We start from the raw sequence: 121,614 nt of genomic DNA, 5'->3' as shown, positions 1-121,614 counted from the left end.
GCACACTCTCAAAAGAGGTCACTATATTTTTACAATAAAATGTTTAGGTCCTATGAAAAGGAGTTATTTATCTTAAGGAGTAATAGCTGGAGACTCTAAATGATCATGATGTTTCTCGACAGGAGGGAAGCATAAATGTCTCTTTGTTGGTTGAAGTTTTACCTTTTAGTGTACATAATACACATTTTTGTTGATCTTCAAGCTCTCATTCTCTCTCCTTTCTTGTTTTCATTTCCTTCCAATTATCTGCCATATAGTGAAAATCCTTGTGTATTATCCCAAAATGATTTTCTCCTGCCCCATTCCAATTTTCCACCTTAGCCCAAGCCATAGCTCTTCCCACCCCTGTTATTTTCTGTATTTCCTCTGTATTTTGCCTGTGCATTTTCTTTGTAGTCTCTGTGTGTCTAATTACATTTTGTATAACTGTATCTTCAGGTTTTGTTAACCTTTTGGTCTTTTGTGACAAATTCAAAAAACATTTTTGTTACATAAATGGGCTTTCTCACTTAAAATTAAAAAAAAAAATTTTATGTTTATTTTTGAGAGAGAGAGAGAGAGAGCATGAGCAGGGGAGGGGCAGAGAGAGAGAGAGACAGAGAATCTGAAGCAGGCTCCAGGTTCTGAGCTGTCAGCACAGAGCCCGATGAGGGGCTTGAACCCACGAACCATGAGATCATGACCTGAGCAGAAGTTGGGCGTTCAACCAACTGAGCCACCGAGGCACCCTGGCTTTCTCGCTTTTAAAGAGATTGTGTGAATCTGAAGATGAGTCACAAAGAAGTAGTATCTGGAGATTTGAAACCCATATTTATTTGTTTTTATTGACAAGGGATAATAGGAATTGGTAATAAAGCTGGAAGCGTTTATGTATATTCCAGTGTTTTAGATGCAGAAACTTTCCTTCTGATGCTTTCCCTAGTTTCATTTCAATTTATGCTTAAGGGGTGCTTGATAATCTGAATAGATAAGTGGGGTTGGAATTGGAACCAGAATCCACCAAGATCTACAGCACTTCCATCTTCTTTTACAGGCTCCAATCTGATCCTCTGTGATTTTGCAGATGTCTCTTCTGCAAATGCCAGACAGATTTAGACAATGGTTTTCAGCAGAAGCCATACCACTTCTTACTGCAGAAGAAGAGAGGCAGTGAAATAATTAGTTCACGAGTGGAGTGTAAGACCCCGAGCCCTGTCACGTGTGAGGGTGGACGTATTCTGGCGGGACCAGTTCTGTGTGCAGAAAAGAAGCTGGACAGAGGACCTATTCAATTGTCCCATCACCTTCACTGTCCTTTTCTACCCAACAGCCCAAAAGTTAACAACCCCCTCCTTCCTTCTCTCATAAATTCTTGGCATTGCTAATTTTTGCTTCAGTAAGAACATTGGTAAATGTCAAACTGGAACAAGGGGGTGGGCAAAAATACATGTCAACATAAAATTGTGAGGAGGCAAAAATTAAGCAAGAGAGTTTATATGGGATCAGAGAATTGCAGTTTGGGGTACACAGATTTGAGTGGCAACTCAGAGAGTGTCCTACTAGGAAGCAAAAGTTCTTAAAGCAAAAAGGTTTTTTTTTTTTAATTTTTTTAATGTTTATTTATTTTGAGAGAGAGAGCATAAGAGAGTGCACAAGTGGGGTAGGGGCAGAGAGAAAGGGAGACAGAGAATCTGAAGCAGGCTCTGCACTGTCAGCACAGAGTTCAATGTGGGGCTCAAACCCACACACTGTGAGATCATGACCTGAGCCAAAATCAAGAGTCAGACGCCCCACTGACAGAGCCACCCAGGTGCGCCTAGAGCAAAAAGGTTCTCAAAGCAAAAAGGGAATGCATTATATACGTCGTTCACAAAGAATTTTTGATTGGTGTTGGCGGCAGCAAAGCTGATCTTGACTGAATATGGCTGGTTGCTAAGGCCATCACTAAGCAAAATCGCGTTCTGTAGCCAGGTGTTCGCGCTGAGTCCGTGGAATATTTGCGATTGGCCCAGATCAAAAGTTTATGGCTCCGCAGGTGAGGGCGTGCATACAGCCCACCTCCTAAAGGGCCTCCCGGCTCCATTTTAAAACCCCTTAACATAAGTGACCCCATTTCATTTCCCTTTCACATATATGTTCTAAACACACCGATTCCTTCGTTGTTGCTCCTTTATATGGATCTTCGACAAATATTTGCTGAGCATCTTCCGGTCACCAGATATTTTTCTTTGCACTAGCAACAGAACAGTGAAAATGGAAGAAATGTTTCTTATTCTTACAGGACTTAACTTCAGTGAATAAAATCTGACCATGCAAAATTAGGTTGCTAAGCTAATTTAGGAAAGCGGTGTTTAGAACAAAATAATACAGTAACTGACCAGATATCGTCTGGAGGATGCAGTTAATGGAACGGACAGAGAGAGGCTTTCTGAGGATGTTGCATTTGAACTGAGGTCTGAATGATGGGTGTGAAGAAGCCAAGCACGTATTCGTGTGAGGGCATGTTAAGCATATAGAATAGCTAGGTCCCTTCCTTAGTGTATTGGAAAAACAGAAAGACCTGTGTAGGTGGAGCACTATGGAAAAAAAAAAAAAGGTTTGGTAAGAAATGAGATGAGATAAGACAGAATGAAGATCATGTGTGGTTCACAGGCCAGAGTAAGCTTGCAGGTTCCTGGACCTGATGCAACAGGTGCCTTAAGAATCCGTATGCCCATTCTCCTTTTAAAATGTTGTTTTTTACTTGGGGCACCTGGGTGGCTCAGTTGGTTAAGTGTCCGACTTCAGCTCAGATTATGATCTCACAGTGTGTGAGTTTAAGCCCCGCGTCGGGCTCTGTGCTGATAGCTCAGAGCCTGGAGCCTGCTCTGGATTCTGTCTCCCTTTGTCTCTGCTCCTCCCCCACTAACACTCTGTCCCTGTCTCTCTCAAAAATAAATAAACATTAAAAAGAATTTTAAATGTTTCTTTACCGTTCCCATCTCCTTCTTTCTCCTATCTGTTTAGCTCGGGGGTAAGGTGAAGTTTCAGGAAAACAGATCATGTGGATCTGTGGTGGTACTCGTCTATTCTACACACACCAGTTGACTCTAAAAAGCTGAAAATTTGTCATCATGTCCAGGCCATTCTTTTCTCCAGATGACTCACATTAGAGCCAAGTTAATTTAATAGGAAACTCTCTAATGGTAGAGCTGATGACCTGGCAGTACAATCCTCAAAATCACTGTCCAGTAGAAAAGCCACCTAAGGAAGAGGTAGGAGAAGACAGTTAATAGCTCCAATTGGTTTCACCTCTGTATTGAGAATTTGCATAGTGTCAAGGATTTCCCACCCATGATGTAACTGAAGGTCCACTCAATAATGAATAGATCCCATCAAATAAGAATTTTTCAGTTGTCACATTACTTTTACTTATATTTGCCTATTGAGGCCATTCCTAGCTAAGAATGGTAAGACAGTATTTTTAGATTAAAATTTGGTGATAATGTCCCTGTTTACTGTAGCAGAATGACATATACAATATACCCAGTGGATCGAGTAATTTAAATATGTATTTGGAAGGAGAGAATTGAAAAGAAAATCAACATTGATTTCTGATAAACATTATTTTAAAAATAGGAAGAGGAGAATATTACCTTAACCAAATTTCAATTCATCTGAACATAAAAAATATCCATATAGCACTTCATAGTAAAATACTAGCCTTAGTCCCATGAAAATCAGAAGGCAAAGAAGAATGTCCACTGTTGATAGTGTATTAATATGTGGTAGGGGAACAGCCCCTTCCTCAGGAATGTGGTGGAGGCCTTCTCAAAACAAAGGAAGGCAACGTAGCCCAATCAACTCCTATACACATATCCATAGCTCTGACACAACTCAGTAACTTTGTCTGTGTCCATCCAGACTGTATGTCTGTATGTGACATTCCTCACGACCCTGTGACGTAGGCCACCTAATCAGATAGCGTGTCTGTATGTTACCATGTGCGGGAGACAAAGAAGTAGAAATTGTATGAAAGGCTACGCCCCGCTGCATTCGGGGCTCAGCCTTTTGATTCTTAGCCCACTGAGCCTGTGCTAGCACGAATAAAGCTGCTTCCTGGAAGGAAAGGCCTTGATGTCCCATGAGAATCCTGCTACAAATAGAGTTCTGAAATTTGTGGACAACACCATCAGTGATAAGAGGTCAGTGATGACTTGAGCATACTGGTTTTGCTCTCCTTCTATTCCTCCCCAGATGCTATTGGAATTATGTGGGTAGCATTTTGAAAGAATCTGTAGGAGTGCCCCAAGGCACAGAGTACCATCAGTACATCAGAAACAGAAGTTCCTGGAAGATGCAGAACAAATATGATGAGACTGAAAGAACGATTTAGGCTTTTGGCCACAATTGCAAATTAGATACTCTCAAGTGACTGCCGTCATGAAACAAATGGATCGTAGTATCTCTGAAACACCGCTATTCTTGAAAGTGGTAGGCCAGTGTCCTAGACTACTCGCTCCTTCAGGAAAAACAAGTCTTCGAACTGAAGCTTGAGCAGTGGGGCTCTGCACTGGTCGGCTGGCTGGGGTGGGGTTTCTAGAAGGTCATTACTACTATCAGCAGTGCTGACGGCGGTCCTTACTCCTGGAATAGCAGCAGTGGCAGTTTGTTAAGCCTGCAGCTCCTGCACTGAGAAGATCATGGAGGAGGTTTCATGGTGGTAGCTTTGGATGGTAACAGAGACACATGCTCAACTTAGATCCATAGGATACTGGTGGACTAAGGACAACCAATGACTTCACCATGACATGATCAGCAAGGTAAGGTACCATGAGCAAAAGTGAATGAAATAAACAACATATTTGGGCCCTCAAGGACCAAAAGTATTGGCATGACCAATGTGACAAATAATTAAACATCTATGTATCACATTGTTTAAAGAAATAAAACCTACTATCACAGAGCTGTACGAGCAACAAGGAGGTAATATAGATGATAGAATAAGTGGGCAGTTTCAAAAAATAGAAACTTCTAGAAGTGAAAAAAAACTTTTTTGAAAAAAGAAATGAAGGTATTAATGACCAATTATTAGACACAAGTGACAAGAGAATTAATGAATGGATACATCTAATTTATTTACCCAGAACTTAGTACTGATACACAACGTCTCACATTTATTAAATTAAAAGCCGAGACAAGAGAGGAATAAGAGGAGGAAGTCTTAAAGAGATTCTCTGGAAATGATGGAAAAAATACAAATCCACAGATTCAAGATAAAAAAGCACTCCTAACTGATAATATAAAAGAGATTCACATTAAGTTATAAAACAAAACAAATGGTAGATCATAAAAACTTTGGGGAAAAAAAGGACAAAACACTTAAAATGAAATTAAGCCTCTGACTCTTAATTTTGGCACAGGTCATGATCTCACGGTTTGTGGTTCGAATCCCACATCAGGCTCTGTGCTGACTTGGCTGTGCCTGCTTGGGATTCTTTCTCTCTCTGCTCCTCCCAGGCTCACACTCACTCTGTTTCTTTCAAAGTAAATAAATAAAAACTTAAAATTAAAAATTAAAATAAAAAAATAAATGATAAGCTATGGCAGTAAAGTGAAAGTCAAAGAAGATGGACTGTGAGAAAATACCTGCTGGGATGGAATTGTGTTCTCAGACATGCTTTCTTTCCAGAATAAGGATAACATTTACAGACTCACACATAAAGACTGAAATGACTCACCACCAATATATCTACCTCTAAGGAAGTTCTAGAGGACATACACTATGAAGAAAGAATTTAACACAGACAGAAGGTGGCCTCAGAGCCAAGGTAGAATTCTAGTAAATACCATGAAATTGATGACAGTAATAATAATACTCTCCAACATAGGAGGTTTGAAAAAGGACAGGAGTGAACTTCTACTTCTGTTTAGGATGTAAAACGTTACAAAAGGAATTGCTCTTTTCCTGAAAAAGAGAGCAAGCTGGATAATTCATAGATCACAGTTTGTTAAAAGCTCAGCCCAGAGCTGAGTGCTCAGAGAAAGCTAATTAACTAAAATCCAAAGTGATAAGGCCCTACTGAAAGGGGAGGGAGTGACATCACCACGGTGGGGGTGTGGGAGAGCCCAGCTTCCGTCCCCCCATGAAGATGAACAATTAGCTATCTGTGAGCAAAAACCACCCTGGAAGAGCTCTGCCTGTGCACTCAAGAAGCCACAGAGCAAGACAGTGAAACAAAACCCTGAGAATAACGTACACGAAGGGAAAGAATGGCATCAGATTACCTGTGCAATCCCATCCCCAAGGTCAGCATGCTAAGCCCCAAGGGGGATGTCCCCATCTAGAAAGAGCCCCCCTATCAGGGAAGGGAAGAGGCAGGTGAGCCACAACTTCCCTAGCCTTTGGGGGGCCTCCTGAAGGAGCTGTTTCAGTTTTACCCCACCCAGACTGGCAAAGCCGTGATGTGTGGAGGTGGCTAGGAACAGAGGAGAAAAGCAGGGGCTACCATAACCACCACATGCAGCTGGTGACTGCTGTCCCCAGTGACTTGCTCTGCCAGGACCCCAGCAACTTTTGCTGTAGAAGAAACCAGTGGCCAGAAGAAACAGAACCCTGAAGTTTCACTGGGTTTTCACCCCACAAAGGTCCTTGGTCACTGATGCCAGCCACTGAGTCCCTTCCTACTCCTTCCCCTGCCCTGCCCTGCCCTGCCCTCACCAGAGCTGGGAACCTGCACCAGCATCCAGCCTAGGCCTCTGTGGCTTCTCTAGTGCAAGACATTAGCGTAGACCCCCACAACTGACCCTCATGCCACGTGTGCACTTTGAGGCTGTGCATTTGCACACCTCTGGTCCGATGCCTGTTTTTGGCCTCCGTTGCTGTGTCCGCTGATGGTGAGATCCTGCAGTCATGAAAATGCACGCCAACAGTCAAGGGCCCCACAGCAGCTTACGGACCTGGATTTGAAAAGTTGAAAAGGAGGGGACACTCCCAAACTCAATTGACAAGGCCAGCATTATTCTGACAACAAAGCCAGATAAGAACACTTTAAGAAAACTACAGACCAAGGGCGCCTGGGTGGCTCAGTCGGTTGGGTGTCCGACTTTGGCTCAGGTCATGATCTGATAGTTTGTGAGTTCAAGCCCTGCATCGGGCTCTGTGCTGACAGCTCAGAGCCTGGAGCCTACTTCAGATTCTGTGTCTCGCTTTCTCTCTGCCCCTTCCCTGCTCATGCTCTGTCTCTCTCTCTGTCTCTCTCTCAAAAATAAATAAACATTAAAAATTTAAAAAAAAAACCTGCAGACCAATATTCTGGATGAAGATAGATACAAACATTCTTAACAAAATACAGACACACTGAATTTAACAGCACATTAATAGGATCATATACCATGATCAAGAATGACTTTTCCTTGGGATGCAAGGATGGCTTAGTTGATGCAAATCAATCAATGTGCTATTCCCCATTAATAGAATGAAAGGTAAAAATCATCTGATTATTTCAATAAGTGAAGAAAAAGCATTTGACAAAATTCAATATCTTTTCATGTAAAAACACTCAATGAATTGGGTGTAAAAGTAACATACATAAACATAATAAAGGTCAAATATGACAAACCCACAGCTAACATCATACTCAGTGGTAGAAGTCTGAAGTCTTTCCCTCTAGATCAGAAAACAAGCAAGGGTTTCCACTGTCAATACTCCTATTCAGCATAAGTACTAGAAATCCTTGCTAGAGCAATCAGGCAAGAAAAAGAAAAAAAATGGGTCCAAATTGGAAATGAAGAAGTAAAATTGTCTCTGTTTGCAGATGACATGATATATATATGATCTATATAATTAACTCAAAATGGATTAAAGACTTCAGTGTAAGACCCAAAGTTGTAAAAGTCCTAGAAAAAAACAGGAAAAAATTTGCCTTGACTTTGGTCGTGGCAGTGGTTATTTGGATGACACCAAAAGCACAAGCCACAAAAGCAAACATAAACAAGTGGGACATTAGCAAACAGTAAAGTTCCTACACTGCTAAAGAAATATTCAACAAAATGAAAAGACAGACTACAGAATGTGAGAAAATTTTTGCGAATCATGTATTTCATAAGGGATTAATATCCAAAATATATAAGGAAGGCACATAACAACTCAAAAGCAAAAAAAGAAACCCCTCAAGTAATCCAATTAAAATATGGCAGAGGACCTGAATAGACATCTTCCCAGAGTAGACTACCAAATAGCCAGCAAGTACATGAAAATGTGCTCAACATCACTCATCATCAGAGATATGCCAATCAAAACCACAATGAGATGTCACCTCATACCTGTTAGAATAGCTATCATCAAAAAGACAAGAGATAGTAAGCACTGGTGAGGAAGTGGAGAAGACATGGCACACTGGTACATGTTGGTGGGAATGTAAATTGGTGTAACCACTCTTCAAACAATTAGAGAACTACCATACGATCCAGCAGTCTCACTTTTGAGTGAAGGACATGAAATTACTGTCTTGAAGAGATATCTGCATTCTTACGTGGATCAAAGCATTATTCAATTCACAATAGCCAAGACATGGAAACAATCTAAGAGCCCATCAATGGATGATGGATGATGGATGAGAAATCTGTTGTGTATATAAATATCGAATATAATTCAGCCAGACAAAAAAGAAATCCTGCCATTCATGACAACATGGATGGACCTTGATGGCATTATGCTGTGTAAAATTAGAGAAGGACAAATACTGTATGATCTAACTTATATATGAAATCTAATATCAATCTCATAGAAACAGACTGTGGAATTGTGGCTGAGAGGTGGGGAAACGGGAAGATCTTGGTCAAAGTGTACAAACTCTAAATTATAAGATGAATTAAGTTCTGGGGATGTAATATACAGCATGGTGACTATAGTTAACAATTCTATATTGTATACTTGAAAGTTGTTAGGAGAGTAGAGATTTAATGTTCTCATGGGAACAACAACAAAATGGTAATTATGTGAGGTAAAGGACATTACCTTACCATGTGTGGTAAACGATTCACAATATTAACGTGTATCAAATCATCACATTGTTCATCTTAAACTCACACAATGTTATATGTCATTGACATCTCAGTAAATCTGGAAAAATTAAAAATTAAAAGAAGTAAAAGGGAGGGGGCCCACATGTGTTTTTATGTGTGGATGCACGGAAAGAGGAATCAGCCCCTTCAGGAGATAAAAAGGAAACAGCTGAACTTCAAACAAATGTTTAAGGTCTGAGTGTGGGCTTTTGTAGCATTATGGTATCACTGGGTCCCAGATACATCAGACTCACTCTTTTGTCATGCCATTCCATTGAGTGTTTTTTAGAAAATCGGGTGGAGAGCAACAGGTCTGTGACCTGTTGGAGGGACAGGCACGTAGGGGCTACTGAAATTTGAACCCGAGCAGAATTGTGAAGTCTCACCCTAAGGCAGAGACTTTGTCCCTGAGACAAAGTCTTGCCCTGCCTCGTACAAGGCAGCAGCTGTGTGAAACTGTAGAGGATGTGGAGAAGGTAAGAGAATTCCCTCACGGGTACACAAGTAGAGAGTCTAATGCAGTCTGATGCATGGCAGGGATGCCAAGGGAGATTCTGGAGACACTCTGACCTTTCACTGAGTATGAAGCAGCTTCTGTCCAAGGCTAGACATAGACAGGAGCCCTGAGGGGGACCTCCTAAGGTGCACATGTGGAGGCCTACTGAGGGTGGAGGGGATGCATCAGAGCCAAGAGTAGGTCCATGGAGTGCCAGCTACGGCACCCTGTGATGGGGGAAAACTGTATGGAGGGATATCAGGAATTCAGATTTGGATATGTTACCTTTGAAATTAAACCAGAGATAGAAATTATGCCATTGGATATTTGTTACAAGTCTGGAGTTGAGAAGTCCAAGAGGAGAATTCAAAAGGATGGGACTAGCCCCAAGGAGTAGATGGGGAGAGGGAAGAGAAGAGGCCCAGGAACTGAGAGCTGGGTCTCCCCAATATGGCGAACACTGGGACAAGAGGTGGGAGTAGCTAAGGAAATGGAGGAGGCAGGTCCAGGGAGGCAGGCTGTGAATCAGGTGAATGCACTACCCGGAAGCCAACTGAAGAAAGTATATGATGAAGGAGTGAGCGACCATCTGTTTTAAATGCTGATGATTGGCCAAGTAAGGTCACAACAGTTGGTGACCGTTAGATCCAGCAATGTGGGGACCCTTGGTGACCAGCAAGCACAGCTCACATAGCAGGGAGAGGGTCGGGAGAATGTCTGCTCAGAATATACTTAGGGATTCGAGAAGAAGGACTGGAGGTGGAAAATGTGGATGACTATCTTGAGGTGCTTTACTACCAAATGGAGCAAAGAAAGAGGGTGCTAGCTGGCATTGGAAGAAGAGGGGGAAAAAAGTTTGTCGTTTTTTTTTTTTTTTAATAGGAGAAAGAACAGCATGCTTGTATGCTAACGGTAACAATCCAGCAGAAATAAAATTGATGACATGAACATGAGGGAAGAATTGCCACTAGGGATTGGTTTCTAAATGCACAAGAGGGAATGGGACCCAGTGTGCAAATTCATCCTACCCTTTCCTTTTCTCTGGCTGTCTGGGGCATCTGCTGTGATTTCAGCCTGTTCAATCCTGAGGTGGTTACTTTAAGTATGTCTCATTTTTTCTTGATCAGTGTCCCCAGATTATTAGTCTTTAAAACACCAACTTTTTGTTTTGGTGATTCTTTTACCTATTTGTGTCTCTTTCATGTGTTTCTCTAAATTCTAACTTACCTTCATGTAGCTTAATTCAGTGTAATTTCCTTGCTAATTTTCATATTGATGTTTCCTTTGATGCGTGCTTTTTGTAGAAGTATATTTCTGCATTTCCAAATATTTATATTTTTGTTAATGATTTCTGGCTTAAACAAATTAGGTTCAAAGAAGTTGTTCCCCAATTTTGCAAAATTTTACTATTTTATTTTTTTCCAGCTTTCCTGAGATAAAACTGACATATAACATCGTGTAAGTTAGAAATGTATAATGGTGATTTAATATGCTAATAATTTAGATTTTTAAAAATTTTGATGCTTGCTTTATGTTTGAGTGTATGGTCATTTTTATAAATTCTTTGGCTGAACTGAAAAATGTGTATTCTGTAGTCGGATGTAGTGCTTTCAGATTCTTTCTGAGAAACCCGAGGGAAGGATCGGTTCCATCTCATTGGTTTGTAGATGGCCATCTTCTCATTATGTCTTCACACTGTGTTCCTTCTGTATGTGCCTGTGTCCAAATTTCCTCCTCTTTTAAGGACACCGGTCATATTGGCTTAGGTCCCACCGTAATGACTTCGTTTTAACTTAATCACTACTGTAAAACCCCAGTCTCCAAATATGCTCACATTCTGAGGTACCAAGACTTAGGATTTAACATACGCAATTTTAGGGGTGCCTGGGTGGCTCAGTTGGTTAAGTGTCCAACTCTTGCTTTCGGCTCAGGTCATGATCTCATGGTTCATGGGATCATTCCCTGTGTTGGGCTCTGCACTGACAGCGTGGAGCCTGCTTGGGATTCTCTGTCTCCCTCTCTCTCTGCCCCTTCCCCACTCACATGTTCTCTCTCTCTCTCTCTTTCTCTCTCTCAAAACAAACAAACAAACAAACAAACAAACAAACAAACAAACACCAGGGGCTCCTGGGTGGCTCAATCAGTTAAGCATACGACTTTGGCTCAGGACATGATCTCACAGTTTGTGAGTTCAAGCCTCATCTGGGGCTCTGTGCAGACAGCCTGTGGAGCCTGGAGTCTGCTTCCAGTTCTGTGTCTCCCTCTCTCTGCCCCTCCCCCACTTGCTTGCGTGTGGGAGCTCTCTCTCATAAATAAACATTAAAAAAAAACTTAAAAGATGCATTTTTGGAGGGACACAATTTAGCTCATAACACTCTCCTTTTCTTTCTAACCTTTATGATTGCTTACATTGTAGGTGTTTTTGTTTGTTTTTTGTTTTACTTTAGTACCATGTAGTTGAGTTTATTTTTAAAATAAGCACTGACCATCTTCGATTTGAAATAGAAAAGTAACCTGTTTGCATTTTAGTGTCATCACTGATATATTTGAGTTTATTTCTACCATCTTTCTTTTCTGTTTGCCTAGTCTCTGTTCCTTTTCTCTCACTCAATTTCTCTTTTCTACTGGATTGTTTTTAAGCATCACATTTTTTTATTAGTTGGGAAATTAAGCCTTTGTCCCCATTCTTAGAGTAGTTCTCATAGAATTAAAACTTATATTCTTGGAGTGCCTGGGTGGCTCAGTTAGTTAAGCAACTGACTCATCATTTCAGCTCAGGTCATGATCTCATCGTTTGTGAGATGAGCATGGAGCCTAGGCATGGAGCCTGCTTAAGATTCTCTCTCTCTCCCTCTCTCTCTGCCCCTCTCCCCTGCTTGCTCACTCTGTCCCTCTCAATAATTAAAAAAAAAAAAAAAAAAAAAAAAAAAAAAAAAAAAAAAAATATATATATATATATATATATATATATATATATATATATATATGGTCTTAATATAGCAAAGTCTAAATTTAATCAAAATATTTACCCTTAAACAATACAATGACTTTACAGCTTTGTCATCATCATTGAACTCCTCCCGATTATTTACTTTTGTTGTCAACTATTTCAATTCTACTACTGTTTTTAATTCCTACCACTTTCAAACACTTAATGGGTTTCTAAATTTGTTCACCCCAGTTTGAGAAGAGTATATTTTCACCTAGTAAAGCTGAGGATTCATATCATAAGATTCCATTCTATCCCTAAGATGGTGCTCCAGGGAAACCAAGACATATGTGAGAGAATTTTTAGAGTAAGATTGTTTATAATAGCCAGCAACTAGAAAAAAAAAGAAGAAATTTCCCTCAAGATTGCAATAGTTAAGTGTGTCATTACTGTTGTGTCAACTGCAAATAAGAATAGTCAAGTGTTTTTCATTTCTAGTTCTTCTACTTCATTCATTTTCTTGTCTTATTGATTTGTCATTGTACTTTATAATAATTATGAGCATCTGTATATAGACAGGCCATTACCTATTTAGCTGTGTTTTGATTGATGGGAATCAGGTATGGGATCTCCAATCTTTTGTTTTTATAGATAAAGTTGTGATGATTAACATTATACACATGCTGCTTTCATATAGATGATACATATATATATATATAGGTGATATATATATATATAGATAGGTAGATTATATATATATATATAGATATCTATAGATTATATATATCTATATAGATATAGATATAGATATAGATATAGATATAGATATAGATATATAGATATATATATATATATATAGATATATATATATATGTGTGATATATTCCCATGGGAATGGATTGCTGGGTCTAAAGCATTTAAAAATTTTGTTGCCTGTTCATCTTTCATCATGTAAAAAAATGTTTAGATTCCAGTACTGTTCACTTTTCATTACTTCTGTTTTTGAATGAGATGAGTTTTTCCCAGACCTAAAGCTTTGTGTGGCATTATGTGCCAGGAATTAATTTGTGTTAACTCTTACTTTTATTCAGACCAATAGAGATAAGCAAGTATAACATTACTCACAATACAATGTCTCTCTTACCCTTCCAGATTCACCTATAGATTATGTATTGCATATATATAGCTTTTTTACACCATTCTTGGTTTAATCTGAATTATCTGTTTGTCAAGTCCACTATTGGCCCCTGGGATGCTCTCACTAATAGCCCGTGAATTCTGTTTTTGTTTTGCTAAGGAATGTTTTTGAGTTTGTTCTTAGGGTGTGCCCTTACCTTCTAGAAGTGTTCTTTGCTGGAACCTCATAAGAAATGGAGACATATGCCTCTTTTTCTCACATTCCATCTATATCCTAGTTTACTTGAAGATGCTATTTTCAATTCTTTTTCTCATTCATGTTGTTTTTTGGTGATTTCTAAGCAAAAATGATGGGAATGCTGAAAGTCCTTTTATAGGCTCCATTTATTAGAATGTTTGTCTTACACTCTCTCAGGAACCTCCAGAAGGTCTTATATTTATTCTTAGAAGAATAAGCTATCCTCAGTTTCCAGGTTATCTTCAATTTCCTCATTAGTTTTATAGATACTTCTCTTTAAAGGACTGGAAAATGACAAGATGGATCACAACTCTTGTTAGCCTTATGTGAAATAAGAAAAAAAAAAACTATCCACACTCTTTTTCTTGTTTATTCAGTGTTTACTTATTATTATTTATAGAGCATGTATGTTTGACTATATAGTTCATTCCTGATTGAACTGCTAGCATGAACCACATTTTCTTCTAAATAAGAGTTCATTTTCATACCAATCAATTTGACACTCAGAATACTAGTTTTTGGGTTACTCTGAAGGACTCCAGAGCTGTAAGCAAAGGGAAGAAAGAGACTGGCACACTGTCACAAACAGGGGACTGATGTTTGTGGGCAACGAAAATGGTGAAAGCATCCCAGCTTCCACATATGTATATTTCCATGAAAACTTATGACCTCCCCATTTCCTTCACCCCCAGCTCTTGGGAACCACCAGTCTACTCAGTGCTTCCATGAGTCTAACTTTTTAGATTCCACATATAAGTGAGATCGAGCAGCATTTGTCTTTCTGTGTCTCACTTCTGTCATTTGGCATCACGTCCTCAGGTTCCTCCATGGTATTGAAAATATATGGATAAATCTTCATGCTGTACACCTTAAATATATAAATCTACACTTGTGTATCATACCTCAAGAAAGCTGGGAAAAACTTGTAAAAATAGCCTTGATGACCTTATTTTAGTTCCAGCTTTACCAAATCTTCGGGTGGCATGTGATTTCTTGAAAGTCTTGTTGCTGTTAGTTGACATGGTTTGATGTTCACCAGCTCAATATTTTAAATTCACTGACAGGCCCCTAGCAACTTTTCTCCATTTGCTCAGTCTGTGTGGTGTTTTTTCTGGTTGTTTCAATGGTATTCTCTTCCTTTCTCTTCTCCGATTCTGTCTTATTCTCTCATGTCCTTACTTCCATTTTCTTATCTTCTCTATTTTGTCTTCTCTTTTCATGCTACTGGCTTCCCCTAAGCATTACCACATACTCCTGAAGATTTAGACACATATTACAGAACAGTGACATGACTCATGCAGGGATTTCACATCTGAATATCAGGCCCATGTCTTCAAGGTTATATGCTTCTACCTGGAAGATGCCTAGGTTCCTAAAACTCAAGATGTTGAATCTGGTCCTCATTCTGTCCTTGTCTGAGCCTCAAAAATGAAGACACATGAAAACATCCTCCTCACTGTATTTTCTTTCTGGATTAACACCCTTTGACTTTATCCAGGAACCCAAGAATTATCATTCCAGAGCATTCATTTATTCATTAACTATAATCAATGATAGCTCTTTCACGTTCCCTCCACGTGTCCCTTCTCTTCATCCAGAGTTATTGCTCAGTTGTATTCTCTTACAGGTAAAGTCCCATGATCATTCCCTTTTAGGCTGCCCCTTCCTGTTCATCTTCTTCATTTCTTAAAGAGATGTTTCTAAGGGTAAATGAGTCTGTCCATTCCATTATCAGAGCCACACAGTACATGGCAAGCCCCTCCTGCCCCAGCACGTGGCGCTCTGTAGGCTGCCTCTGATTCTCTTTGCCAGCTTTCAGGCACAGTCACTTTGCCTCAACATCCCTGCGTGCTGAACCTGTAATACACTGTGACCATCACATCTTGGTGTCTTTACTCATATCCATTCATGTGTCTGAAGCCCCCTGCAGTCCTCAAATTCACTTTGCAAATCATCTTTCATTTGCAAGCATATACAATCGTGATTTCTTGTTAAATCAATGTGGGCTTTTTTTGTACTTTGACTAATCTCACAAAAATAATTCATTCACTTCCTGTCTAACCTCGTGTTCTGAAACATCTATGCTTTAACTTTTCACTTATTTTGTAATAATTTTTTTTACATTTTTATTTATTTTTGAGAGACAGAGCACAAGTGGGGGAAGAGCAGAGAGAGAATGAGACACAGAATTAGAAGCAGGTTCCAGGCTCTGAGCTGTAAGCATAGACCCTGATGCAGAGCTCAAACTCACAAACTGTGAGATCATGACCTGAGCAGAACTCAGGCGCTTAACCGACTGAGCCACCCAGGCGCCCCATGGATGTACTCTTCTTGATTCAGCCTATCCTTAGAGTTGTCAACAAATTTAGTAAAGGATAAAAAGAGCAGTGTGTGGACAACATGGGAGATTAACATTGGAAACTCCATCAAAGCAGGAAATATGTCCCTATTTTTGTCACAGTATAGTTCCTCAGTGGACACGATAGTCCACTTGATATATTATTACCTAATATGAAATTTAGAACAGTGCCTGGCAGTTAGTATATCCTAAACAAATTCTCCTTTAATGTCAGAAGAAAGTATTTCCAAGTGCAAACATACTGATTATTTTGTCTGATATGTGTTTTCTTTTTTTTTTTTTAACATTTATTTATTTATTTATTTTTGAGACAGAGAGAGACAGAGCATGAATGGGGGAGGGTCAGAGAGAGAGGGAGACACAGAATCTGAAACAGGCTCCAGGCTCTGAGCTGTCAGCACAAAGACCAACGCGGGGCTCGAACTCGCCATGAGATCATGACCTGAGCTGAAGTCGGCCGCTTAACCGACTGAGCCACCCAGGTGCCCCTGATATGTGTTTTCTTAACATGCTTGGTCCAATTGATAGCAGCTCATCTTGTATGGCATACAAATTATTTAAACTCTTTCCACATAGTTGATTATCAGCCTCTGCAACTCTGACATATTCTTTTCAGATGCATGTATGAATACTTAAATTATAGAATTGTGAAGTATTTCTATGGACCTCAGTCATCTCATCTGAAAATGATGAGTTTGAACCTAATAACCTAAAAAATTTTTTTTAATGTTTTATTTTGGAGAGAGAGACAGAGAGACAGAGAGAGCAAGCACGAGTGACAGAGGGGCAGAGAGGAGGGAGACACAGAATCTGAAGCAGGCTCCAAGCTCCGAGCTGTCAACACAGAGACTGACACAGGGCTCGAACCCATGAACCACAAGATCATGACCTGAGCTGAAGCTGGATCTCCTTAACCGACGGAGCCACCCAGCCACCCCTGATCCTGATAACTTTTAATTTCCATCTTAGCATTAAGGATTTATGATAGCAGAGCATCTCCTTTGGTGTTACTGTCTCCATTTCCCAGCTCAACCATTTCTTCCACACAGCTTGTGGATGAGCACTCCAAAGGATGTGCTCCTCCTACTTGCTTCATTTTGGGGACCAGATATATGCTTTGGCACCTATATTCTTTAGCAGATATATGCTTTGGCAGACCAGTATTCGGTCTTCTCAGTAACCCTTCCCTGGGGACTGTAATCCTCTTTCTAAAACCCTATTCTGGGTCTATGCCATTTATGCAGAATGACCCTGTGGCCAGTTTGGCTGGGATAGTTCTAATTTCTGTCTGCTCTTGTGATACAGTTATAACAGTGCTCCATTTGCTTTATTTTCCAAAAGTGTCTGTTTTGGATGAGAAAAAAAAAAAAGACATAAGATCAACCTAACCTTACTTTTACAACTATGAGCATACCTCTCCCATAATGAGAGCTGTGTATCGTTACTTCATTTTGACTCTGAATTCTTTTGGGAGCCAAATACTTACATGACAGATTCCCCCAAGAAACACCCTTAGCACTAGATCTCATTGATGGGATTCCATCCTTCTCTTCCTCTGACCTCGTGAGTAGATCTAACGGTAGATGCCTCTGAAATCCAATCCTTTTAGATCTGCCTGTCTATGAATCAATTGTCATGCCTCACCAAGGCGTCCTAAGTACAGAGTAAGGATAAACAGAATGGGACTGCATCAGGCAAAGGAATTGTCTCTTTCCTATTTCACCGCATTATAATCATACTAACGAAGCTGTTGATATCAGGTTTATGAATCTTGTCTGACCTGCCAGATAGCTTTCTAGATAGCAGACCTGAGCAATTAGCCACCGCCTTACCTGGGGATAAGAGTGTCAAAAAGAGGAGTGCGAAGAGAAACACATGGAGTCCCATGGCTGAACGACCAGTGAAGAAAAGAGGCATCGACATGCTTAGAGCCTGGGGTTGCTGAGCTGGGCAGATCCATGGCTATTTATGATGCTTCCTGGGCCTGTGGTTTGTTCTTGGTTAGTAGAGCCTAACAAAAAGGGAATAAGTCAGGCTCCCACAGGAAATCTCCAGGGCCAAAGTACACAAAGGTGGTGATAACTCATGGACGAGAAAGCAGAAGGTCATACTGTCCATTTCCCACACACTGAGGACTTCCTCATTGTCAGCTCTGTTCTCCAGTAGGCTCCATGCATGCATGCATGTACAATCATCGATCATGCCTTATGTATCTGTGATGCATCAGGCAGTACAGCAAAACCCAGGGCTACACCAAATCCATCACAATCAGATAATGGGAGATGGAAAGTTAAGTGAGTGTGGGCAGTAGTCTAGGTAAAGGACACAACCCAGGAGAGACGGTGGTTATTTTATATAAATCAATAGTATTAGTTTCTACCAAAGGGTAGGAGAGGGGAGGGGTAACGAGAATGTCAGGAAAGGCTTCGTAACAAAGGTGATACGGAGCATGCTTCAAAAGAGTTCCGTGAAGCATGCTCTGTATCACCTTTGTGTTTCATCTTTATAGCAACACTGTTATGTTGAAAGCATAATCCAATCTCTTTTTATATGTTATATCCTTTTAACTTTTTAGTATTTTTAGTATTTATTTAAGTATTTGTATTCTAATTAAAACCTGGAATTGAATCTAGAAAACACGGAAAAGCATAAAAACATTAAACTGCTTGGAATTCCACTACTGAAATTCAATCACAGCTTAAGATTTTAGGAAATTTCTCCCAGTATAGGTATCCTTTGCTATCTCGGCAGAATAATCACTATGATAATTGTACTTCATTTTAAACTACATTGCACTCTGTAGATAAAAATCTACTCTGTTGGATACTATGATTTTCAGCTCCTCTGATGGTGCCCAGTGACCCCTGCCTCCTTTTCTTCATGCCTTTGTGCAGTCTCCTTTCCTCAGAGGAGGCTGGACATGGGAATAGGATACCGCAGAATGGATGGGATATTACTTTCCAGATTGGGTTACATTTTTTCCATCTTGGGCACCCTCTCTAACCCTTATTCTGGCTTATTCAGTTGCTCTGAGTAAAGCGGCTGCCATATTCTGAGCTGCCTTATGAAAAGACCCTTGTGGCAAGGGACTGATGACTCTAGCAATTAGCTACTGAAGACCTGGGGCCTGTCTACAATGACATAGGTGAGCTTGGATGCAGATTCCTCCCATGCACTCACAGTCCATCCTCCGGGTGAACCCCCAATCCGGGCCAAAAGCTGGACTGTGGGTGCATGGGGGCCTCCTCAGAGCCCTTGAGCCAGAGGCACTCACCTGAGCCTCACCACATAAATTGTTTACATAGTAAATTCTTGTTTTTTCAGGCTTCTAAGTTTGGGGTAATATGTTGTGCGACAACAGACAGCTAATAATACAACAGTGCATCTGTCCTCTGGCAAAAATGCTTTCATAGGGCATGAGTTCAGGTGTGAGGATGCCATACGTGTCACAGTTGTGTTTTGGGTCTTTTCCAGCCGCGCATTAAAGAGGGGGACGTATAAAAATATGTAAAATCGCCACGCAAATGACCCTATCAAGCTTGTGTACAATTAGGCGTCTGAGTGTGTGTGTGTGTGTGTGTGTGTGTGTGTGTGTGTGTGGGAGAGAGAGAGAGAGAGAGAGAGAGAGAGAGAGCGATGGGATGGGAGAGAGAGAGAATAAAGAAATACCATCAGGAAAAAATGATTGGTTCAGGAGTGTTCCCTGTGATAAACAAGCATTGCTGTTTCTTTTTCAACTTTATGTTCGTTGTTGAAAGAAGGAAGAACAATGAATACTCCATGATAAAACTGTAAGAGACATTTTAGATCCTGCTGAAAAAAATCATTGCTATTGGTAATAACCATAATGAGGAGGTGAGCAGAGACAATGACAGTGGTCAGTTACAAAGTCCATCTCATGTCACCAGGAGCTATATAATCACAGGGAAAGAAAGCACACAAATACCCATTTACAGCTTTTGCTTCTTTGTTTCTTCTCTTTGCTTCATTCAGAGATTCAGACAGATCAGCGCTTATGGCCAACTGATTCTGAGCCAGCAAGAGCTATGAGTGCCAAATCCACCACATTTTTGGATTTGAACCTGGCGGATCTCACACATTTTCTGATTCCCTCCCAGTGTGGCCATTTCACTTTTGCTCGACTCCCCCTCCCTTAATCCAACCATGACTACTGTCTCACCCCCCTTCTCCCACCACCAAACCTCACTGAGCCACTGACCATTTAAAAATTTTGTCTTGTTTATTTTTTATCTTGCTAAATATTATTTTCATTCGTTCTGTACCTTTACTGCACTGTTTTATTCTTCATTTACACCCCAGCACATATTGATTGCGGTGTAGAAGGAAACACAATTCCTGTAAGATTTTGTTGTGTTCTGTTACATATATGGACCTACCAGTGTGTCATATGTTAAATAATGAGGAAATTGACCGTTTTAAGTCCTTGAAATTGTACTAAAACGCTTGGCGGATGTTTAAGTAGATATCGAAGAGGATTTTAGTGATGCTCTTCTGCTAGTGGAGAAGCAAGAAACGAAAATTATGTTTCAGTGGATACACTGCAGAGCACAGTCACCGTCAGAATTGTTATCACATTCAGTTGAATAACACTTTACACTTTACATTATTTTACATCATAATCCCGTATAGTATGTAGAAATGTTGGCTTCTCTGCTAGGTAAACCAGTATAAGGAAGATTTTCATTATCCTTTCCTTTCTGGTTATTAAGAATGTTCTTTAATTATTTTATGCTTTCTTACCTTAGTGTTCATTTCGTTATTAAATTCCAGTTACACTGCATGAGGATCAAATGTACTTGTCCGTGCTATTTTCACTTAGAATGATTGGGGATCTTGGGTCAGTTCTCCTTTATGTTCTGTAGAAAGAGAAATTGAGGGGCGCCCCGTTGGCTCAGTCAGTTGAGTGTACCACTCTTGATTTCAGTTCGGGTCGTGATCTCAGTTTGTGAGTTCCAGCCCCACATCGGGCTCTGCGCTGACAGCGTGGGGCCTGCATGGGATTCTCTCTCTCTCTCCCTCTCTCTGCTGCACCTCCCCAGCTTGCTGTCTCTCTCTCTCTCTCTCTCTCTCTCTCTCTCTCTCTCTCTCTCAATGCAAATAAACTTTAAAAAAGAAAAGAGAAATTAAATTATATCTCACATTACAAACTGAGGGTTGATGGGGGGTGGGAGGGAGGGCAGGGTGGGAGGGAGGACAGGGTGGGTGATGGGTATTGAGGAGGGCACCTTTTGGGATGAGCACTGGGTGTTGTATGGAAACCAATTTGACAGTAAATTTCATATATTAAAAAAAAAAAATTATATCTCACATTGATAATGTTTAGAGTTGAACATATGTTTTCTAGATTTTACTTTACAAACCGTTGTTTTAGATCCTCTATAGTCTTAATGTATTTTTCACCTACTTGATCTATCAATTGTCAGTGATGAAATACAGCCTCCATTACGCTTTGTCTCTTTATCCGTTAGGCACCTAGACCTGTCTGACAGATTTAGAGGATGATGAGTAAGTAGCAGCAGCAACAGAAGGGCACAAGTAGTAGCCGTGACTATAAGCAGGACTTATAGGAGCCGGGATTCAGGTGACTGGAATATACTAGTATTTTGAACAAATTTAAAACCAGATTGGTTGCACAGGTAAAGAAGGGCTCAAGGGAGGGCTGAGGTTACCCAGAGATGATGGCAGGCAGCAGGTGCTACCCCGCAGGGGGACACCAAAATGGAAGGAACCAAGAGCCTGCAGAGGGGTCTCCCAGCTCTCCAGCTCCTGAGGACGGACATGCCGCCCAGATGTCGTGGGCATCCTTGGAGCTCTGAGAAGAGACTTCTCTTCCTATGGAAAGGGGACAGGAACTAGCTGTTGCTGGTGTCTCTGTGTGGGCACGACGAGGTTGGCTCTGGCCGTGCCCTAACAAGGGGGACACTGCAGCTGAGTGGTTAAGGAAGCTCTTCCCCTCTTCTCCAGGCTCCAGCCTCCTCCCCCTCCCCAGTGCCTGATGTTTGTTGTGACTCAACTGGAAGCAGGTCAGCAAAGGAGTCTGGGAGGCGTAGTTTGCCAGCCGCTGTCCCAGCGTCACCGGAGCACTCTGGGACACAGTGGTGCCACCTCAGAGACAGCATTCCACATTTTGAATAGTGATAATTTCCTCTGACGTGCAGATGTTTTAAGTGATTATGTTGTACACTCATTTATAATTGCTTGGATGCATTTTTAAGTCATCTAGGGAAACAGAGTTCCACGGCATCACGCAAAAGATTAACCATGGAACGGGGAGTGAATTCATCAGATTCGTTTGGACAATCAGACCTGATTCTGGTTGGGCCAGGAATCTGGTAGGCTTAGGAAACAATGGAGAAGCGAAAGCAAGGGACAAACAGTCTGTAAGAAAAACTATGTTAATAATGACGCTGGAGTGTCCAAAAATTTCTTTCCTATGCTGCGTGCCCATGAATTAAAGGCTATGCCTTTAATTCAGAAGAATAGATGTGGGAGTGGGTTGGTGCCTCATACCTACTTACAGGTGATCTGGGGTCTCCTAGGGAGGCCAGGACGTGCTCTTGAGGCAAGACATTGATCTTCTTCTGGTTCTTCTCATTGCCTCAAAGCCTATAGCAGTTTTTCAACCTCAGCACTGTCGACATTTGGGGACAGATAATTCTTATTGCTCTGTCTTCAAGGTCATCCCTGTCCACCGTAGGGTGTTTAGTATCATCCCTGGCCACCGGCCATTAGACACCAGTAGTGCCTTTCTAATGGTCAGAACTACAGTGTCTCCAGACATCGCCAGTTCTGTGCTGGGGCCAAACCTTGTCCTGTCGGGACTTCTGGTTTATGACATCTAAATCCTCATGCAAGGTTTGTTTTTCTCTGGCTGTTTGGACCAATTCTTAGGGCTGAGGCTTGGCTCTAGCGTTATCAGGGTGCAGCTGACTTTGAAAGAACCTAGGAAGAAATGAAGGTTACATGAATGTATCCGGAGCGGGGCCTCACGGGATGCTTTGTCTGCTACCCCGTTATCAGTGCACAGGGCTTTATACTTTGGACTGTGAGAGAGAATGAGGTGGGTTCTCTGCATGACTGGACCTCCTCGGGGTTGTTGTCTGCCCCTGTAGTTGAGCCAGGCCTCAAGAATCCAGGGAAGTTATGGGGATAGAAGCTGTGGTTACTCTGGAGGACCATGTTCTAGGTGGACAAATAAAACAGATTCTTATAAATGAATCCTATCATGGCACTGCTGCTTAATGAAAAGGAGGCACAAGTTATTAGAGTTATGTAAAGGGAACAGCAAAACTCTAAGACAGGAAGACATGATATTTGCTCTGTTGTATTTTAAGTCAGAATTATTGGGCTATCCCTTATACGCAGTAAAATTTTTTTCATTAAAATTTGGTGTACATTTCTTTCTTGTTTAAGTTTATTTATTTTTATTTATTTGTTTTAATTTTTGTTTTTTGAGAGAGAGAGACAGACAGACAGAGTGCAACAGGGGAAGGGGCATAGAGAGAGGGAGACACAGAATCCAAAGCAGGCTCCAGGATCCAAACTGTCAGCACAAAGCCTGATGTGGGGCTCGAAGTCATGAACTGTGAGATCATGACCTGAGCCATGCTTGGATGCTTAACTGACTGAAACACTCAGGTGCCCCTATTTATTTTTTTTTAGTAATCTCTGCACTCAACATGGGACTCAAACTCATGACCCCGAGATCAAGAGTCACATGCTTTTCTGACTGAGCCAGCGAGGCATCCTGAAATTCAGGGTACATTTCTATGAGTTTTGAAAAATGCATGTAGTCGCGTAACCAGCATCACAATCGTGCATTGGATGGCTCCCTTACCTTTCTTCCTCTCTTTGTGCAGTCAACGGCTCAGGCCTCCAGCCCTTGACCACCACTTATCTTTCTGTCCATATGGTTTTGCCTTTTCTTCTTTCTTAAGTTTTGGTAGTCTGTTTCTTTAAAGGAATTTACCCTTTTCCACCAAAGTTGTTGAATTTAATGACATAAAGCTATGCCAAATAAGACCTTCTTATTGATCCAAGATGTGTTCCTTTCTTTTATTACTGATGTTGGTCATTTGTGTTTAGTTTCTCCCTTGACTTTCTCTCAGATCAGCACATAAGGGGTTTGTACATTTTATTGATCTTTCCAATGAACCAGCTTTTGATTTCATCTTTGCTCTATGTTGATTTTCTGTTTAATAAATTTTTCTTATTATCCTTATTACTCTCCTGTCTTTCTTATTTTAGATTTTCTCTTCTTTGGCAATGTGAACATATAGATACTACAATGTATTTCAAAATGCTAATTTAGCTTTATTCCACACATTCTGATATGATGTGCTTTCTTTTTTACTCAGTTCAAAATGCTTACTCATTTTTATTCAGAGTGCATTGTTTAATTTCCAAATATATGGGAATTTCCCCAATACTGAATATTGGTTTCTACTTTACTTTTGTTAGGGTTGCAGAACATACTTTGTATGATTTCGATAATTTTGTTTATCAAGACTTGTTTTGTGGTTTATATTGGTAAGTGCACACTTAAAAAGAATGTTTGGGGCACCTGGGTGGCTCAGTTGGTTGGGTGTCCAACTCTTGATTTTGGCTCAAGTCATGATCTCATGGTTTGTGAGATCAAGTCCCATGTCGGGCTTTGTGCTGATGGCATAAAGCCTGCTTGGGATTCTCTCACCCTCTGTCTCTGCCCCTCCCCTACTCACATGCACTCTCTTTCTCTGTCTACCAAAATTAAATAAACAAACTTAAAAAGAATGTTTATTCTGTGGTTGTGTGAAGTTTTTAAATAATATTAATTAGATTAAGTTGGTGGTCATCTTATTCAGATCTTTGATATGCTTACTGAATGTCCTCTCATGTTACTGATAACCGAAAAAGAAAAAATTTTATTGAGATATAATTGATACATAACATTATATTCACTTCAGGTGTACCACATAATGATTCAATGTATGTCTGTATTGTGAAGTGATCACCACAGTAAGTCTTATTAACATCTGTCAGCACACACAGTTACAAAGTTCTCCTTGTGATGAGAACTTTTAAGTTTTACTCTTTTAGCAACTTCCAAACGTGTAGTAGTCGAGTGCTGTACATGACACCCTGAGGGCTTATTTATTTTATAACTGGGGGTTCATACCTTTTGACCCCCTTCATCCATTTCACCACACATCCCCCAACCCCTGCCTCTGGCAACTGCCAGTCTTTCCCTATATCAATGAGTTTGTTGTGGTTTTTTTTTCTTTGAATTACACATATAAGTAAACTCAGATGGCATCTGTCTTGCTGTGTCTTTCTGAATTATTTTGCTTAGTGTATGTAATGCCATCAGGATCCATCCATGTTGTCATAAATGGCAGGGTCCCCTTATTTTCGTGGCCGAGTAATATTCCATTGTGTCTGTGTGTGTATGACATTGACTTCATCCATCCATCCCTGGAACCTGTGAATATGTCACCTCACATGGCAAAGGAGGTTGCCCTGGAAGCTGGAACTGAAGATCCCAGTTGGCTGATCTTAAAATAGGGAGATTGCCTTAAATTATCTAGGTGGGCCCAATTTAATGACACGCCTCCTTAAAAAAGGGAAGAGAGAGGCTGAAGGTTAGTTTTGAGTGTTAGGATATGAGACGGATTAAAGCCTGGTGTTGGCTTTAAAGATGGGTGAAGCATGATGGCCCATGATGCACAGGAACATTCCACCATTGCTGCCCTAACCATAGAGGAAGGGAGCCGTAGAGCTTCCAGAAGGGAACTCAGTCCTGCTGATACCTTGATTTTACCCCATTGAGATCCACGTCCATGGATCTCTGGTTAGATTCTGACCGACAGAGCTGTCAGATAATGAATTGTTTTTGCTTTAACAAAACAAAGATCTGTGGTAATTTGTTAGAGCAGGCAGAGGGAGCAGTGCAGTGGCTTACAGGATGGAAGGAAAGCTGAATGGCCATGCCCAGTGAAAGTGGGAACTTGAGAAATTCCATGGATCTCAGCCAGAAACACATGGACAGGCCAGAGCGCTACCTCTGGAAAGAATGTAGAAGAGGTTGTCTTGTATCTGGGTGCTGCTCTGTCTGGGAAAATTTCCTGTACGTTGCCTCTTTGTCAGGGAAGAGATGCCATGAGGCTGCATGGAAGGAGGTAATGCATTTTGCCAGTGAGAAGGGGAGCGGTGCCCCCAGATGCTGGGTTCAGGGGCAGCAGTGCCTGGCAAAAGATAGGTATGATCACAGCTCCCCCACCCAACCCTGGTCACTTAACTAGAAGCTTGTCCACACCCGACAGAAAGATGGGGACCAAACAGTAATGGAGTGAAAATGTACAAGATGAACTTTTGAAGTTGGTCTTGTGCTTGCTAGTTTTGCTTTATTATTTACTGAGGACTCCATAAGAATCCCTGTGAAAAGACAGAAAGAGAGAGAGAGCACAGAAGAGAGAATAAAATGTCAAAAGAAACACAAAGCTTCAAAAAGAATTCATCTTTCCTTGGGTGTTGTAGGCTTGATGAAGGGCTCATTCCCCACAGGCAGGCAGCATGTTAGGCCATTTAAACATTGCCTGGCATGGACTTCTTTTTCAAGGCAAAATTCCTGGCAGGAGCCATTTGGGTGCTCACAGATCTCCTTGAATTTGCCCCTGGCTGTGCAGAAAGGAGGGTTATTGTAACTATTTATAAGACTCCCTGAATTAAAAACAAATTTTTTTTTACTATTTATTTATTTTTGAGAGAGGGGGAGGGGGGCAGAGAGATAGGGAGACACAGAATTCAAGCAGGCTCTAAGCTCCGAGCTTTTAGTACAGAGCTCAGCTCGGGACCCAAACCCATCAACTGCAAGATCATGACCTGAGCTGAAGCCCGGATGCCACCCAGGCACCCCAAAGGCATTTTTCTTACTTTTTTAAAATTGTTCTTTGCTAGTGAATCTTGTAGATTGCACAATGTCGTATCTAGCTTTTTGCTTTCAAAACAGAAGAGAATCTGGTCTTCTTAGTCAACTTCCAGGTGAGGAAATGAGGCCAAGGGAAAAAGAAGCACCTTGGCCAAGCTCGATGATTGGGTGAGGGCGGGAGCGGGACAGAGGTGGAGCTGTGTTCTCGGCCCCATTGTATTTCCCCTTCATGCTTCCACTCGGTACCCCCCTCCCCTCTCCTGGCTTCCCAAGGAAAACCTTCAGTCCCGCTGCAAACGACCCCTGAGGGCAGCAGGAGAGATCCCAGTGCACCCAGCACAGGTATCAGAAACGGGTTTGCCTCTGCTTTTCTAAACACAACACTACTTTCCTTTCTTTTGGTTGAGTGACTGAAAACAAAACAAAAAAGAATTAGTTTTCAAAATTTGGAAGCTGTAAGACTTCATTTCCTGTCTTCCATGCAACCCATCTGGTTAGTGAGGATGACTGCTTAGTAAGTACCAATCAGATGGGTCTGTGGCAATGCCACGTGGACATTTTAAGCTGAAGTTCCCAGCTCTGTGTGCTCCTGAGTTAATGTCCTCGGATATGGCTTCACCTCTCACCAGGTCCGGGAGTCCTAGAAAGGAGGCAGGACCGTGGAGCCCTGGCGGGGAGGAGGTGAAGACCAAGCCTTGAGTGACAGCTCCCTCCTGCAGCCTGGGGGAGGCCCTCACTTTTTTTTTTTCCATATATGAAGTTTATTGTCACATTGGTTTCCATACAACACCCAGTGCTCATCCCAAAAGGTGCCCTCCTCAATACCCATCACCCACCTTCCCCGCCCTCCCACCCCCCATCAACCCTCAGTTTGTTCTCAGTTTTTAAGAGTCTCTTATGCTGAGGCCCTCACTTTTCACAGCCTTGACTTTTCCTCTATAAAATACAAACAATAGACTAGAACATCGAGACCTTGTCAACGACAAGGTATCTGCACCTGTCATACATAGCTTCTCTGCTCATTGTAACAAGGATAAATGCTCTTTTGTTTTGATAAGAAAATACTTCTGCATCATTTAAAAGAATACTTATTCTGGGGCGCCTGGGTGGCTCAGGTCATGATCTCGCAGTTTGTGAGTTTGAGCCCCACCCCACGCTGGGCTCTCTGCTGACAGCTCAGAGCCTGGAGCCTGCTTCAGATTCTGTGTCTCCCTCGCTCTCTGCCTCTCCCTCTGTCTTAAAGATAAACATTAAAAATAAATAAATAAAAGAATACTTATTCTTCCCTTTAAATAAGAGAAACATTTTCAAGTTAATTCATAATGAGCTCAGCCAGGCTTTTACATATTAGCTCTTCACAGTGGGATGGAGTAGCTTGACCCCAGACCCAGAGGTATGATTCCAGACTGTTGTTCCCGCCCAAACCCTTGTGCGTGTGGAACGGTGGATATACTTCACACACATGCACACACACAGATTATTACTAAGGGCAAGATGCAATGAAAGCCCTGGAGAGACAGCCTCAGACACTCCCAGTACCATACTGCTGCCGTGATTTTCCATCCAAAGCCTGCTTCTGCAGGGCGGGGGTCCTGAAGCATTCCAACCTTGTGTTGCCTTTGGCTTTTGTCACTCGTTTGGTCATGTCTTATTCCTCTTCCACCTCTCATTTAGGGAAGCTCTCCTTCATCCTGTGCCACAGCTCTGTTTTGGGGCTTGGTGACTCTCTCCTGGGCTATACAGCCACCAAAGTGACTGGCCTGTGACTTCTTGGGAATCAGGGGCCATCATATCTTCCTTGGCATGCCTGTTTCCTGGTAAGGGCCTCCCCTACTGTGGGAGCCTGACAATATCTGATATACTGGACCGGCTTCCCACCCCCAGCCTCTGCGCACCCGAATCTCGCCCCCGCTGCTTCCTCCAGAGTAGCTCTCCTGGAACCGAGTTGCAGCCACTTTATAAGCCATACCCTCCCCACCAACCTAAAGTACTGTCTACCTGTTCGCAGTAAGCAGTCCCTTAAAACCCAGGCTTCGCTGGGGAAGTCGGGATTCACCGAGACTAAGCGTGCCTCCCATTATATTTTCTGGTGGAAATTTTGGGAAGCATCCTTTTGCAAACAACATAAAACACAGGAGTCAACAGTTCCCTGACAAATAAGAGGACAGCCCAGCTCCTCTTATCTCTGCCTGTTTTCCTATCCCTTCCCGATCCTCGAGGCCCCGAATTGTCAGGAGCAGATGACAAGACATTCCACTTGATGGAGAGCACTATGTTGCTTGTGCCTCCTTGGAGCTACAGGTCCCGAGTTTTAGGGAATTTAATGATCCATTTTGGGTATCTGGCCACTTCCTTGGGTGAAAGCGAGGAGTGCCCATCCAATTACATGTCTGTGCAGGGCGCCTCACACCCGTGACCCGTGTTTGCACGCTGAATGCAGGAAGATACACTCCACTGGGGTGTCGTTGCTGATGCCTGTGTTTAAGTTTAACTTTGTAAGACTAGATGTCGGAAAGGGGGGAAAAAACTAGGGGTTGGGGTGGAGCCTCAAGGGACAGAGTCAAGCACAGGACACCAGCAGCACTAAGGAGCAAAGGATTGGACATTTCTGAGATCAGAGTGAGCCTTTCAAGGAGACCCCCTTGCTCATCCCTCTGCTGGGGCCCATACAGCTCTGGTGGGGCTTTTACGCCAGTACCTTGGAATACCCTGGACTTTTGCTGCAGGTAGGTAGAGGACCTTGGAAACCAACAATTATTAGAAGAATGCCCCATTTGGGGGGTTATGTGGATCTAGAAAATACTGGTAAACTTGCCTAATTAAATCCATCTTCAGTGGTGGAGCAAAGAGGGTTTCAGACACTTAAAGCACCCCGACTTCCCTTCATCTGACTGAGAGCTGCTAGTGGGGACTGATGAGTCAGGTGACTGCAGGTCCCAGCCACGGGGTCCTCCGGTTTCCTGCGAGCCCGCTGCTCGGGGTTCAGGTGACGGCGATTTTGCTCCAAGTACTGGATCCCCATAAGGTCTCAGGCACTCGACTCTTACCAAGACTTTGGCAAAGTTTCTTTTGTTACCTGGTAGAACTTGGCTCATAGACAACGGTAAAGAGGAGGGCTGGAGAGAGGAGAAATCTTGGCTTCATTTCCGAGAGGCAGAGAGGACTTCCGTCTGCGGCTCTCCAGCACTGGCAGAATGTCTTTGTCTGGATGATAAGCACCCTTCTGTACCTCATTAGGGATATTCATGGACCCAGGTGTTCTACGCATACACAATTGCCTTCAAGGGAAGACTGGACATCCTTGTTCGGTCGGACACTCAGTTCAGTAGCAGGACGTGGGTGCACCGTTTGATCAGAAAAGCTTATTAAATGGGGACAGAAGCTCCAAACACCTTGGTGGCAGATCAAAGTGTAGGAACAGAGCCATCTATATCAAGTTACAAGGAGAAACCAGTCGGGTTAGTTAGTGACTAGCCATTTTGTCGGTGAATGCTGCCCGGGCTTTCCTAATAATAACCACCGCACTCGCTTCTGGTCTGAATGCCCTTGGTGCCCTGCTCCTGGGACGGTGCTTACCACCCCGTGTGTTAGTCTGCTGAACACACGCGTACCTCCCCCACGAAGGTGTGGGCTTCTTACTTGTGGGGATCACACTATGCTCCTCGAAGCGTGGATCACATGGTCATTTACTTTCAAACGCTCCTCATGAAATGGAACAATGCGGGGCAGTGACATGCCACTGAACGTGGAGACACAAGGTCTGGATGGAGGTGCTGGATCTCCAGACCTGCTACTGACTAGGCGTATGGACGTTGGCAGAAGATTGTCTTCCTTGGATGTCCACAGCGCCCGTACAGATCTGGATCTGTTGAATCCACATCGGGGGTCTCTTAATCATTATTGTGTGTGCGACTAACAGGGAAAGTTGCTGTTTAATGTGGACGTGTAGATGCACTCTCAACATTTTCAGTGTGGTAGGGTGGGGTGGAGCCTGGAAGTCTGCTTGAACAAGGCTCCCTGGTAATTACTCTGAAATTTATTCTGGAATACTCATTGGAAGGTGTCAATTTGAATATTCTCGAAGCTTCTTTGTAGCTCCAATATCAGAAAATCCTAAGTTCGCTTGTCTTAGGATAAATCTCATGTTTGGGTTTTGTGACTGACAACAGTGCAGGACCAGAGCCCTTCACCCTCCGCTCAGTATTCTTCTCCTGAAGAGGTCCATGCACGGGTCTCTGTGCTCACGCATGCCCGCTGACAGCTACCCTTCCTCCTGTGGCTCACATGTACAACCATGGAACACAGGGAGTGGTGCAGTCTTAGGACTCTGACTCCAACCCACCCCATATGCGTGCCTCGTCATTCACGTAGAGGAGGATGTACCATGATCGCTGCCTCCTTAGGTTAATATTACTGTCACTACTAAATTCATTAGTATTTCTGTCACTTTGTTCATTATCATGATAGTTCTGATTGTTATTCACCATTAATTTTTATTAATTATTACCATTCTTACTGTGGGTCATTTTTGTGGGGTTATGCAACACTGAAGAGAGGCTGACTGTTGATTAAGTCTGCATGATTTACTGAAGATGATTTCAGACGCGCACATGCCAGCTGCAACCCTACTCTCACTCCACTGCCTGGGTATCCTTGCACTTCCAGAGCCTCTGGAAAAATGTGGCAATACCCCTGAGGACCCAGCAACCACGTTTGCTGTCCTGTCTCCTTGTCACATCCAAGTCAGCACTAAATGCTCTAAGCTAACTCTGGGGCACAGGATCCACTCCTGCAGGCATGGATGAGTCACGAATGACATCCATGGCATTCCCAAGACTCTTCTGTAGGCAGACAGGGTGTCCAGGGGGAGCACTCTTGATCTGCTGAACCCCTAAAAATTTGCAAGTCCCCTCACGATGCCAGCACCTCTTGTTCTGGCATCGATGACCCAGGAAGATCTATCACAAAATTTTCTTGTAAGTCTACTCAGGGTCCTGGGAACTGCCCTGTTGTCCTGGGAAGGACGGACAGGGTGTCTATACCGGCATGTGCCTCCTTAGAATTTGATGTCTGCTCAGAGCCCAGAAACTGCCATTGCCACACCTGAAGAGTGTCCTAGGCCTTTCTGAACCTCTGGAAATAGTCTAAGTACCTTCAGGTGTCTTGGAAATGCAGGTACTGCCCTGGAAGGCACAGAGATGATGACCCTCTGGCCTGAGCAAGGATGGCCTTCATGAAGTAGGTCAGGGCATCCTTGAACTACTTGTGTTGGTCTGTCGCCCCCTGCTGGTCCAGGAACAGCATTGAGGACACCTTCCCACAGCCCCCCTGCAGTTGCCCTGCCTGGCCTCCCCCAAACAAGTCCCCCAGGGTTCTGTGGGGAAGAGCTGTTGGAAGGGCATCCAGGCAGCAAGAGCTGAGGCAATGCTGGGACCTAACGTAGGTATAGTTGGGGCCTCTATGTGCGGAGGGTGGGTCTGGCTCCTGCCTTCCCTGCTTGGAGCCCAGCCCCGTCATCCAGAACGCAGAACTTCTGAAACCCGGTGGGTGTGCAGTGATGGGCAGGCCCAGGACTGAAGTCCCTCTGTTTTCCTCAGGACACCCCTCTGAGCTTTGTGCACGGAGCTCCCAAGTTCACTCACATCCTTCTCCTCGGCTCTCTCTTTTCCTCTGCTGCTACTTTCTGCCTTAATTTTTTTTCTTTTTTCAGACCTTGGACTCTGGCCTCAAACTATCCCATGAGGCCAGAAACTGGTCCCTTGCCATTCATACAGGGGAGTCTGTACTCTCACCTCCCATTACCTTAGGTTTATTGTTCTTGTCATTAGTAGTGGTGGTGTTATTATAATCATTATGTTGATTATCATTTCATTTTCATTGTTAGTCATTATTATTCTTACAAGTATTTTCTTAGTAACAGTATTCATCTATTTTTTCTTATTGATTATGATTTTTTAAGTTTATTTATTTATTTTGAGAGGGAGGAGGGGCAGAGAGAGAGGAAAGAGCGAGAATCCCAAGCAGGTTCTGCACTGTCATTGCAGACATGGGGCTCAAACTCACGAACCATGACATCATGACCTGAGCTGAAGTCAGATGCTTAACTGACTGAGCCACGCGCCCCATGGGTTATAATTTTGTAGTCAACTTATAGGACACTGAGGGCTTCCTGTAGGACTTAGAAAACCCCGAAGTCACTCAGGCAGGCAGGTGGACATTCCTGTGCCTTCCAGCGTGGTAACAGGATTTCTGGGGCCACTGAAGCGACTAGGAATGCTTCCAGGAGCTTGGGTGGTCTTTGGGCGCCCTTGTGACACCTCAATTGAGGCAGCTGTGTGTCTGTGTGTCTGTAGGGGACCCTTGTAGTCGTGTCTGGCAGCCAGATGCCCTTCCTGAATGGAGAAGCTATATGCCATGCTGTAAGATAGAATCACAATTATAATCGGTAATAACATTAATAATCGGTCATAATAAAAACCGATGCGTATCAGCAATCATGATGATAAGCATGTGATACTGACACTCATACCTATTGACTATATTGACAATAATAGTAAACCTATGGACTTGAGACACAGAGAAGAGATTTCCCTTAGTGAATGTAGGTACAGATACTGGGCCTCATGAGGTAGTTTGGAGTCCTAGGAGGCAGAGGTGACCAGCCAGAAAGAGAAGAAAATCAGCTGGAAGTAGGCGTGTGCAAACATGGGGAACCCGAAAGGAACCCCAAGCCCTGAGCATCCAGGCCAACCAAGACCCAGCAGCTTTGGGGAGATGAGACAGCTGGCTGATGGGGCAGGGCCCCGTCCCAAGAAGGCAGGGCTCCAGACCTACATATGGCGCCCAGAAGCACGGACTCTGACAAACAATAAGCCCCTAGCATTGTGTCGTCCCAAACCATCTGGCTGCCCTTCTGCTGTCTGCTCTTCCGTGGCCCTCCATGGCTGGGACTTCTGGGTACTTGTATCTCCTCCAAAGGCTGCTGGAGGGGTTGTCACCCTCCATTCTCCCCTACCTGCAGCGGCGAGACAGACAAAACCAGTGGTTCCCGGCTTTGCTAGAAGATTCTGTGTTTGCTCCAACAGGCCAGTCACCTGCTCAGTGCATTTTCGTATAGCTCCAGCCATCCCTGGACACCTGAGGAGACTTAGAAAATTTCCAGAAGCTCGGGAATTCTGGAAAGCACTCTGTGAGCATCCTTTGCCTGTGGCAGTGGATCCATGGGCTCCTGAACAGTCTTAAAATTTTTTCGGAGGCTCTGGTGAACACATGGGCCCGTTCCAGTTACAAAGGGGTGTTTCCTGGGCCCTGAGCTGATTCCCCCTGGGATCTCAGTTGGGTAACAGAAACTGTTCACGACCCATCCCTGCTGGCATAAGGGGCTTGTGGACCTGAGTTTATTTAGAAAAACTTTAGGTGGCCCAGTTGATGCAAGGAAGCCTTCTCTAGGGGCTGCAGGTCTGCATATAGAGTTGCTGGCATGTGGACGATGTGTCTAATATTTTCCAGAGCCTAAGATAAGACGAGGGTGTCCTTTCCAAGTCCCCCCCCCCCCCCGGCTGGTATGGGCAGGCCCTTGCATCCAGAAGGAGCGTGGAATATTTCAGGGGGCCCATCCTTTGAACTAGCACCAGACAAGACAGTACAGGAGCCCCAAGGTGCTGGGTGTATGTACGTCTTCGGGTTACTCTTCTAATCATCTGCAGTAGCCTGGACAGCTTTCGCAAACCGAGAAGCTTTACACAACATTACATAACAATCACACAAAAGATCCATGATAACCATAATAATACATGGCAAGTAACAGTAACAATCACAGGGGTGATCCTAATGACACAATTATTAGTCATTTCAATGAAGATATTGTTAACGTAAAGAGACGGAGATTGAGCATATATTTCTTTGAGTATCTGACAACGTACTGATTGATATAGGACCCTGTCGTGTAGTTTGGAGGCAGAGTCCTAGGACCGCACCGTGAAATGTGATCCTGGGAGGGCAAAGAAGGGCAGTAGCAGGGAAAAGGCAACAAGCCACATGAGGCCACGCGTGAAAGCGGGGCCTCGCGCACCACTCTGGGACGCATTACTGCCGGGCATTGATGAGGGACACTGGTCCAGATCCTGCCTGCCACAGGCCACTCAGAGGCTTTCATAGTTTTGCCACATGGATGGCGGGGCAGCGCTCCAGTGAGAAAGCGGTACTGAAAGGGCGGGCCTACGCCGGCGGACTCCATCTTGTTCTGTGTCCTTCACCTTGACCACACCTCCTCCCCTTGAGTAACACCCCCCCTCACCTGCCTAACAGGACTCGGACCCTTCCCCCAGGACCCTTCCCCAGCCAATCGGCTGAGGCCACAGCCATTACCTCACCAACTGCCCCTAGGCCCCAATAAAACCTTTGTCCTTTTGAAACTCTCTCTCTCTCCCCGGTATCTCACCGCTGCGTCGGTGCAGGTAGGGGATTGAGCTTGAGCTCGAATAAAGGCTCTTTTGCTTTTGCATCGGACTCGGCTCCCTGGCGGTATGTGGGGATCACGAATTCTGGGCATAACAGTACCAGCCCCACATCGCCCCCTCCAGGTCTCAGAAGCTCTACTTACAAGGGGCATCAAGCCCCCAGCGCTCCATCAGCTCTCACCCCCCTGGCTAGCCTGCTGCCATCCGGTTTTCCCAGCCCCATTATGGTGAAGGTATCTCCATACCAGTATTCACCAAAGCCTGGGGAGGGCATCATCCTGTACTTCTCCACCAGCAGGGGCAAAACAGGCCAGCACCCATGGTTCTGGAGCCTCCCTAGAGGACTTAGAGAATTCTGAGGTTGCTCAGACGGGCAGATAGCCCTCTCTGAGACTTGCAGTGGGGCTCCAGCCTTACACACCTGAGGGTACTTAGAAAACTTCCAGAGGCTCATGCAGTCCTAGGACAGCCTTTGTGCAAATCAAATGCGTACAGTAATTGTACGCATTTGGTGGCTCCTTGAAGTCAGAAATGAACTTAGGAAAACCTGGGGAGTCTCTAGAGGAAGGAGAAGAACTCTGCTGCCATTCCAGAGAGAAAGGAACAGTTTTGTTGCCTGAAGGACACTCCTGCGTCCAAGTTCTTGAGTTGGAGGAGCACGCGGAAGAAACAGAAACCAGACGACTGTGCCTTGGACCAGTGGAAATTGCTCCAGAACAATCCCGGCCAAAGCCCGAATCCAACCTCAGGAAAACAGAATTCCCCCTGCCTTCCAATGTTGTCATGATTCGCTAGCCGAACACAGCACGGGAATTCCTGAACGGGAAAACCACCTGCTCAACCATGCAGGTATGTACAGGTGGCAATGCACGTTGGCAAGTCCCGTGTCGGGAGGAGCTCCAGGGGTAACAAGAAGAATAACAGGTCTCCGGATGTATCCCAGTCATCTCTGTCCAAGTGTTGACACACGAGCATATGCACGCGCGCACACACACAGTTACTCGTGGGTGAGGAGGTGAAGACAGAAGGTTTGTGGTTGTGCCCGCAGGTAGTGGAGACAATATTCCAGGTGAGCTCACACACAGGACGTATTTTGTGACGTGGCTTGTGGTTGTCTAGGCAGGCGGGGCGCTGTCTTTCTGCACATGTTCATGGACATCGCATGCAGCATGCATAAGTGTTTACTGGGTATTGGGCTGTAGGTCTCCACGGCAGGATTTCTGGAGAGGAGCAGGTCTTACTTCTGGGTCTGAGGATTTGCCAGTTGTGGTGTGTGGAAAGTCAGCTGATGATGGATGGGGGGGCGTTTCCATTTTTGCAATATGTGACCCATGTTCTGGGACCTGGAAGAACCGCATTGGGAATGGATTTGCCTGATGCGTGGGTAGGTTTTTCTTTTCACCCATTTCCTACTGGTATTTAGTGTTGTCAAAGTAAGTTCAGTTTTTGGCAGGTTGTCAAAATAAGTTCAATGGTGCGTTCTCAAGGAGCAGTGGGCTGTGCCATCTACATAGCTTCGGGCATGTTGATCACACATTTTGTGGTTCATCTGGTGGGTATGTGGGGTAAGCGTGTGCATCTGGGACTGCAGGTGTGTGTGCACATTGCCTGGCCTTGGTCAGATTTGGGATTCATTTAATTTGGGATTAAATGGATTCAAAAATGTGTTTGTGTTCTATAGAAAGATGATATTTGAATTCATAGACCTTTGTGGTTAGAGAGAGTGCAGGTAAATGGTTTATTTAAAAATAAGGAGCAAGTGATCCTCTGCCTTAATATTGGAGGTTTTTATGGAGATGTAAATGAGTCAGGAATAATTTTTCCTATGTTCTAGGCTACGTGGTATTAATATCTTATAAAGTTGTCCCAATTGCCACTTCTCACAGAAACGTTATCTGCCACCTTTCATTAGATGAATAGCAAAGATGATTACTGAGAGCTCCCCCAACCCCCACATACACACCCACCATCCCTGCAGGTGCCTGTGCTGTGAGGTGTGTCCTGAGGGACCAGGCACATTGTCCTGGCTGCAGTGACCCAAGGAGGCCATTTCTGGCCCTCCAGGGCCACTAGACTTTTCCACCTACATTTGTGGATGTAGGAACTGCTCTTGTCCTCCTGAAAAGGCTGGAGATGGTGAACTCTTGGGGCCAGGAGGTTCCTCAGAGTTGTCTGCATCAGCTTAGAGTCCAGAATCTGACATTTCTGACAACTGAGATCCAGTAACAGTGTTTTCGGCCCAACTTGACACTCTGGAAATATTCTGGATCCCTGTTGGAGAGCTGGAAAGGTGTGTGATGCCCTCGAAGGCAGCTTGGCGACCCGCCCTCCCAGGGAAACTGCAGAATTTCCTGAGTCCTTCAGGAAACCCATGGACCTCTCACACGTGCCTGTTTCGCCCCCTGCGACACACTGAGATGCATGAACGCAGACATCTGGGATTTCCAGGCTGGAGAGGATCAGGAGACAAGCAGCCAGACATTAAGGGTAGCAGTAATGCTTGGAATTGGAGTCTGTGCGAAAATGCCGGAGCGTGATGGTGTGGGCATCCTGGTCCTTAATTTCTGTTCACATTAACAACGACATTTGCCCGGCAATACCCATGGCTACAATTCTATTGGAAGGGACATGGAACTTTCCCAATGTCAGCTAACAAGGGCTAGAAGAGAAAAACCCAGTGCATCTACACAAATAAATAGTAAACCTCGGTGAGCCTTAATGAACCAGAGCTACATGGGCCCACAGGGAGATTTTTCAGGAACAATTGTTTGAGTCAGAAGGTAAGGTGCAGAGTGAAACATAAAGCATATTAACAGGGGCGCCTGGGTGGCTCAGTCAGTTAAGCGTCCGACTTCCACTCAGGTCACGATCTCATGGTTCGTGACTTTGAGCCCCAGATCGGGTGCTCTGCTGTCAGCACAGATCCTGCTTTGGATCCTGTCCCCCTTTTTCTCTGCACCTCCTCCACTTGTGCACGCTCTCTCTCAAAAATAAACATTAAAAAAAGAAAGTGTATAACAAATGTAATGTTTTTACTTACATAAAATATATGTTGTTAAAAGTTTACACACGTATATATTAACATTTTTCAATGCTTATAAATGGTGAACAATTACTGTATATTTTTTCCAGAGAATTCGATCAGATATGATTGGATCCCATAATTATATTATATGGAAGTGAGTTAAGCAGGCTCCAAAAGGTAGAATCCTGTGTATAAGAATATCTTATAAATTATGATAAATCTTTCCAAATTGTCCATCAAAACACATTAGTCATCAAACTGCCTTCAAAACAGCATTAACTGTGTACAATTCCCCAAAACAGTATATACAAGAGTTTGCTTCTAATTAGTTAACAAAAGACAATATTAAGAACTTTTACATTTTCCAGCTTGGTAGAGAAACTGTATCAAATTAATATTATAATATCTGTTTTCCCAACCAGCACTGAGGCTGTTTGCTTTTCATACCAAAATGATCGTTCATATTTCTTTTAACTGTTAAATTTAATGTTTTATGTTCCATGACTTTTTATTTGGTTCATTTCTTTTCAATTTGATTGAGAGGAAATCCTACTATATATTGTATACATGGCATCTTCTCCTACAGCATCCAAGCAGGTGGATGTGCCTGTGCACAAGGAAGAAATCTGTTCTAGAAGCTGTTCTCACAAGTCGGCCGCATGAGATCCCCTGCCCTATGGTGTCTCCCCTGAAATGACCTGAACTGACTTCCTCACCTCATGGACAGAATAAAATACAGGTAAGGAATGTCACTGAACCCCCCCCCCCCCAGCCATGTTCCAAATACTTTAGCCAGGACCCCTCCCTCATTGTCAAGGTAGCAGACGGCAGGCCGGATGTCGGCTCTCAGGATGTTCCCCAGGCTGCCATTCCTCAGTCCCCAGGAACAAGCCAAGTATCCTGAAATGAACTCACATCCCAGCCCACATCCTGCTGCACATAAATTGGGCCAGGACCCCAGACTCAGCATCAAGGCACCAGGTGAGAGATCTGCCCAGATCCCCATCCATCCAGACTTGGCAGAATCCCTCAAATAAATGGAGTCCCAGCCCCTTCCAGACCTTCAGTGGAGTATGATTTTGGGGGGCTTTACAGACTTTCCAGTATCCCTTCAACAGAAATGGATTTAGTCCCAAAGACCATGAGGACACTTGCCCAAATGCCAACCCCTGACCTCCAGGCTCTCCTTGGGAGACCTCACCTAAATACTGTCCAGGCCTGCACTGTGCCCCGTCCTCCACTGTCCAGCTGTGTTCCAGGCCAGTTCCTCCAAACAGGCTTCCTGGGATTAGACAATGAACAGTGGAGCCTCAGGTTCACAACAGCTCCCTCATTCCAGCCTCCTGAGAAGCCAGCCCCTCATGGTCAGAGTCCTCACGTCTTAAAGAGTTCTGAGGAACGCTGCCCCTATATCCTGGTGTATCCACGTGCGGTACCTTTTGGTCAACTCTGCCTCTGAGCAGAGTGACCAGGGGTGACAGAGGAGACAGCCTCCAGCCTCAGGTGTTGTGGAAGGGACTGTTGGATTGAGGAGGGAGGGATGAGAGGAACACCTAAATACCTCCCAGAGTCCTATCCTTCCTCCTCTTCGTAGAAGGGACCCAAATGATGGTCCCACCCTCCATTGGTTTGTTGGTTCACAACCTCAGGAGTTCCTGGGTAAAATTTGAAGCTGGCCTCCACACATGGAGGTCAGGGAAAGACCGAAGAAAAGAGAAGACCACTCCAGATTGGTAGGTTACAGTTTTAATAAGCAAAGGGAACTTACATGCAAGGCATGACTTGGGCAGCTGCAAAATGAATCAGCCTGAATACCAGCCACCAGGATCTTTGTATAGAGGCCTTAAAGGGGTTCAGTCACATTTACCATTGGATGGTCTCAGCATGTTGCACTCTCAAAGCTGCATCCTTGAAATGGTTTCTAGTATGGGCACAGTGGGCAGAACATACATTCCAAGGACGGGGAAGGGGCGAGGAGCTTTCTACAGCCTGGATCATGTCCTCTCAGTGACCTCCTCCAACACCCTCATGACCTCACCTAACCCTAATTACCTCCAAGAGACCCCATCTGTAAACATCATCACACTGGAGGGCAGGGCTTCGACATAATGAGTTTGGGGAAGAGGGACACAGTTCAGTCCATAGTACCATGTCACTGGTTGAATGTTCTAGAGCCCAAGTTAGTGGAAAAACCATGTGGTTGCTGAAGAGAGCGGAACTGGGGCATGGGGCTCTCCTAGGGAGACCTTGGGCACACGTGCAGGGTTTCAGATGGAAACTCTTCTCGTACATGTGCCAGGTGGGGCAGAGATTGGTTCTGTGAGGGGCACAGGCCAGTCAGTGTCCTGTGCCCATGCATGGCCAATGTCACTGGGCATCACTGAGTGTCCACAAATCAGGTGAAGACTCAGCCATCAGAGTGTGCTCCTCAGCGACCCCTACACCAAACGATGCTGACTCTAGCTCTCTCTGACCACCCTGACCAGAGGAGATATGCAGGCATTTAATGAGGAGAACTGCAATGTGACATCAGTGTTCGGGTGAGCCGAGCCTCACATCCAGGAGAACAGACGCAAACACCCTAAAAGGAACCCATAAAACTTGACTATGCTCTCTGGAATCCTGACACTCTTAAGACAATTCCAGAGCCAACCTTCATTCTTTCCTCCATCGGCTAAAGTCCTTCTTCCTCCATAAATACCGGAATGAAATGATCCCTGACTGAGCAGGCACTCATACTTTCTCGGGAAGAGAGCTCCTTCAAAGAGTGACTGTGAACTTCCCTCAGGAGTATGCGGGCATCCTGATCCCTTCTCTGAGGACTCCGAACGCAGACATGGCACTTAAGATGAGAACCTGGTGTCTGTGGGTGAGTCTGTGTTGCCCTGTGCATGAGGACCTGCCCTGGAAATGACTTGAGATCCCCCGGGACACAGAGCTCTGGGGCCTCTAAAATGTGTAACTGAGTCTGGATGTCAAGTCAGCAGCCCGTGGATTTTCATCGCAAACTCACTCTCTGCATTCTTCATCCCCCACTTTCTACCTCTGGGTTGTTGTCTTCACTTTCAACATGGCATGCTGAGAGTATTAATGTACACATCCACACATGAACATATTTTCATCATGAAAACAATGAGACAAATGGTATTTGAGCATTCCAAAGGCCTCAGCAGAACCTCAGGACAAAAGGCTAACAAATGTCTCAACACTGGGGGGCACCATATTCAAACTTCACACATCACACCCCCTCGTGTGCTCACATCCCCACGCGGGAATCAGATTCTCCAAGCTTAAGCTCCTTCATTCCACCACCCTAGAGCCAACAGAACAACTGCTCCATTCCACAGGAGCTCCCTACTTTGACTCATAGCACGTCTCTGCTCTCAGCTGGAGGCTCCCCGATGTTAGGACATTCAGGGTACTTGATGGGCAAATGTACTAGAACCAGAGACATCCCCAGAAGGGAAGGCATCATCATCCCTGGGATGATGTGGGCACAGGCACCCCTACACATGCATTCCAGTCTAGAGGGGCCACCTACCCACCAGGCCATCAGAGTGACCCTCATCAAAATTCTATCCTACAGTCATTATGATTACATAGGGTAGTGTTTCTAAGGAATGCCTGGAAAATGGTTTTTCACTGTAATAATAATGAAAACAGAAATAGAAGAAATTATACTTCAATTCAGTCTCATTTCTTCTTTTCACTCCTCAGCTTTCATCAGATCTAATTCCCAGCCAGGGAAAGAGACTCAGAGGTGTGGGAAGACCTTGTTTTACTAAGACACCATCTTACGGGCTCAGCTTTTCATAAGGAGCTTCCAAATAATACACATCGACATGTGCACCCAAGAAAAATCACTTCAGTCGATTTATGGCCTCCCAAAGCACTCCGTATAAAGCAGAACACAGAGGATTTGATGGAGGAGGTGGCTTGGAGGCTGGATGGCTTACACTGGTGGAACTGTATCACTTGACTTCCATGTAAAGAGAGAGGGGGATAAAGAAAGACTAAATGGGAGAGAGGTTCATGTACCGGGATTCCTTGATCCCTTCTTAATCTGTGCCCAGCTCCTCACAGGTATGAGAGGAGTGAGGTGAGTTCAGATGAAGTAATCTCTGCCCTGGAGACCAGGAGGGATCGTGGGTAGAGCTCCCCCAACTCGCTCCATATGAACTCCACGGTGTTTACTGTTGCCCTGCCTGAGAACGTTATCTTCCAGAATTTAAACCCATTCGAGTCCAAATATTTAATATTAAAAAAATGTAAAACTAGAGAAATAGGTGTTACGAGAAAACCAGAAAGGTTCTTCTCTGGAAATAATCTTTGAGAAATCCTGCAGCCTGAGTAGTTGGGATTTAGTCTTGCCAAATTCCCTCTAGCATGAACGTTAGAATTTACAAAGGAAACAGATTAAGATTTTCACTCACACACTTTCCCTTAGAATTAAGGGTATAAATGAGGGAACTAAACTCTGAAAATCCAGTTTCACTATGCTTTTTGGTGTTGTCAAAAAAGAGACATTTCAGTGAGATCTATACAGAAATAATGAAAAATTAATACTTGCCCATACTCGACACAAAACATTGGGAGACAGAAAAAAACACAGATTAAAAAAACCCTGATTTTTCAAAATTAAAAAGGCTCTTTCGGGTAGTACCTCCGGAATAAAGAAAAATGTGAAATTACAACAGATTCAGGAAATACTAACTCCGGCAACTTGCAGAATGTCCTGCACATCAGTCTTAAAGGTATGTGAATTTATAAACCTCAAGCCCTGCGCAGTAACACGAGGGCCTCAGCCGACCATCCTCACGGCCCAATCCTGGGCCCGTGTGTCCCTCTGCCTGCCCGCGAACAGGGAGGAGAAATGTTAGAAATGTTAGCTACCCTCCGCGGTGGTCCCGCTGAACCCCTGGGTTCGCACAAGTGAATTCGGCGTTCACACTCGTTCTACCGGAAAGGAAACCACAATTTGATAGGCGGAGCCGCAGACGCCCCTGCCCCGCCCACGCCGCCGCAGGGGTGTCCCCGCAATCGGAGGGCCTCTCGCGGTCCGCCGGACTCTGGCACGCACGAAGGGTTCTTTAAGCCGTTCTCACGCTGTTGCGAAGGAAACAACTCCGCATTCGGTATTACCGGCGCGCCAACGCTAAGCTTTCCCTTAGGGTATCTGAGTCATTTAACGTGGCGTAGGGTGGGCAGCCCGGCGCCACAGGCCACCCCGCCACCTGGAGGCAAACGCCGGGACCCAAGCTCCGGGCGGAAGAACCGGCAGGACGGAAACGCCCTGGGGGCGGGGCGGAGACCTGCATAAGCCACACCCAAGCCCTTCCTTCCAGACCCCGCCCCGTCCGAGGTCCCCGTTTCCGGCCGACCCGGATGCAGATTTCCCGGACGGAAGGGCTCTTTTCTCGGAGCGGGTTTCAGCGTTTCTAGTTGCAGCTGGCACGTTGATGGTCTGGGTGTTGCGGCCTCCACACCCGGAGTCCGGGCCCTCGCTAACTTGACAGTCCCCGCATCCGCCAGCCCCGCCCGCGGGGAGCCCGGCCTGGTCGGGAGACGTTGTGCTGCTGCACTGGATCCGCGTCTGTTTCCGGTAAACTGGCTCCCAGGCCGTTTCGCCCGTTTTTCTGCCTCCGTTCTTTTCACCGTCTCTCCCTGGCCCCCGCGCGTGTCAAGGCCCCACTGGCGAGGCGCATTCTCGCCCTTCGCGGTACCGAGGGGGCAGCACCACGACGCCCTGCTCTCCGGATCCTGCAGACCCCAGCCCCCTCCTGAGTTCCTCTCTCCCTTCTCGCGTCTTTCTGGGGCCGGCCCTGCTGGTCCTTGGGGTCTCCACAGTCAGTTCCTCAGGGAGGCCCTGAGTCCCTTGCTGGGGCTTTCACCCGCCCCTGTCCTGTGGCACCCCTTGTTCTGTCCCGTCCCATCCTGGTGGCTGTGCCTGTCAGGTATTGTTTACATTCCCGATGAGCCACCACAAAGCGTGCTTCTGGACAGGGGCATCTTCATTCTGTTCCTGTGAATGTGGAGGTGGGGCCGGGGGATAGGGGAAAGAGAGAGACCAGGGAGAAGCAGGGAGCTACAGCCAAAGAGAGGGATGAGAAAAAGCAGTTGTGAAATTGAGGAGAGGGAAGTGGGTCCGATGGGCTTTGAAAGACCAAATAAGAGTGAGAGCGTGACATGAGCTAGAAGCAGTGGAATAAATGAAAGTGGCAAAAAAAGGATCAGCAGAGAGATGGAAGAGAGCAGAAGGGAGAGGAGTCGAGCAACAGTAGCAATGGGGGCAAAAGAAGGGTAGATCCCAAATTCATTAGAATTTTGTTTTTAATTCCCAATGTATATTCTCTCTTAAATATGTCAGTCAGATGATGAGGTCTTAATGGTTTTATAGTCTGTTTTTATATGTTGAAAGTATTCTTTGGTGCTTAGTAAATGTACACTATTTCAGTGTGCCCTTGATTAAGGATATTGGCAATTTTTTATATTAACAGTCAAAACCTAGTTTAACCAATTAGTCTAATATTCCACATCTTCTCTTTCTTCTTATGTGATCTTTTAACCTAGTGGGCTGTGAACTAGTTCCCAGTCAAGTGTGTATCTATTTCCTTTGTCCTTTCTCTGGAAATGACCAAGAATGGGTTGGATTGTTGTGGGACTTTGTTGAAAGATAGCCCATCTGTTCATAATTGGATAAATTACTCAGCTGCTTCTATTGACCTTCTTCCACGGTTTTCAGTGCTACTAATTAGGTCTTCTTAATTACCTATTTTTTGGTAGTTTAATCTGATGTTCTGGAAAAGAGGAATTATATATTTGAGATAGTGATTAAAACCATGAAAGAAGCAGCTCTTGCTCAGGTGTATGATATGTGATCTGTAAATTTTAGGGGTAGGGGTGAGAAGTGCAAGCCTTACCACTGTCCCATCCAGGCCATGTCTTTCCTGTGAGGAGAGTTCCGCTCTGCTGGCCTCTCCCACTGACCCGTTCACCTGCCCCAGTACACATGCAGGGAGTCACGGGGCAGTTTGATGGGAAAGGGCCCAGGCTTTTTTTTGTCTTTTCTTTTTTTAAGTTTATTTATTGTGAGATAGCACATGAGCCCTTGTGAACAGGGGAGAGGCAGAGAGCGAGGGATAGAGAGAATCCCAAACAGGTTCCACGTGCTGTCAGTGCAGATCCCACACGGGGCTCCATCCTCCAAACCTCGAGATCATGACCTGAGCCGAAATCAAGAGTTGGACGCCTGACCGACTGAGCCAGCCAGGCGCCCCCGGACCCAGGCTCTTTTAGCCAAATAGAGAACAAAAGCATCTCTCCAAGGAGGAGGAAGGAGGCGGTGCTTTGCTCTGTGAAGGGAGCCTGTAGAAGGAATTAGAGTGCTCTTTGGGGAGTTAGGGGTCCTGGAATGGGGGAGAGTTTGAGAAGCTCTGACCCTGTGCTCAGCAGGTATTAGCAGAGACTGGGGTCTTTGTCTTCAAGGGACCGTCAGGCCAGTGCGTAGACTCACCACTGCCGCGGACCGTGTGGGCTTCACTGGGATAGGAGAGTGTTCTGAAGAAATGAGCAGAAAAGCCCGACTGTTGATCTTCACGGAGGAGCGTAATCCTGCTGAATCCCTGTTATTTCAGCGTGCAGCAGAGGACTGGCTTTGCCACAGAGTGAATGCCTTCTCCTGGGTGTGTGTCTGCAGTGCAGGGAGGGGCCGTGCTGTTTCGAAGCCCCAAAAGCCATCGCCACGCTCAGGAGTGAGGGAGTGACTTTCAAGACGGATCTTGGCTGAGAAAGAAGTTTTTCATGTGTTCTTTTTTAATTCCTGACCTGACGAATCATGTGAAATCATGACCTGAGCCAAAATCAGGAGGTCACTTGACCAATGAGCCACCCAGGCGCCCCTGCTTTCTTTTTTTAATTCAAGATGTTTAATCCAATCAAGATAGGAAGATACTGCAACGTTTAAGTTCTGGGAGGATCAAATAGAGAGGAGTAGTGGAAGTTATCATTTTATAAGTAATAACATAAAATTCATGATACAGCAGGAAATAACAGGACCCAAACATAAAGTTGGAGGTAAAGAACCTAGCTAAGATTAAAAGTTATTCCTCACCTTTTACGGAGAAGATGGCATAAACACCAGATACGAGTGCAGGAATACTTTACAATTTAACAGTTGAGGGGCACCTGTGCGGCTCAGTTGGTTACGTGTCCAACTTCGGTTCAGGTCATGATCTCGCGGTTTGTGGGTTCGAGCCCCGCGTCGGGCTCTGTACTGACAGGTCAGAGCCTGGAGCCTGCTTCAGATTCTGTGTCTGCTTATCTCTCTCCCCCTCCCCAGCTCACACTCTGTCTTTGTCTCTTTCTCTCTCCCTCTCTCCCTCTCTCTCTCTCTCTCTCTCTCTCTCTCTCTCTCCTCTCTCTCTCTCTCTCTCTCTCTCTCTCTCTCTCTCTCTCCTCTCCCCCTCTCTCTCTCTCTCTCCCTCCCCCCCTCTCAAAAATAAACATTAAAAAAATAATAAAATAAGATGAAGAGTTGAAAGCATCTACCTCCAAAATTACCTACCTTATTTGTGAAATAAGTTACCAACCATCTGATGAATAAAAGAGGAAGGACAAGTCTATGGAAATTCATCTGTCATAGCTAAATTTTGAAATAGCATTTATTTTGCATGGGAGTTGGAATTTACATGCAAGACCTAACACGATTGCCAGGTATTTTTGAGAAATGACCAAAATGACCTGAGATACAGTTGCATATTTACTGTGCTGTCTACTGGAATTATTTCATTGTGAGAGGTAGAAATTTTCAGCCAAAAGATTTTCTCTGCAGACATAGAGATTCCACTTAAATGTATAATTCAGTTGTGAATGAGATGGCAGTGAAAGTATTTACTGCATTGTGCTCTGTATTAATATTTTATTTATTTTCCCATTAGCCAAAACATAAAGTATAAGGCTGGCTTCCCATTTTAATTATAAATTAATAAATTCGTAACATGTTCTTGAAAGCCCCCTCACACTCTCCTCCTCCACCCTAGTAACATAGTTTATGTTTGCTGCATCATAATATATTTGCAGATTTTCATCTTATCTTCGAGCCCAGATTTCCCCCAGGGAGTTTGTGTCCATAGGATCCCAGGGTGTCTGGTTCCCTCCTGTATCTGTCTTTAGACATTTGTTGTATCAAAGCAGCATCTTAAATCTGAATTTTACTGTTAGCAGTAATCAGTCCCCCATTCTCATGTCCTGTTTTTGACTATATGTGTCCCTTTTCCATTTTTGTCTTTAATCTGTTTCATTATTTTGACTGCCTACTCCAAGGTTTTAGAGCTGTGCTATCCAATAAAGTAACCACTAGTGACATGTGCTTATTAAATTTAGATTAATTACAATTAAAGTAACTAAACTTAAGACCCTCAGTAATGCTAGCCAGATTTCAGGTGTTTTGTTTTTTTTTTTTAAGTTTTAAAATTTTTTCAAAAGTTTATTTACTTTTGAGAGCACGAGTGAAGGAAGGGCAGAGAGAGAGGGAAACACAGAATCCGAAGCAGGCTCCAGGCTCTGAGCTGTCAGCACAGACCCCAATGCGGGGCTCCAACCCGCGAACCGCGAGGTCATGACCTGAGCCAGAGTTGGATGCTTATGTGACTGGGTCCCCCCAGGCGCCCCAGATTTTAGGTGCCCTTTAATGACATGGATCTGATTGCTGCTGTGTGGATAATGTAGATAACAGAGCATTTCCTTCAGCACAGCAAGTTCCACCGAACTTCTTGTTCTACATCTTATGTTTTTACTGGACTTTTTTGGCTTATAAGTAATTTCTGCTTCTCCCTATTCCCTTTTATGGGTTTCCTCAAGTAGTTTTTTCATTTTATTTCTTTTCTTGAGGTAGGTGCTTATATCATTTATTTAATCTTTAATTAATTAAATATTTAAGATAAAATTTTCTGTGATTATTGCTTTAGTTTGTTCCATTGGTACATTTATATATGTATAGGGACATTGCAGGTTCCTTTTTTTTTTTAATGCGAGGTTTTCCTCCATCCTTGTCACAAGCCCTTTGTATTCAGGGACCGTTGTGCACTGGAAAGGGAGATCTTCTCTTTGGGAGTGTGATGCTTTCATATATGAAATTGTAGAATAATTATAAATTTCATTCTATTTTCACCTTTTCTGAACAGCTTTGGATGTACTGGATGTTAAAAATTATGAAAGGTTGGATTTTGATTTGTGATCAAATGAGCGGATAGGTTTTTCCATTTACAGTATTAATTTGAAAGATACAGTTGTTCTAGTTTTATACTTCTTCATATGTAAAGCTATTTTCCTGTACTCTGTGCCTTTGCTTTCCAATCTGTGTATTGCTAGAAGGTTAGAGGCAAGAAGGCAAGACTCTCTTGGTTAACCTGTAACCTGCCGTCTCCCCAGCACCTGGAATAGCTTGGCCCATCACTGGTCTTGGGATTTGAGGGAGCTCACTTAATAATATCATTTTTTCAGACTGCACTTCGGAAAGAAAAGGAAACACAGGTGAATGGGAATAGATACCAGTCATTTTTTGGACACATCTGTTGGAGAACCTGGTTTTGGAATGGAGAAAACAAATGCTGCACCCCAGACCTAAGCGGCTATGTAGATAGCCTGGGAAGGACTGGGAAGTCTTCATGGTTAGTTAGCAGTGCTCTAAAAAATAGTGAGGTGATATTGAGGATGCAGAAGGCCTTCTTCCCAGTGACCCTTTAAGAGATCTCGAGGGAGGGGCTGAACTGCGTAATCACCATCCTGAAGTCACCAAAGACATGTCACTATTCCCGGTTGGGTGGGAAGTTGGTTAGTATGGTGTTGTGTGAATGAACGGATGACTTGGAACTGCTAAATAGGTTTTATTGGTTCTAAAGTTGGCTTATATAGCTATTTTATTTATTTATTTATTTGTTTGTTTATATTCATTTTTGAGAGACAGAGAGAGACAGAGTGTGAGCAGGGGAAGGGCAGAGAGGGAGACACAGAATCCGAAGCAGGCTCCAGGCTCCGAGCTGTCAGCATAGAGCCTGACCCGGGGCTCGAACTTGTGAACTGCGAGATCATGACCTGAGCCGAAATCCGGAGTCGGAGGCTTAACCGACTGAGCCACCCAGCTGTTCCCGTCCACGAATCTTTCTTAAATCCATCTCTTGTGATAGTTGAGGAAGAATTTACTTGGTTATAAGGTTAAAGGTCACAGTTGGTTCCCCATTTTGTTCAGTGAATGTCCTTTTATACCTCACTTGAGTTTTTACTATGATCCTCAAATCATTCTTCGTCTATGAATTACAGACTCTATGGGGACGGGGGCGCTTTTGTTTTGTATTGCTGTATATATGTTTTTCCAAACAGTGCATTTTCACGCACGAATTGCTTTTTTGTATGTTTTAATACTTCTTTATTGAAATAATTCATAAAATTATTTTTTGTCATATTATTTCATTTGTTATCTTTACCACTAACGTGGGTTTTCTAGGTTGTGGGCTTGTATTTCACAGCTTTCAGTGATTTTTTATTTAATCCTTTTACCTTTTGCTCATTTTAAGCCTGTCTATGACATTAATGAGTGACTTTTCAGCACTGTGTCTGTTCCTTTCTCTTCTCTCCCAATGTAGTCTGTTTTATTTTTTATTTTATTTTATTTTTTTTAAATTTTTTTTAACGTTTATTTATTTTTGAGACAGAGAGAGACAGAGCATGAATGGGGGAGGGTCAGAGAAAGAGGGAGACACAGAATCTGAAACAGGCTCCAGGCTCTGAGCGGTCAGCACAGAGCCCGATGCGGGGCTCGAACTCACGGACCGTGAGATCATGACCTGAGCCGAAGTCGGCCGCTTAACTGACTGAGCCACCCAGGCGCCCCTCAATGTAGTCTCTTTTAAATGATTTTTTTATTTTATTTTTGAAAGTTTTGGAGTTTTGCCAAGTCATTTCCTTCTTCCCTTGTCTTGTAATCTCTTTCATCCTAATTCTGCTTTGAAGTCCTATTTTTAAGGTTTCTAATGATTTGTTGTCTATCCATTACTAAAATTATTGGATAGCTTCTAAAGATGTTTTGCTCCAAGCCACGGGATTCTTTGAATATTAATATTCAATTACTTTTTCACTCCTGCCTCTTTCTTTTTAATAGCTACTGTGTTTGTTACTTTTTTCATGTCATTTTTATGAAGTTGAATTCTTAAACCCAATGAATTCATGGTGGTAGTTTGCAGAAAAATAAATGTCGCGGTTGTGCTATAGGAGGACCTCTTCCTGGCTCAAAATAATGACTGTTTAACACAGGACATTTGGAAAGTTTGTGGGACCTAGTTGGGAGTTTTCATAATATAAGAAATAATGAGCTACTGAGCTGCTTTTTATTCATGGTTCTTGTTCATTCATGTCCCTCTTTGATGCCTACCACTTGGAAACACAGACAAAGCACAGTGATACGTAGGTAAAATTTTCCTTCCTACTCATAGGACTTTCCTGTTCATATGTGTAGGGATTCCCTGGATATCCCTAGATTTCCTTTGAATAAAAATTCTAAAGGTAGAACATAATTTTACATTTCAATCTAAATTTGTCTTGAAGGCAAAATCTAACATAATCCCACGGCCAGTGCGTTACTAGTTTCCTGAGATCTTCCTTCTCTCTCCTTGGACTCTCCCATATGCTCTGGATAACTCAGTTGGTAAACCATATTTATAGAGAATCTTTTGGGCATTGTGAAGTGTCCTGGATATTGGCTACCTTTCTCCAGTTATCAGATGCTTGCATTAATACAGAGTTTCTCTTTCAGATCTGAATCAAAGCTCTGTCCTCTCCACTGGGTGACTCATAGGAAAACAAGAGGATACAGTACCCAGAATCCAGCTGTCACCTCCCCAGAAATTTAAACACTTCTCCAGTTCCTCAGACCCCTCAACTTACCCCAGAAGGCAAAAGATTCAATTTCTTCATCATAGTACATGTATACAACGGGCAGAGAGCAAAGCTTGGTAATCACCTTGGCATTGCCTATCTGTGTGATGCTGAAGACATTCTCATCTCTGTGCATTACAGAAGAGATTCAGATTTCCAGGTGTGGACCAGTGTGCAGGGGAGGGGTGTTCCCACTGTTCTGAAGGGCAGGTACCTTGAAGCTCAAGAGAGGTACTCAGAAGGGTATAGAGTCTCAGTCCAAGTGCCCTAAAAGGGAAAATATTGGAATAAAAGCTTGGGGCACAGTTGGAACAGGATATCCAACCACTTTCTGGCCTCGTAGCCATGGAGAAGGACAGCAAGGGACCGGGGTGAAACTGGGGCTCTTGTCAGTCTTGGAGATGAATGCCAGTTTTCTTCCTCTACAGAGTTGGTAAGCTTTGGAAGATGCTAGTGGAGCATTCTGCACTATGGAGACTTGTACGTGACACCTTACAGGGTATGTATGGACTCTGGGAAAATGCTTGAGGGGATCCGCTTTATGTGGATGGCAGCTGGGATGGCAGTTCTTACACAAAACCCATCTTGGGCTCTCCAGAGGCTGTATATATGATGGTTCAGTGGAGCTTTGATACTGTCCAAGAGCCCTGAACATCAATCATTCCACTTTTTTCTTTTAATCTTTATTTTCGAGAGAGAGACCGACAGTGTGCAAGTGGGGGAGGAACAGAGAGAGAGGGAGACAGAATCCGAACTAAACTCTAGTTGCGTGTCGCATACTTGAGGAAACTCCCAGTCACCAAACTTCCCCAATTCCTGACAAGTCTAGAACTGCACAACTCTAAAATGTCCAAGTCCAAGTCATGGATCTTTGAGGAAAGTGACTTCTCTTCACTATTCTTCCAACACAACTTTGGCCTGGACCCTGTTCCTGTCTTCATGACAGGTAGGTGGTGACCTCGTCCAGGCTGAATGCTCTGCATTTCGTGGGAGTAGGGGACATTTCCTTGAGTGTCAGGAAAGGGGCTCATGATGGCCCTCTGAGGTTGATGGGTTCCACCACCTAAAACTGGTGAACTTCTCAGCAGATGGATTCCTACAGGCAGTAGTCTGTATCTTCAGAAGCTTTAGAAACTCAGTAGGAGGAGAGCGAATGGTCTCACAAGCCAAGTATTGTTTCAACTAGAAAGGATGGATTCACTGCAGCCGCTGGAGCCAAATACTCCTCCCACCACTGAAGCCTTGCCCTCTACTTCACACATCTGTGTTGGCCTCAGGCCCAGACCCCAAATCTTCAAGCTCCTGGAAGTCCATGCCCCATGTCAGAAGGGAGGATGCCAAGGCTTTTCCGCAGGAAGTTCTGCGCTACTCTGGTCCCCTTTAGTTCCAGCCCAACCTTATCCCGAAGGGTGGAAGTGATGCCACAAAAGGACTCGGTCCCATTTCTCACCACCCTTACTTACAAACCATATGCCCTTTTTATCCTTTCTCTTCCTGCAAGTGGTTATCCATCTGGGGTTCCTGTTTTTCTGAGACATTTGAAACCGTGAGGACATAACTCATAAACTGTGGTCAGGCAATAGGCTTTTGAGCCAGATAAATATGAGCAAATAGTTGAGTAAATTATATGCTGTATGGTTTTTGTCAGGTCATGTGAATCCTCTGCAAGCTGGCTTTCTAAGAGGAAAAGTGAAGATAATAATGGCAAACTTATAGGGTCTGAATAAATGGCAAGATTATAAGTAAATACCCGTCACCTAATATGTGATCAATATTGATGATGTATTTGGGCAGCTAGCTTCTTAGATCTTCCATGACTTGTCCATAGACTTCGTACAGAGCAGGGCTAGAAGATGTCACTGAGTATAAGAGAATCAGTGGTCCTGGAATGGACACACCTCTGCTGGAATGGAGTCTGGGCTAGGGACCACAGCGCTAACCATGATTATCTTTGGGGACGTGGGTTTGGGGGTTATAGAAATTTTGAAGATTTTGAAATGTTTATTTTTCGTATTAAACACTTTTTAAAAAGTGTGTGTTTTAGGAATGGTAAAAAGCATGTTACTTTTAAAGTAATGTTACCAATTTTAAGTAAAATATGCAAGATTTTACATGGCACATGATGGAGGAAAGTAGTATTCTCTCAAGATGATGCCCTTGGAGGCAAGAAGCCACATTCTGTGGTCTTGTTGGAAAGGGAAACATACAGGTCACTGGCCTCTGGAGAGTAGTAGTTAACTGACTCTCTGAAACAAAGCACTGATTTATACCATTTGCTGGTTTCCTTATATACCATGGCAAAATTCAAGCTAACAAAGGCTTTCCATCCAGTTTCCAAACCTCTGAATATTTTATAAGCAACTCTTAGGAGCCAGTCCATGCCAGATCAAGCATAACTACCAGAGGCATTGAAGGAATATATAAAAGAAAATTAGTAACTCTCCTTTGTTGCCCCAGGGTAGGAGTATAATGGTGGACTTGAGAAGAACAATCTCACTAGGATGCTGTGGCTTATGTTTTAAGGAAGCCCGGTAGGGTAGCTCCTCTTACCTCTGACCCAGTGACCTCTTGAATGGACCTAGCTTTTTGTAGTTGGGAAGAATAGAGTCCAGAAACATGAGCCCACTCCCTTACGAAACCAGCCCTGTCACAACTGTCACACTGTCACAATCGTTCTATTTGTTTGAAAAGGGAGGAGCTGCAAGGGTCTTGAGTGCTGCTGTAGTTGGAACTCGGTGACGGTGAATGAACAAAGTTCCATGATTCCACACAATCAGGACCCAAGGGAAAACCGTGGTTGTGAATGACTTTCTTTCTGCAGTATTAGTATCATTCCTCTTTGAGGGTTAAATAGATCCGGCATTGGTTAAATCTTGGTGGAGTTCTGGGATGCTGCCAAGGCTGACGCCCCAGGGCAGAAATCCAAAGCTTAAGTGGTCCAGCCTCTTCAACTCTTAACGACATTCTACGAGAAGTTATTTTCACTTTCAGTCACTAGGTGTGAAGGATGTAAGCTGCTTTGGACATATCTATGTTCCGTAGCTTAAAATTTTCCTAATGTGTAAAGAAGGTGTTTGGGGATGGGTGGATGGTAGTCCAAATCAAACTTCTATTTTAACTGTAAGTCAACACTACGGTCATTTTAAATTCAGAAAAGCGAGGTTACTGGATGGACTGATCTAAGGAAGACGAATCCATCTATTTCTGGACTTAGTTACAAGTTACTTCTCTCAACAATAGGAAGAATATATCCTAAACCCAGACAATGTCATTACCTAATCTCAAAGGAAAGATGAGCTCCAGCACCATGTCAGAGCAGAAGGGGGCTTTTTATATACTCCAAACTCCAGGAATTTTCAAAAGGACGAGCTGTCAAAGGGAAATGTAATAAAAGTGCCAAAAGTGAAAAGAGAGTTGAGTGGGCACTCGACTACCTCAAAGCCTTTCCAGTGCAGCTTGGAAGTAGGTGCCTGGAAGTGATGAGTTGAGTGGATAGTTGACATTTCTTGGATAAGCTGGCTTCTCTTTGCATCCATTTACTTCATCTATGAAGTAGGAATAGTACGGGGACCTGGCTGTCATTTAAGTCCAAAGCTGCTGAGTCTGTGAGACTCCCTAAGGGTACATTCAGCACCCTTTTTTATTACCATGTTTCTGCCATGTGCTTTGTCACACCTGTGCCATAGTTCCCTCATAATGATGTGAAACATAACACTTTAATATTTTTTGAGTTTGATTCAGCACATTTAAAGTTCACAGATTCTTGCCTGGTGTGTATTAAAGCTCCAGTTAAGATTTACTTACTGATAAGCTTCCCAAGACGGCAAATAAAGGTCAGTTGCCCCAGAAATTTTATTTAGAAAAGTGTATACGTGAGAAAGAATTGATCTAGTAATCCAACAGAGTGATCCAAGTGACTTGAATTATCTGGAATATGTAAGGGCAGTTCTTGATTTTTTTTTTTTTTTTAATTTAAACTTTAGTTGACTTATAGTGCAACATTGGTTTCAGGAGAATTCAGTGATTCATCACTTACCTGTAACACCCAGTGCTCAGCACGAGCACCCTGCTTAATACCCATCTGTTTGTTCTGTCTCATTAGATGTCTGTTATGGTTTGTTTCTCTCTCTTCTCCAGCCCCCCACATATGTTCTGTGTTTTGTTTCTTAAATTCCACATATGAGCAAAATCATACAGTATTTGTCTTTCACTGATTGACTTATTTCCCTTACTATAATATGTTCTAGCTCCACCCACGTCATTGCAAATGGCAAGATTTCATTCTTTTTGATGCCTGAGTTAAAGTCCATGGCATATATGTACCACCTCATCTTTATCCATTCATCAGTCAATGGACCTTTGGGCCCTTTCCATACTTTGGCTATTATCAGTAGTGCTGCTGTAACCAATGGGGTGCATATACCCTTTCGAATCCATATTTTTGTATCCTTGGGGTAAATACTTAAGAGTGCAATTGCTGGATCATAGGGTAGTTCTATTTTTAGTTTGTTAGGGAACCTCAATACTGTTCTCCAGAGTGGCTGCACCAGTTTGCATTCCCACCAACAGTGCACGAAGGTTCCCCTTTCTCCACATCCTCACCAACGACACTTGTTGGTTCTTCTGACAGGTGGGAGGGGGTATCCAATCATGGTTTTGATTTGTACTTCCCTGATGATAACTGATGTTGAACATCTTTTCATGTGTCTGTTAGCCATCTGGATGTCTTCTTTAGAAAAGCATCTATTCATATGTCTTCTTCCCATTTACTGGCTTGTTTTTTGGGTGTTGAGTTTGGTAAGTTCTTTATAGATTTTTGGATACTAACCCTTTATCAGATGTGTCATTTACAAATGTCTTCTTCCATTCTGTAGACTGCTTTTTAGTTTTTTTGATTGTTTCCTTTGCTGTGCAGGTTTTTATCTTGATGAAGTCCCAATAGTCCATTTTTGCTTTTGTTTCCCTTACCTTTGGTGACGTGTCTAGTAAGAAGTTGCTCTGGCCCAGGTCAGAGAACTTGCTGTATGCGTTCTCCTCTAGGATTTTGATAGTTTCCTGTCTCACATTTAGATCTATCATCCATTTTGAATTTATTTTTGTGTGTGGTGTAAGAAATTGGTCCAGTTTCATTGTTCTGCATGTTGCCATCCAGTTTTCCCAACACCATTTGTTGAAGAGGCTTTTTTCTATTGGATATTCTTTCCTGCTTTGTCGAAGATGAGTTGACTGTACAGTTGTGGGTCCATTTCTGGATTTTCTATTCTGTTCCATTGATCTATGTATCTGTTGTTGTGCCAGTACCATAATACTTTGATGACTGCAGCTTTGTAATACAGCTTGAAATCTGAAATCGTGATGCCTCCAGTTTTGTTTTTCTTTTTCAGGATTGCTTTTGCTATTCAGGGTCTTTGGTGGTTCCATACAAATTTTAGGACTGTTTGTTCTATCTCTGCAAAAACTTCTGGTGGTATTTTGATAGGGCTAGCATTAAACGTGTAGATTGCTTTGGATAGGATGGACATTTTGACACTGTTTGTTCTTCTAATCCGTGAGCATGGAATGGTTTTCCATTTACTTGTGTCCTATTCAGTTTCTTTCAGGAGTGTTCTACAGTTTTCAGAGTATGGATCTTTCCCTCTTTAATTAGGTTTATTCCCAGGTATCTTACTGGTTTTGGTGCAGTTGCAAATGGCATCGATTCCTTGATTTATTTTTCTGCTACTTCATTATTGATATATAGAAATACAACAGATTTTATATTTACAACATTGATTTTATATCCTGTGACTTTGCTGAATTCATGTATTAGTTCTAGCAATTTTTGGTGGAGTGTTTTGGGTTTTCTCTATAGAGTATCATGTCGCCTGCAAATAGTGAAAGCTTGACTTCTTCCTTGCCGATTTAGATGCAGTTTTTTTTGGTTTGGTGTCTGATTGCTGAGGCTGAGACTTCCAGTAGTATGTTAAATAGTAATGGTGAGAGTGGATATCCTTGTCTTGTTCCAGACCACAGGGGAAAGGCTCTCTCACTTTCTCCCCACTGAGGATGATATTAGCAGTGGGTCATTCATAAATGGCCTTTATGACATTCAGGTATGTTCCATCTGTCCCTGCTCTGTTGAGCGTTTTTATCAAGAATTGATGCTATATTTTGTCCATTCTTTTTCTGCATCCATTGACAGGATCATATGGTTCTTTTTTTTTTTTTTTAATGTAGTATATCGTGTTGATTGATTTGCAAATATCGAACCAGCCCTGTAGCTCAAGAATAAATCCCATTGATAATGGGATCAATGGGTGAATAATTCTATTAGTATACTGTTGAATTTATTTTGCTAGTACCTTGTTGAGGAATTTTGCATCCATGTTCATCAGGGATATTGGCCTGTAATTCTCCTTTTTAGTGGGGTCTTTGGTTTTATAATCAAGGTAATGTTGGCTTTGTAGACTAAGTTTGGAAATTTTCTTCTATTTCTGTTTTTTGGAACAGTTTGAGAATAGGTATAACTATTCTTTAAATTGTCTGGTAGAATTCTCCTGGGAAGCCGTCTGTCTGGCCCAGGACTCTTGGTGGTTGGAAGATTTTTGATTACTGATTCAATTTCTTTGCTGGTTATGGGTCTGTTCAAATTTTCTATTTCTTCCGGTTTCAATTTGGTAGTTTGTGAGTTTCTAGGAATTTGTCCATTTCTTCCAGATTGCCAAGTTGGCATATAATTTTTTATAGTATTCTCATGATTATTTGTATCTCCCTGGTGTTGGTTGTGATCACTCCTCTTTCATTTGGGTCCTCTCTCTTTTTGATAAGTCTGGCTAGGGGGTTCAGTTTTGTTTATTCTTTCAAAGAACCAGCATTTAGTTTCATTGATGTGTTCTGTTTTTTTGTTTTTTTCCCTATATTGTTTATTTCTGCTCTAATCTTTATTATTATCCTTCTTCTAATGGCTTTAGGTTTTATTTGCTCTTCCTCTTCTAGGTCCTTTAGATGTAAGGTTATGTTGTGTATTTGGATCCTTTTTTCTTGAAATAGGCCTGAATTGCAATATACTTCCCACTTAGGACTGCCTTTTGCTGCATCCCGAAGGTTTTGGACCCTTGTCTTTTCATTTTCACATGCTTCCTTGTATTTTTTTTTTATTTCTTCTTTAATTTCCTGGTTAACCCATTTTTTCTTTAGTAGGATGTTCTTTATTAACCTCCATGTATTTGAGGGCTTTCCAAATTTTTTCTTGTGTTTGACTTCAAGTTTCATAGCATTGTGATCTGAAAATATGCATACTTTGATTGTGATCTTTTTGTACTTGTTGAAGGCTGGTTTGTGACCCAGTATGTTTCATGTGAACATGTTCCATGTGCAGGAGAAAAGAAGGTGTATTCTGCTTTAGGATGAAATGATTTGAATGTATCTGTTAAGTCCTTCTGGTCCAGTGTGTCATTCAAAGCTATTGTTTTTTTGTTGATTTTCTGCTTAGATTTGTCCATTGCCATACATGGGGTGTTAAAGTCTCCTTCTATTATTATATTATTGTCAATGAGTTTCTTTTTTTTTTAATTTTTTTTATTTATTTTTTTTATTTTTTTTTGTCAATGAGTTTCTTTATATTTGTTAGTAATTGATTAGGGTGCTCTCAATTTGGGGGCCTAAACACTCAAACTGTTAGATCTTCTTGATGGATAGACTCCTTAATAATAATACAATGCCTTTCTTCATTTCTTGTTACGGTCTTTGTTTTAAAATCTAGTTTGTCTAATAGAAGTATGGCTACTCCGGGGTGCCTGGGTGGCTCAGTCGGTTGGGCGGCCGACTTCGGCTCAGGTCATGATCTCGCGGTCTGTGGGTGCGAGCCCCGCGTCGGGCTCTATGCTGACAGCTCAGAGCCTGGAGCCTGTTTCAGATTCTGTGTCTCCCTCTCGCTGACCCTCCCCTGTTCATGCTCTGTCTCTCTCTGTCTCAAAAATAAATAAAACGTTAAAAAAAAAAATTAAAAAAAAAAAGAAGTATGGCTACTCTGGCTTTCTTTTGATGTCCATTAACATGATAAATGGTTCTCCATCCCCTCACTTTCAATCTTCAGGTGTCTTTAGTCTCTTGTAGGCAGCATAAAGATGGGATCTTTTTTTTGTTTTTTTTTTTTTTTACCCATTCTGCTACCCTATGTCTTTTGATGGGAGCACTTAGTTGATTTACATTCAGAGTGATTATTGAAATGTATGAATTTAGTGCCATTGTGTTACCTGTAGAGTTGGTGTTTCTGGTGATGTTCTCTGGTCCTTTGTAGTCTTTGTTGCTTTGGTCTTTTTTTTTTTTTTTCTTCTTTTTCCCTCCAAAGAGTTCCCTTTAAAATTTCTTGCAGGGCTAGTTTAGTGGTCACATACTCCTTTAGTTTTTGTTTGGGAAACTCTTTATCTCTCCTCCTATTTTGAATGACAGCCTAACCAAATAAAGAATTCTTGGTTGCATATTTGCCCCATTCAGTACATTGAACATTTCCTTCCACTCCTTTCTGGCCTGCCATGTTTTTGTGGACAGATATGCTGCAAATCTGATCTGTCTTCCCTTGTAGGCTAAGGACTTTTTTTTTCCCTTGCTGCTTTCATGATTCTTATCTTTGTGTTTGTGATTTTTGACTTTTATGACTTGGTGACGATTGGCTTTTGTTGAATCTAATGGGAGTTCTCTGTGCTTTTTGGATTTTGATATCTGTGTCCTTCCCCAGATTATGGAAGTTTTCAGCTATAATTTGTTCAAAGAAACTTCCTACCTTTCTTTCTCTCTCTTCATCTTCTGGGACTCTTATGATGCGAATACCTTTTTAATGAGTCACTGAGTTCCCAAAATCTGCCTTTGTGGTCCATGACCTTTTTTACCCTCTTCTTTTCAGCTTCATTATTTTCCATAATTTTATCTTCTGTATCACTGATTTGCTCCTCTGCTTTGTCTATGCTCATTTTTATGGCCTCCATTTGGGATTGTATCTCGGTTACAGCATTTTTAGTTTTGGCATGACTAGATTTTAGTTCTTTTATCTCTGTAGTAAGGTATTCTCTAGTGTCTTCTATGCTTTTTTCAAGCACAGCTAATATCCTTATAATTGTTTTAAATTCTAGTTCAGACAATTTACTTATATATGCATTGATTAAAATATCTGGCTGTCCTTTCTTCCTGTTCTTTCTTTTGAGGTGAATTCTTTGTCTTGTCATTTTGGAGAAAAAGAAAAATAAAGCAAAATAAAACAAAAAGTAAAAATTGAAGACAAAAAAAATCTAAAAAATACATGAAGTTAGATCCTAGGTGTGTTCTGATCTGCTTGTTAAAAGAAGCTTGATAGGAAAAAGGTAGGAAGAAAGAAAAGAAAAACTAATAAAAATATATCCAAAATAAAACAATTTAAAAATGATAAAAAAATAAGATTAGAATGCTCTTTTTGTATCAAAAAATAAAAAGAAAGACAAAAACAAAAAGAAACAAACAGAAAAACCCCAAAGGATGCTAGATCTTTTTTCCTCTAGAGCTGAAGCTTTGTGCCAGTCTGATTCGTAGACTTGGTGTGGGCTAGGTGTTTCTGCTGGTCTTCTGGGGAAGGGGCCTGCCGCTCTGATTTTCAGGTACAATTGCTTTCCTGGAGATGTGTCTTCAGGGTGCTGGGTGGGGGCAGGACTTGGTGTAGCAGCTCCGTCCTCCACTTGGTGGCGCTGTTTAGCTCACCAAGATGGATCAAGCTGGTGGGTGCGGGAGAAAATGGTTTCTCCCCATTCTCTTGTTCTCTCAACTCAGGAGCAGGAAGTGTACACCACCCCTCTTCAGTAAGCCCTCACAGACGCGCAGCGATGCCACCTGTGTCCCTGGTTTCTGTCATATCCCCACCTTCACCCCGTGTCCAACCTGTCCACCTGCCAAATAGTGCAGCGCTGCTGTGTTTTAAATCACGTGCGGCTGTGTTTCAAAACCCCATACTTCAGAGACCCCCACAGCACAGACCTGCACTGATCTGGGGACAGTCACGATGACTTGCGGCTGGTGGTGCCAGTTTGTCACAGAAGACAGCCGCGGGATCATGCAGTGGATCAGAATTTATTGTAAATCACAACACACAGCTGGCACCCGGGTTTGCATACCTCTCCTGGCTTCTTTGTTTTGGATGTTGCCTGCTGGGTCCTGTGTCCATTGAGAGGCCGAATCACCTCTCCCAGATACACTCCAAGCAGCCAAACTGCTTCTCCCCATGTGATCCTGGGGATCTTCAGGCCTCCTGCCGTTGGGGCTCAGCTCTGCTGTCCCACTGCTCAGCTCCCCAGGTGCGAATCTGGAAATGTCACAGACCTCCGAAACTTAGGAATGTGTGCTCCACTGTTTCTGGAAAACTGGTGGTGTTGTAACCCTGTCCTTTTTCCTTGTCTGAGGTTTTGGGGAGTAATTTTCTTGAGCAGTCCCTTGTGTGTTTTCCCTCTTACACGCCCCCCCCACCTTTTTCTTTCCCTCTCCCTCCTCTCCCTACTCCCACTGAGACCAGGGCTTCTTTCCCTGGGGAGCACCTGCAGCTCTTTTCTCCCACGAATTCTATGCAGTTTCTTCCTTTCATGGGTCATTTTTCTGGTTTTTAGATGTGCAGGTTTGTTCTCTGAGAGTTATGATTGATTTCTTGGGTGTTCAGAATGATTTGATATTTATCTAGCTGTGTTCCAGGGAGGATGTGTGCTTAGGGTCTCCCCACTCCTCCACCATTTTACTCCATCATTTTCTGTATTTTCTTAAGACAATAGATTTTTGAACTCCTAAGGTATTATCGTAACAGCAGTATTGGCGCAGTGATTTTTATTTATTGAAAATAAGATAATAGCAAGAACAAAATTCACATCTACTTAATTTGATCAAGGAAATTTGCTTTTCACAGAAATAACAGGCACAAAAGAAAAGTATAAATGCTGATGTATGTTTTAAAACAATTTTACGAAACCAAATTTAAAAGTTGTATTTTTATTGAGCTCTCTAGAGAATGTTCAAGCATTTATATGTACTTGTCCGTAGCAAATGCTTTCTGGATGAAAAGTCATCGCTATATAATAATATTTTACTTAAATCTTTCTGTATCTAAAAACAAAGCCCAAGAATTTCCATGGTAAAACACTTAGGAGAATCTGCTGTTTACCCAGCATTCGCTCTACAGCTGTCCCAGATAGAACTGCCTCATCATATGCACACAGGCACCTGCACAGACTACGGACATGGGGGTCTCCAGTTTAATACTGCAGTCTGGCAGGACTGTCTACAGACATGGACGGCAGATAATTCATCAGCCGGTGCCTAAGTGAGATACCTCCCCCCATCTCCCAGCCACTTTCTGAGGACCAGTTGGACACCAGCCCTGGGCCAGCCCTGTGGATCCCAGGAAGACCTTCGACCTTAAGTCTCTTCAGCTATTTCTTGTGGAGGTTGATACTGAAGTCAGTTTGCAAACCAAGCTGTGAATTAGAGGAGGAAAAAACCCCCACAAATTCCCCAAAGAGGACTTGCCATCAGCGCAGAGGGGGGTTATTCCACTGGGACGTAAAACCCCAGGATCCTGAGCCTGCGCTCTGGAGTGGAGCCTTCGTCGTCCATAAATTAGTCCCATCCCTTTGCGTTTCGTTTGAAGGCTAAAAGTGTTGTTTCTGGTAGAAGGGCGGAAGGCGAGAATAGTGCCGCCAAAGCACTAAGGTTTAGTCCTGTGTTGATAGATCTAAAACAGAAGGCTTTGTTTATATGAATTGTTCTCTCACTACTTTTAACATGCATCATATCTCTCCACATCCCATACAGTTTATGGGGACCCGGGGACAATAATGAGCCAAGCCAAGTGTTTTTGCTGTCCTCAGCTCACACAGCTCTGAGGAGGAGACAGTCAAGGTGGCAGTTGCAGGGAGGTGTCCTAAATGCCCTCCTGGGATAATGGGGAGGTTTGGCACCAACATTAGACTGAATGTTCAGGGAAGGGGATCCCATCTCCCAAAGGGGTATGATATGTAATCAGATTCTTAAAGGGGAAGTTCAAGAATGCCAAGTGGGGGATGGGAAGGAAGTTCTAGTAAAAGGGCTGTGCACGGGTGAGACAGTAAAGCCAGCTGGCCTGTGGCCCATGAATGAGACAAGTGCCTGTGAGGCAGATGATTTCAGTTCAACCAGGGATGAGTGAGTGATGAATCTGGCCGTGTCTTATGGTGACCTGAATCCATATTAAGAATCTGTCTTTAGCTTATTGGCCACTGTGTCACATTTTCAGGGTTCTCCTCCTACATCAGATCCCTGGTGTACTTGTCAAAATGCAGACTCCCAGTGTCCACCCCAGACCAAAGGGAAGACTGTGACTGGTGTTAAGTAAGGAGCCCCATAAGTTTGGTGCTCATGTTGGGCTATTGTCTTCCTCACTGCTGCACTGTGGCTATTTAATTTTTTTTAATTGTGCTCAGAAAGTGCTATCATGGCATTGTCAGCACTTTGCAGAATATAAGGTAGCTTGTTTCTTTACTGCTTCCTCTGTGTTAACAGTTTGCTGTTATTTACTGGGCTCTATGTCTATAGAAGATCAGTCTATCCGGAAGACCATGAAAAAAGACAAATACACGTGGGAGACGCCAGGTGTAAAAACATGGGCTCAGGGAGCTGTGGAGAGTGGTTCACATTTGGATCCAAAACCCTCCGCGCCACGTACTCCTGCCTACTTAGCTGCAGCTGGCCTTTGCTGCTCCCGATACAAGTAATTACAGCAGTGACTCAGTGTGAAAACGTTACACTCATTAACCCATTTTTACCTCTCAATAGTCCTATGAGGGAGTAAAGGCCATCTCAATTTAACCATCACCCAGCATGTGGGGGAGCCTGGCTGGGGCCCCAGGGGGCTGAGACCAGAGCCTTGGCCCTTGACCTCTGAACAGTTTGGCTCCAGCAGGACCTGGTTCGACGTTCTTTTGGCCTTAGGACACTAGCTTTTGATGGTGATGATAATGCCAGTGATACTGATGACAAGGATGAAAATGACAATTTTTTTCTAAATCAAATGCTTGTATTTAAAATGTATACTGAATGATTTTTCTTCAAAAACAATCTGTTCTTTTGGATCTCGAGATTTCCGTGTATCTTAAGATATGTCCTACTTCTTTGAAACTTATTTTCAAAAACAAAGCACATCCTATTTATAGTAAAATAAGTAATGAAGCTACGTTATTTATTCTAGAAAGCCTTAATACTTTGAAGCTTGTAGGGTTTTACAGTTGTTAGGCATCAATCAACTAAATCTGATGAAGAGACCTATGCTGATTTGTTTTTCTATTTCCTGACAGTAAAATATATACACTCGGTAGCCAAATATATATTTTAAGCTCAAATGTTTCATTTATCTGGAGTCACCAGGATGCTCACAGCCTGAGAGATGTCACATGACGAGTCCTCTTGAAAATAAAGAGCAGCATACAGCTCTCGCATTAGCTTCTCTCCAGTGTTGCCTGTAACAACCCAAATCCACAAGATGGATGAAGACTGCTTTTGAGACCTTTAGAAGGATGACGAATTAAACTATGTAATCTGTTGGTGAAACAGACAACTATATCAGTGAAACACAACAGGGAGCCCAGAAGTATACCCACACAAATACAGTCAACTGATATTTGACAAAGAAATATAATGGAGAAAAAAAGCATTTTCAACAGTGAGAGGGCAGGTAATAATTGAAATTCATATACCAAAAAAAAAAAAAAAAAAAAAAAATCTAGACACAGACATTATACTCCTAAAAAATTATCTCAAAATATATAACATCTAAATATAAAACACAAGACTATACAACTCCCAAAGGAAAAAAATCAAGGTGACCTTGAGTTTGGCAATGACATTTTGGCTACAACATCAAAGGCATGATCCATGAAAGAACCGATAAGTTGAACTTGATTAAATACTTCTGCTTCAATACTGAAGAAAATGAGAAGACAGAGCCACAAGCTGGGAGAAAATATTTGCAAAACACACATCTGATAAAGGACTTAACCATAATATAAGATATTCCTAAAACTCAACAATAAGAAAATGACCAACTCCATTCAAAAATTGGCAAAAGTGGGGTGGCTCAGTCGGTTAAGCATCCGATTTCAGCTCAGTTCATGCTCTCGTGGCTCTTGAGTTTGAGTCCCATATCAGGCTCTGTGCTGACAGCTCAGACCCTGGAGCTGCTTCAGATTCTGTCTCTCTCTCTCTGACCCTCCCCCCAGTTGCTCTCTGTCTCTCTCTCTCTCAAAATAAATAAACTTTAAAAAGGGGGGGGGATCAAAAGATCTGAACAGCCATCTCACCAAAGAAGATAGAAAATAAGCATATGAAAGTATGTTCAACATCATGTCATTAGGGAAATACAAATTAAAATAAAAATGAGAGTACCACTGCATGCCATTAGAATTCTAGGGGAAAATCCAAAATACCAACACCACCAAATGCTGGTAAAGATACACAGCAACAGGAACTCTCCTTCATTGCTGGTAGGAATGCAAACTGGTACAGCTGCTTTGGAAGATAGTGGGAGGTTTTTTTTTTTACAAAACTAAACAGACTCTTACCATGTGATCCAGCAGTCATGTTTCTTGTTTATCCAAATGAGTTGGAATACATAGGTCCACACAAAAACCTACCCGTGGTTGTTTTAGAACGGCTTTATTTGTAATTGCCAAAACTTGGAAGGAACCAAGTTCCTTCCTTCAGTAGGTGATGGATAACCGTAGTATAGCCAAACTGTAGAAATTATTCAGTGGTAAAAAGAAACGAGCTTTTAAGCCAGTGAAAATGGAGGAGGTTTAAATGCCTGTTACTAAGTAAAAGAAACCAATCTGAAAAAGACATACTGTATGATCCCAACTATATGACATTCTGGAAAAGGTAAAACTATGAAGACAGTAAAACAATCAGTGGTGGCCAGGGATTGGGTGGTGGGCAGGGATGAATAGGCAGAGTACAGGATTTTTAGGCCAGTGAAAATCTTCTGATGATACTGTAACAGTGGATACATGTCATTGTATATTTTTCAAAACCAGTAGAATTTACAACACCAAGCGTGAACGCTAGTATAAAACTAAGGACTTTGGGTGATAATGATGTATCACTGTAGGTTCATGAATTGTGACAAATGTAGCACTCTGGTGGTATATTGATAGTGGGGAAGGCCGTTCTTTTGTGGGGACAGGAGGTATATGGGAACTGTCTGTATCTTATGCTCAGTTTGCAGTGAACCTAACATGAGTCTAAAAAGTATTGTTAGAAACAAAAAAAAAGCATCATCTTTTTTTCCTTAACTGCATCTATATGATTTACCTAATTAGAAAAAAAACGCATGCCTCAATTAGATTTATATTGACTGTCATCCAGACTGGCCAGGGTATGTCTTTTGGTTTACGTTACTGATGACGTTGTCAACTGCTTATAAAGACGGATCACCATCGAAAGAGTGATCTGTCTAGAACTAGAAAGAAACTCTGAGGGTCTTTGTGTGGTGGCTGCATCCTCAAAGAGTTGGCTTTGTTAGCTTTTCCATCTGTTTGGGTCTGGGGAAGTACTGGAGAGAATTTATACCAGAAAAGACTGACTCCTGTATTTCAGAGAGGAATTTATAATCAGAAAATGATGGTTTATCTGACCACAGGCATTTGGGGGGAGGTTTCCTTACTGTGGGCATAGAATTTCTCTGTTTTCATAATTCAGATGTAACGATCAGAGGGGACTTGCCTAACTCTACCATTCATAGGTGCGTTTTTCCGCATTTAGACCATCGAGAGGACAGCATAAGTAAGTAAATATATAACAACAAATTTCATGAGGGACCTGAAAGGGCAGCAGTTCTGTTTAAGTCAAGGCGGAGGGCAAGGGAGAGGCTTACTCTGGTTGGAGTTTAGTGAAAGTGTCTCTGTATAATTGAGATGCAGACTGAAACTGGAGGAGGAAGAGTATGGGGCAGGACGTTCGTGGATGGAGGTGGAAATGAAGAATGACACCAGTGGCCAGTTTAGAAATAATAGCAGTGTGTTTGTCGGATGGATGAAGGCATTTACAATACCAACACTCAGATGGAGCCATTAGCTAAGATTCAGACAGACGAGGAATACGTTTGATGTTTCGAGCGGTGGAGTTACTGTCCTGGGAAATATTTCATTTTAGGTGTATGTACGTTTGCAGGCAGAGGTGATCATTCAGAAATGGAATCCAGACAAGAAATTGGTTACTTTCAATTTAGGGACAGCAACAGAAAAAATGTGGAGCAGTTGAAGAAATGCGTGAGCCTACCAGGACACGGTATAAAAGGAGAGCAGGAGCTCACGTGAAGTCTCGAGACATTCCGACAGGATTGAGGAATTCTTTGCAGAGGACATGGGAGAAGGACCAATTGTAGAGGAGACTTAAAGTGTCAGGTAACGGCAGCAAGATGTTCAGAAAAGGAGGTCAGGGTTTAACTCCTCCTCATTTCCATGTAAGGATTTATTTATGGAGACAGTGATATTAACAACGTGTACTTACAAAGTAATCATTGGTGGTCTTTGTAAGTCGGAGGGAGGGGACGACGTGAGTGAGGGACACCAGCACTTCCGGTTCGGCTCTGAAGGGAGGATGGAAGGCCAGGGGCTGGAGAGAAAATCCGTCCAGAGGAGATTTTTGCTTCAAGTTACGAGAGAGATAATGAGCGTCAATGAGGAGATAGGTGATTGTGGAGAGATGGACATGTTTTGGGGAAAGGAGAGTTCATAATATAGTTCTGAACAAAACAGGAGAAAGGAATTCAGTTGGACACACTGGCCTTAGAGGCAACAGGACTTCACTTTGATAGAAAAAAATAACCAGTGGGCATGAATGTAGGACTTGTGGGGAAAACTGAGGCAGAATGTCACTGTATGTAAATTCATCTCTGTTATAGGTTGAGTTTTGTGTTCCCAAAAGTCAAATGTTGACGTCCCAACCCTAAGAATGTATTTGGAGATTGGGCCTCACAAGTGGTAACTAAGGGAAAATGAGGTCAGTGGGGCGGGCTCGGAGTCCGTTTGACTGGTGTCTTTGCAGGAAGAGGGACTGATGTCACCGATGTGTGCCAAGCAAGAGTGTGGAGACACAGGGAGAGGACAGCTGTGAGCACACTGGGTGGGGAGGCCTTGGTCTCGTGCAGCGGCCAGATTCATGAGAAAACACACTTCTGTTGTTTAAGCCCCTCGGTTGGCGGTACCGTGTTACAGCAGCCTGAGCAAACTAACACAGTATTGTAGTAGGGAAGAATCGTGTCTTTTGAAAGGGGAGAACGTGTAGATTGAAGAGCCTGCAGATTTGAAGTATTTATGGAGCGTGGAAGAATGATTCACTTCTCCAAGGTAGAGATGCCAGACAGGTTGGAAAAGCCCTAGGAGTGGTGGTGCTGGTGTTAGGCAGGGATCGGCTTCTTTGCCACGTGGGTCACATTTGGCCACAGAAAAGGCAGGTGCACGGAAGTCACCTGCTGTCGGTTCCCACGCACACAGACCTGAGTGTGGGGTGTGTTTCTTGAAAAAGTAGGAAGAGGGCGTTGTAGTAACAGCGGAGGGCTTCTCATTAAGTCAGAACTGACATGATTTTCCAGGTTAAACGCAGGCATGGGGTGTGATTCTTAAGGATTGAGCATGGGAGACAGGCAGAGCAAGATTAAAATACAGAAAGTGTTTTGAACCTCTTCTCTTCGGGTTTTTTGTTAAATTAGTAAATCAATTAAAATCACCAGTTTATTGTGAGGATTAAATAAGTGGATCATGTAAATATCCAAGCAGAGTCACATTTGATACAAATTTCCTTTTTTTCCCTCTTTTTCTGGACCTCAGGTACAAATGGGTGAGTTATCCTATTTTTGCTTATGACACATTGTCGTCATTTTCCCATGAAATACATTTAATTATTATTGGTATTTTAGGGGAGAATTTACAGTTTATAAATGGCTTTCTCACTCTGTCTTTCACACACATTTGTGTATATACGTAAATGTGCATGTACGTATACGTGTATGTGTGTGTGTGATGCAGGATAGTGCAGCTAATGAAGATTCATACAGAATCGGATTTCAAGGTCTTGTGCTACCACTTAGCTAAAATAATCAAAGAGTAGCTAGATATCCTGAACCCCAGCCATTCCAAGTTACCTGAATGTCCTTGACCTGGAGGGTTGGGACAGTACATAACAGGAACGCTCTGACTCCTATACTCCTCCTTTCTGATGCAGGGGAGCAGAATGAGTGCCACTGATCTCTCCAAATGGAGTAAGTCCTTGAATTGAGTAATCCTATCATAAAACAAACTTAGTTTTTTGACATCCACATCTGGGAGGGGCAGATCGCAGAGGTGGAGCTGAGGGAGAGCAGAAAGGCAGTGTGGCTCCAGAAGGTTGCCATGGATGCTGGACAACCACTGCTTGTGTAGGAGAATAAGGAAATCTGAGAAAGTCGAGTATTTACCTCCAGATGGAAATCAAACTCGACGTGCGGCCGAAGTCCAGGATCCCCACACTCTGGAGTCACAGAGGGAACTGAAGAACTCTGGATGCCGTGGGCCGATTGCCATATACACTCAATACTTTCAGTGGTCTTATCCTGAGACATCTATATTTGTATGTTTTTTTTTTTTGGTTTTGGTTTTTGTTTTTTTAGCAACTGTAGTCAGTCTTCTTAACTTTAGACCACGGGAGAGGAGGCGAGTCCTCTGCATTTCTTGTAGAGTGCGCTGCAGGTTGGTGGGGCTGGGTGGGGAGTGTCACATCCAGGTGAAGGTTTAGGGCTTCATGACAGTTTAGACTGGACATTATGTGCAGGACTGCATCTCATGGCTTCTTTCTCCGTCCTCAGCTTTGCCTGCTTAGTGCTTGGACTGCCAGTGAGCGAGGACCCAGAGAAAGACACCTGCACCTGGGTTATTGGCAATGCAGCCACTGGTGAGTGGGGATCACCTCTTTCCGCTTACACCCTTGTGCCATCTGACGGGCGGGATTTTCCCATTGGCACAGATATTCCAGGTGCAGTCAGGAAGTATTCAGGGATTCGAGCTCCAGTGAAATTTCCCCAGGACTCTGGGATGGTTCTAATGGGTCAGGAACTCCTCAGTAACTAATAACCTTTCCACCTCACACTAGTTTACTCTCGCCTCCATTAAGCTTATGTATTTACAGAAAAGAAGAAAGAAGTTTTCTTTCTCTAACTTAGTCCATATCCTTACCGGGAAATGATTCACTCACTAATCACGCTGTTGGCTATAATGGTCCTTTGTAAAGGGTTGTGATGAAGAGATGAGCCAGGAGGGCAACACTGTAGTCCAGTAGGGAGGTGGGTTCTGACAGTCCAGTGTTACAGGTCCTGGTTGGGGTCTTTGGGTGTGAAAGGAGCACGAGAAAAGTTTAGGCCAGAAAAGGCATGAAGAGTCACTCATTCTGTCTAGTTTTAAAGTTTTGATAGAGTGTATTTGTACTTTTGGAAACTCTTAAAAAGAGAACTAACTTTTCACTATCATTCATGTTCCCAGTCACACATTTTGCCTTACTGTAATTAATTAACCTTTTAAGAAAATATTTCTTAGTTGCAATTAGTGTATAGAGAGTATTATTTCCATAACTGTGGCTATATACTCAGGACAAGGGAGTAGAGTACAATTTAAGATCCTGCAGAAACTTTTTAAGAATTAAATAAACCAAAACCAGTCAAGAGACTTCTGTTATCCTTTAGCAGAAGGACCAGATAGGAGACGGTGATAACTGGTGTCTGAGGTCCCAGAGAAGATTGGGATTGGGAGTCCTCGTGGCACAGAACCGGTCAGGCCAGGACTGTCCCCCAGCACAGCCGTCTCAGAGGTCCCTGGCTTTGCTGCTGAGCCTTCTGACCTTGTCCTTTATTATGAATATCTGCGTCCTATAGAGAGATGAGCGAGACGACACTATTTTTACCAAGTTCTTTATGAAACCTGTTCATTTTTGAAGAATGCTAGAGACAGTTTCAAGGTTCTTGGGACAATGTAAGGAGTAACAGGCAAATGGCTTACATTTAATACATGTTTACTTAGATAGGAAGAACTTCGTACATTAGTTTATCAGGTCTTCCAGTACTCGTAACAGTTTATTAAATGTTTACCTATGGGAATGGCGTCATGGTTTAAAGAGACAAGTCACGGTTATTGTTTGCCTTACAGTGAGTCGGTCAAGTTACTTGAAATTACCAGAAAGTGAGTTTTAGTTATTAATTTTCAAGTGCCAGTTTTATAATCACATATCAGAAACCATCATTACCAGTTTTTATTTTAGACTTTGTCTTTATTTTATGTATTTACTTTTGTAAGTAGGCTTCACACCCAGTGTGGGGCTTGAACTCACAATCCAGAGGTCAAGAGTCACCTGCTCTACTGACTGAGCCAGCCAGGAGCCCCTAGAAATACCAGTTGTTGTTGTTTTTTTTTAAGTTCCAGGTAATATTATGTCACGCTTCACATGATACCCCCTTATAAAGAAGTTTTATTGCTTCAGACTGGATGTATCTCTGTGATGAATCTGAAAGGCAGCTGCCAATCCGGTACTGAGAATGAGCTGACGGAACCCCACGTTCAGTTTGATCTTTCGACACACCCGGCACCTCCGCCCCCTTCCTCAGAGCTGTCAGCTCAACCCTCCTACTCTGGACGCCTGTTGGGAGTGCTCGGTCTAAACCGGAATATCCATGATGTTTCAGGAATCAGTGACATTTGAAGATGTAGCTGTAGACTTCACCCAGGAAGAGTGGGCCCTACTGGATGCATCCCAGCGAAAGCTGTTCAGAGATGTGATGCTGGAAAACATACGTCATCTGGTCTCCCTGGGTGAGTCTGCCAGTACGTATGTGTGTATCTGTACGTATGTATACGTATACAGATGGGTGGGTCGGGAGGTAGTCAGTCCGTCCGTCCACAGGGATCTGGAATAGCTTCGACATACCCACTCCACACTCTTCCCTGAATCTTTCATAGACCTTCCTTGAAAAATAAGTTACTTCTTTGTATTTTGCTCCATCTAGTTTGTCACCCCACTAGAATGTAATCTTAGCCACAATTTAATGTCTTTGTTGCTACTCAGTCTCTAACACAAAGAAAACTGGGAACTCAGTATTTCTGAATGTAGAAATAAGCTGATTAAACATTTCCTAAATAATTATTCTGCTCTAGTCACTGTGGCAAGAGTTGAAAGCAGACTAATGAAAACAATAGAACTTGGTTATTCTTGTAGAGCTTATGTTTATTGGTATCTGTTTGAAAATAATATTCAACCCACTCTGGAGATATTCAGTGTGAAATGCAGACTGACTGACTGGCGTTCTTTGAGCTTTGGGCACGGACATCAGCATCCAGAGGTCTTCACTGTCGTGAACACACTGTCTGGATGTCAGTGTTCTTTTCTATCCAAGTTGTGCCTGGGGTGAACTTCAGTGTTGTCCTTGTCCTTCCTCAGTAGCCTGTCCTGGACTTGATGATAATTACTAGCTTCAGGGAAGGAGAGGACTTTTATCGGCACAGAATTCAAAATCCATGTACCTTTTTTTAATGACCAGGGTACCAACATTGCCAGTCAGATGTGATTTTCCAGCTGGAGCAGGGAGAAGAGCTGTGGGCTGAAGGAAGCGGATCTCTCCAAAGCCAGGGTCCAGGTGAGCCGCAGGGACCTGTGCTTAGTAGGCGATGTGCCTACTCAGTAGGGAGCATGTTCCTGGAAATGCCAGCTGAAGGTCTTGTCCAGTGAGGGATGCTTCCTAAAATGCGAGGAAGGACACTGGGGCAGAATTCTTCAGTTACCATTATTCCTCTCATGTGACAGGCACGGTTCATGTTTCCTCCTGCCACTGTCTTTTTTTGGCTTTAGGGAGAGCATATTCATGTACTTATCACAGTTAAATTTTCACGCAGTAACTCACACTGCCTACCCAACTTCTCTCCCTTAGAATTTTTTTATAATTCAATTTGAAATCTTCACTTGCCAATTACTTAGTATTCCTGGAGTATTCCATCCCTTGATTTATTTGCCCCCGTCAAAGTGCTGATTTTTGAAACCTAATCCCATGGGTCTTGGTGCTTTTCAACATTTTCATTCCCCTAATGCCATTCGAAATATTTGTGTTTTTTTCAATTGTTTTAGGTGGGGAAAGTGCCCTTAAAGAACAAGACATGATAGCCCCACAGCGTATCAGCAGCAAGGACACATCCACGGTCACGCCAGAGGTGAGTTCCAGGGGTAGTCACCCAGCTCACTCAAAGACCTGGAAATAGGATGTTAGTAATTGAGCACAATAGCCTAATTTACATTAAATTGGGATTAAGCCTTTTGTTTTTGAGCAAAAGGTTTAATGAATCTGAGCTCAAATCCAAAACCTGAGATCTTTAAGAAAAAGTTTTTAAACATTGATCAAAAGTTCACAAACACTGATCATATGCCTAGTCTTTGAAACATGTTAAGGTCTCTAAAATCAGGTAATAAGCTCTGCGGTTGGGATGCTACAAAAGGGAAAATCTTCATGTATGCAGGGGAGTAACCTATCATGTGTATGCAAGTAATACTGAATTTTGATTGGAGACCATCACTGAACGATTTCTATTCCTATAGAGAAGGGAACGTATGGACACAGGCAAAGCTTTACCAACCTTCCACCTCTTTCCCCAAAGCAGAAGTCTCCTTCGCCAGAGGATCCCTTTGAATGCAGTGACTTGGAAGAAGATTTCACTCGCAGCTTCATGGTGACTCGGCATCTGTTGACTCCCACAGAAAAGACCCCCTGTGTCAGTAAACAGTGTCAAAAATCCGCTAGTGAATCGTACCTTAATCAACACAAGCACCTTCACACTAGAGGTAGATCATGTGAGTGCCATCTGTGTGGGAAAGCCTTTAGCAACTGCTCCAGCCTGAGGAGACACGAGATGACGCACACCGGAGAGAAGCCCTACGAATGCCGTCTCTGTGGGAATGCCTTCATTCAAAGCTCTGACCTTAGAAAACACAATCTGACTCACACCGGAGAGAAACCGTACGAGTGTCACCTGTGTGGGAAAGCCTTCAGCCAGTCCTCCAACCTCAGACAGCACGAGAGAACGCACACGGGGGAGCAACCGTACGAATGCCACCTGTGTGGGAAAGCCTTCAGTAAATGCTCTGCCCTCAGACGGCACGAGAGAACGCACACTGGGGAGAAACCGTACGAGTGCCACCTCTGTGGGAAAGCCTTCAGCCAGTGTTCCGCCCTGAGACGACACGAGGGCACCCACAACGGAGAGAAAATTAGGAATGCCTTCGGCAAATGTCCTGACCTCACATGACCCGCGTGGCACGACTGTCACGAAGGCGGGCGCCACGTCCACCACAGCGGTTAACACTGAAACGCGCCACAGGACTCGCACGTCGTTCGGTCTCATTCGTCGGACTCACGCAAACTTCTCTGGGAGAAATCCGCCGTGTGCCGTCCACGCGGCAAGACCTTCGGTCAGTGCTCCGACCGCAGGCGACACGAGCGCACTCACCCTGTAAATGCGAGGAAGGGACAGGTTAGCGGCCACGGCTCTCGGCCTCGGCACCTCCGCACGGGAGAAGCCCGAGGTCGGTAATCACCGTGCACGCCGCTCAGCGGGCACCGGGCCTGCGCCCAAGAAAGCTCAGTGAGGTCTGAGTAGACGCTCGCCCCAGATGGAAGAGGAGGAACGCTCTTGAGGAACACCAAAAGTCACTCCGCGGTGAAGACTCACGGGAACCCTTTGGCTCACAGAGAAGCCCCGTGGCGCGTGTGAGGACACAGACCCTACAGAGCAGTGTCACCAGCAGAGGAGAATCCAGTGGTCACTCCCTTCTTAACCAACGTTAAAGTTCTTACCCTGAGGAGACATCAGTCGTGAAACCAAAGCAGAGGTAACTTCAGCTAGATTTCACATCAGAAAACTAAGTCGGGGGACAAAAACCTCTAAAAGAGCCTTTTGACGTAGAATTTAGCAAATAGTTCAGGATTTTGAGAAAATATTCATGGGGAAAATGTGGCATGTAATTGCAAAATAGTAAGGTGATCCGGGAATACTGAATGCAGAAGTCTGTAAGAAATTAAATTTTTTCAGTAGATTATTACTTGTAAATATTTAAACAATAAACCCTGTTGCTGAAAAATCTAATGTTGGTGAAGTTCTAGTTTTCTCTGCGCGGTTGTAAACAGGGGCTCGAGCCTGCGCTCCTCAGTACGTGGGTGAGACTCAGCAGGACTCCGTGTCTCCCCCTTTCTCCAGCAGTTTTTTTCACACAGATCAGGTCCGCTCTTTCCAACGTGTCACCGTCAGCTGCCTCCTGCGCCCTGGTGGCACACAGCAGGGACACTCGGCCCGGCCCGGCAGGACCCTACTGGACATTAGTGTAAGCTGCAGGGTTGTCTCCTGCCTGTGCCCCTAGGCGACCACATGGGGCCAGGGAAACAGGCAGTGGTCTTTCCAGACCAACCACGAAGCTTCTTTGGGGGTAGGAGTTCAACCCACACCCATACCTAACATCTGCTCAAGTGAGTCCTGAGTTATGTGCCTACCTGCGCTCCAGAGCTACAGCCGTGTACCCCCAAACAGTCCTGCAAAGAAAACTAGTACCATAAAATCCCCTAACCTGTCAGACATCACAGAAGACTTTGGCATACATGTAACATACTCTTCTCCAAACAAAATGAAAGTTCTCACAGGGGCCGTCTCCCCAGCTTTGGTCCCAGGCCCTGGAAATGCTCTGCCCTTCAACAAACCCTAATACTGGACCTAAACCTCAAGGGGGGATGTTCTCTTCCCAAGCTGCCACAATCCTAAAATCTTAGCCTGGGACCAATTAAATGAGCACATCTCTGGGTGGAACTGATCGTTAAAAAAATTTTTTTTGAGAGACAGGGAGAGAGGCAGCATGAGCGGGGGAAGAGCAGAGAGAGAGGGAGGGAGACACAGAATCCAAAGCAGGCTCCAGGCTCCAGGCTCCAGGCTCCGGGCTGTCAGAATAGAACCTGATGCGGGGCTCAAACTCACAAACCATGAGATCGTGACTTGAGCCAAAGTCAGACGCCCAACCAGTGGAGCCACCCGGGCACCCCAGATCATTTTTAAAAATTATCCACCAGTGTGATTTTACCCTGCAGCCAGGGTGAGTCATGTGCGAGGACAATAAGCAATCAGTGTCCAACATCTTGGCACCCAGGCTGGAGAGGCAGGTCTGTGATCAGGCAGGGACACAGGGAGGTATGAAGGGGACAAATTAGTGATTAGAAATTCAGACCCTGGAGACAAACCTCATGGGTTTTCATTTCCACTGTCACAGCCAGTGAGATCTTGTTACTGAACCTTTCTGTGACTCATCAGTTCTAAGGCAGAATTAAGCTTACTGCTTTCATCTTCAGACTTACTGGAAAGACTAAGAACTCGGTTCTACATACACCAAGTTGTTATTACAGGTAATAGGTATTTTGTATTTGCCAGGAACATTGCATAAGCAGAGATGTGAATTTACCCCTCTGCCCTATTTTTATATTGAAATATTTCATAACCATTCTTAAAAATATAAACAGGTTGTATTATATGTCACCTGTTTATAACAATATGTACCTTATCCCCATGCTACAGTTGATTTTAGCTATAATCCTGAGCCCCAACTAAATTTGAGACCATTTCTGGTGGCTCGGCTGGGAATCACACACCCTCTGCCCCAGCGTGTCTCCAGGAAGGAAGGGATCCGTCCTGGTGCCTCCTGGGGGTGGGGCCTGTGCTAGAGTTGGGACCCCTAAGATTAACGCACACACCCCCTTCTGAGAGGATCTCATGTTCCGAGGGGCTTTATCTCCACCGACCTATGGATGGAAGTGTGCTGGGCCGCTGTACTGAGATCAAGGGACTTCAGGGCAGATAAAGGAAAATCCATGACTACAAGGTGATGGAGTGACACAACTAGCTTTGTCTGGGTGGCACGTTGACAACTTGCTGTAAGGGGAAGTCCCTCACAAGTTGACTCCTTCCAGAGGAAAACCGTGTGGGGCCACCACCCAGAAGGGGAAGCTGGCAACAGAGCTCCGGGCGGGGCGGGGGGAAAGCCATCTTCGCGTCCAGATGAAGTCTCATTCGCACACGGGGAGTCCCCGGGTCACATCTACGGGGGGCTAGCAGCGCTGAGAGGATTGGACGGTCCACGGTTTACCTTTATGGCTAGTGGCTAGCAGGTGCAATGTCAGTATGCACAGCACGCAGGCTCTGAATGGTTAAAAATCTGCTAATCCGAGCTGTTTACAACAATTGGGTGTAAAAATGCGAGTTTGGCACTGGTGGGTTTTTAAGCTCATGGGCCTGGTCTGCTGCAAAGAAATAAAAAATACAGAGACCATCTTTGGCTCATTTATAAACAAGGTGATAATTTCAACTGATTTTTCTTCGTGTTCACTGGTTACTTTTTTTGCCTGCTCAAATCCAGGGTTGGAGCCTTTTGTCATTGTACTCTTCGGAATTGTGCTCTTCGGCTCCAGAACTTCTATTTGATTCCGTCCTATAACTTCTGTCTCATTATTGAAACTCCCAACTTGGTGAAATAACGTTCTTCTGGTTTCCTTCAATCCTTTGAGCCTCACGGAGACACCTGTTCTGAAGCTTCTGTCCAGCACGTGCACGGTCTGTGCTTCCTCAGAGACCGCATCTGTCCGATCTTCTTTTCCCGAGGGTGGGGTATACCTTCTGATTTCTTCACGTGACTCATAATTTTTTGCCGAATACTGGATATTTTGAATATTAGAAGCTGTCCTCAGAAATCAGATTCTCCTACCGTCCCAGGGTCTGTTGTTACTACACTTGTTCAGTGATTTTCTCAACTCTTTGTAACGGCTGTTGGGCGTGTGTGGCCCTGAAGTCTGTTCTGTCAGCTCAGGGGTCACCTCGTGACTTGAGACCGATCTCCTTCAACAACCGCAGCCAAAACACCCCGGTGCGGCGCCAGTCACGGCAGACTGACTCTGTAGGCGCTCTCCTCCAGGGCTTGGGCAGGACGTCGGCCCTGTCCCACCCTTCCCTGCACCTGCTCCAGTGTTGACGGTGGACTCTTGTGGTGCCCTCACACGTTTTCCCAGCACGTGTCCAACCGCAGGCACCAGCGTGGCCTTCAGATGCCTCGGCGCTCGGCAGGCTTATCTCCCAGCATCCTCCCTCGGGGGCTCCCTGGTCCGCCTGCCTCCCGCCCCTGTGCTCAATCCCTGCAAGTGCAGCTAGTAGATTTCATTGAGACGCTCTTGACATTGCCAGCCAGGAGGGTCCTTCAGCCCCCTGAAAGTTCTAAGGTCATCGCAAAAGGAGAGCCCGTCCCTCCTGGAGCCCCCAGACGGATCCGAACGCACAACTACGATTCCCTGAGAACGACGTTTGCGTTGCCCTGGCACCAGAAGGCTGCGTGGGGAACGTGGGCCACTCACGGCTGCCACAAAGCTGGGGAGTGTGGCAAAGTAGGTGGGCAAGTTAGAACATCACACTGCTGTTTTACTGAAATCAACTAGCTTTTGTTCTTCACGAAGCATCCCCCCAATTATTTGAACTATCAATAGCTCATTCTCCAACTTAATTTTGCAATTTTTGTTTTCCTAGTCCAGTTCTGTTTCCCCTGGCATTTGAAGATTTTAACTTACCTCTACTCTCTAAAAAATCTTACTAACATTAGGTAAATATGTAGAAGGAATGCTATCTGTTGTGTCCAAATTCCGAATAACCAACAATTTATCAAGGATTCAGTTTCATTTTATTACTTCCTGAAGACCCCAACTAACTGCCTTGTGTTTAGAGACAACACACATCATCATGGTATAACATATTTAAATACCCCTACCTTTATTTTCTAGACACACTACAACATAAAAAGTTATTAGCGTGCATTTCTCTGCGGAAAGCTTAATCTATGGCCTATAAGAAAGAATTATGGGAAATACCCTGCTGCCGCAGTTTTGGATTTTTGTTTTTTGTTTTCCCAGGACAAAAATTTAGTAGAACCCTAAACCTACTCCATACTTTAGTTACCTCCATTTCCAAAAGTAGAATACAAACTCCCAGAGGAACTTAACATTGTTTTCTCCTGGTATCTTTTACTAACACCCAGCAGGAGAACTCAATTCAAGACTCAGAGCTTTGGCAAGGCTGTTTTCCACATTACACAAATATTCTTGTGGTTAATACCTTTCAAACACTGCTCACATGTCACTCCATAAAACTGGTCTTAATTCTATCAGCCCAAGTTAGGTCCTGGACCCTGAGACCTTTCACAATACTTGGCTTTCATGTCTCTAGTACAGGTTTTATTTCAGTGTATCACTTCTCTGGAGAATTCTCCTTGAGTGTTCATTTATTCATCAAAACCGTGTACATGAAACATACCAGGCACTGGTCTGAGAGCTCAGGATGCAGAGATGAACACAGAATTATTTCTGACTTCAGAGTCTGGTGGATGTTATATCCAGATCTTAGCTTGAGAAGCAGCAGTACAAGGCAGAGGTTACAGGAACATATTTAGAACCAGACACTGTCTGAAGACCACGTCTACCATTTAGGAGCTGTGGGGCTTTGAGTAAATCATTTAACCATTTACTAATTGTGGATAATATTTCATAGGCTTTTTTGAGAACAGATGAGTTAAATCATGTAACGCATTTACAAACATGGCTGGTCTAGAAGAACTCCATGAATATATATTTTTAAAAATTGAGATGTTTCCTTGGAAAGCTTTCTTAAATGTCTCCACATTGTTCAAAATACCATGCTAATACCATGCTAAAGCAACACATTATGCTAATTATAAATTTCTATGCAACTAATCGCTGTAGTATGGTATTCTGAACATACACATTTGATACATGTCACTAATTTGATCGATGCCATTAATCTGTGAAGGAAGCACCCTGACTGCATTTGGCTTGATCCCCCATCTTGTGTGTTTGTCAAGTAGTCTTCAAACCCATGAGAACATCCCACCTGCTCACCAATTTCACACACAAAAAATGGGGACCTTTTGTTTGTACACTATTTAAAAAGACTACCCTACTTAAATGCACAGAATAAATTTTGCATACAAATAATGAGCTGAGCAGAGCACAGATCTCCCATAACCATGGGGTGTAGGGAGACAGGGTGGTAACAGCTTCCACCCTTGCATACACTTGCCAGAGCTGCTCTGTTGTCATGGCTCATGCCAGGTACGCTTTTATATCAAAATCATCTTTCATTAACTTCTTCATAATAAGATCATTTCCAGCTTTTCTTTCATATCAGTAAAGTCAATAAACTATTTTGACTGTTGATATTTTATGATTATGTGAACATACCTTATAATCTAGTATATTGTTCATAATGAATGACTCCTGTTGCAGAATGGAAAAGCATGAAATGTATTTTGCTTCCTGTGTCCTTTTTTTAAATATCTTTTTAATGTTTGATTATTTTTGAGAGAGAGAGAGAGAGACAGTGTGAGTGGAGGAGGGGCAGAATCGGAAGCAGGCTCCAGGCTCTGAGCTGGCAGCACAGAGCCTGAGGCGGGGCTCCAACCCACGCACTTTGAGATCATGACCTGAGCTGAAGTCGGACACTCAACTGAGTCACCCAGGTGCCCGTGCTTCATATGTTCTTAACAGTATTTGAGGCCTACTGTGATTTCCTCATTAGAAATTCCATTTGAATTTTGTTAAACATAACAGGCAAATCTTTTGTGATCATTAACTACGTTAGCTATAACAACTTAATAGTAGCTTGTAAGGCCAACTATAGTTACAACCATTTCTAGGGTTGGGCCTCCAATAACACTATGAGGTATTTCTTTCCCCCCCAAAAAACAGCATCTGGAAGCTTTTACAAAATAGTCTGACATTTTTACTTTTTGTTACTCTGCAAACCACCATCTACGAAACTCAGATGAAATGTTTTTAAAACTCTCCTGTTTGGGTAAGCACTACGAAAAGCTATCAGATCTTCATGGTGCTACATTCTGTTTACACTCTTACAAACCTTAACAAGTTTCTCTTAGTTGGATAGATTTGACTGTGCTAAAAGTGTGTATGGAAACACAGAAGAACAAGAATCCTTTGGAGTAAGGATGCCAATTACAATGAATCAATTCACCATTAGAAGTGCTTGAAATCAGCCTTTGGAAATGTTGAGACAAGATATGACAGAGAATTTTAAAATCTGAATGCTGACCCTCTTAGAAAAGCTATTTTTAGAGAGTAAGACACATAAACTCAACTATACCAGAACCACATACACAAAAAAAACATATGCAATACACAATCACATATTAGTTCTATTTACCCATCTATGTCAAAATTCTTCCAAATTAAAAACATAGATAATATGACTAGTACACTGTCAATTATGAGTTATTAACAGTAGGAGTAATCAAATATGTAAGTAAGTGTTAGAAAATTATAATGGAGTTTTAATAAACTTTTAATTTTGGAATAGATTGTATTCAGAATAAATTTACAGAAAATTTGCAAAAATATAAAGATATTTCCCTTATACCTAAGACCCAGTTCCCTCTCTTATCATCTTGCACCACTATGCCATTTTTGACTCAATTTATGAATTAATATGTCATCAACTAAAGTCGATACGTCATTCCGACTTCTGTAGGTTTATCTTTACTGTTCAGACTCCCATCTAGTATATCACATCATATTTATTCATCATGTCTCCTTAGGATCCTCTTGGCTATGACATTTTCTTAGATTTTGGTTTTTGATGACTTTGACAGTCTTTAGAACTACCATTCAGGTTTATCTGATTTTTTCCCCCCATGATTAGAATGTCTGTGGTTTTTGGTATTGAGAGGAAGATAACAGAGGTAAATAGCCATTTTCATTACTTCTTTATCAAGGCTCTATGCTTTCAAAATGACTTAATAGTGCTGTCAGATTTCTCCACTGTGAATTTACTTGTTTTCCCGTCCTTACTATTCATACTCTTTGGAAGGAAGTCACTGTATACAGCCCACATTTAAGGAGTGGGGAGTTATGTTCCACCTCCTTGAAGAACAAAGTTATGAATCAGTTACTTTTTTGCTCTTGGTATGAGTACTATCTATTCTTTCCCATTCATGTATACACATCAATTCATATCTATAGATTTTATACTTTGAATCAGAATTCAATTCTACTTTATTTTGTTGTCCAAAGTATTTCAACTTTGGCATTAGGAGATCTTTAATTCGGCTCTTGTTTTCCTTTGGCTTAACCTCATCTTTATTTTTTGTTTTATTAACTTCCTTTTTAGAAACTCAAGGTTCTTCAGGATTGTCTGTACATTTCCTGCCCAGTCCTAATATCAGCCATTTCTCTGAGGAGCCCTGGTTCATCCTATTGGAGACCAGTATTAAACCCAGGTTCTAGAGCTAAATGTGCTTGTTGCTACGGAGTGCCATTGCTTCTTGACCCTCTCAGTGGACAGTGCAAGGAACTGTGTGTGTGCACGCGCTAACCTACGAATATACACCCAACTATAAATATTGTTTATGAAAGTCATCTGTATCTGTGCTAAGCTAAGCACTAGTTCATAGTGATGTATCCAACATGGATTATTCTAACCTCCTTTCCATGCTTATCTCTAACTTCCTACCCTAAAAGTGAGGTACCTGGCTCCTGCTATCCGCCATCCTTTTTTAATTGTTAAATTCCAGTTCATGTGTATAGTGGTTTCAGAATTGTTAACTAGTACCTCCCCGGGAAAGAACTTTATCAAGTTGAGTACACTGTTTATGTAACAATTCCTTTTGGTTTTGGTCTTACAGACTCCACTCATTCCAAGTTACTTAGGCCAGCCCCATCCTTCCTCCACCTACAGTTTCTTTGTTTCATACTTTTTAGCAAATTCATTCTGTAACATTCTTATTCCATTTTGGGATTAAGCTAGTTCCCAAAGGATTATTTTCAAATTTAAACTCATTAAGATTCACCATTTTTGCTGTAAAATCGTAAGGGATTTGACAAATGCATAGGGGCAGGTAACCACCATTAAAGAGTCATTTAGAATGTTTCACTTATTCAATCTTCTCCTTTCACAGATCCCGGGAATCTACTCATCTATTTAGCATTTCTATAGTTTTGCATCTTCTCCAAGATCATAGAGATAATATAGTATGTGTCCTTTTCAGACTGGCTTCTACTGAGAAATATGCATGTAACCTTCATCCATGTCTTCATGTGGCTTCATACTTCATTGTTTTTTCATCACTGGATACTATTCCATTTCACGGTTGTACGTTTTGGTTATATATTCACCCATTGAAGGACGTGTCGGCTCCTTCCAGTTTGGGGCCATCATGATAAAGTTGCTATAAATATTGGTGTGCTGTTATGGTGTGGGTATAAGTTTTCAGTCCAGATGGATAAATATCTAGAAATACAATTATTATGAGACGAGACCATGTTTACATTGTAAGAAACCTGCCAGACTGTCTTCTAAAGTATCTGTGTCACATTCCTTCCCACCACAGGTCCTCGTGGTTCCTCAGGCTGGTCAGCAGAATGTTTTGTGAATTTTTCTAAATTTTAGCATCATCTTAATGTGCAGTAGTAAGTGGTAACACACTTAATTTGCTTTTCCCTAAAAGTGAGTGGTGTTGAGGATGTTTCTGTATTTTAATTTGCTATCTAAGTTCTGTATTGGTATCTCTCCTCAGAACTCTACTCATTTTTACCTTTTTTTAAATTTTCTTCTTTTTAGGTGTTATGAGTCTTTACCATATTTTCCATACAAATCCTTTCTTCTGGTATCTGTTATGCAAAGATCTCCTTGTCTGCAGAAGCCTTTCCATTCTCTTAGCAGAATCTTCTGCAGAGTAACATTATAATTTTGATGAAACTCGCCATTATCGATGTTTCTCTTTCATGGATCATGCTTTTGGTGTTGTATACAAAAACTTACCTCTATGCCCAAGTTCAAGCAGGTATTTTCTTTTTCCAGAATTTTTTAAGTTTGCATTTTGCTTTTAAGTTTATGTAAGTTCTAGCGTGTGGTGGGTTTTCTGTTCATTTCTCCACGCGGCCGAACAGTTGCTGCAGTTGTTACGGAAAAGAATCCACCCCACCCCCCCCTCCGGCTGTACCGCTGTGCTCCGAAGGCCAAGCTCCGGTGACTATGGGTCTATTTTCAGGCCCTCAATTCTGTTCCATTTACCTATGGGTCTGTTCTGTCGCCAATGTCATTCTCTAATCGCGATGGCCCTTTGGGTTAATTTTTGGAATGAGCCGAAGGGGGTGAGGAATCTTCGACTTTCTCTAAGTGTGCAAGCTATTCTAACGTTGGAAACGGTTTTAAAAATCTACAACTTACCGGGATTCTGATTCAGATGGCATTGAATCTACTGACAAATTTGGGGAGATGTGTCATGTTAACAATACTGAATTTGCCTATCATGAACATGATTTGTGAAGACTCTCTCTGAGGGGCACCTGGGTGGCTTGGCCAGTTTAGTGACGCTTGATTTCGGCTCAGGTCATCGAGGTCACAGCACGGCGCCTGCTAGGGATTCTCAGCCTCCCTCTCCGCCCCTCCCCCGCCCGTGCTCTCTGTTTCTCTCTCAAAATAAATAGATAAACAAATTTTTTTAAACACTCTCTTTTATATCCTTTCACGGTGTTTCCGTTTTCGGCACGCAAATTTGTATTCATTTTGTTATATTTGAGATCTAAGCATTTCACTTATTTGTGCCGTAGAATCTGAATACACAATTGTCAGCAAATTTAAAATTCCTTGACAAAATAAAAGACGTTGCACCCGCCTGAGGAAAATTTTCTCCGCGACCCACAAGAACCCGGAGGGCAAAACCACCAAAACTGCGTCATTACTGGGCACGCGGTCACCACACTGGGGGGAACCCAGAGCCTCCTTCTGTCTCTTCCAACAGGAGCTGACTTATTCCCTTGTTACGTAGCTGATAACCTCACGTACTTAATAATCCAAAGGCAGGCCCTGCTTACACTGGAGGCCAATCAAGATGAATGTCATCATGGCTCCCTTCTTTATCAAGGGCTCTTCCGTCCAATTAAGCAAATCATTTAGATACGGCCTTTATCTCAGCACAGATTTAAGCCATTATTTACACTGAAAACCGTGGTATCAGGTTTAAGGCACCTACTTTGTAAACTCCCCGTATCTTTCCCCTGTGCTTTAATGCGTAGGACACACGAGGGGTTAAAACGTTTACACCTTGCACCAGGCACCTCGGGCGCTCACCCCCAGCGAAGGCGGCAGGGTCCTCGTCCCGCCTGGGGGGTCCCGGGGCTGCGCGACCCCTCCCCACCGTGCACGTGTGCACCCCGGAGCCGCACCAGGGCCCCTACATCCCCCGAAACAATCCCGAATCCCTGCACCTGCCCACAACATGCTGTGACTTCCACCCAAAGGCCGTGGGTGAACGGGCACGCCCGGATAATACGTCCTGGGAAAAGCCTCCACGCCGGGCGGTGCGGATAAACAACGAGCTTCTCTCTCGCTATTTAAGAGAAACATCCCGCAACAGCCCCCTCCCACCAGTGCGGCCGCACAGAGACGTCACTCACGGCAGATACCGTCCCTCGTAGTCCCTGGTGTCGCCTAGTCCATCGCCCCCCGAGGGAACACGTCCCCGGGCTAGCGTCTAGGGCAGGAGCGCGATGCGCAGATGCGCATGCGTTCCACGCGGGCCAGGGGCAGCGGGTCGGCGCGCCCCCTGCCGGCCTTCAGGGCGCAGCGCAGGAAGCTCTGCGCTCATGGATGGACAACAGCACCCCTGGTGATCATTGGTTATTGGTTACCTAAACGCAATCGGCTATTCCCTGTCACTTATGCAGCTGTTCACACTAGAGCCCAGATGGTGAAGAATAAACCGGCACTGCTTTCCCAGTAGAGAAACTGCCTTATCACAGCATACACACCTGACTCACATCAATGCTACATAGCGGCGCCACAGGGTCAGAAGCTGCCTTTTTTGTGTGTCCAGAAGCAATTTTGACGAAGTAGAATGGAGTGATTCATTGACTTTACTTCTATCATTGTTGCACTTGTGGCATATTTATGTTATTATTATACACTATATATTACATCTGATTTTTTTCATGTCCTCCTATGCCACAAATTGAATAAACTGCTATGGACTGAATATACTGAATATACTGAATAAACTGCTATGGACTGAATAAACTGCTATGGACATTACTGAGAATGTCTACAATTTATGATAAACCCTCTTCCTCTCCTGCTTGTCCTGATTTTTATTCCACCACCATTAGCCCTAAATCATAAAAGATTCGAGGAAGCTCCAAAGCGTCACACACATTCTCTGCCTGTCCTCACTCAAGTTCCCCTCCCCACAACGCGCTGTCTCCTTCACTGAGTCCCTGGGCGGGGCCTGCGGCTCCCCTGTGCTCTGAGGGGTCCTAGTTCCCCCCAGGACCTCAGGTTGACAGCCTCAGCCCCTGACAGCCAAACTCTCAGCTCCCTGGAGCCCAAACCCAAGGGTTTTGGCGTCACCTGCTGGCCATCACGTATGCAACAGGTGCGGATGCTAGTGTGGTCTTCCTAATATTGAAAATAATCACGGTATTAGTAAAGCCTGTTAAAAACCCAAAACAAATGGGCAACAGCCTTGAAAAGTCCATGAGCAGACAACACCACGTTAGTGAAGCATGCTGAACTTAATTTACCTGATTTTTAATTTGGTCTGGTTATATCTTGTTTTTGCCTATGGAAATCACAAGCAAGATCTAAACTATTTCCTCAAGTTGATATGTGGTAACGAGCAACCAATTCCCATTATTTTAAAAAATGTAGTAGCACAATGTATCGCTATGAATCATAAACAGCCAGTGTCTCCCCACTACATAGTGTGCTTTATAACAACATACCCCTGTGCCTCCTTCTAGGTTGCATGCATGTAGTGCTCTTGGATCACAGAGTGAATATTTAGTGTGTGCGCAGCAAACTTGCTTATTGCAACTCAAGGATTCATTGATTCTAGTTCTATTATTACTTCATTATGCATATATCTATGCATTATTTTATATATTATTATATTAAAGTCACGACATAAGACCTTTTTATCACTCTCTCCTTTGTCTCCTGATAGGATGCACTGACATTGGCGATAATTTTCACAGAATGTTTGTAACTAAATCCAGATCTTCTCTCCCTCTCCTCTCTGTCCTTGTATTTTCCCCTCTCCCCCTAGCCAATGAGCCCATGAAACGCTGTTCCCCTCCAAAGCACCATGCTCATCATCCTGTCACTTTCTTCACTCAACACCCCCTTCCCAGAATGTGGGGACTCCTTCAGTGAGTGCCTGGGAGGGGCCAACATGTCCCCTGGGCTCTATAGGGTCCTGGTTCCCCTCAGATCCCCAGGCACTCTGAAATCAGCAATCCGGAGCCAAAACGAAGGGTCTTGGCGCCACCTGCTGGCTTTGGGGGGTGCATCAGGTGTGAATGCATCCATTTCTCCCAACAGTGATAACAACCACGGTAGGAGTAACGTGTTACAATCAAAAGCAAACGAAGACTAGTGTTGAAAGTTCCCGAGCAACAGCACCAGTTTAGTCAAATAAGCAAAGCTCATTTGCCATATTTTCCAATACCAACCGACCCTGGGTCTTGGCGTTTTCTGCTCCTGGAAATCGTAAGGAAAACATAGTGTTTCTCAAGGTTCAAATGAAGGATCGAGTAACCAGTTCCACATCGCTGAACATTCTTATAACCAGTCACTGTGCAGAAGAAACAGTCATTCTTCTCCCCGAATATAAGCTGGTTTATGACAATATATCCCTAAACCCATCCCATGTTTGGAGTACTTCAGGCTCAGAAAGTTTTTGCGTGTGTCCTGAATTTTCACCAAGTACTATTCAACAGTTTATTGGTGGTACATCAGTATTGCTTAACTTTTCATATATATATATATATATATATATATATATATATATATATAATTTTTACTGTATACTCTATTAAAGCTACTACATAACATGGGTTCTTTTTATTACTCCTTTGTCACCTGCTCAGATGCATTATGTGCCCTTATTTTTATAGAGTCTTTGCAGCTTATGATAAATCCTTTTTTCACCTCCTCCTTGTCTTGGTTTTTATTCCTACACGACTGGTTCATGAGCTCATGGGAAATGCTATTTGATTCCTAAGAATCATGCATCTTCTGTGCCTTTCCTCACACAACCTCTTCTCCCCAACGTAGTGCCTCCTTCACTGAATCCCTGAGAGAGGCCAGCGGGTCTGACAGTGGCTGTGATCAGCTTCCTGGAACCAAAACCCCGGGACAGGGACTTAGCGCCACCTGGTGTCCGTGGGAGATGTAGCCGGTCATCCTTTTCATATGATAATAATGACAGTAGTATTAAAGTCTGTTAAAATCTAAAAGAAATGGAGCCCAGCTTTGAAAATTCTCTGAGCAGGGAAAACAAATTTAGTAAAACAAGCACATCTTAAATTTGGTTATTTTCTGAGACTCACTGGTTCTGTGTCGTATTTTGTGTGTCCTCTGTAAATCACAAGCAAAACTCGAACTGGTTCCCAAGGTTAACTGGCTTCCAAATAGCCAGGAAGCAATTCTTTATGATTAGAGAGAGTTATCATATTATTACCAATCACTGTGAAGAATAAACTTTCACTGCTTTCCCAGTATACAAGCTACTTTTTTTCTTTCTTACAAGCTACTTTATAACAATACAGTCCTGAGCCTCATCCCATATGTGTGTGAGTCTTCCTGGGTCATAAGTCATGCACTGTTTTTCGTGTGTGCACAATAAACTTTTACTAAGTACTATTCAGTTATTCATTGCATTTACTTCTGTTACTGATACACTTGACATATATACATATTATTTAATATACTAGTATATTAAAGGTATATAACATGGCTTTTTAAGTAACTCTAATTTGTCACCTAAGATGCATTTTATTTTTATAGAATCTATTTTATAGAACTTATTTTATTTTTATAGAATCTCTGCAATTTAATAAACATAAATCCACCACCCCTCCTCTAGCCCATGAACCTATGGGAAATGGTATTCCACTCCAAAGAATCATGCTCCTTCTGTGTTTTTTTACTCAGTCTCCCCTCCCAGAATGTGGTGACTCCTTCACTGAGTGCGTGTGAGGGGCCAGCAGCTCCTGTTTTATCGTGGGGTCCTAGCTCCTCCCAGACCCTCAGGTACCAGGGTCTGATGGCAGTTCTGATTCCTCTGCTTTTTGGAAAGGAAACCACGGGGTTATAGCACCACCTAGCGGACATTGGGGGAGGCGCGCAGCGGATGTGAAGGCTTCTTTGTTCACTTACTTGTTCATTCTTTTGTTTATTATAATAACGATGATACTATTAAAGCCTGTTAAAGTCAAGGCAAATGGAGGCAGCGTAAAAAATTCCCTGAGCCGAGAAATCCAGTTTAGTGGGATAAGCAAACCATCATTTAGCTTAGTTTGCAAGACAGATTCGGACTGAGTCATTTTCTTTTTCATGCCTCTGGAAATCAAAGAGCAAACTAAAACTGTTTCCCAAAGTTGATATGAGGTAACCAGAAAGAAATTCCCTACCATTAAAAATTTTTTTAATAGTATACCTAGTCACTGTGAAGAATGAGCAGTCACTGTCTTGTCATTATATAACCTGGTTTGTAACAATCTAAGCCTCATTCCCTATTTGGTTTCTATGCTTCTGGGTCCCAAACTGTCTTTTTGGCGTCTGCACAATGAACTTTGTCAAATTACTACACTGATTCGTTGACTTTCCTTTTCCTTCCCTTATTTATTGCTGAACTTTTGATATAGTAATAAAATGTAATAGAATTATATGGAAGGTACATAATATGGCTTCTTAGCACTATCTTTTGTCACCTAAGATGCATAGTTACAGGCTGTTCTTTTAATAGAATCTTTACAATTTATGATAAATCCTTTCCCCTCTCCTTGTCCTGACCTATATTCCCCCACTCCTACCTCACGGGCCCATCGGAAATGCTTTTCCACTTGAAAACATCATGCTCCTTCTGTGTCTTTCCTCACGCAACCTCCCTTCACCAGAATGTGGTGCGTCCTTCACTGAGACACTGGGCGGGGCCAGCGGCTCCCCTGTGCTCTGAGGGGTCCTAGTTTCTCCCAGAGCCTCAGGTCTCTGATCAGAAACTTGGAGCCCAAACCACAGGGTCTTAGCGCCACCTGGTGGCCACGGGGGATGCATCAAGTGGGGATGCTTGTGTCCACGTTCCTCTTGGTTAAAGAAATGGGGGCGAGAGAGAAGGGAGGGCACAGCAGAGACCTAAATGAAGTGTGGAGACTAGAAGCAGAGCGGGGAAACCACAGGAACCTTCCCGCGGCCATGTGTGGGGTCTCCAGTTACTGAGAGATTACTGAAAGAACTCGGAGACGTTCCTTATTTAGGAAACCTAAACAAAACCAACAAAACAGAAAATACTAACCTTTTACACATCAAAAGCCTTTTAGAAATTACTAAAATAACTCGATAATAAATTTTTTTCAAATCACCTAAAACGGCCTTTACCAGAGTGCACTTTTATCCAACATTAACACTTACCGCTCTCAAGGAGACGAGGAGGCAGCCAGAAAAAGCCCTTGGCCCACCAAGGGGAGGAAAATTGGGGCTGAGTTTTCTTCATTTCTGGGCCATTTGTTAAAATAGATGTGAATTTGGAGACACCGTGGCCAGTTCTGTGGGTCTTCCTGTGCCTTGACAATCTTTGCTGTCATCACGGTGCACACCTGGCTAGATCTGGTTTATATCCGGACACTATAACCTTCTCTCCAATGTCACGTCACTATTGAATTCCTTAAAGCATTTTTAAAGCCTGCTTTCCAATTTTTCAGAAATTGTTATTGGAACTGAAACACTTGATATATTTTCACAAACTGAATCCACTGCACTGGCAGCCAGACTAAGCGGGAGTCATGACCAGTATCTGCCACTCAACCCCTGCGCACGTGGTCAGTCTTCATCATCCCAAAGGTAGCCTTTCCCACCACTTCTGATGGCATGGATTCATTTTTGTCCTTTAAAACTTGAATTTATAGATCACGTGTCCTTTTGTGTCTGGCTAAGTCCGTAAAATTTGTTCTAATCATTGGTTGATTTGTAGGTCACTAATTCACATTGTTGATTATTCTGTTTAATGACTATTCAATATTTACTTACCTATTCTTTGTTAACGGGCATGATGTGAATATTGTAGGGGTTAACTAATGAAGGTGCTGCTGTGAACATTCTTGTCCGTGACTTTCGGAGACCATATATGGAAGACTTTTTGTTGCAGCTGAACCATGAATAGATACGTTAAACCATAGGATGCGCTTATGTGGATCTTTAAACTTCCAAACCACTTGCCCAGATTGTCCCAAGGCACACATCCTGGGTCATTCGACAGCTCCAACACTTAAGCCAAACAAAATTGACCGAATTTTCTGTTTTCTGTCACTCGAGTTAGCAGAATACACATCCTTCCCAGCTGTCTGGAGACGGACATAAACCATGACGTTGGATCTGGGCTGTGAGACAGGGCTGCAGTAGCAGGGTTTCTGACCTTGACCGTGGAAAGGGGAACTCACACTTTCTTAGGTTGCCCCACACCTTTGTCACAAACAATAGGCATCCTGTGTCCATTTGTCCTTCAACTTGTAGGTCAGTCTTTTCTTTTTTTCTTTAAATTGTGGTAAAATACGTATAAAGATTTACCATTTTAACGATTTTTGAGTATATAATTCAGTGGCATTAAGTACATTCACATTGTTGGACAACCATCACCACTATCCAAAATTCAGAATGTTCTCAGCATCCCAAACTCCCCGATAACTCCTTCCCCAGCCCCCAGTTACTTCTACTTTCTGTCTCTTTGGATTTGATCACTACTTGTACCTCATGTAAGTGGAATCCCATGGTATTTGTCCTTCTGGGTTGGCTGAATCGCTTGGCACAGTGATTTCAAGGTCTATCCCTGTTGTAATTTAATCTGTCAGAATTGCATTTTTTTCAGGCTGCACTCTATACCACATTTTGTCTATCCATTCGTCTGTTGATGGACATTTGGGGTTGTTTCTACCTTTTGATTGCAAATGATGCTGAGTATCTCACCCCCCCCCCCCCTGCTTTCAACGATTTGGGCTATATACCTAGGAGAGGGTTTTCTGGCTTGTATGTTAATTCTGTGTTTAACCTTTTGAGGACCTGCTGAGCTGTTTTCCACTGTGGAAATTTTATACCATTTACACCCCTGTGGGCAATGCACAGGGATTGTGGCTTCTTCATATCCTTGACACCATTATTACTTTGTAAACAGCCATCCTAACAGGGGTCACGTGACATCTCATGGTCATTTCCATTTCATCAGTCCTTCCTGCCTAGTGATGTTGAACATTTTTCACAGGCTTATTGGCCAACTGAAGGTCTTCTTTGGAGAAATGTCTATTCAATCCTTTGCCCAATGACTAATGGGGATCATTTGTTTCCGTCTGTTACTTTTTAAATTTGAGAAATAATCCACGGTGACTTTGACGCAGGATTTTAAACAGTACGTATCTACCGGCATCCTTCCCCATGTCCAGCCCTCATGCGGCCTCTGGGGTGAAGCCCTTGCTCCGGAAGCAGCACTCAGGCTGCATCACTTCCCTCCTCCCGCAGACACCAGGCCTTCGTCAGCGCTCCACTTGCCCAGATGTCCTTCCCTTCATCCTTCTCCTTGCTCATCTTCACCCAACTAATTCTAGTCATGCTTTAAGATTCAGCTCAGGGCCATTTCTCCAATCCTCCTCCCAAGCGGGCCAGGCTGACCCTGGTGGCGCTCCCGCATTTACCCCACTCGGCGGAGGTCTCTGCATCTGCCCCCTGAGACAGAGCTCCTGGGGTCTGTCTCCCTCCCCGGACGCCATCTGTCTGGGAGAGGGTGCGCCTTTGTCATCCGCCTGCGGCAATACCTGGCACGGAAGAAGAGCTCAGTGCCTAACAGAACTCGACTCTTGATTCATAGAAACTGCTACCAGAAAGGCTATTTTGTCAGGAACGCATGGCAGTACCTGTTTCGCTGCGCCCTCGCCTGCTCTGGGAATTACAGTATTTGCGGCCAGGCCTGGGGACGGGGCTTGGGGCAGCATGGCCCAGGGAGCGATGGCCCAAGTGGGACTTGGGAACCAGGGCTGTGGCACAGGGCAGAGGAGGATGCTTTGGTGCTGGGGGGACAAAGCTGCGCCCCGACTGAGGGTGGGGCTCAGAGCAGGCACAGCTCCGCCCCGTACGTGGTGAGGCACTGTCGCGCCCCAAGCGTCCCCATCCTGGGGGACGGAGCACAGCAATGACCAGAGCCCCCGGGGGCAGGTCTGTGCAGCAACCACTCTGTCAGCTGGCTCAGCTTTGGTGCAGACTGTGGGAGACCTTGGCAGCAAAGGCTAATAATGTGCCCCGAGGTGAGGTTGTCCTCCTTTCCCTTTCCGGTGGGCTGAGGCTCATCTGACGGACCGGACGCCGAGCTGCTCTGGACCGGGGATGGGGCTACACTGGTAAATGCTTCCCGGATCTTCTTATGGCCGTCCTTGGGTTTTGAACTCTGCAAGGTTGTTGCTGCTGCTCTGCCATAATCCAAAGCTTTCCCAGAGCTATTTTTGCCAGTTTGTTGTTGTTTATTGTTTTTGTGGGAGAGATGAGCATTGGGCCCTCCTACCCCTCCACCTTGCAGATGTCACCCCTCAGGTTTTCCTTTCCAGAGTTATTTTTTCTCACACTCAGAGATGGGCATGGTCATGTAAGAAGTTAAATCTAGTCTTCTCATCTCCAAAAGGAAAACAGAATTTCAAAGAAAACAGTTCCCCAATCTTGCCATCTATAATGTTACAATGATTTTCAGAGGCAGCTGCTTGTGTGACAGCAATAACACGCGGTTTCTCCCAGGGCCCATCACGATGAACTTGTGTCTAGGTTTCAGTGCGTGTTACTGGGGGACTGTCCACAGGAAAGGAAAACCACCCTTGGAGCTGTCGCCGCTTTAAACATCTCTGGAAAATGTGCTTAGTTTACCAAGAAAAGGTCCAAGCCGACTGACCAGCTTCAGAGCCGTGGCCACCTTGGGAGCCCCGACCGCCTGAGAGGTGCCTGTCTCCTCTCCCAGAGGTCAGCCCCTCTTCCCTCAGCACTGTAGCTAAGGCCTTGGGGGGACAGGTGGTGGGACACCCTTGAAGACACGAGCTCATCTGTCACAGGTTAGGAATATTAACTGAACAGATTATCTGCACTCTTGTATGCTCATTACTGTGCATCTGTGACCATTCCTGTCAGCTCGCTCCGGGTTCTCAGATGACCCACGGGAACCAAGTTTCTTTACCCCACTGGTGTCTCGTGACACTATAGTTGCACACGGACCAAACCTCCCAAATAAGAAAACAGGTGCTCAAATCCTTTGAAGACTTCCTCTGCAGGACAAGTGTAAGACCTGGAGACTCTGAAGCACAGAAGATGTTGAATGTGGAACCATCTCCAGAACTGGTTCCGGAGTTCCCAGCTCCAAGAGAAAGCCATTTGAGGACATGAGTTTCCCTTACCCACTGCTCACTGACCCTCCCTGTCACCATACCCAGCCCAGTCCTAGTTCTCCGAGTACATCAGCCTGAACTACGGCAAGGAGAACGATCACCGAGTTTCTAGTCTTTTCCGTGGAGGAAAGCAATCTCTGGGTGATCACTGTGCTGAACTGATTAATATCACTACATTTAAAATGCAAAGGTAGCTTTAACTCAGTTTATTAGTTCCTAAAGCCAAACTGCGCAGCTCTTCTTTGGGGAAAACTGCAGCCCAGAGAAAGGTCACCAACTGTTGACTCATGACCACATATAGACGGAAGAGTTCTGAAAACTCTGGATTAAACGAAAAGAACTGTAGTTGATCTGTACCAATCTGCACTGCATTTAGTGAAGAGATTTTCACTGCATTTAGTGAAAATTTAGGGATTTTCACATTTTAAAAATTATTTTAATTAAAACATTAGAAATCAAATTATCAAATTATGACTGAGGTGAAAAAGTTACATTTCTTCCTGCAGCACCCAGGCAGTGAGAACCCTTAGGTTTCAGAACAGCGGGATTCAATGATAGGCTGACCGCAATCATGTCTGAAATTCAAAAGAGAAACCAATGAGAAGACTTTGATAGAAGTAACTGTGATACAACATCTAATATTAAAATGGAAAAGCTACTTTAAATAATAAAATAACTGCAACATTAATGATAAATTAATGAAAACATTAAGTTTAAATTATAATGAAATAGTCTAAGGGTGTAAGTATCAATAACATTATTTATATAATCTGTGCTTAGACTACTAATACTGAATTATGCAGTAATTCCTGAAAGTAATTATACCTTATTAATACCAAATTATGAAGTAATACTAATATATTCTACATTACTAACTTATTAGTCTGATATAATACTTAATGTCAATAAAATTTTAACGGAATGTTTTCTAAGTTTCCCAGAAATATTTATATAGAAGTTGTGTGAGGTATTGTTTGGCCAACAAAGAAAACAATGTTTAAAGTGTTGGCATTTTCCAGTTAATGATTCTTTTAAGTATTTGTTTAGAGAAGTTTTAGGCTTACCACAAAATTGAGAGAAAGGTACAGATATTTTTCATCTATTGCCTGACTCTATACATGCACAGCACCCGCCCCCCCCCCCTTATCAACACCATTTGCCAGAGGGGTACGTCTTTTGTTTTTTACCAAGGATAGCCCTACACTGACACATCATCACCCAGAGTCCACAGTTTACCTCACGGTCACTCTTGGTTGTACAGTCTATGGGTTTGGACAAATGTATAATGACATAGATCCATCGTACAACATCATTCAGAATATTTTCACTGCCCTAAAAATCCTCAGTGCTGATCAAATTTTTAAAAACTGTGTATTTGCAAAAAAAAAAAAAAAAAAAAGGAATACCAGGAAGTTCTATTTTAATGTCCTTTCATTTTCCACATAATAAAATCATTATTATTCACTTTACATTAATGAAGAATTCCTAATATTGATTCATGTTCTCACATGAAGTGTTAAGTGGTTTGCACTATGGCATACTGTAAATATATCATTTTCTGCTAAAGAGCAGTTTATTTGAATATTCAAATAACTACCCACTAAACTATTTTAATTGAAAACATTCAGCCTATGCCATAAAATATTTGCTGTGTTTATACTAATTTCAAATTTCATATTAATTGCTTGCATCTCAATGTAATTTATACATTATGCCATTTTAATTGTTTTAGAAGTTTCCTCTGAACATTCACAGTTCTGTAGTGTTTGAGTGAGCCCAGCATGAAATGTGGCTAGATGACAGACCCTAAGATAGAGCTTAAAACAGAATTATTTTACTTTCTGCATGACTGGAACATAAGAATCTCCATATTTCATATGAACCAGCAATATACATCACGCATAAGTTACGAGACTCATCTATATTTTTACATTACCCTAGTTCTCTAAAAACCAAGATGTAATAGATTTCCAACATCAACTTTTAATATGTTTTTAAAATATGGTGATTCCTATATAATAGTGGCAATAACAAAATACCATTGTGTTCCTGTATTATGCTAGAGTGATCATTCAACAGGATTTAGTACTTACTCATATCTTCCCCTTGTTATTCTCCTGAATCAAATTAAAAAGCCAGAGGAGTCTGGGAAATAGAAAGGAGGTCTGTCTACTTAGAGGAGAAAATTGCCACTGAGCCCCAAAAAGCAGGAGAAAAACTAGTTCCGTGAAGATAAATGTAAATCCTACAGACTTTTCTGTAGGAGACTCAGCCCAGCAAGCTCAGAGGAGAGTGACTCCCAAGTCAACCTAGCATCCCAGGTACGTGACGTGGACATGCCCACGAGCACACCGGCTCCTCTGCTCTCTCCAGTCAGGGCCGATGTGCAGTGTCCTTTCATTCTGTTACATCATGTACAGTTTACCCATCAATTTTCAGAGTAAAAGCCAAGGTTTTTAGTTTTTATTTTGACTACTTTTCACTGTCATGAATGTTCCATACAAAATGATTTTCATGGAAGAAATCTTTATCAATTCACTTACTATTTGGAATATTCTCAAATGTAACATGGGGGGGGGGCACTGTGACACACTGAGTGTGGCTCACTGCTCAGCCTTTCTACTTCCCACCCTCTCCAAGCTGGCATCTGGCAGTGACAAAGTCGCAACACCAGCCTTAAATCCCACAGCACTGGCATTTCAGGCAGTTGTTCGGGACTGAGCTGGTGCACAGAGCTGGCAGAGCAGAGCTGGAAGGCAGGAGCAAACACGTGCTCTTTTTTAAAACAATTTTTAATGTTTTTATTTTTGAGAGAAAGAGAGACAGAGCACGAGTGGGGGAGGGTCAGAGAGAGGAGGACACACAGAATCCGAAGCAGATTCCAGGCTCTGAGCTGTCAGCACAGAGCCGGACGCAGGGCTAGAACTAATGCACCAGGAGATGATGACCTGAGCCGCAGTCGGACGTTTAACAGGCTGAGCCCCCAGGCACCTCTCAAACATGTGTTCTTGACGCAAGGGAAGGTGAGGGCCACCAGGGAGGGATCATCCCTAAGGAGAACAGACCACGGCTCACTGGCTGCCTGGACACTGGCTCATCCCTTTGCTGAAGGTCACTGTTACCCCAAGGCCAGCTCCCCTACCCTTCAGTCAAGCTTACATGGCTCCATTATCTTCTGCCAGGTTTTATTCCACTTCTGTTTTTACCAGAGACCTAGAGTCCAGAACGAATAGCCTGAATGTTCCAGCTCACCTCTGCCCCTGCTTCTCTCTAAATTGTATGAGCAGGAAGCAAACCATGCCATCCCCAGACTGGTCTGGACCCTCAGCCAGGTCATGGTGTGCTCCTGGTGAACATAACCAATCACGCAGAACAGCAACATCATCTCAGGCCGTTATGTGACAAACCTTGATGACAGATCAAGAGGAAGACAATTCCACCCAGCTGTCATGTCCAGACACAAACTAGAGACATCATCCAAGCCACAAAATACCAACTCCTTACCCCTCTCAGCCTATATAAGTGATCGCTGCTTCTTTACAAGATACAGCTGTAGTCTTATTCTATTCATACCTCCAGAGAGAGAAGGTTTCATAAGACACCAGTTAAACAATTATCCCTGCTTTCTGACAGAAAATATCTAGATCTTCTTCTAACTTTTAACTGCCCCCCGAAATCAACTAACACAAGTGAAAATCAGCTCGTTCTAAGACCTTCTTACTGAGAATTTCCAAAGTTCCATTTTGAAACTTGTCTCTAAATGAAAGGAGTGACGAATCCAATTTTTGTTCAATCGCAGGCACGTTTCGGACAGTCTTTAGCTGGAGGTCACTGACAGCTGTGTATAAAGTATGAACATCTGCATGTGCGTAAAGGCATACACACTTTATTTTACAAACCCGGATCTGTGTTCTCAATGTTTAAACACACTATCACAATGCACGGTCAGTAAGCTGAGCTGAATGCCCCCCATGAGGACTGGCACAAAGACTGCCAGCCGTCGTGGGGCCACGATAAGCTGCTGGTTGTGGACGTGTGCGTGAGCAGTGGCGCAAAAACGTGGAATGGAGAATTTGCCATCATTAGTTGAAGCCCTGGAGCGACAGGAACAAAGAAAAGGTGTTCACGGCCGTGTGTGTGCCACAGGTCCCCATCCATCAAGGCACTACTCAGTGAGGCAGATGAAGGGGTATCACGGTGTCAGGAGACCCGGAAGAAACTGAGCTCTTGCGAGGCTGTGGCCCCTGCCCGTGGGTCTTCACTCCCCACCCACGGTCCTCTGTTAGGTTTCCTGCCTGACGTCAAGTGTGCGACAACCCATCTGCAGCTGTGGAGTCTGGGATGGGATTCTCACAAAGCCAAGAATGGGAACCGTGAGGCAGATGCTCTTGGCTGAGGTGACGGATGGGTCAGTGAGTCAAATTTCAATCAGGCTGTTCCACAGGCTCCGCTTGCACCCGCATCACATCTCTGCAGAATTCAAGGTGCACCTTCCACGAGAGAACAGCCGAAAGGTGTGTCATGACTGTCTCTACATTTGGTAGCCATGCACACAAAAGATGCCAGTCTCTTAAGCAACTTCCCGCCAAATCCCACACATCCCGGTATTACGACCTTGCTCTCTGGTGCTGAGTCCCCCTCTGGCCAACACCTAAAGGAAACAGGCCAGCGAAAGGAGTTCAGGGTTGCTCCTGTTTTACTCACCCCTCTCATTCCTGAGGAGGAGCCCCAGAGGAAAGTCCGATGCAATGACTTCAAGGAGAGAAGGAACTCTTCCGGGAGCGCTGGAGCAAACTCCCAAGATGAGGAGGGCAAGGCCGGGTGCACAGGGGCCAAGCCTGCTGCCCTCAGGTTCCTCAGCCCCACTGCTTTGTCTGCAGCCGCGGGGACGCTCTGTGTCCTGCTGAGCTCTCTCGTCTCCCAGGTCACAGGTCACCCCCAGGATTCGGGTTCTGTAGCTGGTGTCATCCTTTTCAACTGGGATACGATTCACGTTCCATAAAATTCACCCTTTAAACTGTGACTTTCTTTTAGCATATTCACTAAGCTGTGAAGCCATCACCAATTACAAAACATTTTTATCATCTGCCAAGAATCCCCATCCTCATTAGCAGAAACTCTGCATCCTCCCTCCTCCCTGTCACTGGCAACCACTACTCCACTTTGTTTCCGTGGACCTGCCTCTTCTGGGTATTTCATATAAATAGATTTACATGAGAAGTATCTTTCATGTCTGTCCTCTTTCACTTAATAGAAAGCTTTCAAGGTTCATCAGTGTAAGAGCATGTATTTAGCATTTCATCCTTTCTCAAATAGCTGAGTAACATTCCACTGTTCAAGTATGGCACGTTTTGCTTTTTCATTCAACTTATGGGCATTTAGGTTGTTTCCACTTTTCAGCTATTATGAAAACTGCTAAGAACACTCACACGTACATTTTTGCATGAACCTATGTTCTCATTTATGGATAGGTCAGCAGAAGCTGAAATGCTGAGTATATGGTAACTCTATCTTCTTGAAGGACAGCCAGGCTGTATTCCAAATGTGACATTCCCACTTGGAAAGGATGAGAGTTCAATGTTCCATATCCTCTCACTTTCCACCGTCTTTGCATGAACCATCCTAGTGGCAGTGCGGTGCTACCCCTTTACAGTTTTGATTTGCATTTCCCTAATGACCATTGACTTTGAGGATCTTCTTGTTATTCCTACTGGTTGCTTTTATGTCTTCCTTGCAAAAGATCTATTCAAGTTTTTTGCCCATTTTTAATTTTGATTTCTAGATAATTTTTGAGTTGTACAAATTCTTTATGCATTCTGGATACTACTCTCTCTTCAGATCTCTGATTTGCAACTAATTTTCTCCCCTTGTGTGGGATGTCTTTCAACTTTATTAGCGTCCTTTGAAGCACATTTTCATTTTGATGAAGTCCAATTTATCAGTTTTATTTGGTTGCACATGCTTATGATACTGCCTAATCTGAGAACACAAATATATGTATTTTTAAGTTTATTTTTTTTAAGTCATCTCTACACCCATTGTGGGGCTCAAACTCATGACCTCGAGATCAAGTCACATGCTCTTCTGAGCCCACCACGTGCTCCCAAGAACACAAATTTTTATGTCTTTGTTTTCTTCTAAGAGTTTTGTGATGTTAGCTCTTATATTTAGCTATTTTACCCATGTGAGGGATTTTTTTTTTTTTGCATATTAGGTAGGAGTACAATTTCTTTTCTTTGTATGTGGATGTCCAGTTACTTCAGGACCATTTATTAAAATAACTATATTGTTGGAACCCCTATCAAAAATAAATTGACTATACATGTGAGGATTTACTTCTGAACTCTTAATTCTAGCCCATTAATCTAGAAGTCTATTCATACTCCAGCACTAGAGTCTTGATTAATGTCTCTTTGTGGTAAGATGTGAAAGTGGGACGTGTGAACACTCTAATTTTTTTTTTCTTTCAAGGCTGCTTTTTCTGGGTCCTTGGATCTCCACGTGCATTTCACGGTCAGCTGCAACTGTGATAAAGATTACACTGAATCTGTAGGTCTGGGCGTGCTGCCATCTGATATTAAATCTTCCAACCCATAATCACTTTCAATTAGGCCATTTAAATATTTCATGGTCTATTTCATTTCTTTCAAAATATTTTGAGTACAGATCTACCTGTGTTAAATGTATTTTAAGCATTCCATTCTTTTGGTACTAACATAAATGTTATTAATTTTCCGCTCTCTAGGATTCAGTTCTGGCTCATGCATTGCTTTTTAGCTGTCTTAGCTTGCTACTTTCCTCAGCTTTGTCTTCTATGAAACTCATTTGTGTAGAGTATGAGCCACTTGTTCACCAGAATTCCCCAAAACGGTGTTTCCTTCCATGTTCTAATGGTGGGATTTAGTTTACGTGGTATTATTCTTTTTGTTTTCATTTTTTAGGAACACTCCACAAGTGACGTTTAGTCTTTCTCAGTGATTTACACCAGGAACCACATGATGTCAATGTTTTTCATTATGATGTCAATTATTTTTCATCGATGTTTCAGTTACATGCTTAAAGTGTTTACCTAACATTAACCTTTTTCACTAAGGTAGTTTCAAGTGGTGTTTTTCCTACCATTCCCTCTGCATTTTTTAGCCAGTATTCTACTGTGATGTTTCACTTCCTGCCACATATGAAGACACGTATGTATATGTGTATGAATATGTTAATCTTTCAAAGTGCTAAAAAAATCCATTATTTTTGTTTTTTATTTTGATGATATGGTTGTCCCAAATGTGGCCATAGGAGCCCCTTCAGTCTGCCCCCTATTTCCTTTTCACCTGTCCACTCTCCTTTTGTACCTCCTTACTTTCCAGCAAAAGATACCTTAGACTCATCTGTACTTTCTCTACTCAATACCAATCTTGCATTTGCCCACCTCAATCAACCCCTTCTCCAAGAAAGCCTAGCTCCAATTAGTGAGAAGAAAATTTAGAAACCAGTAATTGAGTGATATTTGTCATTGCAACTGAGGTGTCCCTCCCTACTTCTAGGCCCTTTCAGGGCACAGGACACATGTCTGCACACATGCACAAGAACACAGATTGTCAATTCATGATAATTAAGTCTAATTCCAATCCAAATGCCCTGAAACTTATCTTCTCCTTTCTCAAGTATCTGTATCTCCATTTTCTATTACCAGGTAAACTTTTGGCTGAAAAACACCTAAATATATTTAATCGCACACTCAGTCATACATTAAAAATAAAAACTTTAAAAACTGCTACACTCACACCACTGAAAAAAATCATCAAATCAAGTAGGCATTAAGAATAATTTGCAAGTATTGTTGCATTTCACTTGAGTGTATAAAAACACTGTGCTCAAAAATTACTTGAATTTGGGTATTTTTTTAATTTATTTTCTATGATTATGGTAGTTATTTGATAAAAAGTTAGGCTCGTTTGTTTTCCAATTTTTCCCCACTCATCCTTTTCACTTAATTTCCTTGCTGGTACAGCAAACGTTCCCAAACCAAGCTTCCAAACAGAAGTGTTCTCAGAAGTGTCTTCCTCCTCCTCCCACTTCCTCGATACTCCTCTCCACTCCCTATATTTTACTTTTATTAATTATCCTCCCTTCACTTTTTCAAGACCAGCAGCAGACTGTCTCTGGCTTCACGTCTCTCTGACATGCTGTTTCTGACCTGCAGATCTTGTTCAAAAAGGCTCACCTGATTAGGTTATGCTTATTCAGGAGAAACGTCCTTGGGATCACCTTATAGACAACCAATTCGAGACCTTAACCACATCTGCAAAACCCCTTCCCCACTGCCACATGATGAGAATGATATTCTATCACATTCAAAGGTCCAGAACAGAAGCAAAGGAAAGAAATTATACAGGTGGGAACACTAACGGGTATAATCTTGGGGGCAAACTTTGAATACTGCCTCAAAATTACTGTTGAGCCTCTTCCAACCCAGAGAGTCTGAGGCTGTAATATATAAGGAATAACCGCTTGGGGGTTTAGCAGAAAGTGCTGGGAGAGAAGAAAAAGACTTCAATTCCACCCAGACCATCTACCATGGTCCCAATCCCTCACCTCAGAGCTGGACCCCTATTTCCCCTCAGTGTATCCCATACTCCCCCATCCTATCCTTTAACCTACATTAACCCTCCCTACCTGGACCCTCTTTCTGAGACCTGTGCACACCGTGGATCACCAATACCTGTCCCAAAGCGCTGCTCTGGTCACTTCCAGTGGCTTGGCCTATGACTTTGAGTCTACCTGGAGATTCCCTCTTGTGCATCCTCATTCAGTAACTTGGCTCTTACGCCTTTCCCTCTTTTCTGCTTTCGTCAACACCTAAGGCCACCAAATGCTCCCTTCAATCTACCCTGCTCCAACATCACCTGGCACCTCATATGCCAACCATGCACCTATAGCTGCCTCCTCACCCGCTTGTACTCACTTCTCCCTCTGCCCATGTTTATCCTACCCCAACCGGGCCCTGGTCTCCTGGCCTCACATCCCCACTCTCTCCTCCTCTGTTCTGTTCGAGGTAAGAATGACTGTGGCTGTGCAAGTAGGAAAATGTGGACAGGTTGGACATTTTAAAAAGAGGAGTACTGTTTTAACACTGGACTTTATTCACAAACCAAATGTTTATTCTTGCATGTTTGTATTAATTTTTACCATGTACATGTATTTTTAAACCTGGATTTATTTCTGAGCAGCAGGCAAAAGTTTATTAGAGTATAAGATTAGAAAAGAAGAATAAAAGGAAAGTTCTCTTTATAGAGAGGGGACATTCAAAAGTGAATGCCCCTCAACACTGATACATGTAAATCACATTATTTTCTATTATGATCTTTCAGCGTATTTAGGTTATTTTATGATTGACTCATGTCTGTAATTATGGTCAAAGCTGCATAAAAATATAAAGTGAACAACATATTAGCCTTTTGGGGAACAATTTTTACTAATTTCAAGTACTGATCTATTGAAAGGATTTAATTTTTATTGTTACAAATTCTTCATTAAACATTCATGGATCACAACACAAATCTCTATTTTCATCTTACATTGTTTGTAATAGGCCATCTGGCAAAGGTCTGAATACTCTGATGAAGTGTGGGTTATAGGTTTCTCTAGGTAGAGTTTTTTTGTAGTCTCTGCCGTAGCATTTGCTCATGGCGCTTAAAGAACAGATTGCGTGTGATGGCACGTTGTGAAGGCACAGTGACTGTGTGCATACAGTTCTCCCTCTGTGAGCTCTCTGGGGTGGTTAGAGTGGAGTACAAAGGCAGTCCTGCCTCACATTTATCATACGGGTTCTTTCATGCGAACTGAGGTCAGAGACTGATGAAGGCTTTTCCATTCTATGTGATTATTTTAACTAAAGGGTAAGACGTTTACCTAGACTTTGGCCACATTCATTTCATACACAGGGCTCCTCTCTGGTGTAAAATTACTCATGCTGTTTAAGGTGACAATTTTGACGAAAAAATTCCTATTAGTTCTCTTCAGTTTGACTTCTTTTATGTTGACTGAAGGAGGAAGGATGATAGAAACTTTTTCCACATTTATCACAGATGTGGGCTTTCTCTCCCCTGTGACTTATTTTGTGTGAATAGAAGTTAGCATTCTGGCTGGAGTGTTTCCTATATTTGTTGTATTTATCGGGTTTCTCTCCTCTGTGGGTTCTCTGGTGTATATAAACTGAAGTGATCCAATGGAACCCTTTCCCACATTCTTTACATGTATAAGGTTTCTTTCCTGTGTGGATTTCTTTGGTGTGAGTCAAACTTAGCCTTCTGGCTGAAGCATTTCCCGCATTCATTACATTTGTAGGGTTTGTCTCCAGTGTGTGTCCTTTTGTGCACAGAAAGCGAAGTCCTCTGGCAGAATTCCTTCCCACATTCCTTACATTTATAGGGCTCCCCCCTCCCCACACACCACCATGTGATTTAGCACATACTGAGTCACCATGGATCTGTAAGGGAAAACTTCCCCACATTCATCATATTCATAGGTATCCTTTTTAGTGTGAAATCTCCGCTGTTCGAAGATGAGAGGCTGTTAAAGAATTTCTCACATACACTCGTTAATTCTTTTCTCTACACACGACTCCTACTTTGACCATGCAGTGAACATCTCCTGTTAAAATCTTCCCTGTGTTAGTTATACAGGCAATGCCTATTATTTTCTGCAATACAAAGAGATTTCCTTTTTCATAACATCTCAACTGCAGAGATATCAGATTTATTTGAAAGATTTCATTAGTTTCAAAGACTAGATGCATGAGCCATGTTTATGTTTGTCCTTTTAGAAGAACTCATGTGGTGTCTTTGAGCAATACCTTAATTTTTTCCCTAATTTCAAACTACCCAAAGCTCTCTGCTGAGCAGCATTTACTCAAATCACAGTTGTGTGCTGCATTCTAAAATCTGTCAGTCCCATATCATTAATGTTCAGGGAGGGTTCACCCCCTTGAAACTTACCACTGACATGCAATTAGATGGGTCCTTCCTGCAGACATCTTCTTGCCTCATAAGGCTACTTTTTCTGTCTAAAATAATGTAAATAAAATGAACTGCTAGTGTGCCTTAGAGGAAGAAAACTGTTGAAAACATGCAAGGCCTGTGTATGTTTCAAATACTGACTCTTCCACAGGGGAAAAATGTGAAAAGGAATATATCAGTGAGTTGAAAGGCATTTCAGGTAAGTGAAAACTATCAAGGGTTTTCAGGACATAAGATATCTGCTGTTGACATTTCCCTGTCCTGCTCTCCCTGTATCAGGATCTTCCCAGTGCTGAGCACACACAAGCCTGGAGCTCACCTGGAATCACGCCTTGGGGAAATCCTCTCCCTTCCCTCCACAGCTCCACTCCTTGCTGCAACTGGGAAATCACATCTGATTTGCAAACTTGATACCCTGTTTGTGGGGAGTAAAAGACATAGCGATTTTAGATCCTGTACAGAGAAACATGAATGATCTTTAATTTCAGGACAGGATACCAAGGAAGAACAAGGTGAACAACAAAGGAGAGCCCAGGGAAGAGCACCTTGAACACTGAAAATACTAAGGTCCTTCACCATAGCAAGAAGAACATCGTGACACCATGCCAACACAGGGAGATTTTCTTGTTGCTGATTTGCAGGACCAAGATCAAAGACAGAGTGAAGAATCTTTAGTGTTTTTCAACAAAGGAGAAATTACATGTTCCCACAGTAGAGTTAAATTAATTTTGAAAAATAAGATAAAAACAGAGAAGGAGGCAAACTATAAGAGACTCTTAAATACAGGAAACAAACAGAGTTGCTGGAGGAGAGTGGGGGTGGTGGTGGTAGACTCAGTGGGTAATGGGCATTGAGGAGGGCACTTGTTGGGATGAACACTGTTGTATGTAAGTGATGAAAAACTGGGTTCTACTCCTGAAACCAGTATTACACTGTATGTTAATTAACTTGAATTTAAATAAATAAATTAAAAATAAATAAAACAAGTACACAGAAGCTTCACCAGAACAACTTAATTTCTCTCTGAAAATAGGTAAAAGGCTAATAAAACATCGGGCACCTGAGTGGCTCAGTTGGTTAAGCGTCTGACTTAACTCAGGTCATGATCTCATGGTTTGTGAGTTCAAGCCCCACATCGGGATCTATGCTGACAGCTCAGAGCCCACTTTGGCTCCTCTGTGCCCTCCTCTCTCTGCCCTTCCTCTGCTTGCTCTCTCTCTCAAAAATAAACATTAAAAAAATAAGTAATAGGTATAATTTCCACAAACGGATTTTTAACTACCAGTTGACCATATAGAAAACAGTTATTTAGTAATATTTAGTGCTTTCATTCACTTAAAACATTCATTGAATTCCCAGCAGAGTCCTGGGCATTTACAGACCTAGAAGCAAGAAAGGCACAAAAGAGGGGTCAGGAAAACTATATTCTTTTGGGGTGACAAAATAGGTGTAGGTAAGTATAAGGAAAAACAAATTACATTCAAATAGTGTTAAGAACCATGAAAGAATCTGAATGAGGGCTGAGAGGGGAGGGATTAAGTGAAAGCTGGATACTTGCTGAATAAATTTATCAGTGTTGACAGACTCACCCACAGACACCAGATGACCGATGTTCTCCAGCATCACATCTCTGTACAGCTTCCTCTGGGATGCGTCCAGCAGGGCCCACTCTTCCTGGGTGAAGTCTACAGCTATATCCTTGAAGGTCACAGATTCCTAAAACATCAGAGACATTTTGGTGCAGCCAGGGCCTTCCCTATCAGGGGAGTATGCTGGACATGACAGTGCCGGAGATGAGTGGCTGTATACACAGAAACGTCAAAATCTGCCTGGGGTTCTAGTCACATGTTTCTCTATGCTGCCTCGTCATGTGTCTTTCACACACACTCACACTTTGTAAACATAACTTCATTACAAATGAGTGTCTCATGAGGTGCAGTGGAAATAACCTGGACACAACAGTGCCCACCTTTCTGCAGGACTGAATGGGGCTTCTAACAGAACTTGGACAAGCAAGTGTGGCCTCTCTCATCCCTACGCAACCCACATGCTCCTGAGAAGGCATAAGACATACAGTTCATAAGCAAAACCCCAAGGGACCTAAGACTGCTGTACATAAGGAATGTCCTACCCTGACCCTCCTGTGGTAAGGCTGTGCATTTCAATCTTCTCTGGGACCTCCGAGCCTTGGTTATCACTATCCCTCCTGTAACATGATCCTGTCTAAATGCTAATGGGTAAGGGAAGCCTCTCAATTGAACCTGATCTTTCTAGTCCTGCAAAATTTGCTACAGGACCCTAGGTTTAGTTCTATTATAATCCTTCTCAATGCACAACCCAAATTAGGAAAATATTCGCCAGAAATTTGTTTTCAAATTTGAACAAAGTTTAATTTCAAAGAGGGAAATTGGTTTGTTTGGAAAAAAAGTGGTAAGGAAAATTTTTCTATGCTTAAGTTATTAAAATGCTCAAGCAGAGTCTAGAAAAACTTTAGTAAGTTTAAAATTGGGGAAAATAAATAAATGATTGCTCATAGCTCTCTTGCCTCCCACCCCCAGTGTCAATGCTGCAGAGCCCTGCTCTGCAGTATCTGAAACCCTGGATGGATGGAACTCCCCTGAAGAAACACCTGCCTCTCTACAGGCCTGTAAACTTCTGCTCATTCTCATTTCTATCACCTGTATCACCACATGCCTAAGCCCACTGCAGACACTAACACACTTAATGAGTGAGTCACTTCTCAACTGAGGCCATGTGATGGATGAGAAGAAACAACTTTTCTCCAAGGACATACTTAAGGGGATGGGGAATGGAATACAGTAGTGCAATACTGGGTAGGGGATTATTTCTTGATCAAACCCGGACCTGCCACAAGCCTCTCTGAGTCCTGAAGTGTGACTGACATGGGGTGGGGGCACACAGAAGATCCAAGCCATGGAGAGAAATCTGCTCATCCCCTGGAAAAACAGGTGTCCATGAGAAGGAAGAACAAGTCCTACTCACCTGTGGTTGCATGGTCTAGAACTCAGTCGCTCCTCTCTTCCTGCGTATTCTCACCAAGGGACAGTCCAGTAACTAAGCAGACAAAGCTGAGGAAAGAGAAAGCACCCACGAGACTTGTCTTTTCCAATACTCCTAGATATGCCCATCTTGCAAATGCAAATCTTCACACGGTAACGACTTCCCCCTCCCCCAACCCAGTTCAACTCACACATACCTGCAGAGTAAACAAGAACAAACAGGGAAGGGGGCTCTCCTCTCCAAGAATCAACAATAAGAAGTCAATGATAAAGTCAACAATAAAGAAACTATTAATATCCCCGTTATAGAGATAGCAAAAGCATAGGGGTTTCTAGTTTAATTAGACTTGATACTCAGAGGTCTTAATTACATCTCTGGCACCAAAATCCTAGGAGATTCTGACTCCTGTCACATGGAGGTTGTTGTATCCAGAACTAAGGACACCATTTTGGAATTTCATATTTTATCATTCTTGGTGAGGTCCACTAGCATTGTTTTCTAACACCCATCTCAGCTCACGAGGGCCCCATACTCTCCCTCAGTCACCCTGCCTCCTCCACATGTGGGATTCAGGCAGTGTTAGTGCCTCAACCCACCTGTATCACTCACGGCCTTGGACATGTGGCGAAGCAACCATGGAATCTCTTTAAAGTTTGGCTGGAACACTTCAATGACCCAAGTCTTGTTCAAGTGTTCAGTGACTCTGCTATCATGCAAGTCTAGCACATACAACCCCTTGCACAGGAAAGAAGCAGGAGTATATATGTCACAATGCTACACGCTACAGATTGCTGCACAATCCCCACAGACCAGATAGGCTCATAAAATATAGACTGAGGGGTTTAGTTTTAGAGGTATCTTATTGACTTCTTGGGGCCTGGAGTTCTAGTTATTTTTATCAACAAGATTATGTCTGCATTTCATGATTTAAGTATATAAAAGAATTTGTCGTATCTAAAGTGCTACCTAAAACGATGTTTATAACTAAATATACTGCATCCACATTCACAACACGTCCAGCAAAGGATATGATTAAAACCCACTGACCTTGAGGACCTGGAAAGAGAAAACATCTACCTGTATTAATTGAGACTCTGTGCCAAAGCATAAGAGACTCTTAAAAACTGAGAACAAACTGAGGGTTGATGGGGGGTGGGAGGGAGGGAGGGGAGGATGGGTGATGGGCATGGAGGAGGGCACCTTTTGGGATGAGCACTGGGTGTTGTATGGAAACCAATTTGACAATAAATTTCATATATTGAAAAAAAGAGACTCTGTGAGTGGAATTTACATATATCTGCTTACATACATTGAACTTAATACTCAACAATAACTCTGCCTTTACAGATTACTTATACATTTAATGAGTTATATGCACTAGATTCAAAAAACTTTATTTATAGGACAAAACTACATGGCTACAAATTGACAGCTAGAATTTAAAATTAACTCTATATATGAATGTGAAATAACTAAAGAATTTCATCTTGAAGGACACCGGGACCAGTTTTACCTACGTATGTCACCGGTCAGATCAATGACCAGAGAGACTCTTCTCTCAAAACCTCCTCCTTTCAACTTGTTCACATAATTTCTCCCCATGCCCAGGATGTCCTACTACATGGGAACCTCCATCTTAGTGACCCTAATTTCCAAAATTAGCCTCCACCTCTAATTTGTATTGATCAGCGGAACATACACTTACTCATTCCAACATACACACACCAAGACCAACAATTCAAATGCCCTTTAGTTCTTTCCAACATCTACTACTCAAAACTCCAATTGCAGATGACTCCAATATCTCATAGTCTCATGGGTGCATCTGTCACAGATCACAACGAGGTGCTGAGCTGGTCTAAATACAGTGTCACAAATCTGCCAAAAGCTTTTTCTAAATATTTAGCACCTGACTTTGGCTTAACAATTGCTCTGCCATGCTTCATGAATGTGTTAATATTACCTGTGCTTTTCTAATCTCACAAAAAAGTCTCACCTTTTTCCTTAGTTTTCAAAAATGGTTTCATGTCCTACTGCAGAAATGAAACAGATAATTTGAAGAAATATTTCAGCTCACTGGCAAGAAACCTACAATTATTTCCCGAGTCCCAACCCATCAGTATTTCCACTCTTGTAAAAACTGAAAAGTCATCGCTATTCCTAATTAAATCCAACTTCTCCAATTGCATCCCCTTCTTTCCTACTTCCTCAAATATTTTATGTTCTTGATTATAAACCAAATTTCTTTTACCAGTAACCCCTTCATCACTTCCCCATCTATCTCCTTAAACTCATTTAGTCTCACCATTCATCAAAGAAAAACATCTAAACCAATTTATATCTAGCTGCTGATACACGACCTTTTCCCTTCAAAAGGAACCTGAAGAAATATTAAATATTTAGTAACAATTTCTTCACATTCTCTCACTTTGAATTACAAAAATTAGTTCTGATTTCCAAGTTAATAAATCTTGTTAAGATCAGTTATTCCCCCATGATTAAATCCAGTGAGTGTTTCTCGGCCTTTTACTTGGAATCAAAGCAGTACTGGCACATGACCTCTGTTTGGGAACTTTCTTTTTCTAGGCTTTTTTGACAATTCAGATTCCTAACTGCCTTTAAAACAGTCTAGGCACTCCTTCCAGAAGTCCTCTGCAAGGTGTTCCTTGAAAAACAGTGTTGAAATATCTCCGGGTTCAATTCTACCCCCTTTCTCTCCTCTTACAATACTGTCTTGGAAATCTCACAACACTCTTTCACTTGCTTCAATTTCTCCCATGGTTATTTCTAAACTGAAAACTAAAAACATACCTAGACTCCACTGCTGTGCTGTAATCCCCACCTGCATGTACTGTACGCATGTAAAAGGAAACAGATTTTGAAATGAAGCCATCAACTCTTCCACAATAAAAATTTCTTGTCTTCTAGTCTTCCAAGTCCAATAACAAATCCACCAGATATCCAAGGATTAATCTTTGACACTTTTGACACTTTTCAGAACCGCACAACTAAGCACTGCTGTCATCTCTACCCTGAGCACTGTTATCTTTCATTCTACCCTGGTATCTACATATATATGGCCACTTCATACTCGCTAGGTTTCAAATTGAGATTAAATGCCATTTCTTCAGAGACCCCTTCTTTAAACTACTACCTAAGTTCCTTAGGTAGTTTTGCTGCCTTGAGTAGAACCTGACTTTGCTTCCTTCAGGTTACTCATTAATTTCTTACTATGCATTCATTTATTTATTTGCTCCTTTCTTCATTGCCAAAATTACCTGCAGAAAAATCACCTGCAGCATTTTAAGCAAGGGTCTCTTTGATTATGATTTGTGAATTTACATAAATAAACAGAAATTCCATGTCCTCATCACCTAACCTACCCTCAGATGTGGTACTACAAATGGCCCCTGTCATTATAAACAATCATATTCATAATTAATAATTATGGCAAAATAAAGGAGATTGGATCTGATGGGGGAAATTTTTCTTCAATACTCACCAGAACCTAAGCACATGGAAAACCTGGGATATTGTGTGGCTACTGAGTATGCCATCACCACAGACCCAAGCTCAGAACTTCACTTACTTTAGGAATAGGCATATATTTATTTGTGGACTCACTCTGATATAGTTGGTAACTTCATCAGATTTATGATGCAATGGACAGACCTTGTTTACCTTGGATGTTAATTGAGATAAATATCACCAAAGAATAACTAGTTTAACAAACAAAATTTCCCCTCTAATTAATTAAATAATTTAGATACAGTTATGAAAAACTGAGTGATTCTTAAACCCTGTTTGTGTTCTAAAGGCACTGAAAGGCCTCACTACATTGTGGGTTTGGGCCTGTTCTGGCAAGTGCTACAGGGAAGTTTACAGCAAGATAATCAGCATTCACCAGTGGGTTTAGCCTACCAAAATAATTCTAGGGCTGCAGGCTTCAATGTGGCAATTCTACTTCTGAGTATTTTACGTGAGGGAAACAAAAACACTAACTCAAAAAGATATATGCCACCCTCATGTTCACTGCAGCATTATTTACAATAACCAAGCCATTGAAGCAAACTTAGTGTCTACCCATGGGTGAATGGATGATAAAGAAAATGCAGTATAGATACACACAATGGAATACTATTCAGCCATTAACAAAAAGGAAATCTTGCCATCTGGGACAATGTAGATGAACCTTACCAGCATTATACTAAGTGGAGTAAGTCAGACAAAGAAAGACAGACCTCACTTATACATGGAATCTTAAAAAACAAAACAACAACAAAAACAAAAACAAAACAAACAAAAAAACCCAAACCCATAGACACAGAGAACAGATTGGTCGTGGCTAGAGGCAGGGGGTAGGAGTGGGAAAAGTGGGTAAAGCTTGTCAAAGGCACGAAATTCCAGTTATAAAGGAAATAAGTAATGGGGATGAAATATACACCATGGTGACTATAGTTAATAATGTTGTATTACACATTTGGAAGTTGCTAAGAACAGATCTTAAAAGTCCTCATTATAAGAAAAAAATCTGGGGGCACCTGGGTGTCTCAGTCGGTCAAGCGTCCGGCTTCCGCTCAGGTCATGATCTCATGGCTCGTGAGTTCGAGCCCTGCGTCCAGCTCTGGGCTGACAGCTCGGAGCCTGGAGCCTGCTTCAGATTCTGTGTATCCTTCTCTCTCTGCCCCTCCCCTGCTCACATGCTGTCTCTCAAAAAATGAATAAACATTAAAAAAATTTTTTTAAAGAAAAAATCTGTAACTCTGTGATCATTTTGCAATATATACAAATATCAAATTATGTCGTATACCTGAAATCAATATATTGTTACTCTATCAAGTAAAAAAAGAAGTCTGAGAGGAAGGCAGAAAATGAGCTCTAGCCTTGGCTCATCTATACTTCTTTGTCCTTGGTTACATTCCTAAACCTAGAGTGAATCCTTGTTGTCCCCTTACTAGTCAGAACAGGCCCTATTTTTGAGCCTGGAAAGCTCCTTTGCACCTCTAAAGCTAGACTGCAGACCTTTCGTGGCTGTCTTTGGCACCTGGGGGACACCCCACTCCCTGGGCTCCGGGATGCACAGCTGACCCATGAACTGTTGTGGTAAGTAGCTAATTCAGGAACCTGCTCCTGTCACCTTCCTAACTGAGCGCCACCCCACGAGGTTAAACAGGTTAAGAGGCACTTTTGCAAGTACAGCATTATTGCCTTTCTAGAGCACCTTTCTGAGCTGGCAGCTGGTCTCCTGCTGCCTGATTTGAACTTATTTTCAAAAATTGAGAAGCACACTGGGGACATTTCTGAAATTAAAATGGGGGGCGGGCATGCGACGCGTTTATTCTCACACCTCTGATATATTCAAGAATCAGAACATTTTGACGGTTTCACTAAGTGCATATTTTTTTAAGGCCTTCCATGCCAAGGGTGCATATTTCAATACAAAGGAAGAGAAAACCAACCCAACGTGCAGCTCTCTGAGGCTATTTAGCTATGTCTTAAGGACTGTAAGTCAATACTACAAAATATTTAAAAATACTAGGACCTATCGGGATAAATGAGCCACAATTTAGAAGTGACGGGAGTAGAAGCACAATGCGTTTCAACGGATTTTTTTTAAAAAAATAAAATTTAGAATTCAGAGGTCTCAGAATATCTCTGCAATAAAGTAGAACAAACCATTCTGAAGAGATGGTAGGCGTCCTATTTTCATTGAGGACAACCTTTCCTTTCAAAATCCGTATTTTCCTTCCTTGCCTTTTTGTAAATATTGTATAAATTCGCCAGGGTCCTAGGCTTATTTCAGATCCACGTGTCACAGTGAGGTCCTACAAAAGACGTTTCGGTGACCCGACTTTTACTTAAAATGATCTACGACTGCCGCCGGGTCACGAGAAAACCTCAGTCGTGGCAAGACCTCACCCTGGATACGGGATAAGCTGTTTTAAGGGCGTTGTTTTAAAATACAGACACGGCAACTTCCTTGAGAGCCTGGAAAGTCCAATTATCATCAAGTCTCACCCGGATGTGGACAAAATACTGACATTTAAAATAACAGTCGTGCGTTTTAACACACCGACCTTTCTACATTTCGGTACTTTTCGAACTATGACACTTTCACTTTCTACCACAAACCGCCCCCCCCCCAAGTGAACGAAGGCCAGTGCAGCGTCGCACGCAGCACCCCATGCAGCCGCACACGGCACCCAACACAGCCTCACGCAGCCACCCACACGGCGCCCCACCCGCCCGCGGCCGGACGCGCCCTCCCCAGGCGCCTCTCGTGCCCCGGCCTCCGTTGAACGCCCCGACATTTTGTTCCGTCCTCTGCCCACGGCCCACGCGGTTTCCCCCTCCCCGGAGCCGCACCGGGGCCCCCCACACCCCCCGAGGCAATCCCGAATCCCTGCACCCGCCCACAGCATGCTGTGATTGCGACCCCACACGCCCCGGATGGACGGGCCCGCCCGGCAAACAGGCGCTGGGAAAAGCCTCCACGAGAAAGGGAAGAGGAAGGGAGACACGCGGGGCGGGCAACAGCGAGCTTTTTCAGAGAAACTTGCCGCAGCGGCCGCACAGGGACATCACTCACGGCAGATACGGGGCTCTCGTCCTCCGTGGCGTCGCCTCCTCCGTCGCCCCAGAGGGAACGCGTCTCGGAGCTCTCGTGCGGACGCAGCGTCGAGGGCAAGGGGCGCCACGCGCATGCGTTCCACGCTGGCCCAAGGCGGCGGGTCGGCGCGCCCCCTGCCGGCCTTCAGGGTGCAGCGCACAATGGAAGAGGGACCGGTCATTAGGGTGTTTGCATGGAGGGGCCAAGGGATCTCCAAGTTCAAGTGAAAATTCTTCTGATGTGTGCAGGGTGTGACTAGGATAGCAGAGTTAAGTGGAGTCCCAGAGAGCAGGGGTGGCCCCTACCTACTCGATAGGCTGAAGACCCCTATAGGCTGACGCCCACTGAGATTGAGACGGGAATGTTTTTGGTTGTGGTGATCCTGAGACCCAGACACGGAAAAGGCAAGGCACGTGCAGACATGTGGGGATGCCCCAAAGCAGTAGGGCCCGTGGGCAGAGGACCGTTTCTGATCCCCAGATCTGTTCCTAATCAGTAGGACTTAGGACCCTGCCCAGGTTCCTGTCTCTTCCTCCACCATGACCTGAGATTGAGGGTTTGCCAAGGGCTCCAGGAAAGAGGATCATAGAGGCTAAACCAACTGAAGTAAAATAAACCCATTTTAGGATACCTTCCTTTAGAAAATGTCACTTTTTAACATGTTTATTTTTAATGTTTATTTTTGAGACAGAGGGAGACAGAGTGTGAGTGCGGGAGGGGCAGAGAGAGAGGGAGACACAGAATCTGAAACAAGCTCCAGCCTCTGAGTTGTCAGCACAGAGCCCGATGCAGGGCTCAAACCCACGGATCATGAGATCATGACCTGAGCCGAAGTCAGACACTTAACCAAGTGAGCCACCCAGATGCCCCTAAAATGTTTATTTTTGAGAAAGAGAGATTGTGAGCGGGGGAGGGTCAGGGAGAGAGGAAGACACAAAATCGGAAGCAGGATCTAGGCTCCCTGCTGTCAGCGCAGAGCCCCACACAGGGCTCAAACTCACAAACCAGGAGATCATGACCTGAGCTGAAGTTGATGCTAAACTGACTGAGCCACCCAGGTGCCCCAGAAAATGTCATTTAAAAAAATGTCACGAGGAGGTTCAGGGATGGGTTAAAGAGGTGATGGGGATTCAGGGGTGCACGTGCTGTGATGGGCACAGGTGATGTATGGAAGTGTTGAATCACTATATTGTACACCTGAAACTAATATTAAACTGTATGTCAACTGAGATTAAAATAAAAACTTAAAGTAAAAAAAAGTGAAATAAATGTCACAAGGAAATTTGACTTTAAAAAATATGTGTAGATCGGGGGTCCTTGGTGGCTCAGTCAATTAAGCATCCGACTCATGACTCAGGTCATGATCTCATGGTTTGTGGGATCGATCCCTGCATCGGGCTCTGCCCTGAGCATGGAGCCTGCCTTAGATTCTCTGTTTCTCTCCTTCTTTCCCTGGCTCACATTCTCTCTAAACAAACAAACAAACAAACAAACAAAATACGTGTAGATTAGTTTTCCTAGAATAAAGAACCATTACCCTTCACTCATGTCATTGCCCACTTGGGAAAAGTGGGAGGAAACTCTAAAACGGTTCTGGAACATCTGGATGGTGCTGAAGGAAAATATATAAGCCGATCTTTCCTACAGAGGTATGGATCAAGTATTAATTGAAGTAACCAAAATGAAACCAATAGTAGATTTAAAATAATTTATTATAAACATTTTCTAAGTAATGAACAAATGCTTTATATATTTCCTTATTTATTTGAAACACACCCCCCCCCCAATTTGGAAAAAATAAAATGAAACTCTATGTGCCCTTAAGAGAGTTTCAAAAATTACCAACAATTAGCGGTGCTGTATAACTCATTCCAAACTCAGCTTGGTTGGTGAGTAGGTGGGGGGAAGAACCTAGATTCTTGAAAGCAAGCCTGGAATTATATTATTCTTTCCATAAATAATGCACTAGTGAGGAAAAAGTGATTGGATGTGAAAATACATCTGGAAAACCACCTGTCATTCAGGAACACTCTTAATATTAGTTCATTTGTGTGTGTGCGTGCATGTGTGTCATTCAGGGAGATGTGTCTCCTTGAAAGCCTGATGCAGGGACATTACCCCACTCCCCATCCTCTGAAGCCCCCGCCCTCATGCTTAACATTAAGGCTCTAGCACTTTCTCAGCCCTCCCTTCCCTGCTGCCCCTTTCGCCACCTGCTCTTCCCTATCACTTTCAGGTCAGGATTTATGAGATTGTGCTTTTTAGCCTGGAGCTGTTGACTAGCACCCAAATCGGTTCCTCTTTGCTGTGCATGGTGCTTCCAGTCCAGTAAGGGCTTATACAGGAGGGCAGGAAAAGCAGTTCCATGGTTCTGGGGCATACCTAGAAATACTGCAAATGCTCCAGAGGGTGGGGACCTCCTCTCTAGCCTCCCATACTTGTTCCATCCATTCCTGGTTCTCTATGGGTCTTAGGAAAATTTTCATTGAGCCTGATGGGCCATGGCTGCCCAGCCCCCCAGGTCTTACAGACAGGCACAAGTGGCTGCTGCTCCCAGGAGTGACTCATAATGTTTCTCAGAGGCTCAGGAAGGCCAAGATACCCTCACCAAGCTTCCACTGTCAAAATGACTACTCCAGGACCCCGGAAGGAAACTTGGAAAATTTGTGGATGCTCATATCAGTAAAGGGCACCAGGAGTGACCTGGAAGCATCTGTCAATTTGTATGTATTTTTGGGAAATCTCCATCATCCTCTTCAGTAAACCAGACACCCTTCCTGGATAGAGGTAATTGACTCAGGGTTTTCTATCAGCAGCAGCAACAATAATAAATCATAGTTGCTGTAATAATTATGACCATGGTGATTAACAACAATAATGACAATAGTCTTTATAATGGCAGCCATAATAATAATAATAACTAATAATAATAATTATTATATGGAAGAATAGACTATAAACCACCACAGTGTAGGAGAACATGAACTTTCAATGTGACAAGAAAGACAAAGACTTTAAGTAGTTTAAAATTACTTTCAAAATGTAAAAATGTTTCAATCTCCACAGACTGAAAACATGAGCCAGAGTAAAACTCCTCCTTGATAGGATGGTACAAGAAAATATCCTTATTTTGTAATCCCTATCAAAATAACATCAGCATTATTCACAGAGCTAGAAAAAACAATCCTAACATTTCTATGGAACCAGAAAAGACCCCGAGTAGCCAAAGCAATCTTGAAAACGAAAACCAAAGCGGGAAGCATCACAATCCCGGACTTCAAGCTAATTACAAAGCTGTAATCATCACGGCAGTATGGTACTGGCACAAAAACAGACACTCAGATCAATGGAACAGAATAGAAAACCCAGAAATGGACCCACGAATGTATGGCTAACTAATCTTTGACAAAGTAGGAAATAATATCCAATGGAATAAATACAGTCTCTTCACCAAATGGTGCTGGGAAAACTGGACAGTGACATGCAGAAAAATGAACCTGGACCACTTTCTTATACCATACACAAAAATAAACTCAAAATGGATGAAAGACCTGAAAGTAAGATAGGAAGCCATCAATATCCTCGAGGATAAAGAAGGAAAAAACCTCTTTGACCTTGGCTGCAGCAACTTCTTACTCAACACATCTCCAGAGGCAAGGGAAACAAAAGCAAAAATGAACTATTGGGACCTCATCAAAACAAAAAGCTTCTGCACAATGAAGAAACAATAAGCAAAGCTAAAAGGCAACCAATAGAATGGGAGAAGGTATTTGCAGGTGACATATCAGATAAAGGTTAGTATCCAAAATCTATAAAGAACTTATCAAACTCAACACCCAAAGAACAAATAATCCAGTGAAGAAATGGGCAAAAGACATGAATAGACACACTTCCAAAGAAGACATCCAGATGGCCAACTGACACATGAAAAAATGCTCACCATCACTCATCATCAGGGAAATACCACAGTGAGATACCACCTCACACCTGTCAGAATGGCTAACATTAACAACTTAGGCAACAATAGATGTTGGCGAGGATGCAGAGAAAGAGGATCTCTTTTGCACTGCTGGTGAGAATGCAAACTGGGTCAGCCATTCTGGAAAACAGCATGGATGTTCCTCAAAAAATTAAACCTAGAACTACCCCATGACCCAGCAATTGCACTACTAGATATTCATCCAAGGAATACAGATGTGTTGTTTTGAAGGGGCACATGCTCCCCAATGTGTATAGCAGCACTATCGACAAGAGCCAAAGTATGGAAAGAGCCCAAATGTCCATCGATGGATGAATGGATAAAGAAGAGGTGGTATATACACACAATGGAGTATTACTCGGCAGTCAAAAATGAAATCTTGCCATTTGCAACTACATGGATGAAACTAGAGGGTATTATGCTAAATGAAATAAGTCAGTCAGAGAAAGACAAATCTCATACGACTTCACTCATATGAAGAATTTAAGATACAAAACAGATGAGCATAATGGAAGGTAAGCAAAACTAATATAAAAACAGGGAGGGGGACAAAACATAAGAGACTCTTAAATACAGAGAACAAACAGAGGGTTGCTGGAGGGGTTGTGGGAGGGGGGATGGGCTCAATGGGTAAGGGGCATTAAGGAATCTACTCCTGAAATCATTGTTGCACTATATGCTAACTAATTTGGATGTAAATTTAAAAAATTAATTAATTAATTAGTTAATTAATTAATTAAAAACAAAAGAAAAGTCTATCTTTCTTCACTGAGATGGAATATGTGGTGCTCAATTGGTTTAGCAGCCAGAGAGACTGATTCACGCTGAAAACACAAGCAAGCCCACAACCAGCAAAACACCTGTGACTCTCCCTCAAAATAATAAACCTACTACTAATTAAGCATATTGGACAAAGACATTCAGTTTGACATCGTTGTAAGAGGTACAGAAAGGATACAAACATGTTAGCTGAGCACTGAGCAAGTAGTGAAATAATTTGAGGTTCACTTTTGCATGGCAACAATCATGTTAAGGAATGAACTGTGTCTCAGACAGAGGACCCAGAAAGCATTTCAGCCTGTGATTCTTTTCATTATTTTTAGAAGATTATGTATCGTAACATTATCAATCTTAACAATTTTGGATTAAACAGTTCAGTGATATTACATTCGTACTGTTGTCCAACCATTACCACCATCGACCACCTGAACTCTTTTCATTTTGCTAAACTGGAACTCTACCCATTATATGCAAACTCTCCGTTTCCCCCTCCCCCATCCCCTGGTGACCACCATTCTACCTTCTGTCTCTGTGAATTTGATTATTCCAGGCACCTCGTATAAGTGTAATCACACAGTATCTGCCTTTTTGTGACTGCCTGACATAGTTTAATGTCCTCCAGGTTTATGTGTGTTGCAACATGTGTCAGAATTTCCTTCCTTTCCTTTCTTTTAAGGCTGAATAATACTCCATTGTATGGATAGACCACATTTTGCTTATCAATTTATCTTTAGCCTATGATTTTAACTCACAAACATAATATGAATTGATGCTTCTAAAAAGTGTGGAGGTGTGTTAAATGAATGACGGCTGGCTCTAACTCTGTGTGTGGTGACAAATTTTTAGCTTGGATGAAATTTTTAGCTTGGATGAAATGGAGAGGGATTAGGAAAGAGAAGAAATATGAGATAAGTCCACCATCTCTACAGAAAGACATCACTTCGTACAAAAAAAAAAATCTCAAGCAGACAAACATTTTTCTAGAGGATCAGTCTGGCAAAGGAAGTCCTCCTCAGGGTTCTACTATCATATCATCACAGACGTGTCAATGCATCTAGAGGGGGACATGCAAAATTTCAGGAGGCTCCCTGGAGGAACACACTTTAACTCATACAGTG

At 43.1% G+C, this 121,614-nt stretch overlaps 3 protein-coding genes across 24 annotated transcripts; 1 reads left to right on the top strand and 2 right to left on the bottom strand.

The window, feature by feature from the left end:
* Positions 1 to 924: 924 nt before the first annotated feature.
* On the bottom strand, positions 925 to 86,179 carry DEFB109B (defensin beta 109B). Of its 12 annotated transcripts, none has more exons than XM_042934204.1 (4): positions 86,092 to 86,179; positions 20,945 to 21,060; positions 18,016 to 18,194; positions 925 to 1,130 (listed from the first exon to the last, which is right to left on the bottom strand). In XM_042934204.1, the coding sequence occupies exons 3-4, from the start codon at positions 18,104 to 18,106 to the stop codon at positions 925 to 927; spliced, it is 297 nt and encodes a 98-aa protein (XP_042790138.1). In that variant the 5' UTR covers positions 18,107 to 18,194; positions 20,945 to 21,060; positions 86,092 to 86,179. The 12 variants fall into 12 exon arrangements, 2 of the variants coding, with proteins under 2 accessions (XP_042790138.1, XP_042790139.1); XR_006201412.1 differs by lacking the exons at positions 925 to 1,130; positions 18,016 to 18,194; positions 20,945 to 21,060 and adding exons at positions 64,389 to 65,075; positions 68,043 to 68,180; positions 74,174 to 74,278; XM_042934205.1 differs by lacking the exon at positions 20,945 to 21,060.
* Positions 43,597 to 75,674, top strand: LOC122217337 (zinc finger protein 705A-like). 7 transcript variants are annotated; one of them, XM_042934202.1, is made up of 10 exons: positions 43,927 to 44,196; positions 51,400 to 51,681; positions 51,950 to 52,020; positions 67,762 to 67,936; positions 69,756 to 69,792; positions 70,375 to 70,460; positions 72,238 to 72,364; positions 73,090 to 73,185; positions 73,671 to 73,753; positions 74,198 to 75,674. In XM_042934202.1, the coding sequence occupies exons 6-10, from the start codon at positions 70,449 to 70,451 to the stop codon at positions 74,840 to 74,842; spliced, it is 963 nt and encodes a 320-aa protein (XP_042790136.1). In that variant the 5' UTR covers positions 43,927 to 44,196; positions 51,400 to 51,681; positions 51,950 to 52,020; positions 67,762 to 67,936; positions 69,756 to 69,792; positions 70,375 to 70,448; the 3' UTR covers positions 74,843 to 75,674. The 7 variants fall into 7 exon arrangements, with proteins under 7 accessions (XP_042790134.1, XP_042790136.1, XP_042790135.1 ...); XM_042934201.1 differs by lacking the exon at positions 67,762 to 67,936; XM_042934203.1 differs by lacking the exon at positions 69,756 to 69,792.
* Positions 86,180 to 95,285: 9,106 nt separating the features above from the next.
* Positions 95,286 to 115,815, bottom strand: LOC122217336 (zinc finger protein 705A-like). Of its 5 annotated transcripts, XM_042934196.1 has the most exons (7): positions 115,717 to 115,815; positions 109,724 to 109,862; positions 109,110 to 109,195; positions 107,696 to 107,822; positions 106,426 to 106,521; positions 106,086 to 106,153; positions 95,286 to 95,669 (listed from the first exon to the last, which is right to left on the bottom strand). In XM_042934196.1, exons 3-7 carry the CDS (start codon positions 109,119 to 109,121, stop codon positions 95,664 to 95,666), a joined length of 309 nt encoding a protein of 102 aa, XP_042790130.1. In that variant the 5' UTR covers positions 109,122 to 109,195; positions 109,724 to 109,862; positions 115,717 to 115,815; the 3' UTR covers positions 95,286 to 95,663. The 5 variants fall into 5 exon arrangements, with proteins under 5 accessions (XP_042790130.1, XP_042790125.1, XP_042790127.1 ...); XM_042934191.1 differs by lacking the exon at positions 106,086 to 106,153; XM_042934193.1 differs by lacking the exons at positions 106,086 to 106,153; positions 115,717 to 115,815 and adding an exon at positions 113,669 to 113,709.
* Positions 115,816 to 121,614: the final 5,799 nt, after the last annotated feature.

Source organism: Panthera leo, chromosome B1 (genome assembly GCF_018350215.1).
Source record: "Panthera leo isolate Ple1 chromosome B1, P.leo_Ple1_pat1.1, whole genome shotgun sequence".
Classification (NCBI taxonomy): domain Eukaryota; kingdom Metazoa; phylum Chordata; class Mammalia; order Carnivora; family Felidae; genus Panthera; species Panthera leo.
This window is presented reverse-complemented; position numbering and strand designations above follow the sequence as displayed.

Excerpts from the sequence above, each read along its gene's own strand:
- DEFB109B (XM_042934204.1), bottom strand. The coding sequence starts at position 18,106 with ATGTCGATGCCTCTTTTCTTCACTGGTCGTTCAGCCATGGGACTCCAT. Across the intron at positions 1,131-18,015 it reads TTTGACACTCTTATCCCCAG|TAAGAAGTGGTATGGCTTCT; the intron begins GTAAGGCGGTGG and ends CTTCTTCTGCAG.
- LOC122217337 (XM_042934200.1), top strand. Across the intron at positions 72,365-73,089 it reads ACGTCATCTGGTCTCCCTGG|GGTACCAACATTGCCAGTCA; the intron begins GTGAGTCTGCCA and ends TTTAATGACCAG. Across the intron at positions 73,186-73,670 it reads TCTCCAAAGCCAGGGTCCAG|GTGGGGAAAGTGCCCTTAAA; the intron begins GTGAGCCGCAGG and ends CAATTGTTTTAG.
- LOC122217336 (XM_042934191.1), bottom strand. Across the intron at positions 106,522-107,695 it reads CGGTCATCTGGTGTCTGTGG|GGTATCAAGTTTGCAAATCA; the intron begins GTGAGTCTGTCA and ends CCCCACAAACAG. Across the intron at positions 95,670-106,425 it reads TCCCCAAGGCGTGATTCCAG|ACATGATTGCGGTCAGCCTA; the intron begins GTGAGCTCCAGG and ends TTTGAATTTCAG.